The sequence below is a fragment of the Callospermophilus lateralis genome, chromosome 17 (assembly GCF_048772815.1).
Source record: "Callospermophilus lateralis isolate mCalLat2 chromosome 17, mCalLat2.hap1, whole genome shotgun sequence".
NCBI classification, from domain to species: domain Eukaryota; kingdom Metazoa; phylum Chordata; class Mammalia; order Rodentia; family Sciuridae; genus Callospermophilus; species Callospermophilus lateralis.
In genome coordinates this window covers 72,575,167-72,699,439 of record NC_135321.1, presented here as the reverse complement: position 1 = coordinate 72,699,439, position 124,273 = coordinate 72,575,167, and the positions used below count along the sequence as shown (strand labels likewise).

Here is a 124,273-nt window from a genome sequence, read left to right as displayed (position 1 = left end):
ACCCCCCATTTAGATATTTATTGAGCACCTACTGTAAACATTGAAGGCTCAGCAGAGTCTCAGCTTTGTTAGAATCCTCCCTGGAGTGAAGGGAGCCAGTGGGTGTGTGTATACATTTGTAAATGCAGGGAACAGATGGGGAAAAGGAAGGAGTGCACAGAGGGTGCACAGAGATGCCTCTGAAAAGGGGATCTGGGAGAGGGGGTAAAGGGAGGAAAGTGAGCTTCTCATACTGAAGGGGGTGGGAGGAGGACCTCCAAGCAGGGGGGATCAGCAGTCCCCCAAATCCAGGGGACATCCTGACCCCCAAAAGAATGGGTTAACGTTCATGTCTGTGGTAAGGGGAGGAAAACGCCTCTGTCTCCATCAGTGGCACAGGGCTGCAATTGGCTGCCATTGGCGTGCCAGGGAAGGCCCCAAAACTTGGTAGCCCCATCTGCTTGTGCTATCTGGACCCCAATGCCTGCCCACCAAGTCCTCCCTGTGGGCTCAGGGGCAGTTCAGCATCCACGAATCTGTACTCGAGTCCCAAAGTCACCACCCAGTGCCCCATTTGGCCTGACCTGTTGCAGGGGTAAGGAGCATGGGCTCATTTGCTGTGTGGCCCCCACGCTATCCCTGCACCCTGGCACTCCAGTGGCAGCACAGTTGCAGCCTACACGCCAGGCTGCACACCAGCACAGCTGTTTGAGGCAGACCCATTTTTTTCCCCTTTCAACTCAGAGGTAAGCGTCACCCATTCTGGTGCCTGTTTTTCTCAGGCATGCACCCTTTTGCCCCTTTGCATGACTGAGTGCTAGTGCAGGTTTCTTTGAAATTGTGGTTAAAGATGCACAATTTAAAATTGACCTTTCTGGGGGATGGGTACCAGGGATTGAACCCAGGGCACTTGACCACTGAGCCACATCCCCAGCCCTATTTTGTATTTTATTTAGAGACAGGGTCACACTGACATGCTTAGTGCCTCATCATGGCTGAGGCTGACTTTGAATTCGCTATCCTCCTGCCTCAGCTTCCTAAGCCACTGGGATTATAGGCGCGCGCCATCACACCCAGCTAAAATTTACTGTTTTAACTTTTTTTTTTCAATGATGGGGATTGAACCCAGGGTTCCATGCATGCTAGGTGCATGCTGTACCATTGAGCTACACCCTGGCCCATATGAACCATTTTAAATGTGCAGTTTTGTATTATATACATTCACGCTGTGGCAGCCACCAACAACCATCTCCAGAACCTTTTTCTTCTTCCCTCAGACTTTGTCTTTCTTACAATAACTCCCTACTGTCCACTCCCCCTGTCCCTGGCAACCATCATTCTATATTCTCACTCTCTATGAATTTTACTACTCTAGGGGCCTCATACATGGGGAATCACACGGTATTTGTTTTTTCACGACTGGCTTCTGTCACTTAGTAAAATATCCTCAAGTTGCATCCATGCTGTAGCACATAACAGAATTTCCCTCCTTAAGACTCAATAACATTCCATTACATGTGTGTTTGTGAATGTGTGTACTGTGTGTGTACATTGTGCAGGTGTATATTTTCATTGCATGAATATATATATATGCATGTATACATATGCACACTATACACACACACACACACACATACACATACCACATTTTAAACATCCATTTGTCTATTGGTAGACACTTGGAGTTGCTTCCACCCTTTGCTATTGTGAATAACACTGCAATGAACATTGATACGTCAATGTCTATTCACTTCTTTGGGGTATAGTTTTAGAACTGGAATTGCTGGATTATGTGGTGATTTTTTTGAGGAACTACCAGACCATTTCCACAGTGGCTGCAGTGCATTCCCACCAACAATTCATGAGTTCTAATTTCTCCACATCCATGCCAACACTCTTAGATTTGGTTTTCTCTTAGTTTTGTTGTTTTTGTTTGGTAATAGCCACCCTAATTGGTCTGGTTGGTATCTTATTGTAGTTTAAATTTACATTTCCATAATGATTAATGATGTTGATAACTTTTCCTGTGCTTTTTGGCCATCTACAGATCTTCTTTGGAGAAACATCGATTTAAATCCTTAGCCCATACTTGAATTGGGTTGTTTTCTGGGTGTTAACTTGTAGGGATCCTTTATTTATTGTGGATATTAATCTCTTAGATGTATGATTTGCAAATGTTTTCTCCTGTTTTTGTTAGCTGCTTTTTTTTTTACTCTGTTAATAATGTCCTTTTATGCACAAAAGTTTTTAATTTTAATAAAGTCCAAATTTTCTAATTTTTTAAAATTTGTTTGTTACTTGAATGTTTGGTTTCATATCCAAGAAATTGTCACCAACTCCAATGTCAGGAAGATTTTACCTTATATTTTCTTCTAAGATTTTTCTGGTTTTGGCTCTTGTGTTTAGATCTTTGATACACTTTGAGTTAATTTTTTATATGGCATAAGGTAATGCTCCAAATTCATTGTTTTGAATACAGATATCTGCAACCATTTGTTAAAAAGACTGCCCTTTCCTCACTGAATGGTCCTGATCCCCTTGTTGAAAATTATTTGATCCCCTTTTGAGAATTCTGGTACATGTGGGGGTTTATTTCTGGCCTCTCACTTATGTTTCATTTGCCAGTATATGTGCTTTTATGCCAGTACCACATGGTTTTGATTACTGTAGCTTTGTAGTAAGCTTTGAAATCAGGAAGTGCGAGTTCTCCAACTTTGTCTTCTTTTCCAAAATTATTTTGGCTAGTTGGGGTCTCCTGAGGCTACATATGAATTTTAGGTTGGTTTTTTTTTTTTAAAAAAAATGTATTTCTGAGGGCTGGTTTGTGGCTCAGTGGTAGAGTGTTTGCCTAGAATGTGTGAGGCCCTGGGTTTAATTCTCAACACCACATGTAAATAAAATAAAGGTCCATTGACAACTAAAACAATATTTTTAAAAAAATGTATTTCTGAAAAACAGATCATTGGGATTTTGATAGGGATCACTGTGAATCTGTAGAGTGATTTTAAGAGACTGACCTCTAAACAATATTAAGTCTTCTAAACCATAAACACAAGCTGTCTATCCATTTATTCGCATCTTCTTTAATTACTTCCATCAATATTTGATCATTTTCAGTGGATAAGTCTTTTGCTTCTTTGATTAAGTTTATTCCTCAGTATTTTTTATGCTTATAAATGAAATTATTTTCTTAATCTTCTTTTTAGATTGTTCATTGCTAGTGTATGGGGAGGGGACTGATTTTCATATGTTGATTTGTATCCTGCTCTTTGTTGAATATAAGTTATTAGTTCTTTTTTTTTTTTTTTTTTTTTTTGATACCAGGATTGAACTCAGCGGCATTGAGCCACATCCCCAACCCTTTTTGTATTTTATTTAGAGACAGGGACTCACTGAGTTGCTAAGCGCCTTGATTTTGCTGAAGCTGGCTTTGAACTGGCGATCTTTAAATTCATGATCCTCCTTCCTCAGCCTCCAGGGCTTTTGAGATTACAGGCATGCACCACCACGACTGGTGTGAGTTAATAGTTCTAAAAAGTGTATGTATACATGTGTAAAATCTTTAGAGCAATCCTGACATCCCATTTGGGTAATTAACCTTGTCCTCCAAGGTCACTCCTTGTGAAGGCTTTCCTGAGGCCTTCTTTCCCCCCAACTGGTATATGCTCCTCACTTCCGCTGCTTTTCTCCTCCATAGAACCTTCTACTGCTGGGCGGGCGCAGGCCTGTAATCCCAGCAACCTGGGAAAGTGAGGCAGGAGGATCACAAGTTCCAGGCCAGCCTCAGCAATTTAGCAAAGCCCTAAGCAACTTAGCAAAACCTTATCTCAGAATAAAAAATAAAAACATCTGGGGATGTGGCTCAGTGGTTAAATCCCCCTGGGTTCAATTCCAGTATCAAACAAAACAAAACAAATGAGTCTACTACCATTGCTGTTGTGGTTTTCCTTGAATTTCTTCTTCTTCCTCCTGCACAGGGCATTGAACCCAGGGCCTCCTGTATGCTAGGCAAAAGCTCTACCACTACACTGTATCCCCTGCCTTATTTATTTATTTATTTATCTTGAGACAGGGTGTCACTAAATTGCTGGGGCTGGCCTTGAACTTGCCAACCTCCTGCCTCAGCCTACAGAATAGCTGGGATTACAGGTGTATGCCATAGCACCCGACTTGGATTCATTTTTTCCTGTGTGTTTTCACATGACTGTCCTCTCCCCACTCAGGTAAAGTTCTACAGCCCTGGGAGGACACCGTCCCCTTGGGATTAAGCACAGCACCACCCCCTGCAGACCCTCCAGAGTGACCAGCTGGTGGTAAAGGCCCAAAGGACATCTGTCTTCATGGGGAGACTCTAAGTCATTCTTTCCAGATGCAGGGGTCTGGGGTGCTTGTGTAGGGCCTACTGTGATCACTTGGTTAAGACCTTCAGCCTGAATCCCTACCTCCCCTTGTCAGCTAGCAAGGCAGGGCTGGCTACAGTTCTTGCTACCTAGGCGGGCTCACTGTCCGTGGAACCCTTTACATTCTGGTTGGCTTGGGCCACTTCCAGTTTGGGAGTCCAGAGGGGGGAAAAAATGGGTGCACGCACTGGCTGAGTCCCAACCCTGCTGAGGGTCAGGGAGGACGGTGGCCCTACCATGGTCTCAGACACCTCCACTTTCCAGGACAGTGGCACATTCAGTGTTCCAGAGTCCTGGGCTGCATAAAAAAGGACCACAGACCTAGACAGCAGACATTTAGTGTCTCCAGTTTTGGAGGCTAGAAGTCTGAGCTCCAGGTGTCTACAGGGCCACACTCACACAGGTGCTAGGGAAGGATCTGTTCCAGCCACTGTCCATCTTCTGGTAGTTGCTTGGCCTATGGTAGTCACTCCGGTTTTCCCACAGGATTCTCCCTGTGTGTGCCTCTCCTGTGTCCATGTTTTCCCTTTTTATAAATTCACCAGTTGTCCTGGATTAGGGCCCAACCTACTCCAACATAACCTTGTCCTAATTCAACTAATTATATCTGCAAAGAACCTATTTCCAAGTAAGGTCACATTCTGAGTGACTGGGGGTCAGAACTTTACCATATGAACTTGGGAGGGGGCTGGGGATGTGGCTCAAGCGGTAGCACGCTCGTCTGGCATGCTTGCGGCCCGGGTTCGATCCTCAGCACCACATACAAACAAAGATGTTGTGTCCGCCGAAAAACTTAAAAAAATAAATAAATAAATTTTAAAAAATTCTCTCTCTCTCTCTCTCTTTAAAAAAAAAAATGAATTTGGGAGGGACATGTATCTACCCCTAGCACAGGGTGAGGCATCTTATTGAAAAACCTCTTCCTGTCCCCACCTGTAGGCCATTGAGTCACCTTAGCCTGAGCCATGCTAGTGGGGCACACAGGGCCTGAGTAGGAGGCCTGAGCACCCCACCATGGTTCCCCAGGGCACAGAGCAATAAGTGAACAGCTCCCAGCATCACAATGTGAAGGATGCAGGCAGGGTTGGCAGGCCAGCAACAGCAGGCTCCTGACAAAAAGTCTCTGCTAGGTCCATTCTGTCAAGTAGCAAATAATTTTTCTGCCCAAGATATGATGTGTGGGGATGGGAGTGGGACAATAACAAATTAGTGCCTTCTTGGAAGAAGTGAGGCTAGACTAAATCAATAGAAGAGAGAGCCCCCTGATCCCCCTAAGGATGCCCTCCATCAGGGAAGGACTGGCCCCTCGTGTTTGTTCCTGTAGGGCAGCCACAGGCTCCCTCTAAGCTGGAGGTGGGATGCAGAGAGCGTCCCCAAGGCTGAGCCAGCACTCCTGTTGTCTCTGCAAGTGGTGACATGGATTAAGTTATAGACCGTGAATTATTTCTTAAAGTGCTTGCCTTTGGCCTGACCGAGGGATCATAAAAGAACCAGGGGACATTTGAAGTTCCTGTCAAAAGGAAAATAAAGAAACAGAGCAAATTAGACATAAGACATGTTCACCAGCACTAAAAATTAAAGTCACACAAATGAAACCCCATCTTTACCTGTCAAATTGGCAAAGGCCAGTCTTCCCATTCCTAGCAGGTAGGCCTCTACAGACAAATGACTCCTGGGCCCCAGTGGAATGGGGGGCAAATAGGGGCAATGCCATGCTGTGTCTTGGGGCCATATTGGTGAGAGCAGTTCCTTTTGGAGAGATGTTCACCAGGAGTAATGGCATTGACAGTCACATGATTCACCTATATAGTGGTATGGACACCTGGAGTTCCCAGGCTTCTGAGCACACCCATCTTGTCTCACAGTGATACCCCAGACCCTGGCCTGAGGATGACCTTGGATCCCCCACCTCCTGCCCCCCATCAATGACTTACTGTCAGACCTCCATCCTCTCCTCCCGGCCTGAGCCCTCTCATTGCTCTGTCATTCATCAATCATCCAGCTCATTTTCCTCATTTTCATGCCTGAAATACTCTCTGCCGGGCTGGGGATGTGGCTCAAGAGGTAGTGTGCTCGCCTGGCATGTGTGCGGCCTGGGTTCAATCCTCAGCACCATATACAAATTAAGATGTTGTGTCTGCCGAAAACTAAAAAAAAAATAAATATTAAAAGATTCTCTCTCTCTTTAAAAAAAAAAAAACAAAAAACATTCAACATATGAAATACTCTCTGCCATGCTGGGGATCAAACCTAGGGCCTCATGCATACTATGTAAGTGCTCTACCACTGAACTACGTCTCCAACCCACCTGAAATATTTTTAATTGTACACATGTAAGGTACCCCCCCATTCAAATGTAAATGCCACAAAGGCAGGGTCCTTATGCCTTCTGCTCCTTGGGGCCCAGGGCAGGACCTGACACAGATAGATGCTTCTTAAGAATTTGTTGAGGCTGGTCGTGGTGGCACACACCTGTAATCCCAGCAACTCTGGAGGCTGAGGCAAGAGGATTAAAAGTTCAAGGCCAGCCTCAGCAACTTGGTGAGACTCCCCATCTCAAAATCTAAAAAGGAGTTGGGGATGCAGCTCAGTGCGTGGAGTACCTCTGGGTTCAAAGCCTTGTCTCTCTCTCTCTCTCTCTCTCTCACACACACACACACACACACACACGTGAGCATGTACATGTTCAAAGAACTTGTTGGATGACAAATAAGTGGAATGTCCTGCTGGGCTACCAGATAAAGACAGGGAATCCACTGTGGTATAGCAATCATCAAATGATGCTAGGTGAGAAAAATGTTAGAAAACATATATGGGCAGTATGAAATGTTTTCTATATAAGAAAAAAAACAAATCCATAAGGGAAACCCACTCTTCACAGTAATGGAAGAGTTGCTGGTGGCTTTTCTTTTCCTTTTTATTTACCTGTATTTTTAAACTTGCCAAAATCATCATAGTTTTTACAAAAAAAGTGTGTGGTGGGGATCCATAAAAGCTATTTTTTTTTTTTAAAGGAAGAAAATAAACACTAAGCCAGGAGTAGTGTGTGTGACCTGCCTGCCCCAAGAAGCCATACATCCAGGACAACACCAACCTCACAATCAGTCTTGAGCCCTGGCCAGGTTCACCTGCAGCTGCAGTCCCTCAGCCCAACTTGGCATTGACCTTTGTTTGGGTCTCCCCTGCAATTCCAGCGGTGTGGGAGAAACCGCCAGCGTGGTGTCCTCAACCTCCCTGTTCCAGCCCCTTAATGCCTGGAGCCTCCAGCACCCTTTCCCTTTTTCTTTCCTGTTCAAACCTGCAACTCACAGACTTCAGAAACAGGAAGAGAGACCCTCCTTGCAGTCAACTTCCAGGGTCTACAGCACTTGCCACTCTCCAAGTGATATGAAAACCTGCAGGGGGAAGGTTATCAAGGAAAGGATGCACATCTTTGTTGTGCAGAAACCCATCCTGTCCCCTCTCCAAGCCAGAGGGCTGTTCAGGTCCGTTTGCTGTTCTCAGGTGGGATGGACTTAAGCTTACAGAGAACCCAGAAATGGCGGAGTTTGTGGATGTCACTGGAAGTGGGGGCGACACTGCTGGCACTCGGTGGTTGGAGGCCCATCAAACTGAAAAGTCTTCCTCCAAAAATCTGCCCTTCTACCAGGCGTTTGGGATCCAGAGTGTTTCAAACTTGCTCCTCAAAGGCCTCCCGGGAGTGGGGCTAAGATGGAGCGTTCCTTGTTCCAACAACCCTGAGAAGGAGCTTTGTGGTGTGACACCCTCAGGCAGCCGGCACACAGAGAGGGAGTGAAACTCAAAACTCCGCCACTGAGAAACCAGTGGGATCAAAATGATAGATGACAATCAGGGTGAGGAAGAGGATCGGAGTGCGGCTTCAGTTCCTCCCAAATCTCAAGCCCAGTCCTGTGCAACACAGAATTAAATTCATCTGGGTCTGCATACAGGCAGGCCCCGGACACCTCCCGGGGACTTAGGGACCACGGGGCCCTAGGTCGGTGCGGCCACCCAGGGCGGGCTCCGGCGACATCGAGGGCCTGGTCAGTCCCAGGTCGACTCGGAGCCCTCCCTGGGAGAGGGCCGACTCGGGACCGAAGCGCTCGGCCAGGGTCCCCCGGGAAACCAGACCATCAGGGGCCGCCTCCGGAACCGAAGGAACCCGGTTCCACGGAAGCCCTCAGGCCGCCGCGGGCCGCAAGGCCCCAGCAACTGGGCACCGCCCGGGGCTGCGCGCGCACCCGGCCTGCAGGGCGGCGAGTGAGGACGCCAACAACGCCCCGCCCCGCGCGCCCGCTGCGCAAGCCCCGCCCCCGAGTCCCCGCCCCTCGGGCTGGCAAAGGGCCTCCTACCCGCCCCCGCCAGGTGCGCGGCCCTTCCGCAGAGAGCGCGCACCATGCCAGGCCCTTGCCAGGCTGCAGGTCAAAACGTGGCACGAAAAGCAGGCCACACATTGTAACCCCGAGTTGTAAAAACGTAGTTTCATCAAGATCAAATTTATTTCTACCACGGGACTTAAAAATGTTTCGTATTTCTAAGCCTGCTTTATCAATGTCTTTTTTGGTTGCATGAAACAACTGCAGAACCTCAAAGCTGCGCAGTCAGCATAATTTTCACACTGAACATATATTCAGATTTCCCTAAAGCTATAACTGTGGAATCAGCTTTGAAAGGGCACAGTATTTCTACGTTTTGGTTGTCTGACGGAACTCTTCAAAAGCTATCTGAATTTGAATTAACCTCTGTAAAATGTATGCTTTTACAAGTGAATTTAAAAGCCACACCATACTTTATACTAAAAGAATAAAGATTTTTATTAAGCATTGTAAGTTGCATTCAATAGCCTCCGGATACGCCACACCACAATCCATCGACAGTCAATCAGACCCAACAGCAGTTCATTCTTCACAATCCATGAGTTAGGGCAGAACTCCCTTCAACTTACAGTAAGATCCTACTTAGCTCTTGCGGGCAGGGGTTGGGGAATTACACCTCATTTCTGATCACTAATGTGATGAAGAGCATCAGAAGTATATGAAAACGATAAGAAGTGATTCTGATTTCAAAGTACATTGTTTGGAAACATTAACAAAAACATCAAAATGATAGAAGTATACCTGCTTCTACTAAATTCTTGATGGGAAAGTTTTCAAGAACAAGCAATTTGTTTCCTGCTACAGAAGGGGGGGTGTTTTTTTTTTTTAAGATCAAAGGGTTTTTTTCTTCACAGAATTTCATATTTTGCTAATATGAAGGCATAAAACAGCAACAAAGAACAATAATGCATACAGCAGTGAATACACCAGGGTAATGTTGATATTCGAAAACGGCTAGATAATTTTTGGGGGATTTTAGAATAAATGCAACAGAGGTCAATAATCACAAAATTTTAAGGTTAGAGCAAGATCAGTCAATGACTAAACAGAGTTAACATCTTTTATAGGACTATTACTGATTATTAGCATTTTTGTTTTGCAAATGGGCACATACTGGTAAGAATGGAAGAAAGGACAATAACATGCATAATATTAACTACACACTTTAAAAATTATGAACCATGCAGAAGTTTAGCTCAAGTAGTATACTAATGGTCTACGTCCGATTCAAAACCACATAGTTCATTGATCACAGATGCATGGTATTAGTCACGAAGTTTCAGAACACATTGTGTTGATTTTGAAAGGTCATTTGCATCTCTATGATTTCAACTTTATCTCCATTTAACTTGCTTGTAAAGTATGTATGATGTACTGTATATTTAAAATCAGCAGAACGGCAATATTACTCTATAATTTTTTAGTTTCGATAGTTGCACTTTTTTTTTTTAACACAAAAGAACCACATCAACGGTGATGAAATTTAAGTAAGAAAGAAAAACTGTGGTTGTGTCTTATTTCTTTCATAATCATAAAAATCAAAGCCTTAAACAAAGCTTCATTGTGAAACAGTAATGCAAAATCAAATATAATGGCATACATATGGTGCCAAATGCTAAAAATTATATTTTAAGCTATATATAAAGACTGCCAAAATTTGTTTTCTGTATAGTTCAAGAAATACAACTATAGGCTTTTGTCATAACCAGTTTAAACTTTGTGTGTACTTCATTTTAAATGCGGGAGTCAAATGCTCTTCATTTTCTTTCTCTCTTTTTTGTTTTATTGTAGCATTTTGACTACAACTGGTTAAAACTAAAAATGTGTTGTTTAAATCTCTGATATCAAAGAGGGATCTGAATTTCCAAAGTCCTCATTTTTCTCTTACGGAAAGGACAAAATGTACATAACTGCAGGCTCTCTTTCTCTCCAGATATTCCTAAATCCTTACCCTTCCAGCATCCTTCACCCTCTATAAAAAATAAGTTTACTCTTCTTTATTTAAGACAGCTGCCTCCAGAGCAGCCTCCCTGCGGCAGGCGCTGTCTGTACTTAGTGCATTTAAATGAGGATTTGTATTGCACGTTTTAGAGTCATTGTTCAAGGCACTTTCGGAGTGGCTGGGGGCCCTGGTGTCACCCGCGCTCCCATTCATCTGGGGCACTGGCTTCTCCTCGGCCATCACTCCGTTTTCAGCCAGGGACCCGTCTGAAGACATGGCAGAGGACTTGGATTCCCCGGATTTCGACTTCAGCTCTTTGGCCACTTCTTCCGCTGAAGCAGCATAAGGAGGTCTGCCCTGTTTAAAGGAAAAGACAAATGGTGAGGCAGCCTGGGTAAGCGGTGGGACAGCGGGCCGGGTTCTGGCCTAGCGACTCTTGACTACAGACTCCTGACTCTGACTTCGTCCTGAGTGGCCTTCAGGTGGTACAGCTTCTCCTATATCAGTTCGTCCCTTCTCGGCCCCTTTCCTTGACATTTCTGCAGTGAATATCCTGAAAAAGAGGGAGATTCCCACTTCAGGAGCTCTAACTAATCCTTTATATAGCACCCAACCTTTTTGTTGTTGTTGTTGTTTAAATAGTTTTAGTTGTAAATGAACAAGTGCCTTTTTTTTTTTTTTAAAGAGAGGGGGGGGGGAGAGAGAATTTTTTTTTTAATATTTTTTTTTTTTTTTTAGTTTTTGGCGGACACAACATCTTTGTTTGTATGTGGTGCTGAGGATCGAACCCGGGCCACACGCATGCCAGGCGAGCGCGCTACCGCTTGAGCCACATCCCTAGCCCCACAAGTGCCTTTATTTTATTTATTTATGTGGTGCTGAGGACTGAACCCAGGGCTGCACACGCGCTAGGCAAGCACTCCACCACTAAGCCCAGCACCCAATCTTTTAAGGTAATGAATGTTCCTCATGAGTCTCCTCTGAAATTGAGGCTGTGCCCATGCTCTCCAAACTGAGCAACTGGGTGTGCACCCCCCTACTGCCCCCACACCTAATCATGCCCTCTCCACCAGGATAGGGTGATGCCCTCCAGCACCTTCCTGTCATCCTATCCTCAAACCCAGGGGAGCTTTACACTAGTGCAGACTAAGTCCACTGGCTCTACCTAGAAGAGGGAGCATGTCAAGTGACTCTTGTCAAAACACAGGAGTCCCCCCTTTCTCCCACAACACTTCTTACTTTAGGTCCCGACACTTGTGTTCAGAAATACCCTCACTAGTCAATGCTATTCTCACAAATCAATGCTATTGTTATTTCCTTAGAACTCTGAAACAGATAATTTGTTTTGTTTTTATGATGCTGGGGATTGGACCAAGGATCTTGTGCACGACAGGCAAGTCTCTACCACTGAATTACACTCCCAGCCTGAGATGAACACTTAGCAACAGCTGATTTCCCCACATGTGGAAACACACACTCTACAACTGTTTTCTCTTTCTTTGCCACCACGAGGCAGCTTCTTCTGCCATCACTAAATGTGCCGTAGGAGCAAGCAAGCAGCCGTGGCTTTGTCCACCTCTTGGTACCTCCTCTATGAACTGACCCACAGGGATAAAGCTCTCCAGGGAAGGAGAAGAGCTGGGAGTGGAGTAGCAATGGAACAGGATAGCAAAAACAAGGAAAGAGAAGATCTAGAAGCGATGATAAGCCTTTTTTTTTTTTTTGGTGGTACCAGGGAGGGAACCCAGGGCCTTGCACATGCTAGGGATACGCTCTAACACTGAGGCACATCCCCAGTCTTTCTGCCATACTTTTAACATTCTGGAAAAGGCAAAACTATGGGGAGAGTAAAAAGATCAGTGGTTGCCATGGGTTTCCAAGGAGAGAGGGAGGGATGACTCCAAGGTGCACACAGGATTTCAGGACAGTGAAACTACCCTTGGATATCATAATGGTGGACATATGGGACACTTGTAAACCTGTAGAATATGTAACACTGAGAGTGAGCCCTAAGGTAAGCTAGTCCTGATGAACTCTGTTGATCATGATGCATCTGTATGTTCATCGCTCTGATAGGGGTGAAGCAGGTGGTGGGGAGCCTGGGGGAGGGGCAGACAGGAACTCCCTGTACCTTCCTCATAAGTTTTGCTGTGAACCTAAAAACTGCTCCCAAAACTATCCTTAAAGAACCAAATTACCGAATTGTGCACTTTAATCAGATGAGTTATATCAAGAAGGGAAGAAAAAGATACAAAGGAATTGGGCTGGGGATGTGGCTCAAGCGGTAGCGCGCTCGCCTGGCATGCGTGTGGCCCGGGTTCGATCCTCAGCACCACATACAAACAAAGATGTTGTGTCCACCAATAACTGAAAAATAAATATTAAAAAATTCTCTCTCTCTTAAAAAAAAAAAAAAATATATATATATATATATATATATATATATATATACACACACATACACAAAGGAATCAAGATCCTGAAGGCAGGTATAGAAGCACCAGCACGAGAGCAATGGGAGCACTCAAGCGAAAGATAAAAAACAAAACTGGGCAGAAGTGTAGCTCGGTGGTAGATGCTTGCAAAGCCCACACCAGGCCCTGGGTTCATTTCCTAGTGTGTATGTATGTGCATGCATCAAAAAAGAAAACTGAGCATTCCTAATTCAAGATAACTTTTTAACACAGAATAAGATCTGAAATTACCTGTGGAAAGAGTACCCCTCACACTGTGTATGGTCTAGGACAACCAGTGCCAGGGAATGACAGAGAGGCACTAACTCTCAAGGAAGACCAGAAAATCTGGGTGCTTAGGACAACGTCACGAGTGGCTTCAAAGGGAAAAGCATTACATGTCTTTGACAGTAAAGCTTTATACACAAAAACAAAATGAAATGATGTGAAGATCATGGAGAAGAAAAACTGTTTCCTGGTCAGGAAAACCGTTTCACGTTGAATTCTGTTTCCTGAGTCCTTCCCGTGGACGTTTCCTGCAGGATCCACTGAGGAAAGTCTTTGAAAGACGAGAACAGAGGTACAGACATGGGCCTAGAGAGGACGTGGAATATGAAGGTATTTACAGAACCAAGAAAGGTAAAGCAAAAAGGGAAGTTTAGTACGTGATGGCTGCTTCCAGATACTGTGGATAAGAACAGCACATCTGGTGGCTGGGGTGTGGCTCGGTGGTAAAGCACTTGCCTCCCATGTGTGAAGCACGGAGTTTGATCCTCAGCACCACGTAAAAGTAAATAAACAAAATAAAGATACTTAGTCCATGCACAACTAAGAAATTAAAAAAAAAAGAAGAAGAAGAAGAGCATAGCTATCTTAAAACTGTGCGTGCATATGTGTATGTGTGTGTGTGAATAAGTGTTAACGTTTTCTTTTTTTTTTTTGAGACAGGGGCTCACTCTCTTGCCCAGGCAATCTCAAACACCTAGGCTCAAGGGATCCTCCTGCCTCAGCCTGCCAGGGAGCTGGGACACTACGATGGTGGATACATGTCAAGCCTATAGAGAATACAACACTAAGAGTAAGCCCTAATGTAAACTACGGACTCTGGGTAATTATGACCTGTCAGGAGGGTTTGACAATTATAATAAATGTTATCACTGTGAGAGGGGATGTAGTAGATAGTGGGGGAGGCTGGACACCACACCCTGCTTACAAAATTTTTTTTTTTTGGCTGTTTGCAGTGAATAATGTTGGCCACGGTAGTGAGAACAGGTATTCTGAGCCCATGGGTGTAATATGGGAGAAAGCAATGATGCATTACAGCATATTCTAATTTAATTAACCCTGTTTTCTAAAGAACCAAGATTCTCAGAATAGAAAAAAAAGAACATTCAGAGGTTGTAGTAGAGGGTAAGTACACTTCTAAGCCCTTAATTGGAACTGGAAGATTCAACGAAGAATTCATGAAGTATTTTCTGGGGTGGGAGGAGGAATTACAGGTATGAATCTATGGGATATGTTTGTACAGGCGTGTATGTACCTTCCGTCTCTGTGACTGTTCATAGGAGAAACCTAAAAACATAGACTCAGTCCAGAGGACATAAGGACATAAAAGAGAAGAGGTAAAATAAAAGTCCACAGCCCTCGACTTGGACAAGAAACAACAACAGGAATTCACAAGGATCTTATCCTTAGAAAAAAAAGAAAAGAAAAAGAAAACCAATGGGCACAGTGGGACAATGGCCAAGCTTCAATCCCAGGAATTTGGGCAGCAGACTTAAGAGGATGGTAGCTTCAAGGCTGGCTTGAACCTTAATGAGACCCTGTCTCAAAAAAAAAAAATACTTGGTATTTTAGCTCAGTGTTAATCAGCACTCCTGGATTCAATCCCCAGTACCAGGGGAGTGGGCCCCCACAAAAGCCAGTATATGTTGTATGTGTATTTATGTTAAAACAAACAGAACACCAGTAGAACACCAGGACCTGTGACCAATCCTGCGGTCAGTGTCTAGGCTGTGGGCTTGAAATGCCATTTCCTACTAAGAAAAAAAGAAACCAACAGAAGCAGATGTCCTGGGTTTGGTCCCTCTGGGTGCAGTGACATCCCAGGGAGCATGGGATTTTGTGTCCCACCAGACAAGAAGCTGCTGAATGCCAAAGGGAGCACAGTGAGGGACAGAGGCTCCCAAATGAGAAGGAAATGGCTCAGCCTCCAGGGCCTGCATGTCTGGCAAACTCCTGTGTACCAGAGGGCCTGGTGGCCACAGTGCCCACTCACCCCCTTGGTCTGAACACAGGCACTGAGAACCTCGCTGAGAAAGGAGACATGCACAGCGAATGACAGGAAACCTTGCAGGGCATTACCTGAATTGCTCCCTGGCTTTTATAACCTCGGCCATAGTACCTTCCACCTCTACCAAACGTCCGTATCACTGGGGTGGAAATAACTCCTCTTGGACGCCTAGGTGAATAGAAAAGGACAAGAGTAAATGCACTTAAATTTATCACAGACAACATGTGCAATAACTTTACGTGGATGTAAAGGTGTCTGATCTTATGCTCCGTTAGGGATGGAGTTTATTGAATATGGTCACACTAAAATTTATTTAAGAAATCAATCTTATTTTCATCATAATCAAGGCTTTTGATTTAAAAATACTTTAAAAATAGTCTTAAAAAGGCAACTGATTGGGGCTGGGGTTGTGGCTCAGTGGTAGAGCACTTATCTAGCATGTGTGAGGCACTGGGTTCAATTCTCAGCACCACATATAAATATGTAAATAAAATAAAATCCATGAACAACTAATAAAAATATTTTTAAAAAAGGCAACTGATTAGCTGAACGTGTGATTATTTGATAATGGTTAAAAAATTACAAAATGAGCCGAGCGTCATAACGCACACCTGTAATCCCAGTGGCTTGGGAGCTTGAGGCAGGAGGATCACAAGTTCAAAGCCAGCCTCAGCAAAAAGCAAGGCACTAAGTAACTCAATGAGACCCTGTCTCTTAAAAAAAAAAAAAAAAAAAAAAAGGGCTGGGGGTATGGCTCAGTGGTGCTGCCCTCCCTCCCCAGTTCAGTTCAATCCCTGGTACCCCCCCAAAAAATTTACATAATGCTATAATAGGATCTTATGATGTTAAAGTGTACGTAATGATACAAAAACATTCCTGCTAAGCTCATCATTTAAAAAAAAGCAATTCAGAGGCTACTGTTTTGCACTAGACAAAATACATTTTCCTGGTCCAGAGCTTACCCTCTTGCTGGTCCTCCCACAGAGACCACTTGTAGTGGGAAGGGCCCTCGGCCTCCACGTCCCCGCCTGCTTCCTGCCCAGTGGCCAACCACAGTGCCAGCAATTTCTAGTTTCCCTCCCTGAGAAGGTATAGGTTGGACTCCTGCACAAAAAATACACAAGAAGACAAAATCTTTATAATCACAGCATTAAAACTGGTAAAGAGAAACAAACAGGCAAATTCTTTTCAGTTCTGGTTTCTATTTAGGATGAAGCCATTTTATCTTGTTTGCAAAGACTCCTTTTTTAAATTATGTAGACTCTTATGTACACACTGTGATTTTAAGCTGTTGGTTCCAACGGCAAGGATGCAGGCCCTTCAGAGAAAGAGATTCAAGAAGGGACTCTGCAAACTCACATGTTTTTCTCTCTTTTTGGGGATGGGGTGGGGGCTGGGGCAGCGTGCTAGGGATTGAACGCATGGCCTTAGGTACGCGAGGCAAACACTGTACCAACTGAGCTGTATCCCCAGCCCTCATGCTTTTCTGTTTAGGCAAATACTTCGAAGTTTACTTCTTTAGCCAAACATTATAGAAAATTATTAATAAATGAAACCCAAAGTTCAGAATATTAAGTAGTCACTGTATTTACCAACTTCTATTAATTATAGGTATCTTGAATGTTCAAAAGTTTTCTGACCTAAAATAATTCTCAAACTATTACCTGATAGAAAAAATTCTGATAAAACAAACCAGAGCCCCAAGATTCATGTTTTCTGCTGGGGGTGGATTATCACAAACCTTCCACCATATGATGTGCTGGCAGGCCATGGCCACTGCAGTGGCTGTGTAAGCAAAGGCCAACAGAAATCCAAGATAAAACTTAAAGGGTAGCCACATGGAAAAAGTACAGACATATGAAATAAGTTTTATTATTATATCTTATTTCACCCAAATAACATTATTTCAACATGTAATCAAGATAAAAAGTAAATGGGCTACTTTACATCCATTTTTCTTTGAAATCTGGTGTACATCTGCACTTACTGGTCACAGCTGGAGTGCTCAGAAGTAGACGTGGCTACTATGCAGGACAGCCCAGGGTCTGGGTTTCAGACATCGTGGCAGGAAAGCCAGGAAGCCGGTTCCTTGGCCATCATTACCCACACTATCCAGAATGGTGCCTGTCCTACCCTCACTCTTTCCCCAACCACAGGCCAGCTTCAGTGGTCTGGTACTGCAAGGAGCTAAAGCACCTCAAGAAGCAGAGGACGGGGCTAGGGACATAGCTCAGTTGGTAGAGCGCTTGCCTCGCATGCACAAGGTCCTGGCTTCAACTCCCAGCACCACCACCACAAAATTAAAAAAAAGAAGCAGCAGCAGCAGTAGCAGAGGCTGCAGGGCTGTGAGGTGCAAGAGCAATGGCCATGGGACAGAAAAGCCTTGTGGGAGGCTAGGATACACAGGAAGAAGAGGGGCCTTCTGGGCTGCAGACGAGCGGACTCACAGCCATATCTCCTGTCTCCTAGCACGCCACACCTCCTGCCCAGGTCACTGAGTTGGGAAAATATTGCACGCCCCCGACCCCCACCCAGAGAAAGGCTTGCCTACCCTAAAGTTATTCCAAATTTGTCAGAACAATCCTGCAATGTGACTTGATGGCCATATTTAGACCTGCAGTCTAAAGCTGAAGTCACAAGTTTCAAATGACAGCAGCATCACAAGATAGTAAATGTTAAAAAGACTTTTCTCTCCCTGGAAAGACTAACTCAAATGAAAAGAGAAACAATAGGAATTTAAAGTAAAGTAACTTATTTATATACTAGACACCAGATCTTTCTTTCAAAATGTTTTCATGAGATAAACTGTGACAGCCTTTTTGTCAGGAGTTTTATGCCTGCAACCATCTTCTACACAAGTGTGAGCACCTTGACCAGGAGAGGGTTGCTTGGGTGCTGGTCAGGTCGCCCAGGTGCACAAAAGTGCTCAGCTCTAGGTGGACCCTCAGTGGTTTACCCTGAAAGGAAAGATGACCACCACAGGGCCACTCCAGAGACCTGAGGGCAGGGAGTCGGGTCAGGGACTCATGAGAAAGGGAGCTCTGATGGAGCAGGTGGCTCACGAGGACAGTCAGGGAAGGCGCCGGACCATGGAGCAGAGGAAGGGCTGGCAGGCAGGGGCTCTGGGAGGGGTGAGTGTAATTACCGCCCTGGGACTTGCTAGTCCTGCTGCTGTCACTGCCTGAGAAGGCTCCGCAGTGTCCTGATGCTGCCGCCACCCGGAAGGCATGGTAAGGGCCTGATGCTACCGTTTCCCCATAGGGGCCGCCAAAGCCACAGACTCCTGTGGGGACCAGGGTAGAGAGAGACAGGGAGAAGCATGAGCGGGTCTCTCGGTGTGAGACCTGGCAGAGTGACCCCCATCTCCTTAAGCTGCAGGGAAGGGGTATCCTGGCCCCCGTCACCACCCCATTGCCTTGCACCCTTTGCACCCAGAGGCCACCACTGCAGGCCACCATCCCTGCAGCAAGTCATCCAACAGGGTGCTAGCCAGGGGATCACGCTAGGTCCCAGGAGGCGGATGTTGGAAGATGGCTTTCTCGGACCCAGGTGGATTACTTTCCCACACTGTACACAGGAGGAAAAAAACATCTTCAAAACATGAGCAGCGCTGTAAGCTGCATTCACAGAATTTTAGACCAACCCTCTATAACAGCGCTGGTGGCTGCCATCCTCCCTTCTTACCACCACCTCTGGGGTCTAGCTCGCTCTTTGCTGATTCAAAGAAATACTACTGTGGCCTACCCAAGACTGACAATTACCCGGGCTTTGCATGGCAGGCTACATCCCACTAGGAGGACCACATGTCCCATTCCCACCTAACAGCGTGCCAACCTGTGACTCACCTGCAAAGCCTCTGCCCCTGCCCTGAGACGGGGGGACGGGCCCGAAGTGCCGAGGGTACACAGACGCGGGGTAGAAGGGCAGAGCAGGCGGTGGCGGGAAGGGGAGTGGGTGGTTCTGCCGGGAGAAGTTGAGCCCCTCCAGAACGCTCTGCCGCATCTTCTCTACCTTGGCGGCCTGCTCAGCCTGGAAGGCAAGGACCCGGCAGGTGAAAATGCCACTCAAAGTCGTGACCAGATGTGAAGGAGCACTGACAGATTAAAACCTGCAGACTCACTGCTGGGAATCCTGTCTGCACACCCCTCTACTTGCTGAGGTTTATCTGTAACCACCCAAAACAATCCTTGGCCATTCGCAGTCCTGTGTGCAGCATGGGGTGGCATATGAGCCCAGATGAGATGAAACAAGACAACACCGACCTGCCAGACTCAGCTCATGTTGAAAATGAGCATCCTCTTTGTGGCCTGTTTAGTGACTTCTTGTTTGCAATCTGTCCTTGCGGTTGGTGGTTTTGGTGTTTAGGATGGACCCCAGTGCCGAGGTGCTGCCCAGTGTTTCTCAGCACACACGGGACTAGATGTGCCAGTGTCGGAGCAGCTTCCTGCAGCTGGAGTTACAGTGCTGCTGGTCATGAGCTCGAAGGCCACGAATGGACAGTATGTATTAAATGAGGTATCTCTAAGCAGAAACCCTCTAGGAACAAGGTTCTGAGCTGACTGAGGCAAATGTGCAGGTGGAATCTTGCAGGCACCTAATCCTAAATTTCCGAGGAGAAATGGTTCATACTCGCTAATTCAGGGTCTGAGGAGAATTCTGGAAGCTAACTACCAGGAGTAATGAGGATCAAAGGCCTACTAGGAATTCAGTAATACTGGGCAAGGCCCTCTCACAGGTTTCATGGTGAGTGTGGTATAAAAGATGACATAGTTAGCCTGTGCACCGTATTTCATTAAGGTCAGGGGAGGCTGTCCCGCCCAACATACCTGACCATCACAGAGGTCGATGAGTGGGGTCTTTTCCCGGCTGGCTTTGAGGAGTTTGGACTGGAAGAGCTTCCCATCGAAATACATCCAAGGACAACAGTGTTCCCAGGGGATGGGCTGTCCACATGCATCATTGGCAAACAATGCCATGTCTACTCCACTCATGAAGAGAGCTGATAGCTGAATTCCTCGGGGGTCTAGGTTCTCAATCTTTAAATTGAAAAGAGTAATTTCTATGGAATAAGAGCACTTCAGTATTCTCCCACTGTCCCACTGCTCTCCAAAGTTAATAGAGATCACTCCTCAATAAAAGGGTACCACTAAGTAGTCCTAATTTGACCTAGCACTGGTCTTATTTAAATAGAATTACTTCTTATTATTTAGCATATTTAAATTTAAGAACATGTTTTATGAACATACTGAAGTATTCCAGCTTGGCATCTGAAATCATCATCTAGGGTGTATAAGTACTATATTTAAGGCAGGACGTTACAAGGGGACCAACGATGCGTGGTCCCCTCAGCAGCTGGGACTCTCACGATCCCTTCACGAAATAACACCTCAGATCTGAACATAGGTCAGGTAAATTACCTGGGATAATTTCATTCAGAAATAAATTTGTATTTTGTTTTTATTTTTATATGTTTATGTTTCAGATAGCTACTTATTAAAGAAATTGTCAAAACGTTTCAGGAGATATGAATAGCTTATAAATGAAAGAACAAAACAAGAGAAATCCTGTACTGAACCATGAGCAGTACAAAATTTGCACAGCTTGTACATCCTGTGTGAGTGATGATGCCTGCTCTGCCCACAGCCCTTTCCTCTCCCAGGACAGGTTGGGCAAGAGACTCAATGGGAATATACAGTCAACTCTTGATCATCTAACAGAAAGACCTTGTTTGTGGATTATCCAGGACAGTTTTTAAACTCTGATCTTGTTTCTATCTTCTACTTGGATGGCTTCTCAAGAACGCAGTCTTTATGGGGCATCAGTCTAAATAAGGCCTAAAGGTGGCAGTAAAATGGTTTCGCATGAAAGAGGAAAAAACAGATCATTCTGGTGCCAAATGCTAATGAAATTTATGATTAGCTGCTATTTCGTGCTGTTTATGTCAACTTTTCCCATTATTAGCTAACACTGTTTTCCAACCTTTCTAAAAATTTTAATTCAATGCAAATGAACTTCCAAAATAAGTCTGCTCACAATAAAGTGGTTCATCTACATTTCCTGACCCAACTGTGCATCATGCCAGCTCCTACGTGCCCCATGCATTACTGGGAAGCAGCTGGGGCTGGATGATGGAATTAGACGTATATTCATTATTTATGTGCATTGTGGAGAAAGAGAGGGTCTAATCGGAACAAAATGGAGAAAATCTATTTTATTTATTTAGATACCAGCCACCCCATCTCTGAGCTGCACAAAAGAAGAAAAATCGATGACAGAAAGAGGGAAGCGGCTCTGCTGGAGAGGGGTTTAAAGCAGAGGTGTAGCCTGATGAGTAAACAGGGCCACCCCAGGACACTGGTCCCCTGTCCCCTTGCATTTTGGGACAGTGACCACAAAACACTTCCAGCCAGGTGAGGGCCCACCACTTTTGGCCCAGGGCCTCATCCCCCACTTGGCCCACATCAGAGAGCAGAGGATCTGGGTCAAGGGCGAATGCAAGAGGTGACTGGGCTGATGGAGCTCTGAAGAGGTCTGCCTCTGTCCAAGCGTCCTGCATAGAACGCCATGCTCGGCCATGGATCATGGCTGGCCACCTCCAGACACAAACCCCTGGTAACACCCTGGTAAACTGCCATCTGCACTGTGAGTGAAAACACCCTCAGCAGGTGCACACAGCATGGAGGGGTGGTATGAGGCAGTACTGTGTATAAACATGCATGTATCAACCAGCTTCAACACTGGTTGATAGCTATTTTTCATGAATTTAAAAAATGATGTTTATAGTTTAATTTTCAATTTCAGGAATAACAATTAGAATTAATTTAAAAGTTCTCAAAAACTACATTAAAAAGGTTTTTGGAGTGGGGGCAGGAGGAACTGGGCTTGAACCCAGTGATGTTCTGCCACTGAGCTACATCCCAGCACTTTTTACTTTTTATTTTGAGACAGGGTCTTGCTAATTTTTCCAGGCTGACCTCCAACTGGCAAGATCCTCCTGCCTCAGTCACCCAAGTCACTAGGATTACAGGTGTGTGCCACTGCAGTCAGCCCTTTGAAAATTATCTAAAACTTACATTTGCATAATATTTTTCTTTCCCTAAATGTTTACTGTGCAAATAATAATGTGATACTTGTAGGGAACTTAAAAAAAGATATATCAGACACCACCCTTTTTTTCAAACGTATATTTTTATGTGTTCTACCTCATTTCCATCTCTCAACACCTATAGGACACATGGACTTCTAACAGTATTCCACTGTAATACACAGTCACAGACTTCAAGGTCACTGAGACTGCAGAACCCCAATCTGAGCCCTCGACTGTAGAAATATCTGCCAGTAATATTCATATTCGAATCTTATTCTCTTATATAAACTGAGATAAAATATTCAGCATTATCCAAAGTTCCTCAGCTAGAGAAACAGAGCAAAAAATTCTGACTTTATGGGAAATACACACATGAAACTTGATCTATCTAGTTAGCTCAGAACCCAAATCCAGCACAGTGACTCTGTGTGTCCTGTAACTACGGGGCACAGACTCTTACTGTAATTTGTCATATTTACCTATATGCAAAATAATTCTTACAGGTATCACAGACATGCTGCACGCCCCTAATACTGCCTTTAAAGCTCTTCATTTTCCATCTTTTATATTCTGCACTTGGCATGTGAAACTGTTAAAAAGAATTTAAGGCAATTATAGGGATGTCAAGAACAAGGGAGAAGAAACTGGACAGACATTACAACTGGACAAAGTTCCTTCTCCTCGTCCTTTACCCACCCTCCTAGAAACCCAGGCTCAGGGCTCATTTTACCTTAATTACACTCATGCTGTTAACCTAGGAGAAGGGCTTAAAAATATAAAAAGAAAAAAATGAGGGTCATCAGTCACTGTCACAGGTGTTCAAGGAACCACACAGAACTCTCAATTATTCATGAACATGGCAGACGGAGAAAGCATGGATGAAATGAAATTCTTAAAAAATTCATTTAAGGTAATGGTTGCAATGTCTTTTCCCACTGAACCTCCCCGCAGAAAAGCTAACAAGAGCCCAAGCTGTCAGAACTGGGTCCGTTCTTCCTCTTTTCTTCGGCTGATGGCAAAGCATGTGGTGAACACCAAGGGGAGAAGAAAGAGGGGCCTGGGCAATCCACAAACTGGTCACGGCCCCGACACAGGAGCAGCGACAGTCAAGAGGCGACTGTGTCTTAAACAGTGAAATGGCATCTCACAGGAAAGGACTGTCATTGCTTTTGCTATGCTGGAACACTTTAATGTTTACATGAAAAGGCAATTGTAATTTTAATTTCCCACCACTGAATTTTGGAACCATTGGCTCTGCCTATGAATTTTGGTTAGCACTGAAATAAGGATTGTTCTGGTTCTGATTCTCAGTCTGATCACTGAGAGGAGCTTTAATCTTTACAAAACAAATGACTGCCTTCCCCTCAAACGCTTTTTCCTCACAGATCTTCCAGAGTCTGCACCGATCCTGACAATGACGCTGTTCCAGTGTAGGCTGTGCTCTTAACGGGACTGTCGCCCTGCACACAAGAAGACCCCGGGCAGCAATGAGTGAGACAGAAGGCAGCGGCACATGGAATGTGTCCCATACAGCTCTAGAAATGCCTGGCCTCAGATGAAGAACTGGGAGAAAACCATGAAGGCACTAAGACCTCAAAAGAACCAAAATGAAAGCTTTGAGTGACTGGGTTTCAAAAGTTATATCCTGTGTGTGGATCGGAAAATGAAAAGGATATGGGAAATAAGATGGACTTGGTTAAAGTAACTTGATGGTGAATAAAGCTTGGTGGGCATACCTGGTCCCTGGCGGTGTGACTTTCAGAACTGGGATGTCAGTACTGAAGGAATAATCTATACAAGAGAAACAGGAGGAGAGGTAGGGGGTGGCACCACACTCTAGGAAAGTGTTTCCACCCCCTGAAGCACAGCCTGCAGCGAGCACGGTGGTGGTGACGGCACCGGGGAGGACCTGACTGGGCCCGCCACACTGCCTGACACCAGAAACAAAAGCGTTAAAGACAATAACAATTTCTGCCTAACAAACAGAAAAGTTGATCCACAAAGTAAAGAACACAATTTGAGGGGTTTCTACGTTTTGGCTTTGTACTTAGCTTGTTTCAAAGTCATCAGAAGCCTCAGGTGAGCTCCACTCTGCACCAAATTTTGCAATTTAACATAGTAATTTAGGGAAAACCAGACATTTATTGAGCACCACCTGTTGAATACTGAACTTCTATAAAGCAAGTCTAAAATTCCTCTGCAGGGCAAGATGCGTTCATAAAGAACAGCAAAAAGATCTAAAAGCGAAGGCAATTTTGTCAAAGGAAACTAACTGATTATAAATCAAACTTTGTAAAAATAAATAAATGAATAAATAAATAAATAATAAAAAACAACAGATGGCAAAGAAAAAACAAAACCCTGTGCATTAAAAAGAAAAGGCAGACCTATGAGTTTGGCTAACTTTGAAGTCTTGAACATTCTAACATTTAATAGAAATTAGAAAGCAATTAACAATTGTGAACACAGCAACTAATAAAAGTGTACTGAAAAAGATGTGCACACTCAAAAACTGGGTGACAACTTAGAGAAAACAAACCTTCTCAAAACAAAGAACAAAAGGAACTGCTAGAAGGCAAAATTAAAAGGAATATGATGTTAAACGCTGACTAAAAAGGGCATTGGGATGATGGTGTCACGTGGTTCCTCAAGTGGCTGTTTTAAAAGGGATTTTACAATACTAGAAGGGCAAAGAACATTTTTTAGAGAAAACTAAAGTTGTGACTAGGAACAATGGAATGAAATAAGAAAAAGAATCCTGGCTAGATGTTAGAAAATCCTTAAGATCAAGCCCTCCCACGATTTGGAATCCCCTCTTAAAATAAAAAAGAGAAGTTTATTTCCTGATGTGAAAAACAAGAATAAACACCCACTGGTAAATGAGGGAAAATCTTTCTCTCAAGGTGGAACTGATCATTTCCAACTGGGGATGGCAAATCTATATAACTAGGTAGGAATGTCCCTTTTGCCCTGAAGGCTCTTGATTCACATCGAATTAGTATCATTAGTTTAGTGCACAGAGCAAATCTGCCTGGTAAAGGTTAGCTGTGTTACACCAAAACTCAAAGCAAGACTTCCCAAGACAGGCTGGCACATTACCTTGAGTTCCTGTAGCTGGTCCGGCTCGTAGAGTTTGGGGGACAGCGCTTGGGCCAGGAAGGCGTCCAGCTCCTGACGCCGTAGGATTCGAGCTCCCGGCCACTGCACCATATACCTGGGGAGAGACAGAAACACCGGGCATGACTGTGTGGTCAAACCTAGTGAAAGGTTCTAAGCACATTTGGGATGATGTGATCACTGAGAAAGCTCTGAAGGCTTTTATCCAGCCTGTTTTCACAAGATGATGAAATAAAAATGTAGTCATCGTCTGGAATGATTTACTTTAATTAAAAATGGCACCTTAAAAAAAAAAAAAAAGGTACCTAAATTGTATATACTGAAGACTACCTCGTCAGTGACACCCCCACCCCAAGTACTGGGGATTGAACTCAGGGGCCCTCAAACACTGAGCTACCTCCCCGGCTCCTCTCAGGTCTTTAAGAGGCAGGGTCTTGCTGAATCACCCAGACTGGGCCTCTTGATCCTCCTGCCTCAGCTCCCAGAGCACCTGGGATTACAAGTGTGTGCATGTCCCACTATGGCTGCCACCAGTGATTTTTGATACAACTTCACTCCTGTGAAACATTTAAAACGTGGAAAGTACACTATAGACACCAATTCATATGATTGGTTCATTTTAATTCAGGCCAGGATGCCCTGGAGGCAGAACCTGGGTCACAATAAGAAAGATTAATCTCATGAGTGAGTGAAGAAGGGCTTCTCAGCAGCCGCCCAACAAGGGATAAGGCACAGGCAGGTCAGCGGGGTTGCTGGGGAAATGCACAGGATGCTCACCAAAGCCCACCCCCTTCAAATGAGGAGCACCCTGGTGTGGGTGGCTGAAGGGAAACCAACACCCAAATCTTTAATATCAGCTAGAACAGATCTGCCAAGAGCAATGGGCTTCCTGTTTCTGTAGCAACACTACCCAAGAGACAAATAACGTTGTTTCACTACACAGGACACAATCCCAGGTAATGTCCAGAGAAAATGAAATGCTAACCATACAACTGAGTCACAAACCTGCAAGTCCAACGATCCCAATTCTCTTCATTCAACCAACCTGCAGGTGATCTGATCAAGTTGCCAGCTGATCACTAAAAATAACTTCTGATGACAGAATGCTATATGATGTCTTGAGAACAACTCCAAGGAGTCTGGAGAAAAGTGACATGCCTAACAAGGCTCATTCCATCCCCACCTGCGGGGTCAATTTTTTCAGGGCTTAAAACCAAGTTTACAAAATCCCAGGTCAGGATTGGTGCTGAACCTAAACTCCTTTTTATAATAATTAATCCATGATACTACAGACTAAGCAAAGAGATGTAAGTTCCACACCTATAAACCCATTAAGAGCACCTTCCTATTTATTTAAATATTTTACACATATTAACTCATCCACTGTCCTAGCAAGAATGATTACCATCTCATTCTAGAGATGGGTAAACAGAGGCACAGGGAGCTTATAAAATTATATGGCAAAAGTAGGGAAATATAATTTCTTTTTCCTTCCTTCCTTCCTTCTTTTTTTGGTACTGGGCATTGAACCCAGGAGCACTTGACCACTGAGCCACATTCCCAGCTCTTCCCAACCCCTTTTTGAGATAGGGTCTCACTAAGTTGCTGAGGGCCTTGCTAAGTTACTGAGGCTGATCTTGAGCCTCCTGCTTCAGTCTCCCAAGTAGCTAGGATTACAGGTGTGCACTACCACACCCAGCTCCAGGAAATGCAAGTTCAAGATGAACAAATAGTAAATGTGTCTATCATATTTAAATAAAAGAGTGGCCTAAAACTTTTATTTAAGTAAACTGTCAACATTTGCAATGAGGAAATATACATCCTTTCATTTGAGCAACACAAGCCTTAAATACGACGGTCTTTCTGAGTCGAGTTTTAATCAGGGCTTGATGCAAGAAAAAGTTATTTAGCTCAGTGGTAAAGCATTGCCTACCATGATGAGGCCCTGTGTTCCATCCCTAACCAACAAAAACAATGACCAGGACTGGGGACATAGCTCAGTTGGTAGAGTGCTTGCCTCACATGCACAAGGCCCTAGGTTCAATCCCCAGCACCATACACACTGAGGGGGGAGGGGGAGAGAGAGAGAGTGAGCGTGTGTGTCAGTCCGCAGAGTTGTTTGGAAAAAAAAAAAAAAAACACTGTGGAGAAGGTTATGCTCAATTATACAATGTACTTTGTCTTCAGGATCATGGCTTATGTTCTTTTAACTTTTTAATTTTTGTTTTGTGTTTGTTTTTATTCTGTTCAAACTCTGTTAAAATACACAGCTTAAATATACACCTTTTCCCAGGTATCAAGCGTCCATTTTAGTGGCCCTGGGTACAGTCACAGTGTCCTGAAGTCACCAATTCTCCCAAAGCCAAACTGAAACTTTGACCCTCAGGCACTATTTCCCCAGAGCACTGAACCAGCTCTTGAACAGGCTGGTTTTCTGGAGATCTTCCCTCTTTTTCTGACAGGGAAGCCGCTCAGAACTCAACACAGCTGCAGGAATACACCTGCACTGGGCAGAATTCCGTTTCCTCCATTTGGCTCTCTGAACCAAAGGTACCATAGCTCTTCTCAGGGGCAGATGTTAGAAGAATACATGGACATAAACGCACGGGTCAATCATCAAGAACCACAGCCAGCAGTCACAGCGACTCACTCCTGTTTCATTTATTTAGGCTGCTCCTACCTACACTACTCCTCTATAGAATGTCTTTAGATCCCTTTTACACTGCCAAATCTACCTGTGCAATTTCTGGAAAAATTCTCTGGATGTTCTTTTCCATGCAACTGAGCAGAGTGTAAATATGTTACGTGAAGAGCTTATCAGCAATGGACCTTGGGAAAGCTAGTTACCCTTCTTGTCTTTTCTTTCTTACCATGGAAGAATAAGGACCGTCTCGACTGTTCTGGAGTCTTCTAAGGCTGATCTCCTTTCACTGCCCTTCTCAAACAGGGAAGCTGGGGAAAGCCAGAGCTGCAAGAGCAGAGCAGTGGCCCCTGACACACCCCTGGGGACAGCACGGCCTGCACTCCAGCTGGTATAATCTGCAGCATGTCCAAACACACGCACTGGCCTGAGGGCCACTCTGGTGCCTCGAGCTTGCCCTCCCTGATAACTCACGTTGACTCTAGCCCTTCCAGGAGTCCCTGAAGTCTGTCTTTCCACCTTTGAGGAGGGCCTGATCGATTTTGTCCACGTTTCTCCAAGACCTTCCGGGCTGGAACATAGCTCAGTGATTGAACACTTGCCTACCATGCATGAGGCATGAGTTTGATCCTTGGCACCACAATTAACAAAACCAAAAAACCTTCTGCCTTCACAGTCATGCCATGACAGCTTGTGCTCTGGCTCCCTCCTCTCTCTGCTGCCGAAATTCTAGAGACTGAACTGACACTTTTCCTTTATGCACCTCAACTGCTGCCACAATGTAACATTTAACATTGGAGTACCCCAGCAACTTTACCAAGGAGCCAAAATTAACAGCAGTAGAAAAGACAATAACTGCCTTTTGGAGCCTTGAGAAAATGCCACACCCTTCTGTGGTGTTCCACCAGAATGTACAGGCTGAATCAAATCTCGAAGAAATACCTGTCAAATCTACAACAACAGTAGGAGTTGAAAAACTACAGCCACAGGCTGGCTCCTGTATTTGTGAATAAGCTTTTACTGGAGGTCTGCCTCTCTTATCCATCCCGTGGTCTTGCCTGTGTCTCCTCCTGGGAATAGCATCGAGAAGAAGGAAAGGGTTCACACTGCAGCTAGTAGGGTAGAAGTGCAGAGGTGAGAGTGGGCACAGAGTGAGCCTCCATGTGGCACCAGCCAGATGAGAGGCTGAGGGAGCCAAGAGCCAGGATACAAGGGCAGTCGGAGTCTATGCTGCAACACCAAGGAGCACACACTGGGACTTGCAGCTGAAGCATGGACATCAAGCTCCACTCCTGACCAGTGCTGTTCAGTGGCACCTGTATACTATACTATATCCCCCATCTGGGGTCCAGTGTACTCTTGCATCAGGTGGACAGTGAGTACTATATATCACCTCACTTTTGCTGGGTTGATCTCAGAGCACCCAAAGTCTTCATCTTAAACTTTCACTAATGTAAAGTACTGATGATAAAAACATGTCTTTAGTTGAATTTTCCAGCACAGGAAACCAGAAGACTCTTATAAAAAACAAGAAAACCTAGTCAAAGAAAGTTAACCAACTGGCACACTATGCTCTAAGCTGATATTCTCACTTTCAACAAGTTATTGGCCTTGAATTTTGTTTCAAATTTAAGAAACTTCAGGAATAAGAATACAAAGAAAGCTCTATCTCTGCCTTCCTAAAGCCCGGTAGGAGGGGCGCAGAGGGCCATCAGGACCTGCATGAAGATGGCCGCTCAAGGGGGCCCATCCCACATAGGGAACATGAACAAGCAGGGAGCCAGGAGGGCCAGTCCCAAGTCTCATTGTCAGAGCCACAAGTTACACACAATGGAGGGGATACCACTGTGCCAAGTCAGAGGGACCAAGGTGAATGCACTGTTTTCAGCGAGAAATAGGAGAGCTGAGGCATCAGGAGCCACTGGCTGAAGAGTCTGGTCTCTCAATCCCACCCCCCTTCTTGGAGGGACCCAGGACAGCTTGAAGAAGTGGGGATCCTGGAGCTAATGCAAGGAGGTAGGAGGAAGGAGAACACCTGCAGAGAGAAAAAGAGATGCTCAGAGAACAAGGGGACAGTTGGAGACCATGGAGGTCCAGTGACATGGTGACAAGTGCCAAAATAAACATTGGTACCATGGTCTGAAGGCCCTGGGAGGCCAGTCCATACGGAAGCAAACACATGGACAGCCAAAAAGAAGGGCACATTTCCTGAGACCAGAGCACCTCCCCCACGGGACATGCATCACCTGGAAGGCGAGAGCAACTCTGCAGGGAGAAGCTGCACATGCCCACCAAGTCCTCAGCGGGGAGGACTGTCCAGTGACCCAGGTGGAACCTTGCACCCCCAGGTGGGAAACTACCCCCGAAAGCACACAGGACCTGTAGTGGGTCCCTTGTCACAGAGGACACTGTTAGGACAATTAAGAAATGAGCCTGAGATGAGATGGACTAAGGATCCATATGGATTTGAGTCTGGTGGCTACTTGGTGGTCCTACAGAATAATCTTGCTAGAAAACTACACTAAAGGATGTGGACTGAATTTAAAACAAAGCTTTTTTTTTGTATTTGCCACTTTTCTCTATGTCTAAATGGTTTCAAAATAAAACAAATCCAACTAAAACGTACTAAACATCCAGTATGTACCCCAATTCAGATAAACTTCAAAATATCCCATTCACCCATCCCCGTGTGCTGCAAGGGCCCAGTGGAGGTGCCCCAGGAGCACAGCAGCCTGGTCCACATGCTGCTCCAGGACCGCAGACAGCTGGTGCTGGAACAGGGAAATACGAGGCCCACAGAAGTATCTTGTTGGGCAGGGAAGCAAGGAAAAGTCCCACACCAAAAGATGATGTGTGCCTCAGGGCCAACCCAACAGGGCTCCCAAGGCCACAGCCAGGGCAAAAAAGTGATTACGACCTACAAAGTACACTTGTGTCCATTACCAATTAGATAAATGATTAAATAAATGAAGGGGGAAGAAGAGAAATTTTCCCAACAGAAGAATTCCAAATAAATCCCCCTTCCAGACTTCAAAATCTTCAATATTTAAAGAATAAACTGTCTTAAAATCATTATGTATCTACAGGCCATGTGTGTTTACCAAATATACCTACTTTATAAACACAGTCTACAGTATAAATTAAACCATACGTTGCATTTCTGTGGGCCTACATTCCCAGAACATATACAAATATAGGACCAGGACAAGTCTCAACAGACAATACACAATTCCTACAGAGTGAACTTTCCATCCTTCCTAGAAGGCTGGACACTGTGATTACCCTGCCCCCCTCCCCAAGCCTTAGTCCCTGGGTCCACCCCTCCACCCATGGCTGGGCACGCACCGTAGGACACAGCAGAGCACCATGAGGTGAGTGGGCACGTTGGCAGGGTTAAGCATGGCTGGGGTGTCGGACCTCATGCAGGCCAGGAAGGCCCTCATCCTGCGGTTCTTGTCCTCTACGGCCTTGCCCAGCCAGAGCCTCTTCAAATTGGGGCAGGTCCACTCCCGAAAGGCCAGGGCTTCCACTAGTTCCGGGGTTTGAGGAGACTTCCCCTTGTAAGCTGCCCATTCCTTAATGATCACTGGTGAGACTACAGAAAAGAGAGAGAGAGAGAGAAAAGCTCATTGAGGCACATGACTCACCGACCGTCAGCCTGCACAAAAACAACCTGCTCTACCCACGAGCCTGGAGAAATGTCCTTGCAGGTAACTGAGGCGTCCTCACCTTAGCAGACTACCAAGCACAGAGCTCTCATGCTCAAGAACTTTGTGCCCTCTACTCTGTGATTAATGGCTCAGATTCGTAGTGAGGTCATATGTAAATTTCTTCTCAATCAGATCATGACTGGACTTTCCCATAGACCCAATGAACAAATCAAGGATGTTAGAATGCACCAACAGTTTAAATCTACTAAACGTTTTAGTAATATTCACAGAAGTACGTGATTATATGGTTATGTTAACATGGAAAGCCCAACTTGGACAGCTAATCTCTTCTTCACAAATACTTTCACAAATTGGATTTGAAAAATAATTTGCATTTGGTAACCACTTTACTCAAGGACTTCCTTCTTGAATAAACAGCAGACTCTAAAAAGAGTGGCCAGGAAGACACAAGTAGAAAAAAATTTCCAAGTTCTGAATCTGGATGATGTCAGCACAATGACTGTATCCAGCAAGACTCAAGACACTGCCAGAATCTTTAACATTTCATTTGGAAAAAGGGCAAGAAATTCTGAATTCATATAGTACAAAACAATGACCTCTTATCTACAGTGTGAATTCTTACAAACACAAAAACATGCACATTTTCCCCACATCATTTCCAAATAAATTAAGGGAAAACTGTGAGAGTGCAGATACAATGAAGGTGTTCCATGTGCCAGCAGCATGTTAAACTTCCTCGTCAACTGCACTGAGGTGACGGCCTGATGGTAAAGTGTAGGTATGCATTTCAGAAGGAACAAGTGGCTCACTTTAGTTCAGTAAACACCAGAACCAGAGCAGGGACCTGTGTGGTCCTGTGCCCAGTGAGGGGCTCAACGTGAGTCCAAGGCCCCACTGCTAGCCACCATACTCCAGGGCACGGCCCACAGGCCAGCAGCAGGGGCAGAAACCAGGATGGTATCATGAATTCTAATTTGGTCTTCAGCACATTATTTCTATCCAGATAACATCAATCCCCCCCGGGTTCATTTTCTCTAAAGTAACACCTAAGGCAGGTGAAAGATTCTGAAGGTTCCAAAACCGCGACAGAGTTACATGAATAACTGGATGGTCTCCAGTTCCACTTCAAGTATAAATATATCAGGCAACACAACAATCTCTTAAAATGTGATGAAAACTGTCAGGAGTTAGATATGTACAGTTTATCAGCAACAGAAAATGTAAATACATTTCAATACCCAACAAGCCAAGTAACAGTGTCAAACACAGGAACATGTCATGGACATGCCTTGGGGAGACTGTGCCCCTACACATCAAGCTCACTGGGATGAACAGGGGTACAAGTCAGGACAGTCGCTGAAAAGTTAGCCTTTTACAAAAGTGTTACTGCTGTCATTAGACAAATTCCTTCCATTGACATTTTGCTATCTTAGTGTTTAAATGTTAAAGGGATATTTAAAACACTCAAAATATTTGAAAATCCATCAACTCAAAAAACACAGGTAATACATATATAAACATACGATTATTTGCTTTTATTTAGTATTTTTAGGTGTCAGAAAACCAAAAAAAATCTCCATCAAGCAGAACCTGTCCTTAGACGCACAATCTAAGGTGCCCCTCCCCCACACCTAGTTCCCACTGAGCTCCAGCACAGCTCAGCTTCCAGAAGCATCCCCCACAGCAGTGTCAGAACACAGAGGATCATCATCATCACATAAGCAGCCATCCTGGGAGACCCCTCCCCTTCCTGGCTCCCTTCTGCATCCAATTCAAAGGAAGTATGGGCCAAGAGGAGCAAGCCAGGCGAGGAGTTTCAGAATGAGCTGGTGACCAACACACTGTTTGGGACGTGCCAACAAGCACACACCCCCCACACACTGTTCCATATACACCCCACCCCCCTCCACAAATACCTGCCACACCATTCCACACACACCACACACATGCACACCAGCATGGGTTCTAATGAATCACAAAAAACAGAATGTTAGAAGCCCCTTGGACTTTCTCAAAAGAGGCGTTCTTATTAAATTTATCTTTATCTTCAATGTTTCTTTCCCTTCTGTCAGCTGTGTTTGCCCCCCTTTAGTCACATTTAGCAATCATTTTATTTTATTATGTTATCTTCATTTGGGGAGGTATGGGAGGTACTCGCCTGGTGCCCTTAGAAACACTTGCCAGGCTCTGGGTCTGGCAACTCTCCTACCAGGGTGCTGAGGGCTGGCAGCGGCCTGAGCTGGCCTCATCTGACACTGTGCCTCAGATGCATGCCTCCAGACTCAGCGGGCCACAGAGGGTGCCGGGAGGAGCCATGCTCTCTGTCACAGCACCAAGCATTTATGTTCCCGCTGAGCTCCAGCACCGCTTTTCACAAGCACAGCTCACATCTAATTTAGAAACTTGTGTCTGTACCAGAGGAAATAGATACGATGAACACAAATCTTGCTCCGAATGCAAAGCTGCTCTGGAGTTGCTTTATCTTACAAGATGCTCAGCTGCTTTTAAACAGTCTAATAACCTGGAAACCATTTGAATACACTGCCACTCAGCAGCTCAGCCGTGGAGACTTTGGCAAACCATTTACCAAATACTCAGCCAGCCGCCTCTGTGTCCAGGCAGGGCCAGGGCAAGGAAGGCAGGTGAGCAGTGACCTGCATGTGCCTGAGACTAAGGGAGGGTCTTCTTGGGTTCCCCGACCCAGCCTGGTTGCAGGGATTAAGAAAAGGGGCTGTAACCTTGCTATGCAACACAAGCCTGATGATTAAACATAACGAGCACCTAGCAACCCTCACCACGCAGGAAAAACTGTGAGGTCAGCCAATATTTTATATATTATTTACAACAAATTAATATAAAAATAGTTTACAGATTGAAGAATTCCAAGGCTTGTCCAATTTTCAGATTGACTATAGTAGCGTCGAAGGTGCTGGGGCCCAAACAAAGCAAAAGGCTTGGCTGTGTGTGGCAAGTCTCTGAACTGGGCAGCTAAAGGGTACCAGTCGGGATAAGTGAGATGGCAATGCCCACTGCTCTCAGAGAATCACGGCTGCCCAGAAGGCAGGTGTCTCCACTCTCTGCTCTAGCTCATAGCAACCAGTTAACAGAAAGGAGGCTGAATTCTCATCGTTTTTGCAAAAACTTCTGGACACACGGGATTGCCTGGAAGGGTGCCAAGGAACCGAACCACAGGAACATCTTGGATGGGCACAGATCAGGCTTTAGGAAAAGCATGGTGGTATGAATGACTCTGTGCCGGTAGCAGGGCAGAAAAATAGACACATATTCCAGAAGTCCGCTCATCCGGCTGAAGATCTATGAGTAAATCTTGTGTGTCACCATCAACAAATATATTTATTTTGCTTTTCCTACTGATAGGAAAACTATTTCAGGAAGAAACTTTTTTTTTTTTTTTTTTTTTTGGTGGTGCTGGGGATGGAACCCAGGGCCTCAGGCAAGCTAAGGCACGTGCTCAACCACTGAGGTTCAGCTGCAGCCTGAGAGGCCCACTTAGCGGTCACACTAGCGAACAACTCTAGGACATCCACTTCCTATGTGACTGGAGGCCAAATTCAGAATGCATTTTCTTTATAGAAAGGACCCCTTTAAACTGCAAGTTGGGGGCATAAAACACTGTCATACTTAAGCTGTCCTTAAAAAAAAAACACAGTATCTCCCATCAGACCTTAATCACCTTTTCCTAGCATTGCACTTGACATGACAACCAGCCACCTCGGAAAACTGTTATAATGCTGACTTGGAATCAACCCCAGCCAAGGACAGGCCACCTTGACAGGAAGGGACAAGAGAGTGAGAAGAGTGAGCTCCATGACCTGGCCAGCTAGCCTGCTATGCTCGTGCACCTGTGTCTTAGGAGGCACATCCTGAGCACTCCTCCCACAGTTACGAGCTCCTTTGTCTCAGGTCAGAAAGAGGAAACTGGATACAGTGAAGCTGGTTTTTCCTTCTAATAGGAAAGCTTCCTGCTCCTTCCCAAGCAGCACCAGCAATGTGGGCAGCAGGGAAGCCCCATGGTTCTCAGCCACTCAGCTGCACACCTGTGAACAACTTAATGGATCCCAAAGGTGAAAGGCTGAGAATGCTCTTCTTAAAACTTTGCTATCTGAGGTTGGGGCAGTCCACTGCCCACAGAAATATCAAGCTTATTAGTAGGGCAGAGGCATGCAGTAGACTTGATATTGCAGATGCGAAGGTTACTCGTTCATAATCCTCATTCTCCCCATGTACGTGATAAAGCCAGGAACGGTGGCCTGCTGCTGCTATAATCCCAGCAACTTGGGAGGCTGAGATTGGAGGACTGAAAGTTTAAGGGCAGTCTCAGCAATTTAGTGAGACCCTGTCTCAAAAAAAAAAAAAAAAAAAAAAAGCTGGGGATATAGATCAGGGGCAAAGCACCTCAGGATTTAATCACCAACATCAGATTTTAAAAAATAAAAAAATCTCAAAAGTTCAAGGCCTTACAAAATAAATACTAATCCAAAAGAGTAATATCAGACTCTGGTGGTGGTCATAGTCTTAAGTAACCATATCTTGGGCTGGATTAATTAAAAGGTTTGTGAGAACCATACTGCAAATACTAAATCAGCATACTAATATTGATCAGTTACGCTATTTCATGAAATAATCTACAATGGCAGACTGACTGACTTTTAATCCCAATGGTCACATAAGCAAGACATTTCTAAAGCAAAGGGGACTAGGGGGAAAAAACAACAATACTCCTTTTGGTAGCCAGAAAAGTGTAATAAACACAGGACTGGGGGCGTAGCTCAGGGGTATGCTTGTCCAGCATACACTGGGCTCTGGGTTCAATCCCCAGCACCACACAAACACACAGAGAATGAACATAGACTTAATGTCCCTAATCTAAAAATGTGAAATTCAAAATGCTCAGAAATTCAAAACCTTTGAGTTCCAACATACAGTCACAAAGTTTTGGGTTTGGGATGTAGCTCAGTGGCAGAGCATGTGTTTAGGTACGCTGTGATGTTGTAGGACCTCGATCTATCCCCTAGTCCTCCAGCCCCCCACCTCAAAATGTTGCAGATCTTGGAGCATTTCAGATTTAGGGTTTTGGGATAAAGGATGTTTGATCAGCAAAGTTTATGCAAATATTCCAAAAATCCAAAAATCTCTGAAATATGAAACATTTTTGATCCTTTGTTTTAAATAAAGGAAACACTCAAGCTATATAGGGAAATCCTTTATAAAATAGTACAGTCTAGAAAACTGCTCCCTAGGTTCCATAAATTTATCGTGAGTTTATAATTTATTTCCACCTATTTTATAAGCCTGTTTCTTTTACTTACTTACTTTCGAAATACTGACAAAGACTTGTTATGGGAAATGCAAAGTGAGCAAATAATGGCCACTTTTGTATTAATTGAATGTTAATTTTAAAAAAAGTTAATCACTGAACTTTACACCATAAATTCTTCACTCTTATTGAAACTGAGGCTCCACAATGCACTATATGCTTTTAAAACTTAGGCCTTGCTCATCCTCAAATCATTGCAGCCCCTCCCCTGGACCTTGGGAAGAATCACTGATTGAGGGTGGCCCAGGGCACCTGAGGACAAAAGCCACTGGGGCAGCCAAAGCTCTGAGAAGGGAGGCCAGGAGGAAGAGGGGGTGCACAGGACCACCTGCTCCACAGGTGGCCCTAGGGAACTTGCCAGAGCCTCAGCACTTCCACAGGGTGAAGCCTCCAGTCAGGAGCCTGGCTTCAGAGCCTTGCCCTGTCTCCAGCAGCAAGAGAAACAGGCCTCTGGGCTCCGGCCTCCCCAACCACAGATGCTCCTGGTCCTGCCCTGGGTCGGTTAGTGCTGCCACAATAGGCAAAGGTTTGATGCATTTCCTGACAGAACCTAGGGATGAACACAGAGGAGTGGAAAACAATACTCCAGACTTTCCAAGGCTATAATTCCTAAAGGGTCTGGCATCCTATTTCCACCATACAGCAACTTAAATGATGGCTAGGTAAGTCACATGAAAACTGTGAACATTGATCACCTGTCTTAATCAAGACTAGGTTTCTACATGAATTCATGCCTTACATTAAATGAGAGTTAAATACTTTTAAACAACCCTTTACGACTTTAATATACCCTTTGAATAGTTTTCTCTGATAATAAAGCCCTCTTGAAATATTATTTTCATAATGGTGACCGTGAACTGGAACATACATCTCTACAGCACAATTCTCAGATCCCTGCCTCAGAAATGGCCACCAAAGCTGTCTAAGCAGAAGGCTCCTTCTGGAGCCCATAGAAAGAACAAGGCTTCTCAGGAGCCTGCCCTCTGTGGCTTATGGCTCTTCTTCCATGAGCCAATGATGTAGTATAATCTGCATGTAGTCCAGGAGTGACCCTAGGTTAGACTGTAAATGTCAACAGGTGGCAATACCATCATGACTCCACCAGTCAACCACGAATTCCTGGGAAACCTTCCTAAGTCCGGCCTCACTGGAGCATGATCAAGCCCGCTCCTGTCTCACTCAGAGCATCAAGAAGCTGCAGCCCTCTCCCTACTACTAGCAAAATGTGTGATCGATTAATAGATATTTCAAGTGATGAAGCCTAAACTGCTGGTCAGTCAGCCGCAATCTGATGAGCAGGTTGAGGCAGGCATTTTAGTGCTCACACCGCAGTGAGCATTAGCAGATGCCACTCACAAACAGCATTCAAACACAGCACTCACAAGAGATTCTCAGGATGAAAATCTCCCTGTGGAGAGCTGGGGTCAGCTAGGGTACTCATGGGTGGGGGTGGATTACTGCCATAAAATCCCTTTTACAGGCTGTTTGCCCCTCATGAATGTAAGTAATGGATGAAGGAGCTCCCCATGAAGATCAAGATTCCTAAGCTGCTGCCTTTACAGTACTAAGATCTCTCACACTGAAACTTGGGTCAAGTTTACACATCATTTCCACTGAGAAGCAAGTTTTTATTTGTAACAGCACATCATGAATACATTTCTCCCAACACTTAAATTCTAAGGGCTTTAATTAACTCAGCCTAGGCAAAGTCCACCTGAATGAGCCCTTTCCTTCCCATGTAAAGACCTATCTTTTTCAGTTCAGTCTGTACATAGCTGGCAACTCACCTTGCTAAATAGCAATATCACTCGTACCAAACCTCCAGTGGCTCCCTCATCTCTATGAAGAGTCAAAACTGGAGTCCCTATATCACCCAAGCAAAAAATGATTTGTTCAGCACCAACGTTTTGAAGGACCTCACCACATTTATGTACTCTCTCACACGCGAATTTAATTTTCTAATGTACCAAATTTCAGATCTTCACCTCCATTAAACCACTGCCATGTCCCTATATCAATTATTCACCCTTTGTTTTAATAACCTGCTAGATACTCCAATAATAATGGATGTGTTTTAAAAATCACTTTTAAAGTCTGATGAATCTGGCAGGTGGAATCCTCACTCCTCCATGATCCTGGTGCGACCCAGCTGGGTCTCATCCTTTTGCACATTGCTAAGTGGCTCCCTTCTCCAAAGCAGGCCTAAGACAGCCTCACCCGCCATTTTCCCTGCCCTCACCCAGAATGGCAGTTCCAGAGCATGCACTCCTCCCTCTTCCTCCCTCCCACCTAAGCTCCACGAACATCCACTCCTTATCCATAACTTTCGTAATTTTCTCCTATTCTCCCTGGCACATTCACCTACTCTCTCCCCGAGTCCTTCCCACTGATCAAATACCACAATAATGACCAAACTTTAACTTCCCATCCTTACCAAGGAGGAGGAGGAGGTGAAGAGAGGAAGGAGGGATAGGGTAGAGAAGAGGTGGGGGGAGGGACCAGACCAACCCAGCTCTGAAAACAGTGGCAGCCCCGCCTATCTTACCTCCATTTGGAGATAAGAGTACCTCCACCCTTCTGCACTCTCCTAAGTCCCTTTCCTCCTCCACTAGGTCTATGGCACCGCCACTGAGGTCTTGCATGCCTGCCTGAGTCACCCCAGACTTCTCCTCCTGGTCCTTCCTTCCTCTGATGGCTCATTCTCAAGACCTCTGACCCTGGCTGGGGTTGGCCTGCATGGAACAGGGGTGGGAGCAGGCAAGCACCTCTGGGGCCAAGGCTCTGCCTGACGACTCCCTCCCTGTGTGCTCAGCACACTTCAGCCCTTGAGAAGGTTTGGCCCCACTGCCTATTAGCACTCCAGACCCAGGCACGGGTCAGCTGTGTGTGCACACGTGCTGGTCGCACACCCACAGCAGGACTCGAGGGGTTAAGACTACTCTCTGAGAGTGTCTGGCGCTGCAGCACACACGAAGCCAAACATTCTGAGGCCGGAGGGAAAGGGGACAGTCAAGTTGGCCTCCATGGGATGGCAAAGGTGATTACTGGAAATTCCTTGAGGAGCCTGCTGTGGAAGGGTAAGTCTAGTTTTGGAACACTTAACCAAATAAGTCAAATATTTTCTACCACAAAGCACTTTTTCCCAGGATAGAAGGCTGGGCGTTATTAGCCACCAACCCAAGCCAGGCTACAAAGTGAGAAATGCCATTTTTTTGTGAGCAAATGAAACACTATATGAGGAAAGAATGAGAATGTATACATGTAAGAGAGCCACGTCTTTGAGAAGATGCCATTTCTAACACTCAGTGTTCCTATCCATCAAGGACACAGAGGTGGAAGGTAGGGGCCCTGTGGGGCCAGCATCACCTTCTATCAGCTCTGCTCACACAAGCAACTCAGCAGTGGCTCTCAGGAGAACTATCTCCAAGGAAGGAGTGACAGGTGCTTGGTTTAAAGCCTTACGGATCACCATTTTGGCACAGAAACTGCAAACAGAAAATTGAAGAATCTACTGAACTTTAAACTAAGTTCTAAAACTCAGAACTACACAGTCAGTACTGATCGTGAGTTTCACCTTGAATGAGGCCTGCATTTCCCCACCACACAGCAGGAACTCTGTAACCAAACGTTCTTCCTTGAAAAAGAAATGATGTGGTAATTTACAATTTCCACAACTCATAATATTCTTATTTTAGACTGTATGTTTTGGGGATATTTTCTATTTCCTAGTAAACATACACTGGTTTTTATACTGCTTACATCAGGAGATTAAATTACTGAGAGTAGGAAGGCACCATTTTCTTAAAAATATAACATAAACCCACTAGAAGATAAAAGAATATGCTTTTGACTTCAACTTTGATAGAGTTTCAAGTTAATACTTTCCAGCAGCCCCAGTCTATCGGCTGGAAGCACACCGCCTCTCGAGGGCTCTGAGGTAAATCAGCGCAATCCTGGGACGACCCACTCAAGTCCCACGACCTCTGCCATGAATGCAGAGCCCTGCAGGACCTGTCTCCAGACGCCGGCCTGCTGGGGAGAGCAGATCTGCACCTTGTCAACACCACAGCAGACACACAAGGGTCCCGGTTACTAAGACGGGTAATTACAGAGAGTGACGGCCATTCAAGAGTGCTTCCAGATCAACATTCAGTTTAAAGTGTAAACCTGCGGTTTTATTATTTTCCTGAATAAGCACCATTACTGAAACATTACTGAGGAAAGTCTGGCTTCTCCTCCTGTCCTCAGGGCTCTACCCTGGCCTACTGCCCAGTGGGCAGCCTGGCCCACCTCCTGTACACGCAGACTCTTGGGTCAACTCAGTCAGGATTCTTCTAAGGCTTTAGAAAATGCACAAGAGATTACGAGGTACCGAGGAAAACAAACAATGGATTGTTACAGTACATACATTCTGGTGGAAGTCTGTTCTTTCTAAAAGCAAGTCTCTCAGTTTTCTTTCTGCTTTCTGCCAAACTAAACAGGACTCCGTAAACATACTGACGAACTGGCCTATAGAGCAGGGCAGCCGGAGGCAGGTCTTTGTTGGCTTCATCTTCAATAGAAACAGCAATTTTGATTTCACCCTTTGCATGGAAGAAAGCAGAATAATATTGCACATTTTTCATGTTGAATTTATAATCAACTCACAGAAACATACTGTATTATCTCCATTAATGACATTGCAATTCTATTCCAAATCAAAGGCTTAACAACTGGCCTACACCACGACGTACATAAGAGTTAATTTGGCAGTCTGGGTCGAAATGTATGCTCAAAGCCTCAAAACAGACCCTACACTACTTTATACTTAATCCAAAATTAATAACAAAACACGTAGAAAATCCAAAGTCTTTGAAACAACCTAGACAGATCACACCAGACAACAAATAGAATAGAAAATGTTGAGAACTTGGAACTTTTTTATTTAAGGGATTAAGATGGTCATAGTATAATAAAATTTATAATTTTCAAAGACCTGATGCAATCCAAGGAATTAAGTATTCTGAAAATGAAATGGTCATATATTTTTAATTAGGCTTTCATTAAAAATGACCACATATTAAAAATATTCTACCTAAGAGAATGCTCCATTTTACAAATGTACTAGGTCTCTGCATTAGTGTGATAGGTGCTCAAAGAGCATCTCATTGTGAGTGAGGTCATGAGCAGCTACTAGGGCAAAGGATCAAAGCACCTCACCTCACTCAAGTTCCAGTTAATCTCGTGACTCAAGAACATGCCTCCCAGAGGCAAAGGACCCACTGTGTGGCCTTCAGCAACCCAGACTGTTGCCAAAATTCTGTGGTCCTGTCTGGGGCATTTTATGACACCAAAATATATCTCAGAATATTTTGTGGAAAAATTTTATTTATGTATATTCATAACATTAAAATATATTTGATATCTTCAATGTCTGTTAAATTTATTGCCTTAATAATTTTATAACATTTTGTTTCATAAAAATTTAATTTCAAAACTGGTCATTCCCTTTTCGTCCACTACTCTCATATTCATTCATCCAGTAGCTGTGTGTATTCTAACTCTTTCTCTAAATCCAGTAGCTATGTGTATTCTAACACTCTCATCTCTTAGGATTATGATGCTTTGACAATTCTCTGTACTATCATGAAACTTCAGGTAACTACATGTCTTAGCCTGTACAATTTAATGCCAGAGTATTCAGCTCATAAGAAATAGTATGCTCTATACTCTAAACTATTCCCTACGATACTTAAAAAGCTGAACATTCTAAAATCTGAAAAGACAGGTTTACTTTTCTCAAAGTCATATGTCAACAATTTCCCCCCTGAAATTTGTGAGAACCGAAGAGTGTCAGCTACAGTCTGCATCCCTCCTGTGGATCTGAGTAACTGCTGGGGACAGGCCTCAGATCCCATAGGGTGGGTGCAGCAGATGGCTCCAGGGTACCCTACATCTCCAAGAGCCCCACAGGGAAACTGTGCCATCGTTTTACATGTTATTTCCCCAAACTTTGGTCTCTTAAACTTAGCAAAATCCTTTTCCCACAAAGTAACTTTCATTTACCCTTTATAATTTACATTGAACCCCAAAATAATATTTACCTTACAACCACAACCTGAAAGTGATACTATTCATGCATATTAATATCAAACAGTAAGATGAGTTTGGAGGCAATTACATCTAAAAAATAAGTGAACCAAGTAAATATTACTAGCTAAATATTCATGTCCTTTTTAATTTATAAAAATAACCAATGTTTGGACTAGTCCATCATCAGTCTACCTCATGAGTACTGTGGAGTAGGAGTCTTTTATACTTACTGACTCCATTTCACAAACCACAGATGAATTGCAAAAACCAGAAAAGCCTGATTATATATAGTGGCACAAGTATTGAGGAAAGCACATAAATAATACGATAGTAACAAACCAATTCTGCATGATAACTGGTCACTTAAGTAGCTTATTAAATTGTGGACCCATGATTACAAATGCCAACATAAAGACTACAGATCATTGAAGAGATTTAAAAACACATAGATGCACTGGAAACACCCAGATTAAAAAACAATGCCACACCATATGCACATATTTAATCATGCAGTTGGAAAGATACCAGTAAAGTGAAATTATGACACTGTGTAAAAAGGTCACTGTGTTTTCTGAGTGTGCATATGGTAACAAGATCCTGTATTCCACAATGCTATTAGCACCATTAAAACTGCACTCAATGAAGTAGATGAACAAGTCAAAATACATGAAGTTATTACTACCTACTCAAAAGGGAAAACATTACTTTCTAAGGACAAACAATAAATAAATCAGACATTATATCTTACATTAGAATTAATTCTGACATTACAGCACAAATATGGAAGAAATTTTGAAGTTGAAATCAGGATAATATAACTACCAGTAATAAAACAATGTGATGTGTCATTATTTCATTAGAAATTTGAAAAACATTTTAAACTAAGGTGAAGAAGAAAGCAAGACTTTCAAAAGGTCTTTACAGGCATGAACTTTCAGCTTTTGTTTAATGTTTAGAAAAGAGAACATACACTCTGATTACAAATATTTTACTAAGAAAGAAAAATGGTTTCCAAAATGAAAAAGTACAAAACACCTGTCAAGGAATGGAAGCCACTCCAGGGCCCCTGGATAATACCTTCGTCAGGACGTGGAAGATGTAGGGGTACATCAGCCCCTTCTTGTGCCTGTGCTCGGCCACTCTTAGCACCTCAGGTGCGACGGGGGGCAGGGGAGGTGTGGTGATGTCCATGTGGTTCCTGGTGGGCATCGACAGGAGGCAGGGGATTGGCTGGACTGTGCCCATCTGGCTCCCTTTGCCTTCCACTAGCTGGCTTCCTGAAGAGGCAGTGGAGGAACCTTCCGCCTACAGAGTGACGGACAGGAGAGAGAAGAACAAGTTTGCATCACATTTCCACTTTCTCAGATGTTCCAGATGCTTGTTTACCTGACATCCATGGAGGGTACAGAGTCCTAGCTGGAGAGACCAGATCTAGTGCCAACCTAAAGACAGAGCAATCAGAGAGAGCTCTAATCTGATCCTTTCTCGGACTGCGTCGCACACAGAAATGACACTAACACCCGCCGTCCTCGGAGGACAGCCCTATGCTCCCAGCTCCTCTGTGTCTGTGTGACTCTGCACTGGGGGAGGGGGGATGGTGCTGGAGGCTCAGGAAGCCACTGTTGCTCCCCCACCCACTGTGCTCATCTCTTGGGACCTCCTGCTCTGTCACTGCTTCACTACCTCACTCGGCTCTCACTTCCCATCACCACTTGGCGAAGTCCTCCGTGTTCCTGCTGTCCTCAAGAAATTGCTAATATTTCTACACAGCAAGAAACTAACACTCAGAGAGGCTAGCTACACAGTCTGCCTACCAATATGCAGCCAATAATTCAGAACTGAATTCATATCCAACCCTGATTTAAGTCTTGCTCTTTACTGCCATCGCTGGTATTTAAAGAACAGAATCCTGCTGGGTATAGTGGTACATGCCTGTGGTCCCAGCTATGCCAGAGGTTAAGGCAGGAGGATCACTTGAGCCCAGGAGTTTGGGGCAAGCCTGGACAACATAGAGAGACCCTCATCTTAAAAAAAAAAAAAAGAAAGAAAGAAAACAAAACCCCAAACTCAATTACATGCAGGCAAAAATTAGAGCAAAACCAAAACAAACCCAAGTAATGCTATCAAACACAATTGCTCAAATCTATTAGATGGGAAATACCCCATTTGTAATAACTACCCACCAAAACCTGGAATGTGTGCACAGAACAGGAAAGCACTGTGACCCCAGATGATTAATGCAGTGCTGGGCTAGTGCCAGGTGGTGGTGCCGACGAGACGCAGGAGATGCTCTGGCATAATCTGTATCTTCTGAATAACTGCCTAAGAGCAATTATTATTTGTACAATAAACTTCTTTTTCTTGATCAGAATAAAAGTTGGAAATGAGAATTTGCTTATTGCTTGATTCAGTGCCACCCTAAAGACACAAATTTTTCTGTTTTGGAACAAAATGTCTTTCAAATGGGTGCAATTAAGTGCTTAATTTTACTCTTTAATACACAAGTGCAAAAATAAGTTTTAAGAAGAGTAACTAGTGGATAATTCACGAGTGTTTTCTACATTCTCCCTCTTCCAGAAGAAAACAGGAGCAACTCAAAATGCTTTGGAAGGTGCTTTGAAAATAATAGATATCCACAATGCAATTCTGTTACTTATTTGTAGGACAATCATTCAACAGTTGGGACTATGTAACAGTTGAGTTCAAATGAATTTCTGATATTCAGATGACCCTGTATATAAACCAACCCTCTTCCAGCAGGAGTCCTGCCCCTTCTAGGGCCCACAGGTGGCAGGCGTGGCTTTGGAAAAAAAAAAAAAAATTCTAGAGATCACTATTAACAAGTAGAAACAAGTAAGAAGGGAGAAGTGAAATTTAGTTTCTTTCTTTTGGGGAGGGGGACAACCAAGGATTGAACCCAGGGCACTTGATTACTGAGTCACATCTCCAGCCTTTTTTTTTTTTTTCTTTTTTAATGATTAATTTACTGTATTAGCTTTTTCCTCTATAGCTTTATTTATTTGTTTGTTTATTTTATGTGGTGCTGACATGTGCTAGGTAAGTGCTCTACCACTGAACTGTAACCCCAGCCCCATCTCTTCTTATTTTTAATTTTGAGACAGAGTCTCATTAAGTTGCTTAGGATACCAGTAAGTTGCTGAGGCTGGCCTGGAACTTGTAATCCTTCTGCCTCAGCCTCCCAAGTCTCTGGGATTATAGATGAGTGCCACCACAGTTGGCAGTTATTTCCATTTGTAATGAACACATTCCAGATGCTCACAGAAATCCCCCAAGACAGGCAACTCAGGCAGGCTCAGCACTATGCCTCAGAGCAAAGAGAGGTGCACTGGGTAACCCCGCCTTGCTGAGACAGGCTGGAGGTAACTCTCCACAATTACTTCTTCTCCCCTCTGGAAAGACATATGTGACCTATGTGCTCAAACGAAAAGGATTCTTATTTAAACTGACCACTCATACAACATACACAGAATTAGAACTTAGAGAAAGAAGGCACAGACTTTGTACCTTTGCTTGGTCTCCTGGGTCTCCCCGCGTCTGAGGTTCCGTGTGGCTTCCGGTCTTCTCCCAGCCAATCTTGTTCCCACTGATGTGGCTGAATGTAAAAGGAAACCATCATTGACTACCGTGAACCACCGTCCAAACAAGCTGTGATGACAAGAAGGGCCCAAACTAAGTCTACAGACTTGTGATAACAACACTAATACTTCCCATGCTTTACCCCACCCCAGAAATTAGCTCTAGAAAGAATTCTGTTCTATTACAGGAATATTTCTTCCTGCTTCAAAGGGGCAAGTGGCAACCATTGATAAGGAAAAGGAATTCTCAAGGAGGGACCAGACAGTACAAAGATGGCCTGTGACATACTCAGCACCATGGAGTGCAGAGGAAATAAAGGCAGTCCTCGCCTCCAAGGAGCCTTCTGTTGTCACAGGGAGACTAGAAATCACATCATGTAAGTGACAACATTCAGGCAGCAAAAGATTCAATGTTCCCAGCAAAACTAATAAAAAGGTGTAAGGTAGTGACACACATGTAGGGCGTCTAGTCTACTCTGCAGCCAGGGCCAGGGAAGTTGCCAAGCGAACCATCAGGAAGGAATGGGAAGAGCAATACAGGAAGGAAAAGACGATGAACGTGGCGAGTTTAGAACAGGAGGTTAATGGGAACTTATTTGAGGAACAGCTTTATTTGGCAAAGTAGTAAAAAAATAGGGTAGGGAGAGGGATGAGGCGGGCCCAGCGGAGATGTCTCTATCAGCCTCTATTAGACCATGTTGTGACCCTGAGGTAGTCTGGTAAAACCACACAGTGGGTTGAATTAGCATGTTGCAAAACGAAAATGGAACAGACCAGAACAAGTGTGAAGAGTAAGCACCATTTCTTAGTTTTCTGCTGACTTGTGCTTGTGGACCACAAGGCTAGTAGGGTGGTTTATCATGGTGCCCAGCAAAGTGAAAAGCTTTGTCCTATAGGTAGCAGGTATCGGAGGGGCCTTGAGCAAGATGGGCAGGGAACTACTCCACGCTGCAGACCCAGCAGACAGGGTGACTCCAGGTGGGGATGGCCAGGGCAGCTCTGGGCATTTTGCCCCTGCACTTGGTCCCTCTGTGGCAGGCCTAAGCACTCAAATGACCTCATGAAAAGAGTTCTGACAACAGGGCATGCCAGCATGGGACACTGAGACCTGGCTTATCTAACTGACCTGTGTGACAAATGGACAGACTTTAAGACCCATTAATTCTCCTATCTTCTAATCAACTTCATTTTAGTTCTAATTTTTAAATAAAGGTACAAAAAAAGGATAGATGAGAAGATTATCCCATCCATCTTAAGCCAAGAACACTGCCCCACAAGGTGACACCCCAGAGTCTCATTCCAGCTCCTCAATCCCAGTCACACGACAAGCCCTTCTAGTCAAGGACACCACACACTTGACACAAAAAGACTGCTCTGTGTCCAGGTTCCCAGAGTTGTCAGGGAACCACTGCTCTGTGCAAGGTTTCTATGAACTCAGGTGCCACTGACCCAACAAGAGGACCCCCAGCGACGGCCAGGAGGCATGGAAACCAGGGCAAGCACCCTGGGAGAAGGAGGGTCCCGACCACTAAAAAGGCCAGAGGAAGCAGCTCTATTGGCTGAGTGTGAAGAAGCCTGGACAACGCACTGGAGGCAGACCCATCAACGACTGGCGAGTGTGCTGCTGGGGGAAGGGGTCAGAGAAATAACAGCTGGATAAGTGCTGTGAGGCATGTGGTGGGGACACACGGGGAGATGAGTCCCTTTATCATGCCACACACCAAGAGTACATGACGATGGTAGCACATGACATGAAGAACAGCCAAGATTCTCTAACCGCTGTGAAGACGCGTCTGGAAGGTTCACTGACCACAGAGGCAACCAGCACTCCCCAACCCCCAGGATCAGGAACCCCAGACAGAGGGCAGGAAGGCTGTGCACCAGTCGTGAGAGTGACAGGAGACAGAGCAGTGGGAACACGGGGTTGGGGGATAATTAGCTGACCCCCACAAGCTTTCTTGTAAAAAAGCGATTTATCTGCAGCACTGCCTGGCTTAAGTCAACAGAACAGGTAATATTCCTCAGGAAACAAGCTGCTATCTGCAAGAGAAATGCAGGCCCAAAATGCCAAAAGGGGCGACTTATCTGACCTTTACCCAGATCAGATCCCAGAATTCAGCAAGACAAGGATAATTCCCCCTACCATAAAACCTGTGAGAGCAGGTTCCAAGTAGAACTGGCTGGCATGGGCCAAAGTTGCTTAGAGCTGGACTGTGCAGTGGGGTCGCAGTGGGGACATAACCTGCTGTCAGTCTCAAGTCAAGACTGTCTGGAAATTTCTCCGGGATCCCCCCCCAAAAACTGGAGGGCAAGGCAGGAGAAACTGTCCTTTTCCTGAGATGACCCACCCTCTCCACTGCGGGTATCTGTCCCCTTTTTCCCTTTTCCTATCCCTTCAATAAACTCATGCTTGCTACTCAGAGTGATGTGTCTGAAATCTTTCTAATGTCATCGTGAGAACCAGTGAGAAAAAACTGACCTGACCACCTCAGTTTTGTGGCAGAATCACATTTTTCTAGTGACCCTGGAACTCGACCCACTGCTGTGCTACCAGAAACCCCATAGAACCTACACTTGCTAGTATTAGTGTTTGTTCTACATAGTTGATCAAACTGAAAATAATGTCATCTAGATGCTCCTAGAACCTTCTAATGATACTATAAAATCTAAAATTTTCCCTGAAAAGCCTCTTGATAACAGCCAATTTTTTTTTTTTTTTTTTTTTGGGTATTGGGGATTGAACCCAGGGGTGCTTAACCACTGAGCCACATCTCCAGCCCTTTTTATATTTTGTTTAGAGACAGGGTCTCATTGAGTTGCTTAAGGCCTCACTAAGTTGCTGAAGCTGGCTTTGAATTCACGATCCTCCTGCCTCAGCCTTCCAAGCCACTGGGATTACAGGCCTGTGCCACCACACCCAGCTGACAACAGCAAATCTTAAAATAAGTCCAATATACTTCAATGGGATAACTCTATTACTAAACAACTTAAGACAGCAATTATATGAAAGTGACAAAGGCCATACTTGGAAGAAGAGATGGATTCGATTTCAGAATTCTTCCATGCACATTTATATTTCATCTTACACACTGATAAGATCTTAAAACTGTACTTAAATCAGATGTCTCCCCTCTTTCCTTTTGGCCAGGGGGAGAGACGGTGCAGTGCTAGGCTATTTGAGGAGGGAGGCTCCCTCGGACCCAGACCGAGTTTACATCCCTCTGTATAAGCCTCTGATGATAAAAATTCAGGCTCAGAGAGAAGGGAACTAATCAAGGCGTGTGCACGCGCGCACACACACACACGTAAAGGCACTGGTTTCAAATGAGACCCATTATTCCAAACTGTGCCACACGTAGCCTTGGGAGAGCTGGCTGTGGATGGAAGCTGCACACACATGAAAAGATCCAGCAGGTGAGCAACAGGAAGACCACGTGCACTCTGGCAAGTCCACGTGTGGTAGGGGAGCCCAGCAGGGCAGGGTGGGCCTTGCAGGTTGTCAGAAAGCGGCAACACAGCCTTGCTTCTCCAGGGACACTTGGGGCTGCTTCTGCATGAAAGCATGCCAAAGGCAGCAAACTACGCTAGTCCCTGAAAGACTTCCTCCCACGTTTCTTAGCGAATGTGCTGGTTTGCCCAGCCCCCATCCCAGAGTATGATGTCAGAGAGAAGAAAAGGGGCAGAACATGGAGCAAAACCTGACTCCAGCAACAGGAAGAGCAAAGGCAAATAATACCAATGTGGAAGAAGTATTAAATTTTGAAAGGTAACAGATACAATCCACAGTAGAAATATCTGAGGAGAGTGTGTGTGTAAAGTCAGAGGTGGCCAAACTAGCAAGGCTGACTTTCAATAAGAGTTTTCAGGGCTATCTGCTCCCTAACTCAACCGGCTGAGAACAAAAGAGAGAAGGCTCTAGGTCCATGTGTGACAGGAGGGTGTGGGCCCCAAGGCGCTTGGCAGGACTTGGCCTCACCAGACAGGCACTCAGGGTTCTCCATCGAGGCCTGGTCTGGTCAAATGCCATCCTTCAGAATCCTGATGACCAGGAAGGCTACGCATGCAGACACCTACAATGCCCTCTTGCCCCTAATTATGCCAATGTCCCTGCACTCAGTCTTCTCCATGGAACAGGGTTGGGAGCATAGAATCAGAGAGTGCAGAAAGCACATCCAGATATGTGGTCACAGGGCACTCCTTCCAGACTGTGAGGGAGGGTCCCGAGGTGCTTCATGAGCCACTGCTGGGTGCTGTGACAAATGAATACAAAACACCTTCAGAGGGGAGTGGGTAGCTAGGACATCCACAGACCCTCTCACTGCAATGGCACAGATCAAAACTAATTTTTGCCAAAATTAAGAACTGTTTATATGAGAAATTACTAGAAAAATCACTATGTGTTAAAAAGCCAAGATAGAAATCTGTCCAACACAAAAGCCCAACAATTTGAAAGACAAGCCTACACCTGCTCATTGTAAGCCATTCCCCTAGCTGCTGGCCTATGGGTGTCTCCATATCCCAAAGCTGGGAAACATAATTTTCTTTGTGAACCACAAGGTTTCTGAAAAAACTCAAAGTGGAAGAAAAACACCCGGACCCCCTTAAGGAAAAAAAGACACAACCTCAAGCACATACTGCCTGGGATGCCAGGTCCGAGCTAACAAATGAGATTCTTTATCTATACCACATTAAAAACCAAGAATATATTTGGGTTTTTGAAAATAAATAAATTATTTATTATCTGCAAAATGATACAATGATACATTGAGAAGCCCCTTCCAAGATAAGACCTTGGTATTCTGAACAATCTGCAGTTCCCCAGATACAGCTGCAAATATTTTGATCTTATATTGTTGTAATGGTTAACTTTAAAATAATAGTGATAGCTGCCACTTATTATGCACATTCATCAGTTTGTATAATTCACGAACAACCCTGTAGACCTCCCACTAACACAGGAGTGCACTGGAGTCTGAAGCCAGGTAACACAGACCAGGAGGCCAGCTCTCGACAGCTGCTGGGGTACAGAGGCTCCCCAGGGTCCTGAACTCCTACACGGAGCAGCCTTCCTTCCCAAATCATCCTCCACAGCCCAGATGTGGGCTTCCAGGAGCTACACACATGAGTTAATGGGGGGTGAGCATGTGCAAAGTGCACACAAGAGATGCCACCATGCAAGCATAACTCAAAACCAACAGTACATGCCAAAAGACACTCTGTGACACTGGGCGCCCTTCTCCACTTCAGGCACACATATCAGTGTACAAAAACATGAAACAGCCCATGTGAGTGAATAAAGTCACAAAGCTGAAATGTCTTCTCTCTGAATAGGACTTTTACCTATCCACTTAAAAATGTCAGCAATAATATGCAAAAACACTAAAGCAATTTAAGTGTAATACACATATTTACACTTATATGTACAAGTAAGTACACACGTAAACTTACGTAAGTGTATAGAACATAAAAGAGGGAAGAAAAGGGGAAAAGGCAAGTCGCTATCCCTAAGACCAGACCTCAATCTTGTAAAAACTGTATTTCAGTATATGCAGAGAAACATAAGATGTCTGAACTCTTAAAAAGAGAGTCACCTCTCTAGAGGTGGAAGATGGAAGATTTTCGATATTGTATTTTCCAATGTCTTAATTCTATATAACTTTGTATCGAGATGGTAATTTTTTAAAGGATGTAAAAAAAGAATTAAAAATATAGCAACCTCATTTTGATTCAAATTCCATGAGCCCAAATAAATCTACAAAAAATAACATAAAATAAACATCTCCATAAGGACCTGAATGTAATTCTTAATTCAATCAAAACAGGACTGACAGAGGCCACAAAGGGAAGGAAAAACAAGACCACCACCTTAATTCAAAAAAATTTAACCAAGAATAGAACAAGTGTGTGCAGATGCTACTCTGACAAAAAAGAACAGAAGAAAACACATTTCTTTCTTATTCTCCTGCTAAACCAACTGTCATGGGCCTAGTAACTGGCTGGTCTGATCGTGGCCCAAGGCACCTTTTCCTCCTAGGGCAAACAGCACACCGTGGAAGTCCCAGCTGGACCCAGGCCTCTTCCCACAGGCTTGCCCCATCGCTAATCTCTGTTGAAAAAACCCCTCCAGCAGCAGAGGCTGTGGCTGGGTGGCTGGGTGGCAGGACGGCCCCATGCTCCAAGAGTCCTGCGCAGAACTGTCAGGACTCCCATTCCACAGAACCGAGAACAGAGCCACTTGACAACTCTCGCAACTCAAGAACCTGAAATGCTGAACAAGACATCAAAAAAAAATAAAGGGAAACAAAGGGATGAAGCACAGGGACTGTCCAAGGCATGTCATGATAGCCTCTGGCAGTGGGGCTGCCTGTCCTTAGGGTCAGCTGGGTCAGCTCTGCACTTTCTCAGGACATTCCAGGGGCACTGGGTAATGCTCCCTGGGCACACAGCCCACACCCACTTTCCTACAGGTACAGAGCACATCTCCACAATCGGTGTCTAGTGCCCAGTGCCCGTGGCTCTCAGACTCCTATGGGAAGGGCTGAGGGGCAAGGAGGACCTGCCGGGAGAGCCACGTCTCACCCTCTCCACCCACAGCACCCTCCATAGTTTATCTTTAAGAACAAATGTTTGACAATTTTATGGGTTTTAAAAAAGATACCTTTTTATGTTTTAAGTTTCATTCCTTGATCTTCTTAGTGAGGGTGAACATCCTTCTACGTGTTTAGTGATGTCTGTATTTCCTCTGAATTGCATGCGTCTATCTTTTGCCATTTAAAACATTTATCTTAATTTGTAGGAAGCATTTTTCTTTCTTGGTTGCCTCTTTTATTCTGTGACAGTCCCCATCACCCATCACCAACACCCTTAAAAAAAAAATGCCATTGATTTACTGTTGGGAGAACTAGGCCATTTCTTTTGTAAACTGTCCCACATTCTGCATTTGACTATGGCTTCCTTGTGGTATCATCTAACATGTATTATGGGAAGGATTTCTAAATTGTAGAAGCTGACCTTTGTTTTCCATCACAGGCATCTCAACCTATCCAGTAAGTATTTACTGAGTACCCCTCGGCCCCCCAGGCAGTCTTGGGGCAGGGGGACAAGTTGTGAGGCAACTAGAAGGCCGCTCTCCATTGCTATTTCATGGTCTAGAGATTATAAGCATTTCCACAGTCCACCAGTCAAAGGGGTTAAGATCAGATCTCTGAGGCTCAGCTGCTCAACTGTCCAGAGACTTTTCTGTCCCAAAGGAAAACGGCACAGAGTTGAGAATAAACTCATGTCCAAAGAAACACCAGGCCTCTCCGGCCCAGGCCCTGCTTGAGCACACTCAAGGCTGTTTCCTATGGCACTGAAGGCCTCCAGCTCTACAAGGCCCAGGCCCGGGGACCAGGTGTCAACCTCCTACCCTGCTCTCCTGCGCTCTGGACAAGGACTCCTCTTGAAGTCTTCCTCACACACTTTCATTTGCTCACTGTCCTGCTTCAGAACATACCACATGAGCACAGCCCTGTCTCTCCCACCCACTGCCCTGCTCACTGTAAACAGCAAGTGCTCAAGCATTTCTTGGCTAATAAAGGATAACTTTTTTTCTCCCTTAAGACCATCCTAAAAGCACAGAGTAGGTCTGGGGTTCTAATTTGAAACCAAAAGTAACTAAAGTTCTGACTTATTACTCCTGGTTTATTTATTTTTTTTAATTATTGTTATTTTGGTACTACAGATTGAACCCAGGGGCACTTAACCACAATAAGCCACATCCCCAAGCCCTTTTTGAGACAGGTCTTACTAAGTTGTTAAGGGCCTCGATAAACTGCTGAGGCTGGCTTTGGACTTGTGAGCCTCCTGTCTCAGACTCCAGAACCGCTGGGATCATAAGCATGGGCCACCACCCCTAACTATTTGTTTTAAATATAGACAGGGTCTCATTGCCCAGGCTGGCCCCAAACTCCTAAGCTCAAGTGATCCTTGTGCCTCAGCCTCCTGAATAGTTGGAACTATAGGTACATACTACCATGACCTGCTTTTGAGTATTTTTTTTTTAACTACAAAATTCTGTTCTCTTACGTAGTCTTGAACTGCATAGAATACACACCACATACAACACATTCAACAAACTAGAACCTTCACTGAAAACCATGAAATTGACTCCTCTTGGCCCCTGCCACACACATAAACTTAAGTTGAACCACAGCACGAGCCATAAGCAAAGCACACCCCCAGTCTAGGGTCTAACGCTGAGGCTTCAGGCACTTTTCCTATCTGCCTGCTTTCCTTCACTTCTGACATGATCTCTGTGTATTAAAGCGAACATGGAAAAGATTCAAGGAAATTAAATCTCTGCTGAGTGAGACGTCTTGAGTCCAGCCTTTTGATGTGGTGCTGTGTGTGCACTGTGCCTTCTCTTCTGCCTGACACTTCACGCTGCAAGGATGGCAAGACACCAACCACAAGACTGAGCAGTTCACACCCCAGCTGCAGAAATAAGATGTGCCTGCAAGAAGCAGTAAAAAATGGTGTGCCTGGGGTGAAGACTGGGAATTTCAAGACTTCACAAGGAGACCAGATCCCAGGGCCCAGGAAGAGCTGACCAGACCCTTTATGAACAGGTTAAGAACTGAACACACAGAAAAGCACAGTGCCCAGGCAACTGTCCTTGCTCCAAGTCCAGCTCTCACCCTCATGAAGACAAATCAGATGGGCAACCTGTGGTCTCCTGAATGCCCACCTTGGTCCAAGCAACCACCTCAATCTCATTTCTAAACCTCCTCCACTAGCACGTAACTCTTGGGTATAAGCTTACATCTTTTGCCTTTTTTGGGTGATGGGGACATGGGGGACATGAACCCAGAGCCTCACACATGCTAGGCAAGCACTCTACAACAGAGCTCCGTCCCCAGTCCACTTCTTTTGCGTTTTTACCCTCTGTCAATGTTCCAGAGTCTGTTCAGATACTTTGATCTCACTGACACAAGTGAATTTTAAAAAGAAAACACACAATGACCCAAAATTCTAGAGGGAAAGGGCTTCTTGGACCACCTGTCAGACTTCCATGTGAGCCTGAGACTCCATGAGGTACTTATTTAAAATGCAGATTTCTGGGCCCCAACCAAGAAATTCTGTTTAAAAGGTATTAAATTTATCATCCTACTAGAAGGCCAATTTAAATTTTGGAATGCTAAATTATAATCCTTAACTTCACTTTGGAGTTTCAGGATTGCGTATACATAGCCCATTTATGAATTTTATATTTCTCTGCTACAGACAGGATGTGCAGTCCCAGGTGGCAGAGAACTCTGCCCTGATCGCCACCAAGGTCAGCTGACATTTGGTCCCATTTTACAGGTGGACACACGGAATATTACAGAGAGGAAACATCACTTGCTTCAGGGGACACATCAGCAAGAACCTGCTCAAGGCTGGACACTTTCTCTAATTTCTTCTGTCAGAGGTCAGAGCTAGAGGTAACATCCATTGGCCCTGTTATAACTGAAATATTATTAACTAGCCTTGGTCATCTGCCCGACAAGATAGAGTTCAAACTAAGGAAAAAGAAACATAGACTCAACGGAAAAGACACTTCCTGTTTCTTTTTTCCTTACCTTTTTTTGAAATACAAGACAGTTTAAGGGAAGGGGTAGTATCCATTTAAGATTTTCTCCATCAGATTTTAACCAACTACGTATTTGCAACACTCCTCTCCTGGAAGAACTCCGGCCTGGGTCCAGGCAGCTTTCCGTGGTTTTACTTGGGCAAATAGTATTATTTCAAGAACAGTTCTATGAGCTGCTGAGTTTGGAGAAGGAGAGGAATTCAGAGCTCCCTGCAGCCAGGGGCCCAGAGGTTAAGGCTGTTGGAACAGTGGGGCTGATGCACATGAACCCCCATATATTCTACGAGTCACACAAATCCCTTCCCAAGAGGTTTCCTGCAGCTCCGGCCTTGGTGCTGGCCTGGTGCAGATAGCCACAATGGAGACCTCACAGACCAAGCCCTCTCTTCTCTCTCCTCCAATGCCAAGGAGCACAGGGCGCAGCACCTACCTGCAGTGGACCGCCTTAGTTAACACCCAAGCAGCTGCTGGCAGAGGGAGCCCCCCAGGTCACAGGCACCGGGAGTGCTCTGTGAGCACGCACACTCACTTGGTCGCCCCTCCACTGCCCTCGTCGTTGTCTGATGATGATGATGTAGAAGAGCCAGGGAAGTAGGCGGAATCCACGTGATTGGGGCTGCCACTCTGGGCTGGGTTGATGGGCGAGGACCGCTCATACAGCGGCGTGTGCTTCCCCTCGTGAGGAATGTTGCTGTAGTTATTCTGCTCTGTCAGGTTCTTCCCGCTTGTGTCCAGAGTGAGGGCCGGCTCAGCTAGGCTGTATGGGTATGGACCCTGGCCCGGAGCCCCCCCAGGGCTGGGCACCTGTGGGGCCTAAAGCACAGGGCATAGGTCATCACATGAGGCTGGCTTGGCCCAAGGCATGTTGGGGTTGCTTCCTCCTGGGTGATTTTTTAATTTGACCAACATTGGCACCCATCTCATATATCATTCCAAGAATTTAAGAAATCATTTTAGTATTCATTAAAACGAAATGCCCAAGGCCCGCTGCCCCACCCATCTCAGGGAACGCCTTACCACGGGCTTTGCTTGCAGAGAAGTCTGTGGAATGTTGAGCATCTGAGGGGGAACATAAGGTGGCACCATCCCAGGCATTCCAAATGGATTTGGTCTGGCTGTTTCATCAATACAGGAAGAAATAATAAAACAACTGTGAACAGACTGCCATCTCCCTGGGACATCCCTGAGCCAGCCCACGGCCCATGTGTCTAACATGCCTCAGATGCTGACACCACTGGTCCCACTTCTCAGAATTCTTCATAAACTAAGGTTTAACACGCAGCTCCTGATCCACAATCTCACTGGAACCAGAAGCCCAGCAGGCAGCACAGGGACCAAGCACTTCCCCTTACACTCGGAGAGCAAGAGAAATTTTTTGTCTCAACCACTTAACAACAAATTCAATTCGCAGCTAACTAGCAAGGTTTTTTGTTTTTGTTTTTGTTTTTTTTTCTAACTGAAAGGCTTGCTTGCTTATTTATTTATTTATTTATTTATTTATTTATTTATTGGCGCTGGGGTTTGAACGCAGGGCTTTGTGCACGCAAGGCAAGCACTCTACCAACTGAGCTATAAGTTTCTAAGTATAAAAAATGTGTGGTACTAGTTGCCTGTACTTTTGTTGTTGTTTTTTTCCAAGTTGTAGATAAACACAGTACATTTATTTTTTTATTTGTTTTTATGTGGTGCTGAGGATTGAACCCACTTGCCAATCAAGAGCTCTACCACTGAGGCACAACTCCAGTCCTTGGGTTATTTTTAATTGTTAAGCAAAACCAATGTAAGTTTATATATTTTAGCATGCATCCCAGGATCAGTAATTGGGGATTTTGTTTTCTCTGAAAACCAGATTTTGTAAACGTGTTCTGATGCACAGTGGCACTTGCTATTCATTTATCTTATACTAACTTGTATTTTCAGAATTCTATATCTGGGAATAAAAAACCACATGGAAGAATGGCTGAAACACAGCAGCAGAAAACTGCGATAGACAGGCATGAAACATCCCCACCTATGGGGTCCAAGGAGAGGCGGGAGTTCAGGGCAACATCCGCCGGCAGAAGGGAAACCAGGGAGCGGATGGTGCCTCATGCCAGTTGCTGCTCAGGCTCCCTAAGGTGGCACCAGGACTGCGCTGAGGCCTAGGAGGCAGCCCCAGTGCAGCCACCTCGAAAGACCACCCAGGTAAGCACATGAGGAACGCGAGTCACGGGCCCTGCAGAGCCTGGGAACACCACCAGCCAGAGGGTCCAAGACTCACTCTACCAGGGACGCGGAGAAACAAATCCTGTGGAGAGACACAGCAGGCCCCTACTGGGCCCTCATGGCTGGGCCATGACCCCCTCTGCTTTCTTAAAAAATAGTATGAAACTAAACTCCCTGAGTTCCATTTTCCATGTTTAAGCATGGAGGGCTGATGTGAACAGCACTGGGCAAGAGGATCACGGCCCACGGCACCACGTGACCTACTGCCACGTAAAAAAACACAGGAAAATCCCCCAAGCACGGTTCACTCTCTGCAAGTGAACTCTAGTGCAAAGCTAAGAGGCTTTCTAATACTAGCATGGTGAAACCGGGACTGTGAACATTGTCCTGGACATGCTGTCCTGATCCTGTGGACCCGCGGCCTCCTGAGTGCTAAGCCCACAGAGGTCGGGAGAGAAGGGCAGACTGTTGCTCGCTTCCTTCCACCCTGATGCCCCACCAGCCTCACATACCTTACCTAGCTGGTACCTAGCTGGAGTTCCTGTCTCTAAGCTCAAGTTCTGAAATGCCACAGGCCTTTGATCTTGGCTTTCACAAAGAGAATCTTGACACAGCTTCTACCTTTGCATTCAAATACAAATAGCAGGGAACAGTGAGGCTGGCGTGTGTGTGCTCACAGAGCACACTCACACCCATGCACACAAAGCCACATCATGTGCACAATCATCTGCACACAAGAAGGTTCCTAATCAAGCAGCAAGTCCACTAATTTTCACCTGAGTATAAGGTGAAATTTGCTATGATTATCACAGTCAGATTTGGGCCAAAGAACATTGTAAAATTCAGTCAAGCTCTAATAAAGTAATTTACAACCCTGTAAAAGGTCTAGTATACAATCTCTTCTTTTTTTTTTTTTTAAAGAAAGAGTGAGAGAGATGGAGAGAGAGAGAGAGAGAGAGAGAGAGAGAGAGAGAGAGAATTTTAATATTTTTTATTTTTTAATATTTGGCGGGCACAACATCTTTGTCTGTATGTGGTGCTGAGGATCGAACCCGGGCCGCACGCATGCCAGGCGAGCGCGCTACCGCTTGAGCCACATCCCCAGCCCTAGTATACAATCTCTTATAGCTGATCTCCCACACCTAACTTAAATAATTTTTGTATGCAGTACTAAGGATAGAACCCAGAGGTGCTCCACAATTGAGTCACACCTGCAGCCCTTTTATTTATTTATTTATCTATTCATTTATTTTTGTGGTGCTGGGGATTGAACCCAGTGTCTGTCTGTCTATCTATCTATCTATTTATTTTTTATGGTGCTAGAGATGGAACCCAGGGCCTTGTGCATGCAAGGCAAGCACTCTACCTAACTATATCCCCAACCCCAGCTCTTTTTATTTTGAGACAGGGTCTCACTAAATTACTTAGGGTCTAGCTATGTTGCTGAGGCTGACCTTGGCCTCCTGAGGTCACTGGTGGCTTGTACCACCATGCAGAGCCATACCTAACATGAGAGAAATGAAAGGCTAGACTCATCAATATGCAGCAACAACTTTCAAGTGAGGATGATCATTTCTGTTTCATTCTTCTTTGGCCACTACATGCTGAAACATCCTGCAAAGCACAAACTTTCCTTAAAATAAACAAATAATATTATAGCATAAAACCAAAGATTTCCAAGGAAAAAAATATATTCTAAAATCACATTGCAATTAATGACCTCAAACAAACCTTTGTGACTCCACAGGATGAGTCACTATTCTCTCATCACATAGTCCTATAATAATTTAACTAATTTGTCTACATCCTCCTGAAAGCTGCAGAAATGCCTCATCTCCCAAGGCCTGCCTCTGTAGCCTGCAGCCTTCTTCTAAATTGGTTCTTGTTCTCCATGCCACGTGCAGCTGAGCTGAACCAGTGTCTCCCTTCTCCAGGACAAGAGCGTCTTTTTCAGAAAAGGCACTGGGCTGAGCGCAGGCAACACTGCTGGTCCCCCATTCTCTGCCTATCACTGACACGAGCTAGAGAGACAATTCTTTGTTTGTTAGAAAAGTAAGCAGACCAAAGACAGGCTAAGACAGGGGAGGGAGAGGGGAAAAAACAACAACAACACACACACACCACAGCAAGAATGTTCAATTACTATATTAAAAGTATTTTTATAACTTTAAAAGTACCTGTTAAATACTACGGACTTCCTTAGGAATGCAAGAGAAAATCAGCAGCCACAGCAGACTTCAAGGTGCCAGCTGACTTTACTCCCTGCAACACCTAAGTGTGGCTCTGGGCCCCCCTCCTCCAATGACTCATGAGACCTACACGAGCTGCCCAGCTTTTGCTCTCCGTTAAAGATAATTTTAAAAAGGAACAGTGTTAAACTAGAACCTCTACTCAGATCTGCAGGCAGCCACACTCCAGGTAGCGCACGCGGGTTCAGGAGGTGGAGGCAGGAGGATGGCGAGTTCAAAGCCAGCCTCAGGAATTCAGGGAGGTACTAAGCAACTCCGTGGGACCCTATCTCTAATAAAATACAAAATAGGGCTCAGGATGTAGCTCAGTGGTCGAGTGCCTCCAAGTTCAATCCCTGGTACCCAAAAAACAAAAATTTAAAAAAAAAAAAGATTCTTCTATTAACTTAATGTTACATTAAACAAAACAAACAATAACAAAGTAAATTTTTTAAAAAAAAAACAAAATTCTATAACTTAAGACAAGGGCTGACCCTCCAATAGAATATTTTATATTTTATTGAAAGTTTAATAAATCAATACAGGCTACCACCAACCCTAGTTTTCAATGTTTGGTTAAAAAAAAAAAAAAGCAAACATTTTCTAGTATTTTAAACATCTTTCAATGGCTATTCTTGCTGAACATCAATATTCAACAGAAATGAAGGCACGAAGTTACAGGGAGGAGACTCTCCTGTGGTCTGTCCCATTATGCTCCAGATGAAGACTTTCCAGAAAGGCAGGGATGGGGCCTGTAGTACAGCGGAGGAGAAGGGAGAGTCTGGCTGTGGCTACAAGGAGACACCTGGCTGAGAAAGCCAAGCAGGTCAAGCCCAAACCAAGACAATGACAAGGTGAGTGCCCAGAGCTGAGGATGAGCCGGACCAAGGGAGAAGGCGAAGGCCAGGATGGTCAGTTTGGAGGTCAAGTTACAATAGTTAACTTTAAAAGAACTGTGTAGCTGCCACTGACTACGCACATTTATCAGTCTGTATAATTCACACGTAACTCTGTGGACCTCCCACTGACACAGGAGTGCATGGAGTCTGAAGTGTAAAGTCAAATCCTAAGTAAGTGAGCAGGTACATTCTGTGTGGCACCTGAAAAAACTGGGAACAATATTAAAAATTGAACTAGGGAAGGCTATTTCCAGTCAGCAGGAGCGCGAGACTCCTCAAACTGGAAGCAGTGCTGTCAGCTGCGCCGACCCAGGCCTCCAAGGCAGAGGGCACCCTGGCACGTGCGGGTGCATCCTGAACGGACTGGGCTCCTTGGTCACGAGCCCCGACTTCACCGCCGCACTCTGTGCTTGCCTTTCTCTTCTGCCCAGAGAAGCAGTCTCGTGGCGCCACACTCTGCCTTCATCTGCCATGCTGATGGGCGAGCTAGGCTCCAGAGCACACGGGACGGGCCTATGGTGGCTGTGTTAGGAGGGAACAGGTGCCCCTCCCCTGCCATGGAATATACATACCAGAGCCACCATGTGTCTCTAGCCTCCTCGCGATGTGTTCCTTGTCCCCTTAGCAATTCAAACTTGCTCAAGTCTCCCCGTCATTTAAAAATCCCAACCTTTATGAAATTGATCTGAGGCACACTAGGATGCCCAGTGTTTCCCACCCCTCCCACACCTTTCAGAGGTAAAGAAGGAGAAAAACGAGATACATTTTTTCCTGGAACTCCTTTCCCCTGCCTGAGGTCTGGAAGTGGTGTGTCCCTGTGAGGCCTGACCGGGACTATTCTGTGACAACTAGCAGTGTGTGGTTTCACCCTGCCCTGCCCTGAAGCTGTTCTCAGGACATTCTGCTGCACCATTCTTCAGTCCGCCCTTCCCTAGGTCCCCCGTGTTCTTACACCTGGCCTACACTACAGTCTGAGGTGCTCCTCACCCTCTAACCACCGCCACGGCCCCACCAGCACCATGAACCACTGAAGTCCCACCCAGGACTCCTTACTCTGCATAGACACACATATTCAACTATGTGTTACCATCTCCACCTGGATCTTAGAAGGTACATTAAAACTCACATCCAAAACTGTCCCAAGTCGGCTTCTCCTTTAACAGTACCTGTCTCACAATGGATACCAATCACCTGAACTGCGCATGCCAAAATCTGGGAGCTCTCTCTCCCTGAATCTTTTCCACTAAGTTTCCACACTCAAGTTCAATGCATGCTCATTCTGGCTCCCTGTAATCTATGAAAGGTCACCTTTCCCTTTACCCCTCACCAGACTGGCCTCATTTATGGCAAGAACTCCCTGCCCCTGCCCATGCCAACTGAAGTGACCAGGATGAACCCCTGAGCATACTGTTACCCAGATTACAACTTTTAGCAAGGATATTTCCTTAGTCTGGAAAATGTGGGGAGATAATGCTAAATGTTACACAGGCAAAATGTTTAACTTTCTCCTTAAGATCAAGAGCTAAATAAGAATATTACCCATGACTACTGTCTATAAATATTGTGTCCTAAGTCACAGCTGGTTCAGAAGGAAGGAAAAGGAAGACACTGAACTACAGACAACATAACTACCCAAAGGAATTTACAAATCAATTATGAAAATTATTTAGAATTGAGCAAAGCTGTTTAATATAAAATTAATCTGTAAAAGCAGTTTGTATTCAATACACAAGCAGTTTGGAATATAATTTAAGATATAAACTAATAGTACCCCCAAATAAAATACTTAGCAATGTATCTAACAATATATAAAGGTTTACCTTTATGAAGAAAATTAAAGTTCACTAAAGACATTCAAGACAATTCAAATCAAGAGAAATATAATATTTTATTCAATATGCTAAATCAATAAAAAAATTTATTCTCTCCAAACTGATCTATGGAGTCAGCTCAACTCCATGAAAACCTACCCAAGGATCACAAAATATATACAAAAGTGAAGAGTCAAGAATAGTCTCGAGGGACTGGGGCTGCAGCTCAGTGGCAGAGCACTTGCCTACCACGTGGGAGGCACTGGGTTCGATCCTTAGCATCAAATAAAAATACATAAAATAAAATAAAGGCAGATTGCCTTTATAGTCCCCATGTCTTGCAGAAGTATTAAGTCAGATATCTATTATCACAAGGGCCAGGATGGTATAGCATGGACATAAGGATAACCAGAAATTCAACAGGGTCAGAAACAGACCCCTGTGAAGAGACTCTGCTGAGGACAGCATGGGGCAGCCTGCTCCTGAGTGGGGCTGGGGCAGCAGGTCATCCATGTGAATCCTGCTCATATCATAAGCCAAATTCAGTGCAGACAGGTTTAAGGCAAATCCACAAATAAAAATGTTTAGAAGAAAAACAAAAAGTACGTTTGTGACCTCGGACTAGACAGGCGTCCCTGCTTTACACTGTCTTTTCGTTCTTCTGCACAATAATGCACAAGCAGGAATGAAGGGATGCACAATGAGCCCTAGGCACTTGTCTCCCCTTCAGAATGCCCAGCCCGACTGCGCTTCCTCCCCCCACTACCATATGACTGGAGCAAACCTCAGGCATGGTGACTCTTTATTTACAAATACAAGAGACGAATTCTTGGTGTTTTGTTTTACAGGCGCCTTACCACTGAGCTACATCCCAGTTCACTCCTTTTTAAAAATTTTTATTTTTTTGATACAAGGTCTCACTAAGTTGCTTAGGACCTGAGTTTCTGAGGCTCTCCTCAAACTTGCAATCCTCCTGCCTCACCCTCCTGAGTTGCTGGAATTATATGCATGTGCCACAGGGCTGGCTAGGAGAGGGATTATTAACAGAGCAAACAAAAAAGAAAAAAATGCACGGTTCTGATTTTAAAACTAAGAATCTAGTGTCAAAGAATGTCATCAAGGAAGAAAAATGCAAGCCACAGCCTGGGAGGTTACACTTGCAATCTATAAAAGTGACAAAGGACTGGTATCCAACTTGTATTAAGAATTCCTATGAATCAACACAAAAAGAAAAACAACCCAACAGAAACACAGGCAATCAAGATGATCACAATTTCCAATAAGGTAACACTACACGTCCATAAACACAGCTATAGATTCTCAACTTCATTAATAATCATGGAAATGAAACAGTAACCATCCTGGACTATAATTCAACAATCACCAGATGAATAAACATGTGGAGTTAACTAGAGAGCACCCCACTTCTGGGAGAATAAACGCATTCATGCTGGGCAACAGTGCAGACATGAACAGGAAAGGCAAGTCTGCCCAGAGTGCTGTGCATGGGCACAGCAAGTCACATGCAGGAAAGCTTACAATGACACTGTCTGCGATGGCCATCAGTGGGAAACAAACAATTCTCTATCCACAGTAAAATGCATAAATAGTAACACAATGAATTTTTTTTTTTAAAAAAGAACTATGCTGAAAGAAACACAGTAATAGGAGTATTGAGCTAGAATAGTAAGTCAGAGAATACATGTTACATGATTTCATTTAATAACACAAGTGAACCTATTCAGTACCCAGGGATACAGATATGCTAAATAGATAAAAAGAATGACTAGTATGAAGTTTAGGGTACAAGGATGGGGAACACAATCAGAGCGAGCTATTAGTAGAGTTCTACTGACAAATATACTGCAGTGTGATATTACACGGTTATTTAAATCTTTAGGATTCCTTCAATGAGCTCTTGTCAGCCTAAGTAGAATGGAGGGCAATGTGTGGCCTCTGCTCTGCAGCTCTCCCCATCACCGACCATTCTTCCCTGCTTCCTGTGCTCCAAGCACGATCTTCTTCCTTTTCTTACACCATGTATTCTCACCTCAGGCTCTTTGCATGTGCATTTTCTCTGCACAGAATATACTTTTTTCCATATCTTCACCTTCCGAAACTCTTACCAAATATATAAACCTCACTTACAATATTAACCAATCAGAATTAACCCCTAATTATATTGACTCCATCGGGTTGGTCTTCCTTGACTTTCCTGTTTTCACTTAGGATTACTCTGCACCAGCTGCATACTTGTCCATAAGAGCAATAATGATGACCATCTGTTAACCACACTGGCCAACACCCACAACAGTGCTTGGCATGGAACAAACAAATCAACAAGTTTCTTCATCCATTGCCTACTTAAGCACAACTTGGTTGCTTCCAAGTTTGGGCCATTGTAAATAAAGTTCTGTTATAAACATCCAAGTGCAGGTTTTTATGTAGACGTAAGTTTTCAACTTCTTTGGATAAATGCTCAAGTGACATGCTTGCTGGATGTTACTGTTTGGATATGAGGTGTCCCCTAAAAGCTCCTGTGTTAACGTGGGAGATAAAATGTTTAGGTCATGAGAGCCATACCTAATCAGTGATCAGTCCATCTGATGGACTACAGGGTGGTAACTGTAGAGAGGTGGGGCACGGCTGGAGGAAGTGGTCATCCCAGGCGCTTCCCGGCTGCCCTGAGCTTAACAGCTTTCCTCTGCTATGCTCCTCTGCCATGATTTCTGCCTCACCAAGTCCAAAACAAACTCTTCCTCTTCCAAGCCGTTGTAGGTCACAGCAACTCAAGCTGACTAACACACTGGACCACAGAGTAGGTGTGTTTCATTGTTAAAAAAAAAAAACCGGGGCTGGGGATGTGGCTCAAGCGGTAGCGCGCCCGTCTGGTATGCGCGCGGCCCGGGTTCGATCCTCAGCACCACATACAAACAAAGATGTTGTGTCTGCCGAAAACTAAGAAATAAAATATTAAAATTCTCTCTCTCTCTCCTCACTCTCTCTTTAAAAAATAAATAAATAAATAAATAAAATTTAAAAAGATTTTAAAAAATTAAAAAAAAAAAAAAAAAAAAAATCCAACTGTCCTGTGAAGAGTCTGCACTATTTCACATTTGTACCAGCAATATTTGGTTGGCGTTGGCAAGTGTTTGTATTCGAGCCATTCTAGCAAGTGGATACTGGAAGTTCATTCATTCTTCACAAGGAAGGCCAGTTAAGGTACAGTAGCCATTTCTTTAGCCTCAGTGGGCTTGGGCTTCACCTGTGCAGTCTTAAAAGTGTACATGAGGACTCAACTATGTGCACAGAATCTACATGCACAAATCTGGGAGTCCCTAATACCTACTATTTGTTACTTTAAAAATTCTATCAGTGATTTTGAAGGCTCTGGCTTAACCAGGAAAGCAAATCTTTTGAGAACTCAACTGTGATATGTCTTATTTGTGCTTACATTCAAAGTGACTTACTGGGGAGCTACCGCAGACCAGGCTGTGACAGGACAACCACAAGCATCCCCTGGAGCCGCAGGTCTCAGCACACTATTTATGACAGTAAATGCATAAAAAATAAGTACTCGTCACATCTGTACTACTTTTTTTATTTTTATTTTTTTAAATACTTTCTTCGTTGTAGTTGGACACAATACATTTATTTATTTATTTATTTTCATGTGGTGCTGAGGATCGAACCCAGCACTTTGCACATGCTAGGCGAGTGCTCTACCGCTGAGCCACAACCCCAGCCCCTGTACTTAAAAAAAAAAAAAAAAAAAGTTGACGTCTTCGTTATTTCTGAATTTTTTTTTTTAGTTGTAGATGACATGACTTCATTATTTATTTGTTTGTTTATTTTTTATGTGGTGCTGAGGATCGAACCCAGCGTTTCACACGTGCCAGGCAAGTGCTCTACCACTGAGCTACAACCCCAACCCGTGTACTTATTCTTAAAAGTGTAAGAGTAGATTGTTTCTGGGGGTCATAAAGGCAGTATGGACACAAATACATTCTTTCCCTCATCCCATATTTGTAGCCAGGGATGGTGGTGCACATTTACAATCCCAGCTACTTAGGAGGCTAAGACAGGAGAATCACAAATTCAAAGGCGGCAGGTAAAAAGGGTAGGAGAGGCAGCTCGGTGGTGGAATACTTGCTTAGTATGGATGGGGCTCTTGAGTTCAATCCCCAGCACTGCAAGATAGACAGGATAGATAGCAGGTAGATGATGATAATAAATAGTAATAATAATAAAAATAATACATTCATTAAATTTTAAAAATACCCCCTAGCTGTAGCTGAATGGTAAAGCACTTGCCTGGCCTGCACAAGGACTGGAGTCCATCCCCAGCACTACACAAAACAAGCCACACCTACCCAGGCTGTTCCTGACAGCACTGCCGGGGGCAGGGCAAGGTGCCTCGTGCATGCCTCTGTCCTTCCTTAGACCCTCAGTAACTGTTGGGAAATCAGTGGGGGTGGGGGTGGGGGTGGGGGTGAACCCAGGGGCACTCAACCACTGAGCCACATCTCCAGTCCTGTTTTGTATTTTATTTAGAGACAGGTTCTCACTTTTGCTGAGGCTGGCTTTGAACTCATGATGCCCTTGCCTCAGCCTCCCCAACAGGAGTGCGCCACCGCACCCAGCCTGAGTTTTCTTTTCAACACTGCAAAAGGCCCACAGGTTATAAAGGAGGAAACGGAGGCTAAGTGGTGGTTTCCAAATGCCAGGATGGACAGCCAGGCCAAGGAAATTTCTTTAAATACAATGCTATGGTTTGGATGCTAGATGTCCCTGCACAAGCTGATGTGTTAGAAGCCTGATTCCCAGGGTGATGGTGTTAGGGTGGTGTGGACCTTTAACAGGTGGGGCCTGGAGGGAAAGCTTCGGTCCACTGAGGTCACTGACCTTGGAAAGGATGCAGGTGGTTCTCACATGACCCTCTTGGTGGTGATCTCTAGAGGCTGGTTATAAAAGCCTGGCCTGGCCCCACCCAGCTCGCTGGCTTCCTGTATCTGGATGTGATCACCTGCTCCCACACACGCTCCCACACTGCCATCTGCCATCACATGATGCAGCTGAGAAGGCCGTCCCCAGAAATGAGTCTCTGCAGCACCACACCCTTGCACCTATCAAACTGTGGGCTAAATACACGTCTTTTCTTCCTTTCTAGACTCCATGCTCGTTATAGGGACAAGAAGCTGAACATTACAGACAGACACCTGAGTCCCAACTGAATTCCTGATATAGCAGTTCGAGGGAGAATCTAAAATTCTAGCCAGGTTTATAAGCCTCTGACTAGAGCCAATGCACACCATTTTACGCCCCATAGATATCTAAACTGCTAGCATGATTTTCTTAAAAAGGTTTAAAAAATTCTCCACACATTGTAGTTTCTAAAATAATCAATGAAGACAGGTTCCAACAAACATGAAAATTATGCCCTCACATTGGCTGTTCAAAATTCACAGTGATTTCCTACAGAATGGCATGATGACATCCGCTGTTATAGGCATGCTCACCAAGAACCACTCACCACTGCCTGTCACTTATGAAAAACACCCCCCTCTCATCTCACTTGGGATACCAAGAAAGCAGCTCCCCAGGGAAGTAGACACCGCTTCTCCTTGTCCTGTTGTTTTCACTGGGAGGACACACTGGGAAAGGAACTAAAACCAGCAAGTGCTCTCTCCACGCTGCTGTGTCTCTAGACTGATCAGAAAAAAACTAAAAATCCATGTTTGCAGGATTCAGATTGTGTCTATGCAGCTTGGGACAAACCTGCCTTCCCAGTCTCACCTCATTTCTCTGTAGTCTCACCTCCAGCCACACAGTAGACACCCTGAGTTCCACACCATCCCACTCCCTGCCCCATGTTGTGCTGTGTCTACACCTGTTGGCTGGCCCACAGGCATGCAATTCTGATTTCTGCAACAGCCGGCACCACAATAAAAGGCTTTATACAGGGGATATACAGGGAGCTATCACCTGTACTAGCCTGCCTGAAAATACCACTCTAAAATCTCAAATTCTTTACCAATATACCCCTGTCCTTCATGAATAACTGTGTGGTTAAAGAGAAAATGTAACTGAATTCAGAGTCAAATCTATGAAACAACTTACCAAGTCATTTAATGATTAATTAAGAAAATGAAAGCACTTGGTAGAACATTTATCATTATTTGTGGTATTGGAGATCGCATCCAGAAGTTCTCCTGGCCACTGAGAATCACCCCAAACTCTTTTTATTTTGAGACAAGTTCTCACTAAGTTATCTGGATTGGTCCCTTGCAAACTTCCTCCCTCAGCCTCCCAAGATGGTGGGGCTACAGCATGTGCCACCAGCTAAATATTACATATTTTTAAATTAAGTTTTAAAACTCACCTACTTATAAAAAACATCTTCAAACTGGTTATCATTAACTCAGATCAATCCTAAATGTTAGGTGTACAGGTGTCCCTCTGTATCCCCAGAGGACTAGTTCCCCAAAGATATCCAAACCACACATTTTCCAAGTCCCTTAGGTACAATGGAATAGAATTTGCATATAACCTACACACTTCCTCCAGTGTACTTTAAATCATCTTTAAATGACTTACAGAACCTAATACAAGGTAAATACACATACACAGCTTTTGTTCTGTGCTACTTAGAGAATAATAATAAGAAAAAGCTTCTGTGTATATTCAGTACAGGTAATTTTTTTCCCCAAAATACTTTTGACCCAATTGATTCAATTTGCAGAACCTGTAGATAAGCAGAGTGACTATACTGTGTTTCTCCATAGTTACTTTTCTATTTTTCCCCTTCTGAATAAAAGTTCTACTTCTAAGTAAACTGTAATAACTGTTTAAGCTACAAATGCCACAGAGGTTGTACCATATGCTACGGTTTGGATGTAATTTGTCTCCCAAAGGTTCGTGTGCTGGAATCTTGGTCCTCAGTTTGGTGGTGTGGGAAGTGATGGAACTTTCAAGAGAGAGAACTGTAGTGGGAGGTCGTTAGTTAGGCCACCAGGGTTGCTACTCTCAGTATATACGGTGGAACCTCAGTCTATCTCTGGCGGCATGCTTTGTGATTGGATCTCTCACTCCAGCAAACACTCCTGCCTTTGTGGTCCCACCTGCCATAAGGTCCTCAAGAGCTGAGGTGATGTCAATGACAGGACTTTGAATTTCCAGAACTGTGAGTTAAATAAACTTCTTAGTCTACCTCCGTAAGCGTGTCCAGGCATCCTTCACTTTAACATTCAATCTTTTGGGGTCTTTTTAGGTTTACAAGAATAACAATAATGGCATCTGCTATTGAACAAGTTCTTCACATATACTCTTTTTAACAGTCAGATAATGACACCATTCTAATAGTACAGGGAGCCTGAGGCCAGGAAGTGGTGGGGCCCAACACTCAGGTACAGGTTCTAGAGCTCAATTCATGCTCTCTGATGTACCAACAAGCACTTATCAAACATCTTCTGTGTGTAAGGTATGATACTGACATAAAAGCATACTCTCTCCCCTTCTCCAGGGATAATCCTCAAATATACCATATTATTTTACTCTGCTGATTTAAAAAACAGTTAATGGATTAATTATTCATTCAGTCAAGGCTTCCTCTACCAGGGATACAAGACAGGCCCTGGTCTCTATGTTCTCAGTTTGGGAGAAGGTGAAGCAGCGTGGCTGACCAGGGTACAGCAACGGAGACAATGCCTAGCGGCCTTGGAGGAGGAACCAGCAAGCCTGGTCTGACCCAAACACAGGAGGTTAGGGAAGGGAGCCCTCCAGGCCCAAGAGCTAGTGAAAAGGCCCCAGGCAAAAGCCAGCTCAGTGCATTCAAGGCAAGAAAGAAGGCTGGGATGTCGCCTGGGTCTCAGTGAGCAGGGTAAGGAGCTGGAGGTTACTCTCAGAGCAGTGGGAAGCCAGGGGAGATTGTACACATGATCTGGTTCACATTCTTAAACACTACTCTGGCTGCTGTGAGGATAATGAACTGTAGGGAAGAAGAATGAAACAGGTATCCCATCAGAAGGCTATTGCTACCTGTGTCGCCAAAGACAGGCAGGCAGCCCTGGCTCTCTGGCCCCACACCTTCTTCACCCCCATCTGTGCAGTCAGCCCAAGTCTTCATGTCGCTCAGTTATGTCCCCAGTGTCCAGCACACAGGCAGCACTGAACGGAGTCTGTGGAGAAAAGCTCCTACAGTCAGAGGCAGCTCTTAGGGATGTTTTCAACCTTGGAATTAAACTTCAGGAACCAACAAAAAGTCTAATTCCTACAACAATCTCTTGAACATGCCTTCTATTATTAACAGCTGACATGAAGCAAATGACACGACTCCAACAGACTTGGGCACTACTGCACAAACTTTACCACTCTGGACCCTATATAGGCAGATTTGATTTAGAAAAGAGAAGCATGCTCATGGCTCATTGCCCAACAGTTTCTTGTGAGACATCATATGCAAGCAGGCTTCAGGCTTACAATTATTTTGGGTCCCCAATTTCAAATATGATCTTTTTGATCTTTCTGATCTTTTTGAGAAATGAAAAAAATAACTACAAATCCACTGTTCTTATGAAGTCATTTACAGACCAAGAGGCTCTCTTGTGTCCAAAGAGTCAGAGACATCAAGATCTCTAGCCTGTGATTTGATGGCCTCTGCTTTTCTCTACGAAGTCTATTAAGTTTGCTCTTGCTCCTCAATATCCTCGGGGATTACTAGCAAGTTCAGCTACACTTATGGGCATAAATTCTCCCTTCCAAAGAACAAGACTTGATTGGTGAAGTTAGCAAACCTCTGCATTATTGCAAGGTCAATATGATACAGAGAGGCCTTATTTACTTACCTAAATAATGTGATGGATGAAATGACATAGGCTTACTAGTCGCTGAGTAATATCCAATTGCTCTCTTAAATCGAATAACTTTGTCATCTGTTCTAGACTGAAACAGATGTAGGAAAACCTTAGTTATGCCACTAGTCATGTGTATGAACATACTTTTATAATTCAGCACATGTACAATAATCTGTAGCCTTTCAAGTTAGATAAGAATTTAGAATGACATTAAAACCTTTAGGGAAAAAAAAAATCAGAGGTTACTACTGAAAAAAATCAAATCAAAAATTAATTATTTTAAAGCAATGCAGTTAGAAAAGCAGAACTGTGAGCTTGTGGCATAGTTGGGCCCTGGCTCTATGACTTACTTCTTTGACTTCAATTCTGCAGTCACTGGTCCTGCCAAGAGACCCGACCTGCCACCTGCAGCTGGTGGAACAGACTGCAGCACACTGATCAGGAATATGTCTAGACAGAGACAAGTCCCCCAAACCTTACCTATTCCACTAACACTGACTTGTTCACATGCCTTACTTTCCAAAGAAGAAAATCCCTGACTATCCCCTAAAGGATACAGACAAATCGGGAATTTACAATACCATCTGACCAATTTCATTCAGTTGATCTTCTGCCCACTCTGGAATACAGGTCTTTTTAAGATAGAGAACTCGGAGCAGCAGACTCAGCCATCAACTACTTGAAACCCTTATAGTTTGAAATGACTGAGACCATCTGGTGGGAGCCTGGCCCCTTAGCCACGGGCTCCTTCAGAATGGCGTGTATGGCCCAGACAGACATACACAGTCAGCTCGTGCCTCCTGAGTCCCCTTCCCAAACCAGCCACACCACCATGCAAAGGCCCACCCCGAGTCTTGCTTTTTTTACCTGTGAATGCTGGAAAACATCTTTAGCTATGGCATCCAGGTCAGAGGTGTCTTGAATGTTGCGGACATAGTCAGCAACAGCTTTGATCACTACATCGCAGGGTGGCAAGACCAGCTGGTGGGCCCGGACCTGAGAAGCAAATGCACATGTCAGCAGTGGGCATGGGACACAGAGCAGGGCACATGAGGATGCAGGGTCCAGAAATTCCAACATCGTGCTGCCTCCTAGGTTCCCCTGAGGCCTCCTATCATCCATCTCAGCCCTACAGCTTCCCTTAGTCCCCGTGCTCTGAAGCTCAAGACCTGGACTTTTCTTTCAGTTGATGAAATACAACTCAGCTGCTAAAACTCTGTTAGATTAAAAGAGCACTGACAACCTTTAGTTAGCTTGCCAAGTCTGACAATAGGAACTGTGTCCCCCACCCCAATGCTAAGCGCAAAGCAAGCGCAAAGCAACTCATGAGAGGGGCCCTGGAGCCATCCGCAGCACTAACTTAGGACTCCCTGCAAAACTACAGGAATAAAGGCAATCACCAAGTGCTGGACCCACAGTAAAAGGCCAAGTTTAGCTCTGAACTATGGAACAATGGTACCACTGCCTGATGAAGGGCATGTCTGATTGAAGAATGACAGAACATGAAATACAGTGTAGGAACATCTCATTATCCAAGAGCTGGCATCAGAAAAAGTTAATGGATTTTTTTAAAAAGGCAAAGACATCTGATAAAAGCTCTGGGGTCAGCAGAATGACGGTCTCCAAACACCAACCACATCCCGCTCTCCAGAGCATGTGAATATGCTGTGCTGGGTGGCAAGATAGAACTAAGATTACTAGTCACCTGGCCTTTAAATAAGAATACTGTTCAGGACTACATGGAGAGGTCCCCCTAATCACAGGGTCGGGCTTTGACGACAGAGGAGGGGGCCACAGGCCCATGAATGTGGGCAGCAGCTGAAGGTGGCAAAGACAAGGGAACATTCTCCCTGAAGCTGCCAAAGGGAACACAGCCTGCTGATACTCTGACTTCAGCCCAGGGAGACCCATTTTGGACTTCCAGCCTCTAATGCTGAGATAATTATGTTGACATGAGGGACAGGGGGGCGAAAATAGGATTAGAAAAAATTCAACCTAAGCAAAGAAAATGAAAGAAATTTCTGGCAGACGTATATATTTATACTTTGAAGCTATTATCATGCAAACCTTCAGAGGTACAAGACTACATTTAAAAAAAAAAAAAAAAGATTCTTTCATTAAAACATGTTTTCCCCATGGTTGAGTAGCTGCTCCTCACGTTCTAAGGCAGCACATTCCCTTCCTTTAGATTACTAGTATCCAGAGGAGGAAAATGGAATAATAAGGGCCTCCAAAGCACCACACCTTCCTAGAAACTCAGGAGTTCTCTGCAGAATGTGAAAAGCTACTGTCACACTCATGTTCACAACAGACACGTGGTGAACACTAGGTCCTAGGTCAGCCTGTCTGTGCCCCAACTTCTAAGGGATGTTTCAACAATCCCACAGGCAAGTGAGAAGGCTGCCATGACCACAGGGAGAGCAAGGTCAGAATGAGAGCCTTGAGCTGCCCCACCCTATGTTCCTCTCCTAAAGGTCAGTTTTCCGATGACGGGTAAGAACCATATGTTGAACTGGACAACCTACCAGGCACGGTCCTTAAGCCACATTGCTTGTTGTTTAATTAATCAGAAGGGGGGAGATGCTGGGAGCCATTAGCCAAGTAGGTATGACAATTTCCTTGCCAGCGTACCCCATGTTGCTTAGTGGAAGGACTCCTGGAAGGTGACCTTGCTCAAGGACCAGGGCAGATCCGGGTTTAGGGCGGTTCCAGGTTTAAGATTATTCCTGCTGGGAATAGGGCATATCCTGCTGCCTGAGTTCCCCTTGAGTCTCTCCCGGGATTCAGAGAGTTTTTTGGAGGGAGTGGAGGTGTGGATTTGGGCAGAGAACGTGGATTTCCCCGGAACGTGTTTGTAGAGGGCCGGTGTGAGATCGGGAATAGAGAGTTGCTGTTTGAGTCTACAAGCTGTGTGGTGGCTCGTGATTTTGTGCCCAGCCAGACTGTGGCAACTGGGCACTCTGCTCACAGTGAGCATGCCACCAGGAAGGGCGGCACATCTGTGGAGGATCCCTGGTGGCCAGGCCTCAGCCTTGTTCTCTGTGTGCATGTGATCAGCTAACTACTCAAATCCCTCAACTCTACAAGCCAGTGACAACTCCCTTCCCTGAAGCACACAGTAAATGCTGGTCATTTTAGATGATTTCACACACAAAACAAAAACATGACGGTTCTCACCAAGAAAAGAAGTTACTAGATATAAAAATGTCCAAACTATGGATCCCTTCATCCCCCCGTCAGGAGGGAGTACAAACCTACTTACATGCCTCAAGTACCTGGGCAGCTCTGTCAGACACCATTCTACTTCAAAAGGAAACAACGGAACCTGCTGCTTTTATTCCCATGTGCAGTCTTGCCACACCCCCCACAACACTGCTGCTCAAAGACCCTTGAAGTGAACAGATTCTATCTATATAGATATATAACCCAGGGGTGCTCTACTACTGAGCTACATCCCCAGGTCTTTTTATTTTTTGAGGCAGGTTCTCACTAAGTTGCTCATGGTCTTGCTAAGTTGCTGAGGCTGACCCCAAACTTGTGCCGATCCTCCCATCTTAGCCCCCCAAGTCATTGGGATTACAGGAAGGTGCCATAGGGCCCAGCCAGATCTTATAAAGTGACCTCTAAACTTTTCTGAGTGGCTAGATGACACTAGCTTAGCTCATGCTGCAAACACTACCCTTTATGACATGCTAACTGCACAGTCACACTCCATCCCATCCTCCATGACCGTTTTATAGCCAGACCCACCTTTCCCCTAGATGGCTCCCAACCTAGCCTTCTAAATCCAGCTCAGGATAAAGCCTCTGATCTACACTGTATGAGAAGGGGGCTCTGAGGCCTAAGGGCCTGTTCATACCACAGTCCCCACCCTTCCTCAAGGAAGGCAGCCAGTGGACAGAAAAAATGCACTTGTATAGGGATACCCAGCAGGGCTTTACTGTACCCAAGAGCTAAAAGCACAGTGCCTCCAGTACATGCTACGTGATGCTTTTACCATGGCAAAACGTGCAATGAGTTTCAAAAGGATTTACCATGGAATTAATTTTGGTGCCAGGATCCTCTAGCACACTGAAATAAAGGTATGCATATAGGTATACTACCATGTAGATGATGGTTACCCATCAAAATAAATGGGGGGGGGGGGATATAAAGACCTGTTTATTCAAAATCTTCCCAAATAGCAAGTGACTCAACATCAGCAGTCACCACACAGGAGGGTTACTCTGTCCTTGTCTGCTCATAAAAACAAAATCCACGCTCAAACCAAGTAACAGAAGTGTTTGCCATATAGTGGCAGGCTACAAAATATTAGTTCTATTTCCTCCTTTCCTTTATTCAGCTTTTGTTTTAAATTTTTAGCTCAAAAAGTTAACATTTGGGGGAAAAAAATCAAATAAATTGCAACAGATCCAAAGTTGGAAACAAATGTACTTTCTGTTTGTTAGAATAGAAGGTAAAATGTATCATTAAAAATACAAATGTTGCCAGGCGTGATGGCACACGCTTGTGATGGCAGCCACTAGGGAGGCTGGGGAAGGAGGATCCCAAGTTCCAGACCAGCCTGAGCAACTTTATGAGACCCTGTCTCAAAATAAAAAGTAAAAATGCCTGGGGATGCAGCTCAGTGGTACAGAGCCCCTGGGTCCAATTCCCAGTAGAGGAGGGCAGGTGGAGCAAAAAATGTTTCTGGTCAATTGCCTTTTTTCATGGCACTTCATGGCAATTTCACTGTTATTTGCTTTGCCAGAAAGAAAAAAGTTTAGGGCTAGAAAAGATCTCCAAAATATTTAACCCAACCCTTTGCTTTCAGGCAAGAAAATTAAATAATAAATAGGCACCATTTGCATGGAAATGATCATCGTCTCTGTGCAAAAATATTCTTCTGCGAGAGATTTCACTTTTGGCATCATCTCTTTCCAAATTTCCAGACCTAAAGCTTTGTACTATGATTTTCTACACATCATTGACAAATGAGAAAAATGCAGGAAGTGCTTATAAACACTGGCACCATTAGACCTTACCCAGCAACCTGCTGCTGGCTTTGTGATAGGTCATGGTTGATAATCCAGTAGGTGTCCCTGTGTCACCCATGATAAGCTGTCCTTTGACCACTCTGGACAACCTTTACTTTGGATTTTAAAAAACAACAACAACAAAGACCTTCTTGGACTCTAAAGCCACACTCTTGGGATTGGCCCTGAGAGGGCACTTGCGCTGAGGCCATACAGCATGAGGTTTCAGACCCATCCACAAGCAGCTGGACATGCCCAGGAACACCTTCTGCAAAAAGCTGCAGGTGTTCTCATTGATGGAGGAGAGGGACGGACCCTCAGGGTGGTGGTGAGCACAAGACTGCAACTTAGCAATGGGACCACACCCAAGGGGACTTCAGGAAGCCTCTCTGCAGTCATTTGCTGACGACCCCTTGAGATCTTTGATTCTTTATAGCTGCTAAACTCAGTCAATTGTTTTAGCCTTTCAAGAGCCATGTTAAGGGAAGCTGGGCACAGTACACTGTAACAGCTGAGACCCACAGAAAACAACCCATCAGGTTCCTGAAGGCAAAGTATTAGAAGAGCCTGCTGAAGAAGCATTTATGTACTTATTCACTGCTTCCAAGCAGTTCACTCCTTGCGATTCTGCAGTCTCATTCTTGGTTATATTTTTAAAATAAAACACTTTCCTACAGCTGTGAATTCATTTAAATTATGTCACCATATCATAGTCCAGCTTTTAAATCAAGCCTATCATACCACAGGACTCAGAGAAGCCCATTTAAATCCAGTATGCTTTTTCTTGTAATATTGTTGATTAAAAACTCTTAAAAGCTTTCCAAATTTACCATTAGAAAGAATAACTTGAAGGGGTCTTGACTTTCACATGATGGAAATACAAGACTTCTGCACAAGGGCAAGATGGCAGGTCCCTCTCCAGAGATATGAGGGTCCTCCCCACACAGATCCAATCTCAGGAATCTGTTTCCACTGCTCACGTGGCTTACAGGGAAGCTGCCCCCCAGAAAGACTGGGAGGGGGTTGGTTACCAGATACAGTATTTTGATACACCAGGATGGACATTTTGTTTTAGGCAGACATTTACTTCTTTAGGAGGTCAAATCACTGTACCATGTTCCATTTTTGTATTGATGATGTTTTAATTCTAAATAGCCTTAACACCTCACCTTGTCTGTTTTACAAGACAAAGAAAATGAGCATTTTCCAAATTAATTGATGTTTTAGTTTTACATTGGGTCACACTTTCCCTTTTTAAAGAACAGATATTCTCATTCAAAATTTTTCTTCATTTTGGTTCTTTTTTCCTTTAAACAACTGTTAATGTCAGTGTTCTTCTATATAGAACACCTCATAATTATGCACTCACAAGAAACTGAACCTGTCTACCTTTTAGTGTCCTTCATCAGGGGAAGAGCACTCTTATATCCACATTACATCAAATATCATTTATTTATTTTGCAAGTCTTCTTCTCGCTGCCTCTAAGGTTAGGCTGCCACGGTTCAGGCTCCCTCCCTCTCCTGCGAGCCCAGCTGCCTGCTCCCTGGCCCTGGCTCCTGGGCTCTGACACAGGAGGGCAAGCACTAGGAGCACAAAAGGCAGCAGGACAAACAACCACCTGGGGCCGGAACAAAAGGCTGCAGCGCTGGCCATCTCTGGTCCTTCCTGCTCTCTGGTCCTTCCCAGTGGCCAGGCTTTCCCTACTCTGCAGACCCGGGCCCACCGTCCCTTCCCTCCCCTCCCACAGTCCCACTTTCTCACTACTGTGAAGATGACTGCTTTCCTCCCAATGCATACTTAACCCTGAGCACTTTGGTGTTCAAGGGCTGATCTTGCCACACTGCATTTTTAAGGAAAAAGAACTTCTGAATCAGGCTGGCCACAAGACTCAGATGAACACATGTATACACATGAGTTTCTTAACACAATAAGTTAGTTCCCCCACCCAGGGAGAATGTAAGAGCCAGTGAACTCCCCTGGAAATGAGGGTGTATGAGTAATCTGATGTCAGCACCTGTGGCTCAGGAAGTCATCAAATCTTACTTATTAATTAAATAATCTTCATCCTCAGCATTTCTCCTCAGACAGGATATATGGAGTGTAGCCCCCTGAGTCTTTTTTCTTTTTACTGGTAGAAATTTGAAATCCTTGGATGTTCAGGACACTAAAGCGACTAACTGTGAGCCTGTGAAGTGGTAAAACCTGTTTAGTAGCCCACTAAAAGTGTGTGTACACTGAGTGGGGGGAGGAAGTAAGTGGAGGATGATAACAACTCATTACAAGTCAGTTTCCCCCAGGGGCATAAATGAGTTAGAAACTCGTTTATATGTTTATAAAGTACATTTTAAATTGTGATCTAAAACTGACACTGGAATAGGGGAAGATGAATGCATTTAGTTACACTATGCTGTACTTTACGGCATATTAATTCATGGTGAACAAAGAACATTTCTTTACAAAGATGTTTAGAAAATATTAACTTGATGTTAGAAATCCAAATACTGAAAGAAGCAAAATTAAAAATAAGTGTGCAAAATGTAAACACACGTGCTTGTTTTGCTTAAATCAGATTATAGTTCCATATCAAACTCTCTTATTAGGTCCTCCTAAGTTCTTTTACATTTTCTTGGTATTTGGTATTTTATTTTGCTTTTGGAAACTTTAAATTTATTTTATTTATTTTTTATTTTAATTTTTTAGTTGTAATTGGACAATACCTTTATTTTATTCATTTATTTTTATGTGGTGCTGAGGATCGAACCCAGGGTCTTGCACATGCGAGGCGGGTGCTCTACCGCTGAGCCACAACCCCAGCCAACTTTTAAACCCCTTTCCATTCCAGTCCTAGGCAACCTCTGCTCTGCTTTCTATCACTGTAGTTCTGTCTTTGCTAGAATTTTATATAAAGGCAGTCATATAGATTTCCTTTGGGTTTGACTTTTCATTGAAAATAATGCTCCTGAAATTCATCCATATTTCAAGATCAGTAGTGGGTTCCATTTATTGCTATTTATCCATCCATTCACCAGCTGACAGATGCTCGGGCTAACTCCAGAATCTGGTTATAATGAATAAAGATGCTATGAACATCCAGACACAAGTCTCTGTGTAAACATGGTCTTTCGATTCTTCAAGGTAAATATTGAGGAGTGAGACTCTTGGATATATGGCAAGGGTATGTCTAACCTTATAAACAACTGCTAAGTCCTTTTCCAACTGGCCTTTCCTCGAGTTCTCCACTGCACAGCACAGAGAAATCTGCACTTGCTCAGGTCCTCCATAACGTCTGCATTATTAGTCTCTTTCACTCAGTCCATTGGTTGTTAGTTGTGATATCTCATGGTGGCTTTAATTTGCATTCCCTCAGCTATATGAAGTATTTCTTTGTGTAATTATTGAACATTTTCTAAAATGCCTGCTCAAAGTTTGTGCCCATCTGTTATTGGGCTGACTTCTCATTGTATCGTTCTTCTTATATTTTGGATATAAGTACTTTTTCAGAGACATTCTATTCTGCAAATAGTTTCTCTGTTGTTTGCTTTTCATTTTTTTAAATTTATATATGACAGCAGAATGATTACAATTCCTATTATACATATGTAGCACGATTTTTCATATCTCTGGTTGTATACACAGTATATTCACACCAATTCGTGTCTTTGTTCCTATACTTTGGATAATAGTGATCATCATATTCCACCAGTGTCAATAACCCCATGCCCCGTAACTTCCCCTCCACTGCTTTTCATTTTTAACTAAGAAATCTTTGTGTGACTCAAAGTCATAAAGATTTTGTTACATTTTCCTATAGTTAATTTCTGCATTCTTTTTTTTTTTTTTTTGCATATAGATATCCATTTGTTGTAAAAATGATTCTTTTCCCACTTAGTTACCTTAGAACTTCTGATGAAAATAACTGACCATTTACACCTGGGTCTACTTCTGGACTCTAATCTGGTACCCTGATCTATACGACCAGCCAGAATTATTATGGTAGCCTCAGAGTGAAATTTGGTAGTATTAAGCCATCCAAATTTGTTCTTCCTTTTGAAAAGTGCTGCTATCCCTGTCCTTTGACATTCCACATGAATTTTAAAATCAGCATGTTTTCAGTGTCTATAAAAACTCCTGCTGGGATATGATTGGAAAGAAGGGACATCTTCACACCAGAGTCACCTGACCCCTGAACACAGTTCATCTCTTCATCCACTTGGACCCTTCTTTCATCTTTACAGTGGCATCCACCTGCTCGAGTTAGCTTCTCTACAAACAGAGGGAGGGCACAGACTGGCACTCGCGCGGGTGGAGACTCCGGGCAGGCAGGTAAGACAGGCCGTGTGGTGTAGCCGGTTTAAGATGCTCCACCAGGAGGCCAATGAGGCTCTAGAAAGCCAGCACCAAGTGCCATCTCTGCCAGCAATGGAGGCCGAAGAGAAAGGAAGGAGATTCAGGTTTAGGATACCAAGAGCATCTTTCCAGGTGAAGACAAGAGCCAGCTGGTGGCTCTAAGGACAGTGCTACAGTGGAGTACCAGAGGACCAGGAACCATGCAACCCAGAGGACGGGGGCCCTCAAGCACTGTTTAAAGGGCCAGGGGAGCAGGGAATGACAAAGTGAGGACAAGTGAGTGATAGACCCACAAGCAGTGTAAGCGTATGCTGAGAGAGCTCGAGTCTGAGAGCTATCAGAGGACACCAGCAAGAAAATAAAACCATGGGAGGAGAGAAAATATTTGCAAATCATATATCTGATAAAAGACTTGCATCTGGAATGTATTAAAAATTCTTACAACTCAATGATAAAAAGACAAATAACTCTCTTTAAAAGTAGGCAAAGAATCAGAATAGGCATTATCCAAAGAGAAATGACCACTAAACACAATAGCTCAACATGACTGTCATCAGAGAAATACACATCAAAACCAAAATGAGAAATCTCACTGAACTCAGCAGGTGACTAAAATAAAACAGCAGACAATAGCAAGTATTGGCACAGATGTTGAGAAATCAGAACCTTCACCCATTGCTGGAGGGAAGGTAAACTGTGCAGTTGCTATGGAGAACAGAATGGTGGTTCTTTAAAACATTAAACACAGTATTTCCACGTGACCCAGGCAAGTCAATTCTAGGTCTACACCCAAGAGAACTGAAAACATAACACACAAAAGTTTGTGCACACATGTTCAGAGCAGCATTGTTTAGAATCACCCCAGAGTAGAAATGACTTGAATGCCCATCAGCTGATGAATGGATAAACTGTGGCATATCCATAAAACAGAATGTTATTCAGTCATAAAAAGGAATGCAGTGCCGAGATATGCCACAAGGAGGAACTGAAAGCACTATGCCAAGTGGAAGATACGTCACATGAACACCACATATTATGTGACTCTATTTATAATGAAATGTCCAGAATAGATGAGCCACAGAGTCAGAAGTATGTTAGTGTTTGCCATGGGGTTGGGTGGGGACAAAAAGAACATTATTGAGTATATGGTTCCTTTTGAGGGAAACAAAAATATTCTAAAATTAGATATGGATAATGATTGCATAACTCTGAATTCTAAAAACCATGAAATTGTTTGAAGTCCTGGTAAAGATTTTATGGTATGTGAACAATATATCTCAATAAAGCTTTAATGAAAACAAAGAGGGAGAGGATTACTCTAGTAGTAGCTGTGGGAGCACTCAATGTCCGGGCAAGGAGAAGAAGGGACTCCACTAAAGAAAGCTGAGGCAAAAACAACCTGCAGGCTGTGGGTCCCAGTAAAGATGAAGAGAGTTCATGCCAAAGACAGAGAGGCCAGTGTCTCCCAGACATGGCAAAAAGATGAGGAAGGGAAGCCAACCTGGATAAGGCCGGGGGGCAGAGGCATGAAGCCAGAGGGCACACACACTCAGGCCTGGAGCTGCTGGAATCAACATGTGGTCGGGTATCAAGAAAAGTGACCTCCTCCAGGGTAAGAGCTGCCCTGGAGCCTCCAATGTGTGGTTGGCATATGAGGGCAGAACTTGTCACCTACCTGGGACAAGGGGCAGCGCGGGACAGGGATAAGGAAACAGTGCTGTGATGACATTCAGAGCCAAGTGGGTATTCTGAGCAGGAAGTGCCAGAGGCAGGTGAGGTACAGGGCAGAGGCCTCAGCCTTGAAGGGTAGGAAATGAGCTGGAAACTGTTTCCACGGTTATTTGTAAGACTGATGTTATGCTGCTTATTCAAAATAAAACCAGAACATTCCAGCGTAATGATTCCTCCGTCTCTTCCAGGGGCCTCTGAAGAGCTGAACTCGGTTGCCGAGCGTCATGAGGTCCCGCGTTCACTCCCTAACCCCAGTGCTCCACTCCCCCACCACATCTCAGACCCACTCAGACTGAGCAGGTCTCCTTCTGGGGGCCCTGCCCATACTAGCCAGCCATCTACTGCAAGAAGAGGACCACAAAGAAGTCCGACCCCCTCCATGTGGGAGCATTCTAAAAGAAATCCAATGTCCCTCTCTTCCCAGCATTGTGACAGAGGACCCATCATAACCTCTAAAACATAATCAGAAAAGCTACTCCCGCATCCCAACATATTCCAGCAAATTCCTCAGAACTGCACGCCTTTCACCTTTATTTTTAAACAGAGAACAGAGAAGGAATCTCTAATTGGAAGGTATAAGGAAAACAGTCTTGTTTAGTCTTGTATTTAAAATTATTCCATTTAACAATTCCACATATAAATAAAAAATGAGCAAAGAATGAATTTCTTACTAAATGCAGGTTCTCAAGACCTCAGAGCTTAAAGCCCCGCACAGCCAATTTGTACTCTAAAGGGTTTACATGAACCATTGAGAACACACAGGTAGCCAGGCATGTGGCATACACTTGTAATCCCAGCGACTTGGGAGGGAGAGGCAAGAGGATCAAGAGTTCAAAGCCTGCCTCAGCTAGCACTTAGCAACTCAGCAAGACCTTGTCTCTAAATAAAATCCAAAAAAGGGTTGGGGATGTGGCTTAGTGGTTAAGTGCCCCTGGGTTCAATCCCTGGTACAAAAAAAAAAAAGAATACGTAGTTAATGTGCATGACGACAGTGACAACTACCAAGAGAATGTACATTTTTTAAAAAATTCTGGAAGTACGGGGCTGGGGTTGTGGCTCAGTGGTAGAGCGCTCGCCTAGCATGCATGAGGCACTGGGTTAAATCCTCAGCATCACATAAATGTAAATTTAAAGATACTGTGTCCACCTAAAACTTAAGGATATTTAAAAAAATTCTGGAAGATCAAACAGCTATCTATTAGAAGTTGGTTGCCTCTCAGGAGTTGGATTGTAAGTAGCTTTCATTTCCACATTACCTATTTTTATGTTGTTTGATTTTTTTTTTCATATTCCTTTTGTAATCAGAAAAAAAAGGTAACACAAAATTCTAAAAGCAGTAAAAATGGAAAACAAATGTCAAAACTGTGATGATCAATTAATAAGATCAGAAGGTTTAGTAGAACCACCTCATTTTGTCTGTCTCCATTTTTCCCCCACATTCAAGTTATGTAAAAAGAAAAACAAAAAGAGACAAGTATTTCATCTATTTGTCTTTCAGCATTATTTTCTCTAGAAATCATAAAGTTCTTAGATTTTAGGAAGTTTTTCTTAGCTCCTTACTTACTGAACAACAGGATGACTTAGTGGGAAGGGACTGCATTAAGTTAACTTAACACTCATAAGCCAGCAATGGGTCCTTCTCTGGAAGGTTCATGAAGTCAAAACTACACCCTGCTATGATGAAAAAGGCAAAACAAATGAAGCCCATCTTTTTATTTATTTACAATTTATATTCAACTTAATTTTCAAAAGGATTTCAGAAAGATGAAGCCACATGCTCACCAACCTATCTCCCACGAAGTTCCCTTATATATCACACAATGATGCCTCCAAGTGCCTGACACTCAGCAGCTCTTCTGGGACAAAAGGTGCCTCCATACAGTGCCTGAGACCACAGGCTCCTCCAGCCACTGCTCCTTGCACAAGGGTCAGGCACAGCAGGCACTAGGCTGCAACTGCAGTGCTGGCAGCAGGGGTTACAGCACCCAGGACGTCCATCTGAGAAGCCTCAAGAGATGGACCTGAGCTACTATCAGACTTCAAATGACAGTAAAAATAGCAAAGAAATATAAAAACTATAAAGAGCAACTAATAAGACCAGAAGGGTTAGCCGAACCACCTCATCTTGTCCTCCTCCATTTTTTTCTCCATATTCAGGTTAGGTTTTTGAAAAACAGGAAGAATATTTGATATATTTAAAGGTGTCAAAGGTGCCATGATCCGACTCTGAAAGGCAAGGCTGAGGGCTGGCTGCTCTCTATTCCTGGGTCCAGGAGACCCTGTAATGCCCAGCCTCCTTACTACTCAGAACCAGACCCAACTGCTATACCCTGGCTGAGGGACACACAGCTTGAACACAATGAAGACATAAAAAAAATGTAAAGTTGGAGAAGGCTTCTGGTAAAGCACATTTTTTAAAAAAAATATTTTTTTTCCCTTAGTTGTTTATAGATCTTTATTTTATTTATTTATATGTGGTGCTGAGAATTAAACCCAGAGCCTCACACATGCAAGGCAAGTGTGCTAATGCTGAGCCACAGCCAACGCCCCTAGTAAAGCACATTTAAAACAAAGTTTTCCTGCTGTGTCTTGATAGACTGCCCTCAGGATAAGGTACTCCTAAAAGAGATGACTGAGAACTAGCCATGGCTAGGACAGCCTTAAGTCAGAGGCGAGGCCAGGCCAGGAGCTGGAGGGCATTCCCTGAACTGCAAGAGGAAGCACAGTGAGAGGGTCAGGCAGGGAGGTCCCGTGGTGGAGGACCGAGGGAGGGAAGGGCAGGCACCCCCTGGAGTCTCTGGTTTGTGTTTACCACTGAAACGGGAGAGGAGGTTCTCCAAGAGTGGACAGGGATATCTTCAAAGCAGACCCAGTTGTCAGAAAGCCATCGACTGCTGGCAGTGAAGCTGGGGGCAAGGACAGCCAAGGCAAGTTGGGAGGTCCAGGAAAGGAGGCAGGGCTACTGGGGCTCCAGAACAATGGACAGGGACAGAAACTAAAATACATGAAGCTGAACATGAAGTTCAGGAACAGAAAACTAGTAAAATGAAAACAGTGATCTGCAAATAACAGTCTGACTAAAGCCTTATAATACCCAAGTGAGAATGCAGAACACCGAGATGAAGCAGGCATTCTAGAAAGTGAGGCTCAGGAAGACCACAAGCAACAAGAAATTACAAATTAAAAAAATAAGTAAAGCCAGCAAATAAATCAACCTGCTGAGCCCCTGTTCTTCCTACCCAGGCAGACTGGCTGCCCTACCACCGGGCACTAGCAGAAGTCAGGCCCAAGCTCCAACAGACAGCTCAGCTTTTGGAACCGTAGTCCACCCAAGGCCTCCCATGACCCTTACAGAACATTCTACCCCACCAAGACCAAGCAAATGGACACAGCAGTCCAGGGTAGGATCAGCACTGAGCGCCTCTTTGAAAGGCCAAAACACAGACCTGGTTTTTATTACTGTGAATACAGCAAGGGCTCACCATGATGACAGAGTCAAGACACACACCGAAGGATGTTCCACTTATTTAAGTCTATGACTCTTTATAAACCTTGCATCAGGAAAAGTGAGGATCTACCCATGGTTTAGAAATAAAATTTCCAACTATTTCAGGTAAGTAAAATATTCTAAGTTTCTATAGCCAATGAAAGTAATTTACCTAAAGTAAACAAAGCACAGGCTCAGGTTTGGGTGACCAGCCCTCAAGCCCCACCCAATGGCTCTAGTCTGCTGTTTCTGCTGCTGCCAGACTCCCTGCTCAGAGGATTAGCCCAGTCACTGGGCCACCAGGACTACAGTGAGGGACCTTCCATCTCCAGAAGAATAGGGGTAATAAATAATACTATTTTTCTTTCTTTCATTTACAAAGCTTACCAAATCTTAGAAGGTCCTCACCCGATCCTACCCTAGAATTGTATAAGTTATATGAAAAGGCTTTCCATTTTCCTGAACACAAATGAAATATTCTTTACCTCTAAATCTACAAATGTGAAGCCCACTCTTAAGGTTTGGATCTAAAGATGTCTCCCCCAAGCACACTTGTTAGGCAATGTGGGAATATTCAAAACTGAAATGATTAGATTATGAGGGCTGTAAGATTACCAGTGGATTAATCCATTTAATGGATTAATAATTTGAATTGATATATTAATTAACTTGAATCAAGTTAATAATTTGAATGGACCACTGGGTGGTAACTGTAGGCAGGTGGAGCATGGGTGAACACTGTAATCTTGTCCCTGGCACTGAGCAGCTTTCCTTCGCCACACCCTGTGCCATAATGTTCTCAGGCCCCAAGCAATGGAGTCGGCTGACCATGGACTGAACCTCTGAAACTGTGAACCCTAAATAAACTTTTCCTACTCTAAGATGTTCTTAACAGCTATTTTGGTCAGCAACAAAAAGCTGACTAATACACCCAGCTTACTAGCAGTTCTTAATACTTACAATGAGCTCGGAAAAAATCTTAAAACTTGAATAACCACATTATTTCCTATTGCCTTCTCACAATTTGGGGTCCTAAACATGTCCAGCATCTCATTCACAATCCAGGAATAAGCATGATTCACTAACTAATAGGGCAGCACAAAACAGAATTTGTTCCCGTCCCAGCTTTACTCATTGCAAATATTATCCAATGGTTTAAACATTTCAGCTTTCTTTCCTGATCGATTCAGATCATTTTTGAGAATCTCAGCACATACAGCCCCAAAGTAAACATAGCACTCTTTTAGCAGAACCAGAGCTGTAGATAGTGAAGGAACCTCATGGCCTCCAGATGTTGTATGTGGTTGGGTGAAAGCTCAGTGAATGGCAAGGCACATGATGAAGTGGGAAAAGACATATTTAAAGATCAATCTCAGAGCTGGGTGTGGGAGCTGGATAGCTCCACAGTAGAGCACATGCCCAGTATGCATCAAGCGCTGGGTTTGATCCCCACACCACAAAAAAATAAAATAAACAAATGATGAGTCTAAGAATGCTACTTATCTATAAGACAAATTTTAAAAAAATTAAAATTCACTGTTGCCAGTATACCGAGGATTCCAAACTAAGTAAATTATAGACCACTGATGACTTCCTATCTACAGTATTTTGTGATTTTTTTTTTCCCCCTCAGATGGTAAAAAAACAAAATTTTCTTGGAAATTTTATTAGTTGCTTATTTTTTTTTTTAACATAGTATGTAGGATGCTTTTAAGGCTATCTGGTTCTGTATCCTTAAGTTTGAGCCTTCTTGATCCATGCCTTTTATCACACTATATAGTACTTTTCCAAAGTCAATCTGTTAGTAACGAGCAAAACTAGAGATGGGGCAGAGGAAGTCTGCTTATACCTTCAGGAATCAACAAAGTTTTAAATGTAAGTTAATATGCAGGAAGAAAAGCTCCAATGTAAAATGCCAATTAAAATTCTCAAGAATATTATGAATATAAGCAATAACTATATAAATTTTCAAAAGATATATTTTATAACTGACAGAAAAAATAGTTAAAATAGCAGATGGGATATATGCAATTCTGCACACCAGTAATGCTCGTGGTGGAAAAAAAAATCTCATCTAACTCCTTCCATCTACATTAAGATGACCAAAATGATGTTGCGCACAGAAAGTGTGTATAAAAAAAAAGGTCAAAACATGAGCCGGGTGCAGTGGCACATGCCTGTAATCCCAGTGGCTTGGGAGGCTGAGGCAGGAAGATCACAAGTTCAAAGCCAGTCTCAGTAAAAGCGAGGTACTAAGCAACTCAGTGAGACCCTGTCTCTAAATAAAATACAAAATAGGGCTGGGCATGTGGCTCAGTGGTTGAGTGCCTCTGAGTCAATCCCTGGTAGCCCTTCCCACCCCCAAAAAAGGTCAAAACACAGAAGTGGCAAGAAATGCAATTTCTAAAATCATCTCAAAGCCAGAGTGCTTATATTTCAGAATGTGACTAAAATCCTACAACTTATCAAGTAACTAGAAAAGTTTCTTTGAACCACTGCTCCATTTTGTCATAAAAATACCCAGCTAATTTCAAAAGTACACACAATTACAATGGTGTATTTATTTATTTATTTTTTAAGTTAGGATCCTTGACTGGATCCTAACTTAAAAAATAAATAAATAAATACACCACGACCATAAATAACTTTTGGAGAACAACTGAAAAAATTTGAACATGGATTTAATATTCAAATTCATGGTTCTAGGGAAATTATTAATAATTCAACTGATGCAATAAATAGCAAAATGACTGAAAGAACGTCTTTATTTTTAGGTGGTGGAGATGCAAGCCAAAGTCTCCATTGGTGGAGCATTTTAATATCTGCAACTTGATTCCAAACAGTCTGAGTAAAAACAAAGCTCTTTATTTTAGTCTATTTTAAGTGGGGGTTTCCTGGGGATTTATCCCAGGGGCACTTCACCACTGAACTATATCTCTAGCCTTTTTTTTTTTTTTTTTTTTTAATGTCTTATTTTGAGTCAAGGTCTCGCTAAGTTGCTGAGGCTGGCTTCAAACATGCCTCGTCTCCAGAGTTGCTGTAACAAAAATACCCAACAAGACAACTTACAGAAGGAAAAGTTTATTTTGGCTCATGTATTCAGAAGGTTAGTCCATGGAATGCCAACTCCATTGCTCTGAGTTCAAGGTGAGAGAGATCCTCATGGCAGAAGGGTGTGGTGGAGGAGCACTGCTGTTCTCTGTGGCCAAGAAGTAGAGAAGAAGCAGAGGAGCACAGCCCCATTGTCTCACCTCCTCCAGCCACACCTCACCTGCCTGCAGTCACTACCCAGCTTAGCCCATTCAAACTAGGATCAAGTGACTAGGTTACAACTCTCATAATACAATTATTTCACCTCTTAAATATTTCTGCACTGGCTTGGGAACTTTGCGGGGGCGCTTCATGCCTAAACCCTAACAGCCATACATACACACACACACTTTATTGCAAGATACCAACAATTATTGAGCCAAAATTGAAGACCTGAATTGGGTGTCAACATACTTTATATACAGGGATATGAAAAATTGTGGTATATATGTATACTAAGAATTGTAATGCAAAAAAAAACCAAAGTACATGTATAAAGGCATAAATTGGCGTGAACATACTTTATATACATAGATATGAAAAATTGTGCTCTATATGTGTAATAAGAATTGTTAGCAGTCCACTGTTGTCATGTATTTAAAAAAAAATAAGATCAATAAAAGATTAAAAAAAAAGAGAGAGAGAGAAGCAAGCCTCCACGAGTATCTCCACTTGTAAAAGCACAGTGCTTACCAGCCTCAATGCGCATGGGTGCAGCTCTCTGAAGCACCACTGACTACAGACTGCACTCTCCCAGTCTGCAGGTCAGCCGTGGTATCCCGGAGAGCTGAGGGGCAACACTTCAGACCCTACCACTTCAATCCTGAGAACATATGGGAGGGACTCTACTGCCCATAGCAAATAGAAACTTTTCTCCTTCAAGGACCAAAAAAGAAAAACAAAAAAGAAAAGAAAACAAGTGATTTCTAATAAGAGGGGGCGGGAAAGCCAACTTTCAAACATAAGTTGAAAACAGTTTGAACCTAAAACTATTAGAGTAAAAAGGAGAACATAGGCTGGGGTAGTGGCTCAGTGGTAGAGCGCTTGCCTAGCATGCGTGAGGCACTGGGTTCGATCCCCAGCTCCACATTTGGGGAAAAAAAAAAACTAAATAAACAAAATAAAGGTATTATGACCATCTATAACCAAAAAAAAAATTTTTTTTTAAAGGGAGATTGTTCTGCAGCACACCAACAAAAGATGAAAAAGGAACAAAATGGAAGCTGTAGCAGAGAGAGTATGCTTGAAACTTCAGGAATCAACAGTTAAGTATAAATGAAAGTATAGGAAGAAAAACTCCAATTTGAAGTCAACACCAATGAAAACTGTTTATAGAGAGAGGGCCATTCTGAACAACTAAGAACTTTGCAAGAAAGCCTGCCAGTAGAAAACATTCATTTCCACGCTCCTTGCCTAGACCAAATAGTTAGTTTCAGAGCTAGAAACAGATATAAAGCCCACCTACCTGTCTTCCTAATTCCAAGGCACTTATACCCAACAAGTGACAATTACAATCACAGGAATCACCAGCGAGAGCAAGATGAAGTGTCCTAGGGGCTCCTACCAATCTCACTCATTACTATTAGCTCACATCAACACATGAACTGCCTCACTTCAGAAAATCAGAGTGAAGTACCTCTTGTCTGATGTTCATTACTATCATAAACAGGGAGAAAATTGAAAGAAAGGTAAGAAAATACACTGTTAATTAAAAAAAAAAAGTACAAATGAACCAGTTCTCTAATGAATTTGGGTCTCCCTTATCATCCAATAAGCATTAAATTATACTGTTTTATAATTGCAGAAAATTGGTAAGAAAGCTATGAAATTTCTCAAACTATACTAAAAGACATTGATATGAGTAGCAAATAACTATAATACTTGTTGAAAGTGAATATTGCAAGTAAAAAAATTAATATTCAGAAACTTTAGCTCAAAGATTTCCTTCTGTGTAGGCACAAAGCATTCCTCCAGGAGAATTCAGGGAATTGATAATTTACTAACATACAGGCGTTGGAAACAGGGAAGAAAGGAAGATTGTTCTTTTTGTTCTTTAAGGCTGCTCAGTTCCTGAGATGGGGAAACATGACACTGCTAACTGCCATTTCCTTCTACAATAAAGGGCATGACTTATAATATTAGCGTAAAAGCAAAAGTTAAGAGTTGACTGCTATAGACGGTGAAGATCAAATGAAGTCTGTACCTTCAGTGAGGCTAGTGGATGTTCTGGACCAAGTAAACTCCAATGAAAGGAAGCCAGATCTTCATCAGGTAGTATGTGATTTCCTAGAATACAAACATAAATCACGTAAAATAGTAACAAATGACACAGAAATGCCTAAATAACTCACTACATGCTTGCTTGTCAATATATCACTAAAATTTCCAAACAGAAAAGGAGAATATTTCTTTATTTTTTAACATAAAGCAACATACAACCAACTCAAGTACAATGTGAACTTCCAGTAGAGTTTCAACAATATTCACACTAAGGACTGCATAGAACTACAAACCTAAGCAACTTTCCAGCCCAGTGTTAAACAAATACCAATTTGCAAAAAGTCAATCTGATAACACCCTGATGCCAAATACCAGCCAAATCCAAGTGTTCATCTCTTCGTGAAACAGCTGTGGCTCAAAATTTTGTGCACTCAGGAACAACAGTCAAATGTGGAATCGGCACAATTATAAAATCTTCCTTAGCAAAATTAAATGACAAATGTCAATGACTATTGGTCACCACCCCTGATTACGTGTGAGAAGGCACATCCTACAACAATGCTCACCCATGCCACCTATCACTAGAGTGCTGTCAGTCACCAAATAAGAACAGCTTTCAACTGAGACAAACTGCATTTTTGAGGGAATACTGTTTTCCCAGTAGTGCTTGAATGCCTGATACACTAACATCTATAGGTTAGTTACCTCTATGCAACTTAAAAACAGCAATTTCCTAAATAACTCTTGATTTTTCTAACATGACTTAATCACCTCCACATTAAGACAGCAGATTCATTAATTAGCTGCTAACAGAAAGCAAAAACAAGCTGAGATCATATGCAACAATGCTACATCATAATATTCCAAATGCATCACCACATAAAACAGGCAATGAAGTAGCAGGATTTCCCGTTGATCTGCTCAGGCTGACTGTGCTTTGTGTTGCTTCCTGCTGTTACTGGACTGAACTATTTTACTATGAAACATGAAGTGTCAGAGGTCTTTGGTGAAGATTTAAATTGAAAAAAATATTAAGCCAATTCTAACATCCACAGCAGACTCTGTGAAAACTTGAGTTAAATATATGAATGACTATTACACTCAATTTTCCTAAAACCAAAGTGCAAACTTTCTATTATGGGAGGAAAAAAGAAAAATGAGCCTTCTCTTTTCTAAAATAGAAAACCTCGGGCTGGGGTTGTGGCTCAGTGGTAGAGCACTTGCCTAGCATGTGTGAGGCACTGGGTTCGATTCTCAGCACTGGATAAATAAATTAAAAAAAAATAAAATAAAGGTCCATTGACAACTAAAAAATTTTTTAAGAAATAAAATAGAAAACCTCACTCTTAAAATTAAGAGTTTAACCTGTAACTTGCCTAAACTTTCTGAAGAGACTCCATGTCTCAAATTAATTAGGTGAAATATTATTATTGATTTTCATTTATTTTGAAAGTTCACAATGTAGTTAGCTAGAAAAGTATAAGCTGGCATTACCTCCCCAAAAACATATTCAACATTTCTTAAATAAGATAATAAAAGTATCTTTCACATTTCAAATTAGTTCAGGTATCCATGTTCTAAGAACATGCAATTTTCATATCCTTTGAAAGTTCACTAACATACAGAAGTCATTCTTCATAACCTAAGCAAATACAGAACTTTTCATAAAATGTGCTACCCATATACTCACTTTTAACATCAAAGGAAGTATCCTTTTGTATTTTAATATTTGCAAACACACTTAGATTAGTTTTAAACCTTCAAATCCCAAAAGTTACAAGTTCTCTAAAAATTTACATTTGAAATTAAATCCACATAAACAAACTTGCAAAATCAGAATTTTGTTGATTGGCCATTATATAATAAAACTTAAAACTGTTTTGGAACTCTTTCTGACAACTAGAAATTTCTATAAATTCTGCAATGTAATTTCCCTCTCAAGCAGGCCACATTAGGCTGCTAACCTCTATAGAATACAAACTAAGATCATGCAGTTTCCAAAAGGTCTTTCTCATGTGCCCAAAAAAGCCCCAAGTTCCATCAGAATTAGGAAGTCTAATCACAAGAGTGCCTCACTCCTAAATATACTTTATATGTGGAAACAATTATTACACACTCTGCAAATTAGAGTTTGAGACATGCACACAGCAAGCACAGAAAAATAATTGACAGAAGAGATAAGAAAAACAATAACCCCACAAAGTCAAAGAATAAATATTACTCTTGGAAACTTTAATTAAAGAAAAGAAATTAATATATAAAATCTTAGTTAAAACAAGATTTCGGGCTCAGTGGTAGAGTGTTTGCTTAGCATGCACAAGACACTGGGTTCAATCCTCAGCACCACATAAATGTAAAATAAAGATATTATGTCCACCTAAAACTAAAAAATAAATACTAAAAAAAACAGATTTCAACATTTATTGATTATAACATAAGTAGTTCTCCCAAAGGAATTTTAATTTATAAATTTACTTAATTTTTATTCTTCCTTTTAAGGCAATTGTTTTTCTTTTAAGAAGTGAATATCCTAAAGATGGTGGAGAACATAACAGTGCTAAATGCATGGCATATTTTCCTCTATTATTAATATAATTTATGCCAAAGGCTTAAATGCCCTAATATTCATAGTAGGCATACCTGTAATTAAAAAATGTTATTTTTCCAAAACTTTTAAATTTATTCACAAAGTAAGTTTTCAGCCCAGATAGAACACTACATAAATGAATTCTTTTTTCTTTTTCTTTCTTTCTTTCTTTTTTTTTTTTTTTTTTTGTGGTACTAGGGATTGAAACCAGTGCCTTGTGCATGCAAGGCTATATCCCCAGCCCACGTAAATGATTTCTTAAGAACAAAAATACCCCTTTGTCAGTCATGCCAAAAAATCTGAAGTAAAGAATGCTAAGGAAGAGCCTATTCATTGGTTCTTTTAAATTTAAGATATACAACCGAATGACTCAAGCACTGAAATATTTCAAAGATCAGAATACTCACAGTATATTTTTTCACAATGTTCCACCTACCTAACAGAGCAGCAAAAATAGGAAAACGATTTGGGTTCAGGTCCAGTTGCTTGGCAACTTCATGCATCAGATATTGGCTTGTCGTGAGACTTTTCCCGTTGCGGCTCAGCTTGAGGGCATGGGCACTGAAGTAGTAGGGGATGTTGCACAGTGCATAATCGGAGTCGTAGGCCACCAAGCCATGGAAACCGTTCTCTCTGCAGAAACCAATCACTTCTTGATGGTGATCCTCAATGCTCTGTGCAACCTGCACAGAGAAGAAAACTTCATCAGATGTGGTAAAACTTGCAGCAGAATGTTCAACAGCAGACATGTCTGTACAGAAGCTGGAAAATTACAGACTATCCAAAAAAGCCAAATAGTCAAAAAGTCCACTGCTCCGACAGAAAGTCTCTGTGGGAAATCAGATTCAAGTTACCTCCTGTCAGTAACTTATGATCCCAATCTAGACTGCAAGTTAAGTTTCCATTCTTGTGAAGTTCAAAGATCACCCTGCTTGAAAATATACAGAGTGGGATGACCCATGATACTATTCTGAAGGAAGGAAAAGAGGGAAACAGAATGAGGGAGGGAAAAAGGGAAGGAAAATAGAGTATAGAAGACAAAGAAGCCATCTGCCTTCCATGCAAACAAAACAATTTCTTCAAAATAAACCAAATGTGTCAAATAGGTACAAGAATCAGAAGGGTTTTTAAAAGAAGCAAAGGCTGAATATTATCCCTCTCCTAGCTCTATATCACTGTCACTTTAGTGATGAAAAATGTAAGCCAAATGTTCTGTATTTCTACTGAATCCCCACCGTGGAGCATACATACCAGCTCAGATTTCTAGGACACCATGGAGGAAAGAGAGAAGCAACGCCTCTGAAAAGCAGAAAGTCCTCTGCAATTGCCACAGTCCCAGAAATAACTGGAAAAAAAATGTTCTTCTAAAATATTTCAAGTCCAAAGCCACTGATTTCTTTTCTGCTATTTATTATGCTCATTTTTCCAACAAAAATCCCGGAAGGTTTATCTGTTGTTTCTACAATAAATAAGGTATTGTTTTAAAAATATTTTTAGTTGTAAATGGATTATTTATTTATTCATTTATCTATTTATTTGTATGTGGTGCTGAGGAATGAACCCAGGGCTTCACACATGTCGGGCAAGTACTCTACCACTGAGCCACAACCCCAGCCCCTAGATAAAGTATTTTAAAGAACAAACTTTTATACTAAATCAGGTGATTCAGTTAACAATGGAAAATTAACTCTCTACAGAGCCTTCGTGGAGGAACACATGTGCCCTTAACCTAAAATGACTATACTGAAGAAAAAAATTAAACTCAAAATCAACTTATAGCATTTGACAGTGACATGACCAGTACCTAACAGAGTACCTGGATATCAAAGAATAGAACATTTCCATCAGTTCTGAAAATTCCACTGGACAGCACTTAATCTCAGTTCTCAGTGACTTTCATAATACAAGTGGTTACTAAATCTTATTGAAATGTTAGCTGTAATGAAATCTGAGAGGCAAAGAAAGCCTATTGGAAGATACTTATTTAAAGGAAACATAACTTCCTGAGTTTTCTTCCTTAGAATAAGAGGATGCTGTTTTATCCCTAAATCTAAAAACACTAAACACCAGCTATGACCGAAAAGTACAGCTTAAAAAAATTCTAAAATCAGGCCAGCTTTATTCTCTCACTTCCAGATATGGTAATCTCCAAGTTCAAGTTCTTTACCTCAAATAATGTTACTACACAGAACTTTGTATTTAGAGTGGTGTTGTAAGTGTTTTAAAATCACTAGAAATCACTGGCTGTTTTCCAGGTATCTTTAATAGTAAGTCTGTATACTCTATAAACAGGCCCGAAAATGAGAGGAGACAGTGAGTCACCACTCCCACCTCTCCTCCCAGGACTCCTAGAAAAGGCAGGTGACCACTGGTTCTTAGGATCCATGCATCTTGTAGGTGGTGGTACAGAACAAAAACACAGGAGTATGCATATTCCATATTTATATCTGTGAGGTAGTTTATTAGCACCCTTCCTCCAAGAAACTGACTGAGAGCAGATCCACCTCCATTTTGAAGGAGTCCAGCTGCCCATGGCTCATCTCCCAGTTGCTTACTCTTCGCAGTCCTTGGGATACAAATTCATGGGATGGAGAAGAACTCCCACAGGTGCTGTACCAGAATGGGATGAAGCCTCCTAACGCAGAGTGGCTTTCAATAAAGACCTGAAGAAAGAGGAGGCCCTGAGAAGGTTTCCAGGAGCCCGTCCACACAGACCTGGGGCAAGTGCAATGGCCCCAAAGTGGGCATGCACATGCCCAGCAGAGACATACAATGAACTCCACCTGGGGTCAAAGATGAAGTCTAAGAGTTGGCTGAGGTCAAGTCTAACCCATCACTTTCAAATAATGCTGTGAGCGCTGTAAAACGGTGGCAATTATATCTCAAGAGCTGTAAAACATTCATACTTTTTGACCCAGTAACCTCACTCCAGGAAATAGAAACTGAAAAACCAAACCGCCAAATAAAATATTAGAAGCATAAAAATGACCACATTAACTTCTACAGGAAAGAAGCAAATTGACATTATGGAGACAGGCACATACAGCAACCACAGTGGATGTGGAGAAACATGGGGAAAATGCCACAATAAAATATCAAATCATTCCAGAATACAATATGGTGACTGTACTGAATGAAAAATTAAATTCAACTTAAAATCAACTTCCGGCTGTACCACAACGGGATGATGTATTCACAACTATGTAAAACTGTATTTATGGAACCAGGGTAGAAAGGAAAAAGCAAAATCCAACACAGTTGTATCAGGGAACATAATTATGCTTAAAAAGCTGGTGGTGTCCTATTAGAAAGCACACCACACTCTATAGCACTTTGGGCAGTCTGACCTGGCTCTTCCCAGGGGACAAGGACCAGAGTGCATCTTTATGGACAGCAGACACCCAGTAAAAACTGAAAGAAGTAAAAACTGTCACATTTGTGTGGGTCTCTGAAGATTTCTTAAATTATCTAAAGATTAATAAGATACAATCTTCTATTAGAGACGGAAATCCAGTAGAACCTTATTAAAGGAAAATGGTACATGGAGCTCTTCACAGTCACCTCCTCTCCCCAGCCTACAGAATGCTCATTCAGAACATTCAATTTCAGATTGACATTCAAAAGCAAAGTGCATAAACCATTAATAATTCACTACAACTCTAATTTGCAAATGATTAACAATATCTTAACCCTCCCCAAAGTACACAGAGCATGAAACAAATAGCTGACTATGAGACCTAATGTCCTGAAACAAAAGATAAAGGAGCAACTCCCAAGAAGGGAGGCATCCAACCTACAGCAAAGGCAGGAGCAGGTCCATTCTCCTGAGTCTCCAAGAAGCGTGGAAATGTCTGGGCTCCAGCTCAGACTCCATACCAAACCTGCCAGATAACCTGCACAATTCCCAAGGTAAAACCTGATAGCTCTTCAAGGATCCTTCAACTTCTAGAATTCTCATACACCCCTCCACCTGTTAAAATTCATTATGCCTTATCTGAAAAATGCAAACTCAACAGGACATTAAAAACCACAAGAAGGGGCTGAGGCTGTAGCTCAGTGGCAGAGCACTTGCCTAGTATGTGTGAGGCACTGGGTTTGATCCTTACATCACATATAAATAAACAAATAAAGGTGTTCTGTCCACCTACAACTACAAAAATTAAAAAAAAACCCACAGGGGTAAGGCTGGGGTGTAGCTCATGGTAAAGCACATTCAGCAAGTGCCAGGTTCTGAGTTCAATCCTCAGCACCAAAAACAAAACAAAAAACCCCACAAGGATAACAGCTTAACCTTCTCAATGGGTGAATAATGGAAGTTTGCTTCAGCAATTACTCAATTAAGGAGGAAAAAAGATGTACGGAAGAAAACCACAAAAAACATGAAGCGAAAAGTTAAATGTTGACAACCCAGAGATGGTGGGGACAAGACAACTCCCTGCATTTGTCAAAACTCAAACAACTGTTCATCACAAAGAATGAAACCTGTATGCAAATTAAAAACAAATCAACCATGATGTGGGAGGGGAGTGCCGGAGAGGAACACAGACTGACCAGTGCATCGAGCTGCGTGGTACAGAAGTGAAGCAACCTCACTGAGGAAGCCCGAAGGCTAGACAAACACCGCCTCTGCTTGGCAAGGTCTCCCCCCAGGGCCCTGTTAATGATTTTGAAACTGCTTTGTAAGAACACCTGGACAGATGCAAAGGGTACCTGGCAGAGGAAGAGGGTACAGATAAGCCGAGGCAGAGGCCACACCGGGCCAGCCTGGAGATGTTGGGGAGGGGCACTCACCGTGGAGCTGCCGGAGGCCCTGGTGACACACAGACCTCCCTGAGCCCAGCACAGTTGCCAAGAAACAGACACACCTGAGGCATCTTGTAGGGCCAAGGCAAGGAAAAGCCCCCAAACCAAAGGACAGGGAGTGTCCCAGAACCAACCTTATAATGCAAGCAACAGGGTGGACAACGTGACTGATCACAGCCCCAAATAAACTGCTTCCGACTGATATGCTGATGAGATAAACGAGGGGGAAAGAAGACACAAATGTTCCCCATAGAGGAATCCAAATAATCCCTTCCAGAACAGAAGCTGATTAATCCTGCCGGCCTCCACCCCCACTGTATGTGGGCCTGACTCGCCTGACTCCAAAGGAGGGTGCCACAAATAAGCCACAGGGAAAACGCGCACCAGACCAGAGAGAGCACTCCAACCAGCTGATCCTGTTGCGTCAAGAAATGACCGCACTCCTGGGTTATTCTACCCCCAAACTCCTCAAAGGGACAAGACGGGGTCTTACTAAATTGCTGAGGCTGGAACCTGTGATCCTCCTGCCTCAGCCTCCCCGGTCACTGGGATTACACGGGCTCCTCACCAAGCCCAGCTGTAAATCAGACTTTGATCTAAGCCGCCTCACTACTGGAAAGCCCAGGTCAACACTGAGACCATCTGTGCATTAGAAGTGCTCAAGATCAAGGAGGCCAAACTCCTGTCCACATTCCAAGGAACACTCCAGTCCAGATGGGGGAGGGAGGAGCAGCCAGGGTCCCACTCAGGGCTCCAGCCTGGGACAGCCCACAGCCTCTCCTCCACCCTCTCCGGGAAAGGATAAGTACCCTTAGCACTAAAAAGTCAAAGCTGCGGCAAAATCCCATTTGGGGACCCAAGGAAGTACTTTATATTTAGTTTAAGATAATAATTTTATGCTATTTTAAATTACCATAGAATTCTGGGTGACTCTTTTTAATCAATAGTTTTAATGTCATTATTTTAAAAAGACAGAACCATCAAAACTCCAATTTTACAAGGAACAAAGGCTAAAAAGTTCCCAACCTTACTTGGCAAGTGTTAATTATTTGTCAATTCTTAAAAAGTGACAATGGGGACAGTCCTGCACAAGTAACACTCTCACTGTTGCTGACTCCTGATCCCCAGGGAAGACACTTGGACAATGAGGTGTCCACTGCCAACTTCAGTAACACTTTCTGTACTTCCACTTCTTCATCTGCAAAAATAATAGCATTCCTCCCCCTCGCAGAGTAGGTCCACAGCACATGTCAACAGCTCGGCATCCTTCTGAGTACTGAACACTAGATACATGTCAGTTACTATCTTTTAAGGAAGCTACATAAAACAGGTTTCTGGATACTTTTCACTAGGGCTTGTCATAGAGTTTTTTGACACAAAGAAACAATGCCCTATGTGGCTTTTCCTCAGAATAATTTTACACTAGCTCCAAGAATAAAATGACATATCCTCCAGCCAGCTGCCTGAGCTAGGAGATATAAATTAACCCGATCTTATTGCTTACAAAAACAAAAAAACAAAAAACAAACCAGGCTTTGACCTTTAGTCAACCGAACTCTAATCAACAGGTGGTAAAATTTAACTCTCAGGCTTCTGTTCTCTACTGTGATCCAACTCATGAATGAGAACAGAAAAGTCAATTCCAATCTGATGGGAGATGCTTGGGTTGACTCTCTTTAAAAGGGCAATTTACTGTTAGGATACATGTGGCGGTCTCTCCCCTCAGGAAATCTCAAATCAGGGCTGCACAATCACAACTTGCAGATCTTCTTCATTCCATAAGAACTGAATGCAGTGAGCTCTGAAGCAAAGAAAAGCATTTCTCTTAAAACAAGAGCATGATGCATGCAAAGACACTTCACTTCGATAGTGACCAAAACCCCAAGACACCACCTCACTCTCAGGGTGGCTACTACCCCAAAACTTAATTTAAAAACAGGTGATAAGAAGTGTTGGTGAGCATGTGGAGAAATGGAACTCTTGGGCACCAAGGTGGGAAAGTAACAGCTGTGCCGCTACTGTGGCAAATGACATGGTCGAGTTTCATGAGGTAAACAGAATCAACCTAGGATCCTGCAATTCCACTTCCAGGTTGAAAGCCTGTCTCAACTGCACACCCACGTCCACAGCAGCACTGATCAACAATCATGGAAAAGTGGAAGTGACCCAAATGTCTGTCCACACATGAATGGATAAGCAGACCGTGGCTCTCCATGCAACGGAATATTACTCACCCTTTAAAAAAAAGGAATTCTGAAGCGTGCTACAACATGGAAAAAACCTTGAAGATACTACAAAAGGTATATAAGCCAGTCATAAAAGGACAAAAACTATGTGATCTCATTACATTAAGTTCCTAGCACAGCCCAGCTCAGAGTCAGAGGGTAACATGATGGCTGCCGAAGCTGGGAGACAGGATAGGGGCTGTTGCTTAATGGGGATGAAGTTCGAGTTCAAGAAGATGGAAAAGATGTGGGGTGACGGCAGTCTGGATGGTGACGTGGTAATGTCTGTACAACACTATGAATGTGCCTGATCTCACTTAACTGAATGATTAAAAATGGCTAAAATGGTACATTTTATATTATGTATATTTTACTATCATTTTAAAAAATAATAAGGGATGGGCTGGGGATGTGGCTCAAGTGGTAGCGCGCTCGCCTGGCATGCGTGCGGCCCGGGTTCGATTCTCAGCACCACATACAAACAAAGATGTTGTGTCTGCCGATAATAACTGAATAAAATATTAAAATTCTCTCTCTCTCTCTCTCTCTCTCACTCTCTCTTTAAAAAAAAAAAAATAATAATAATAATAAGGGTATTTTGCTATGTCTTCCGGTCTTCTCAGAAAGCTTAGCTTCTCAAATATAACTTGGCTCTAAGACATAACCTCCTACTTATCAAAAGATACAAGTTTTGGGCTGGGATTGTGGCTCAGCGGTAGAGCACTCATCTAGCACGTGCGAGGCCCTGGATTCGATTCTCAGCACCACATAAAAATAAATAAATAAAATAAAGATATTGTGTCCAACTACAACTAAAAGAAATATAAACATTTAAAAATACGTAAGTTTTATTTTCCCTTTGGATAATGACAACTTGCATGCATGTAATAGATTGTGTGTCCCAGCCTGGATAAAAGAGTGACATTTTTTTCCTTTCTAGATTGCTTGTGGTATGACTGCAGTCTGGTTCAATGCTTGTTCAACAATAAAAATGTTTCCTTTCCCTTCTTAAAAAAAAAAAAAAAATAGGAGAGCAAATGTCATAAAAGAAATGCAAATTAAATTTTATAAACTTTAAAAATTAAAAAAATGAATTCTTATATTTATAATCTATTTAAAATAGCCTGCTATATTAATCTCCTGATGACTCAGCTACATCATAGTGAGATTATTCTTGTTAAGATTTCATTCCAAGCTGCATATGGTAGTGCACGCCAACAGTCCCAGCTACTCAGGGAGGCTGAGGCAGGAGGACGGCTTGAGCCTGGGCGTTTGAGACCTGCCTAGGCAACATAGTAAGACACTGTCTCAAAAGACTAATAATAATAATACAAATAAAATTTAATACAAAATGTCAAAATTTAATTTCCAGAATTCAGGAAAAAGGAACATCAGATTGATAATATTGACTAAAAATGTCATCGACCAGTTCAGTGAGGCTCTCGGTGGAGATAGAAGACAATCCACGCTCTTCAGATCTGTGAGGTCAACCCTCCAGCTCTGAACCCTCCAGCTACTGCCCCAACTATAACTGCTAAAATGCCAGTAACAAGGTAAACCCACTGTCCCCAAAGGCTAATTTATTCCTGAGACAACTAAGAAATGCCTAATGACTGGAGTGCTAAAGTGCTACTTCTGAGCTGCAGATCCTTCAGTACTAGACCCTAGACTTATCTCTACTTGCTGTGACAACTCCACCCTCAACAGCACCTCAGAAGCAGGATATCAAGAGAAGCAGCAGCAGTTGACCCAAGCAGTCATTCCCTTATGCCTTCCACAGGCCTCCTAAGAAGGATAAAAGGCTTATCAAAGACAAAAACCTCCGCACCAGGTGGCCAAGCTGGGAACTCTGAAATCAGCTCTGACTCTGGCCTTGAAATCCTCCGCTTCCTGCCACCACAGTGCCCTGTGTGAGGGACTACAGTGACTTCGGAGGCATGCATTCACCACACACTGTTTAACACCTGTTACAGGTCAGGTATTGTTCTAAGTGGACAACAGGCAAGGTCTGCTTAGAACTTCCTTCCTTGGGTAAACATACAAATAGTCAAAACTGAAATAAATGATGAGCTATATAAGAAATTCAGAGAATTTAAGAATATTTTTATCTAAACTCTGATTCACTATTTTATTTAGAAATTTTCGTCTATAAATACATTAAATAGTCCAGTAGTTCAAATTCTAAAATATCTCTTCTTCACATTACATGGTATTTGACATGTACTCCTATGGCTGACTGCTGAGGCTGGGATATATAGTGTGTGTTAATTAGTCTCTTTCTATTAGCATAAATTTCAGAAAATTAAAATGAAGAGCATGTGGGTCTAAAAGTAATTTAGGAATAGGATGCACATATGTATGTATTTTAATTAAGTTGGCCAGGCATAGTGGCACATGCCTACAATTCCAGAGGCTCTAGAGGCTGAGACAGGAGGATCTCAAGTAAAGCCAGCCTCAGCAATGTAGCAAGGCCCTAATCAACTTATCAAGATCCTGTCTCAAAATAAAAAAATAAAAAGGGCTGGGATGTGGCTCAGTGGTTAAGCACATCTGGGTTCAATCCCTGGTACAAAAAAAAGTTGTACTTTTTGTTTCCTGATATACTTGGAAATATCTATTTCAAACAGTTAAATGGCTTTCTGAAGACCCCAGACTTGGAGTTCTTTGACTTGCCCATACCAGGATTTCCTTGCCTTGGCACTGCTGATATTTGGGGCCAGATAATTCTTTGAGGGGGGAGTATTCTATGAATTGCAAAATGCTTAGCAGCACCCTGGCCTCTACCCAATGCCTACAGTTAACAGCCCTGACTCCCCAGCTCTAATAAGCAAAAATGCCACCGGACACTGCCAAGTCTCATCTGTCAACCTCAGTTTCGAACCATTCATAATCTTCACTGTTTATTGTTTTATGGTATCAGAGAAAGTTCTAAACATTAACATGCAGAAATGATTTAAATGCCACTCCCCCTCACCACGCCACACCACGCCCCACCATGCCCCTGCTGGCAGCAGTCTTCCTGGAGGTGTCCCTCTTCCTGCTTGGTTCACTCACTCATGCCGAGGCAGTAACAGGCGCTTGAAAATTTACTGAAAGAAGAATTAATCATCTCAAAATGGTCTGGCTACATAATGGACACAGCAAATACTCCGATAGAGATGATGCCTACATGAACACGCTGGAGAGCCGCTGGAGAGCCCCCGTGGGGTGGGACACAATCCCTTGCCTGAGGCAGCTTACAGTTTAGTGGGCGAGGAAAGCAAAGCAAGCAGGAGGTCACCGAGTACGGGACCCCCATTGCACAGACACTGTGTGTGCGGTTCTGGCACACCCTGCCCCAAATCAGGAGGGACTTCATGAGGGAAGCTGACGTTTGAGATGGGCTAATAGTGAGTCAGGTTGTGACAAACCAAAGTTGAGTAGTAGTTAGAAACCAGGAAATGGCATAAGCAGAGCTTGGAATATTCTTGAGGAAATGGTGAGCAGTTGGGTTGAAAGCATTTAAAAAGTAGAGAAATTATGAAACATGAAGCAATGGGTTCCAGTTACAGGTGTCTGCATGCCTCAACAAGAGCTGGGCCTCCCTGGAAATGCAGGCGACCGCTCTGCAAGGCTGCTCTGGTGAGTCCACGTGCTGGGGATGTTGGAAATGAGGTAGAGCACAAGTGTGGAGACTGGAGCGGCATGGCACAACGTGACCTTACTACAGGACCACAGAATGGGGCTGAACTGGCAGAGGACTCTGGGGTAGCAGGGCTTACTCCAGTGTGAATGGTCACCAGGCTCAAACCAGTCAGGGCTGAAAGTGAAACCAGAGAGTGGGAGGAGGAACAAACAGGACAGCAGGGAAGGCCAGGGTGGGGACTAGAGGAGCCACAGGTGTGCTGATGGGACAAGATGTGATCTTGTGAAAGCAGGTGCTGGAGACTGGAGTGGCCTGGGAGCTGTCAGATACTGAATAAGGCGTGGACAGGGTCCACCCCCCAAAAAGGGGAGCTGGCGACTGAGAAGGAAGAGTGGACAACAGGGAGGGGCGAGGACTGTAGCATTCAAAGTCATTTTCAGCAACCCAAGGAAACACGAAAGAGCTCTGATCCTTGAAAAGGATTCAAGGAGGCAAGTAAAACAGACAGCGAGCTTCAGGGGTCTAACTTCAAACTTTAAAACAAAAAAAAAAGGAAGAGATCTAGACAAGAATGGTAACTGCTGATAAAGATCAGATGGTTCAAGAACTGCATGGCTTGGTACTTTTTAAATGGGATAATCTCAAATAAAGTCCAGATTTATGGCTTTCTTAAAAAAAAAATCTGAAGATCTGACAATGTGGACTCACAGTCCCATATGGCTTTCAAAATGTGTGTACCATCTGTGAGGGCTGAACAAATTATGGAACACTACACAGGCATTAAAAAGAATGAATTCTCTATAGAAACGGAAAGAGGTCTTACACCGTGATTACGTTAATGTTAAAACTTAGAACCACATTGTAATAACAGATAACATATCGAATGACAGAGCACCTATAGCTTATGCAGTCCCTGTGAAAACTGTGTAGAGATTCTTTCAAAAGGTTAAAACACAGGACCGTGGATGTATCCCAGGGGGGTAGAGAAGTGCCCAGTAAGTGTGAGGCCCTGACTTCGGCCTCCAGCATTGAAGGGGTGGGGGACAAACACAGAATTACCATACAACCCAGCAATTCCATTTGAGTACATACCTAAAAGAATTAAAAGCAGGGACACTCAAACAGATAATTTTTATACTTTGCTCTTAGAAGCATTATTCATTATTAACAAGTCAAAAAGTGGGAGAAACTCAAATATTAATAAATAAGCAAATGGAAAAACACAATGTGTAATATACACAATGGATTATTATTTAGTGCAAAGAAGATGGAATTATAACACATGCTACAACATGACTGAACCCTTAAGACAGTCAGCCATCTAAGCGAATTTAACTACAGCCATGTGCCAAATAACAACATTTCAAGGTCAGGCTGCATAAATAACCATGGTTCCATGATTATTATAGGGGTGAAAATTTCTTGTCATCTAGCAGTTTCACTGTATCTTCTCTATGTTTAGGTACATAAACACGACTGTGTTACAGCTGCCTACAGTATACTCTCTACAAGTTTGTAGCTTAGAAGCAGGACGTTTACCATACAACCTACAGGCTGCACCCTCTAAGTATCCAGGAAATCACATTCATCAGAATATTTCTCTGTCATTAAGCAACATGTTACTACAGTCACAAAACTGATACACCGGAGAAAAATACCCATTTTTAAGTGATGACTGATTTGAGTTATAACATGATCAATTTTGAACACTAAGTATTTCCTGGTCAACTAAAGATCCTTAAGAATAAAAATTATAGTCAATTCTCAGGGTCTACTGTTGGGTGATTTCTTCTACATAGAAACCCTGCTGCTCCTTTTATAACTGGAAAAAGAACATGGGCGTTTTGCTATCCCAACTGACACAGGGCAAACTGCAGGTAGGCACGCCCCAAAGTACTCTCACAATGAAACTGAACTTGGACTTTAGCACTGCACTTCCCTCTTGAAGGGGTGATCAATGGCTTGTCCACAAATGTCATTGAATCAGCAGATCCTATTTCTCTGCATGTAAAATGGGGTAGGGAGGCACTGAGGCCTAAATGACCTAGCAAGTGTGAGGAAGGACCTAGCAAGCACCTGGTCAGATACCAGTTACTTCCACAAGGACGAGAGATCATCATCTCTAGAAACAAACATGTTATTATGCTAACCACGAAAAATCTGAAAGCATGGTCTAATCTCACATTCTTTCACTGACTTAAAACATGAACACCATTTTACATAAGAACTAAGTTACACATCAAAGAATTGATTTAACAAAATTCCAATAGAAGCAAATTCAAGGTACAATCTGAAGGACTTCATGATATACTCTCCCATCTCTACCACCAGTCTTATAGAAGAAAGATTTACAAAAATTTTGGTGATTTAATGCCACCAAGATTTAAAAATAAACATCAGTCATTCACTGAAGTTTCAAAGGTTATGATGACTCACGGCGCACAAGAGGAAATACTCTCAGATTTAAGCTAAAGCCAAGTTCAAATTAGGCTGTTCAATGTTCTAAACAAAACTAGTTCAAGTAAAGGTGAACTTTTAATGGCCAAAGAAATACAATTATAACTGTACAAAAAAGTACAGTTTTTACTCCATCAAAGAAACATTCGGTCCCTGCACAGTGATGCACACCTGTAATCCCAGCAACTCAGGAGGCTGAGACAGGAAGATCACAAGTTTTAGATCAGCCTGGGCAACTTAGCAAGATCTTGTCTCCAAATGTGAAAAGAGCTAGGGATGTAGCTCAGAGGCAGAGCATCACTGGGTTCCTTCTCCACATGGAAAACAAACAAGCACACTACTGCCTGAAAAAGGAGTTCTCTGAGCAAGGATAACAGGAAATTATACCTTTCTGTCCATTCATAAAACATCAGAAGACCAACAAGATGGTAAATTTTTGTATGAGAAATGCCCTTTCCAACAGTTAAGTGTTCCTATCAATTCTTTTACCAGTGTTTAACCTTCTTTTTAAAAAACCGTCATTATCACACACTAAAATTTTTATTTATTTTTGATGTACAATTCTTATGTTAAAACACATTACCACCACCACCTCCAGCAAACAGAACAGTTCCACTAACCCAAGAAGCTCACTTCTGCTGTTCACGTGTCCACACCTCCCCCTCTCTACTCCTGATGCCAGTGAGTGGCCCCCAATATTATGATTTATCTTCACAAGAATGTCATGTAAAGAGAACCACTCATTTGAACCTGGCTTCCTATACTCAGCCTAAAACCCCTGAAAAGATTCTTGTTTAAGTTGATACACATATCAGTAGTACCTTCCTTTTAATTACTAAGTAGTACCCTACAGAATGGATCTAGTTTGTTGTACACACTTACTAAACAATATTCTGATTGTTCCAGTTTGGGAGTGGGATTGCTGGGTCACACAAAAATTCTTAATCTCATAAGAAACCATCAAACTATTTTCTAGAGAAATGGTGTCATTTTGTATTACCACCAGCAAGTAGGTATAGATTCCAGATGCTCAGCATTCTTGCTAGCACTTGGTTTTGCCAGCTTTTTATTTTTCCCTTTCTAATAGGCATACAGGGATATCTCATCATGGTTTAAGATTTCTAACCATTTTAGTGGTATCTTAAAAATAACAGTGTACACTGCCTCACTCCTTAAACAGACAACACTGAAGATACAGTTTTCTAACTCACTCAAATCATCACTGTAGAATAAACATTGCACTACCCTCAGGGACTACTGAAGTACATACATAGGGCTGGTTTTCTTTTTCTAAAATAGCCCCAGAATTATGTCTGCTTTTTATAGCTTTTAAAATCTTCTCCCTTGTCACTGCTTGCTATTAATGGTGCTCCTGCCTCTGGCAGACTTTCCTCTTCACCCTCTTCTCAAGCTGAGTCGAGAAAATAGATAACCGAGCTTGTTAAATTACATCTAAAAAGGAGAGGGCAGTCTGGAAGTGAGAGAGCTTAAAGGGTTCTTCAGTGAAGAAAGAGAAGGATATTTTTTCCTGTTATTATACCTGAACTTCCTGACAACCCACTTGCTTGCTGAGAAATTTCTAGGAGGCAAATTTATTAAGCATCTTTTTAAAAAGGTGAGGTTGCAAGGGAAGGGACCATCAGGTAGTGAAGTCATGACAATATTAATCTGTGCAATTAACACTATGCTGTGATTCTGTGTCAGGAATCAACAGCTCATCTAAAATAAAACCTAGACAAAATTACTCTGCAACCAGAAATCTAAGCAAAAGATCATCTTAAATGCGGTTTAAATCCAGTTTCCAAATAGATCAAAATTCTGATCAAGTCTTAGGTGTATGAGGCATTTAAAGGGACACAAAGATAAAGAGAATTTACAGTTAAAAACGAATCTGATAGTTCTTTCAAAAGATACAGCAACCCTATATATACAGAACGATTCTAAGCCAAAGTAGTATTTTTAGTGTTCCCTTAAAAGTCACTGACTAGTTAAGGCCACAGCCTGTAATATCACCAAAAGCAAATGAGTAAAGCTCCTGCTGTCTCCTAAGTGGTGTCTCCCAACTCTGAAGACAGAACTATGAACACTTAGACGCTCCACTGGAGGTGGATCACGGAAAAGAAATGGCACCACTTTCCCTCTCCCAGAGCCCAGGCTGCCTCTGAGAAAATGTGAGCAGCACACACTGTCTCTCACCCGAACTTCCTGAGGAATGGCAGGCAGAGTATCTGCCAGGCTCATGGGCCAATCACCACTGCTCCAGCCGCTTCTATCTACAGCCTTAAAACCATTTCACCAATGGGATTGCAACTGGTGAAACTGCAACAGGATCCTGGGTGGGACTTCCGCTATCATTTTAGGCTTAACTACCACCATCTCATCACAGCCAGTGGGGGCAATCAGGAAGAGGGAGAATTTCACAAACTTTGAACTCGGGCACAGTTTCAAGAGAAATAGAAAGGACAAGTTGGAAGACAGTGGAGCAAGTGCTAAAAAAACCGATACCATACCCCCCCCCAAAAAAAAACTGTTTTAAGGAAAAAGCAAGCCAAGCGATCAAAACTTTAAGTTCATGATCATTTATGTACTTATTTTGCTAGTTAATTGTGGGTCCTCACGTTCCTCTGGCCCAGTTTTGGCCTCACAACCCTCTGCCACAGGAACAGCAGAAGGCTGACAATGTGGAGCTCTGATTACCCACCAGTCAGGGCACTGCTGAAGGTCACTGAACACTTAACTATGCACCAGAAACAGAAATCCTCCAAGTTCAGGCCTGTAATTGCCTGATCCCCAAACCTTCACCTCTAATTCTGAACTCCTTCTGCATCAGATACATAAAACTGAACGAGTTTAAAAACAGTCTGTCACAAAACTGACAGCAATCTTATCCTGTCAAGTTTTACAACTCCTGGGACTCAAATGCAAAAATAAATAAATAAATAAACCCACCACCACAGACACAGACACTCTCCAGAGGCACACTCCATCTTCAAAGGCACGGGGGCAGCGTTCGGCACTCTGAATTAGAGGCCAATGCGCGGGCCTTACACAAGTTTCGCCTCCCATAGCTATGGAGGCAGCACTGCCATTTCCAACTGCTTCTCCCCATGGCCCTGGCGATGCCCCCACTATTACTGCTCATCCTTCAGGCTTCCAGCATAAACCTGTTGCTAGGAAAGGAAGGACTAAAACCGAAGAATGCATGGACTCATAGACTGTTCAAATCAAACGCGAGTGAGTAGCCTGTCCGCCTCCAAAAGGAAAGGAAACACTAAGGACATGAGTATCGACACCACCAATGCCCGTTCTGGAGCAGGGCTCTCACCGACGCTCAGTATCCCCAGTCGTCGGTGAGGCCCGAGCAGGCCAGCGAGGAGGGACGGCTGCGGGCGGACTTGAACAGTGCGCGGCCCGAACTGCCGGACATCCATCTGGCGCCTGGGGGCTGGCTCCAGGCACGCTCTCCCGAGTCCCCCGCGCGCCACTTTGGCGACACGCTGCGCCCGCGAGAGAGGCCTGGGACACGGAGGGAAGGCGGTGCGGCCTACTACCCAGTCCTTGCAAAGAGGGAGGACCACCCCAGGCCCAGTCCAGGCTTTCCCTGGACTCTGGCCCAGTCCGGCCCCTGGTCCGAGTGACCCAAGGCCCAGCCCTGACCCTGGGCACCAAGGACCCCAGGCGGAGGGTCCTCGGCCCCCCTAGACCCTGGCCCACCCTGGCCCACCCGGGGCCCCCAGGCCCGAGGACCCCCGGCCTCGCGGCCCGGCCGCACCTTGACGTGGAAGCGGATGAGCGCCAGGCGGATGCAGTGGGCCATGCAGACGGGCGGCAGGAACCAGACCTTGGGCGGCGGCGTGCCCTTGTTCTGGACATGGCTGACGATCTGCTGCGCCGTCTGGCGCTCGTTGCCCTGCCGCTTGACCCACTCGTGCAGCCGGGCCTTCTCGAGCGCGCCGTTGAAGAAGACGAAGAGCTCGATGTTGCCGCCGAAGCAGGCCTTGGCCAGCGCCGCCAGGTAGCCGAGCATGTGGTTCCACTGGCCGCCGCTGACCCAGTCGGTGTAGAAGCCGCCGTACAGGCGGTGCAGGCAGTTGTCGGCGTCCACCAGCAGGCGCAGCGGGGTCTGCGGGGGCCGCTGCCGCCCGCCGCCCACCAGGCTGCCCCGGGCCAGCTTCTGCAGCTCCACCGGCACCACGGCGCTCGGGCAGTGCTTCTCGATGTAGTCCTGGAAGCCCTGCACGCCCATGGCGGCGGCGGGGCGGGCGCGCGCGGGCGGCGGGGCCGGCGGCGGCGGGGCGGGGGGCGGCGGGGCCGTGGCGGGCCGGCGCGGGCGGCCTCTAGGGCGGGCTGGGGCGGGCCGGGGGCGCGCTCACGGCCGCCGCGGCCGCCATGTGCTGCCGCCTCCCAGGGCCATGTCTGGGGAGGGACCTGCCGCCGCCGCGCTGCGAGGCCGAGGCGAGGCTGGGCCGGGCGGGGCGGCGCTGACGTCGGGCCCGCCCGCGCGGACGCCGGCGGGGCGGAAGAGGCGGCGCCGGACGCGGCCGGCTCCCGGGGCGGCGGCGGCCGAGGAGGAGGAGCGGGAGGCGCGGCCTCGCTTCCCGGGCCTCGGGGGCCGCGGGCGGGCGGGCTGAGGAGGCGCCCGGGCCGAGCAGGCCGCGTCCCGGGGACCCGGGCCGCCCCGCCCCGCCCGCGCTGGCCCTGAGGGCCCGAGAAGCGAGGCCGCGCCTCCTGCGCCCCGCGCTCCTCCTCCTCGGCCGCCGCCGGCGCCGCCCGCGGGGCTCGGGCGCTGGGAGGCCGGGCGGCGGCAGCAAGATGGCGGCGGCGCTGCGCGGCCGGGCCCGGCCGTGGGGCAGGTGTGCGGGAGCCGCGGGGCGCGCCGCTCGGCACAGGCGCACAGCGGGAGCCCCGGAGGGACGCCCCGAGCGCGCAGGTCCGCGCCGGCCGTGCGCGGCCGCTGTCACCCGCGCCTCCAGAGGGGGCGCCGCGCGCCCGCGGAGGCACTGCACCTGCGCTGCCGAGCGACGTCGGTGCCGCGGGACCCGGGTGCGCAGGGACCGCTGCTGCGGCGAGGCTGGGACCTGCGTGCGTGGGACCGCCACCACAGGTTCAAAGAGACGAAGGCCTTTGATAATCTTCCCAGGCGCCTGAGGTGGCTTTCGGCTTACCTTCACCTCTCCCTCTGCTTTTTTCTGGAGAGACCTGGGGGGAGGCGGGATGCACCTGACGCGCAGGTGACCCGTACCAGCGCCGGCCTCCACCCTGCGCGCCAGGGCAGGCAGAGGCCAGCCGCACCTTGATTTCTGTGCTTACCCCAAACTCATGCAGCCACTATGGTATGTATGGAAGTCAAATGCGCTTGGTGTTCTAACTAGTTCTCTTTCACTTCACCTGCCACTCATGCACAAAATGGTGATGAGTTACATGTTATTTTTTTAAAATCTATTTAAAGCCATGTTAAATAAAAACGCCCAGAGCAGTCAGCAAGATTGACCAGCTGTTGTAACCACTCTTGTTATTTTCGTTAGTAGCACTGCGTTTCATATATTTATTCCTTGTTTTGTTTTTTTTTTGTTTGTTTGTTTGTTTGTTTTTTACGTTGCTGGGCCTGGACCCCACGTGCTAGGCCAGCACTCTACCACTGATCTACATACCCATCCTATTTTTATTTCTTTAAAATATTACTTCTTTTGATTTTTAAAAATTGTCTTAGTGCCATTATCTGGGATTCTGGAAACTATTTTCACCTTCAGACAGTGTAAAATGCTAAGATTCTGGAGATAGACCACCAAATCTGTCTCATCTTAACTCTGTGCTCTCTAAAAGCCTTGAGAGTGCAGTTTTTATCATCTGTAGAATAAGGATACTCAAAGGTCTTACTTCCCAGTTTATACAAATACTCAATAAATGTTGGGTTTTATACCCACTATTTCAATATACTATAATTGTGTAGACTTTATGCTTGAGAACATGGACCATTTATTTTACTATTTGAAAGTTTAGAATGTTCATAAATTATGCTTACTTTTCCTATTTAACTGTTGACCTTTATTTTTAAAAAAATTTAGTAGCATTATTAATGGCTGACAAAACATTTTAGATACACTATGTAAAATTTAGGGGTTGGGTGATATTTACATTTTCTAAATCTCAAAATGAAAGAAAATATATTTAAAGTTGAATAAAACGTCACATCTGCTTGGGTTTATAATAGAACAACTAATGATTGGGGATTTTCATTTCCATCCATTTAATCTTTGGAAATCATAAGAGAAACTTTAAAATTCAGGAAGAGATTGCCATAACAGTGAGGGGGGGGAAGAAAAATGCTAAAAAATACATGGGGATGCTTCACAAAAATTATGTTTTGAAAACTCAGAAAAAAGTGATAATTAATAGACAGAGCCAACCCAGGATGTTCAGAAATTATCACTATGTGGCAAACCAAGGAGATATTCTTTCAGCTTTTCCTTCATTTTCACTAGTTGGTTTCTTTCAGTCAATTCATCTATAACCCAAAGCAGGAAACTATTGTTTTAATTGCTCAATTCTTTCCAAACCAATGTGTTTTATAGTAGAATGATATCTTAAATTTCTATTCCACTAAGTTGAGTCCTATATTTACCAGCAATAACAGATGAGTTTTCACTTTTTCAAGTAAGATGACAGAGACCTGGCTCCTACCAGGTCTTGTCGTAGGATAGGGGAACTGGACTGGGACTAAGCTTAAATTCTGTGACCAGGGAAAAGAGTAATCCATGCTTGGGATTTGAATGCCTTAATGTTTCCTAGACCCAGGCCTAATCTGTTAATTGATTCTCATCTTATTTTACCTGGAAGAGCACAGGCTTATCTCTACAGTCTGAGGATTTTGATGTTTGATGGGTTTTATACTCTAAAATTAGAAAGTTTTTTTTTTTTTTTTTTTTTTGTCTTTAGTTGTGTGGATTAAGAATCCTATTCTCACAGGGCGCTTGTAATCCCAGCGTTTGGGGAGGCTGAGATAGGAGGATTGCAAGTTCAAAGCCAGCCTCAGCAATGGTGAGGCACTAAGCAACTCAGTGAGACCCTGTCTCTAAAGAAAATACAAAACAGGGCCGGGGATATAGCTCAGTGGTCAAGTGCCCCTGAGTACCAAAAAAAAAAAAAAAGGTCTTATTCTCCACATAGATGTGAATTCATTTACCCTTTCAACTATAAATTTTTAAAGGAAAATAAATTTATAAGCCAACATGAACGTGTAAGCCGATTTCTATAAAATCACATTTCTGGCACTCATGAAGAATATAGTGTTCAAATGCTTAGCTGACATGCATTTTATATAATCAGCTGTTGACCATCTTAACGGAAGGGTCACTGTGTTCCCTTGATCATTACAATTGCCTCATCCCTTCTGTCTACAACTGTGGGGTTACTGTTTGTGTTCTCTTTCCAAATTCCCACTACCACAATATATATATATACCTCAAATGCATTGGGAATTCCCAGAAGCCTCTTGCACACTTCTTGGCATCTAAGACATCTTCGTCCCCACATCTCTCTTTACTGCATCCCAGCATCCAACTCTTTACTGCCACCCCAGTGCACCCCTGACTTGAATTGCTATGGACCAGGCTGGAAATGGAAGGGAAAAAGAAGTTACTGGCTCCACACTAGAACAAGGATCCTGATATGAAAGATCTTCTGAATCAGTGGGTCTCTTACTTTCTTCCCACAAATGAAGGACGATGTCCAAAAGAGTATGTTGCTATCCTGAGAAAACCCATGGCTCCATTTTCCTCCTAGTTCCCATACTAGAGTGTAAACAAAGGAGAGTGACTCATATCATAGCCCTAAATTGTTTGCAAACTTTGGAACTACTTCATCAGAAATGGAAGATCAGTAACTAATCAGACTTCTTTTCCAGTATATCAGTAGTTCAGAAGAATGGCTGGTCTTTAGGATCCCCTCAGTACTGTGATTTACCAGCATTAGGTAGGTGAGCTACCTGGAGGCAGTGACTAGTCAACATTCAGACTCTCTAGAGTGAATGCATTTCATATTCCAAATAATTGATGTATAAATTACCTTTTCTTTTCAGATTTCCAGAAGCTGTAATGTCAGTAACAAAGTATCTCAAAACAAAACAATATCCACCCTAATGATCTTTCCCAAGTATGCAGAGGCATTGAAGTAGCAAGAAAACATTAGTAGCCAAATCTGTAGGTCCTGTCCATCATGCCAGGGAAAAACCTCAATTCATCACTCCTGAGCTTCTGGTTCTGGTTTCAGAGTTCTTTCCAGAGTGGAAGTATTTCTTGGGTCATACAAGGCCATCAAGAAGCAGAAGAAAGGGGCTGGGTGCCGTACACACCTGTAATCCCAGCGGCTCAGGAGGCTGAAGCAGGAGGATCCTGGGTTCAAAGCCAACCTCAGCAAAAGCAAGGTGCTAAGCAATTCAGTGAGACCCTGTCTCTAAATAAAACACAAAATAGGGCTGGGGATGTGGCTCAAGGGTTGAGTGCCCTGAGTCCAATTCCTAGTACCAAAAAGAAGAAGAAGAAGAAAGATGTGAAGGAACAGGACAGTTAGTAGTGCTTTGGCATTTCTCAGTACTGCCACCACAAGCAGTATTGAGTGTCATTTCACTCTTCAAAGATGGAAGGGCCTTTACCCACCTACTCATTGCACAGATCTGAATATGGAAGTTGAGAGGGGAAAGTGCCATGTCCAGTCAGTGAGGTCAATAACAAAACAACAACTCGCTCGCTGAGCACCTGCTATATGTAGGCCAGCTACTGGGATTATGGACATAGAGAAATTGGTCTATTTTTCAGGCAGCTCAGCCTAGCACAGGAGACAGCTGCATAAACAGATCACAGTGTACTCAGGGGTCTCAGATTCAGGAACACAGTCATCCTGGGATTAGTGGAAACTCCCTGATTGGGGAGAAAGTTCTACCTCAAGTGCAAATAGCCTCAGTGTGGTGCTATACCCTGAGCCTAGGAAAGCCCAGTGCTGGGAAAGAGGAGACAGTCCTGGCTCCCTTCTGTTCACAACTGCCTCCACCTAAACCTCTGCAGCTACAGTTTGTGGTGCAGAGAGAACTGGCCCAGTCTGGGAGCTGAGAGCCTGGGGCATCCATCTACCACGTCAGTGTAGTCAGGAGTAAGGATTTCAGCACAGTTATTTGTGAGGTCATCATATACAAAGGCACCTCCAGTTTGTTAAACTAGGAAACACAATAAAATGTTTAAAGATCAAAATTTCTATGTCACTAATACATTGACTAAACTTATCCTGACATTTTTCTTGAGGAACACTGTCCAATTTTTTCTTATGGTGGAAATTATTTGTACTAATTTTGTAACCACTAACCCTATGTGCCTAGAACAACTGAAAAACTAAATTTTTACATTGAACTTAAATAACCTCATGAATCTAATGGCTACCATATTGGAAGATCTTAATTCCTAAGGGCCCTTACACCAGTTGACCCCATATTAGATTATGTTAGTGTTCATTAGTTTGCTCAATAAATTAGTCATACTTCGTTATAACCTTATTTGTGCAGTGTTTTATGCTTCATAAATTACTTTCCTTCCAAAATCTCCTCTACTCTCTTATTAGATGGCTGCCAACTTCTATAAATGTGGAAATTTTAAGGCTTACCCCCTACATTTTAAATTCAGCCTAAATAACTATTTATATCACATCACTCGAAAAGTTCTTACCACCTGGGATATATTCTACCGGATATCTCTTCAGTTTTTCAATAATCTTAAGGATACCTTGCTTGTACCAGACACAACTGTCAATTTATTGCCTGGTCAGTACTGTGCAGTTACTATTTCTTGAGATCTGGGTAGGTCTGTGAGTGCAGACTAGGCTGAATTACCATAACAGCAGATGTCTCTCACAGGTTTGAACTTGTAGTCAGACAGCCAAATTAACTGAAAAGACCATGTAAACCCCTACCTTGAGATATAAAATTCCATGTTACTATAACAGTATTTTGCTTTTAGGTCATAGGCAGCAAAAATTACTCTCCCTAATATAAACAAAAAGTAACTTATTACAAAGATTAAGAACTCAAAAGTCAATCTATGAAAGTGGGAGAACCCTTATTAGAAAGGGGTGGGAACTAGTAGATGTAATACAGCCCAGGTGCTAACAACAGGGAACTGCAGTCTTTTCTTATCCTGTAGTCACGTGCTCAATATTCAAAGTCATAGAAAAAGTAAAATGGGCCAAACATCTCTTTGGCTTGGCAGTGAAAAGCCAAAGCTTCTTTGGCTTTAATATGAAGAAGCAGATACTTGGAATGACAATCTCACCAGAACTGTGTACAACTTCAGAGAAAAATCTGGGTACTTTTAGCTGAACATACATGATAAGCCTCTTATGTACCCTGTCCTTAGAAGATACAGAAATCATAAAGCTATGCCTTCTAAGTCTTAAGCCACTGATTAGAAACTGATTGATTGCCAAGTCACTTGTCTAAAGAACTATCCTATTTTGATTTGATTCATTTTCCCTTTCCCCCCATTTATTTAACACTACAAATACACCTACCTACACCAAGAAATCAATATCTACATTTTTTTAAATTTTAGAGCCTCAGTAATCTCAGCCCCAATTTTTTTAAGTTGTTGATGGACCTTTATTTTATTTATTTATACGTGGTACTTAAAATCAAACTCAGGACCTTACACATGCTAGGAAAGTGTGCCACCGCTAAGCCACAGCCACAGCCCAGCCCCAGCCCCAGCCCCAGCCCCAGCCCAATATCTACATCTTATCACAAAGATTCTCATAAGATTATGGATAGCCTTACTGCTAGGAAAATACTACAACATTTCTATCTCAAATCTTGAAGTCCTGGGCTAAATAGGATTCCTATTTATTAGTTATTCCATTAAGTAGATGCTTATTAAGTATTCATACTTCTCACATTTGTAAGGTCCTATACTAGGACTCAGAATTTTTTTATTTTTCCTACCAGAAGCTCAGTCTACTTTAAGAAGATAAAAACATATGCATATATAACTTACATTGCCAAGAAAGGTATTAATGCCTGTGGAAAGACTAGAGAATATACCTTAGGAGATCATATGAAATTAATTTTAAGAAAATTTTATTTTAAGATTAATGTAGATGGAAACTTCTGCTTTTCACTTCCAGCCAAGATGTAGTAACAGGTACTGGGTCACCCTTCCACCGGAAACAAGTAAAAAAGGTAGACAAAATATATGAGACATTTGACCATCAGCCAATGCAGAACAGAGATTCTTGAAAGATTAGGGAAAAAAAGATGAAGTCACAATTGACTCACTGCCTGGAGAAAGTTTCCAGGCCATGATGTGAGAGATGGGAAATGAGGCAGATCCTGGCAGTCTACCTGAGTTGAGAGTTGGGCAGCATCACTGGAATTCAGAGAGCAGGAAAGGGGAATGGTGTACAGAAAGAGGACACTGGGGACCTGCAGAGATCCCTCCTTCAGTGTTCAGTAAGGACTGATCAGTGCATGCACACAAGGAAGCTGCACACAACAAAACAAAAAATACAGAGTATAGTGCCTGAAACTACCACAAGGCCAAAAGTATTGCCTATTCCCAGAAGATTGGAGAATCACATCATTCAAAAGTTAACAGTACCAAAAAGAATCTTCTTTCAGTAATGAGATAAATTAACCCGAGACAAGATTCAGCTGCAGGCCTGCCTAACAAAGATTGACAATATATAAAAAATATACAGCACCTGACAAGATAAAACAATGTCTGTTATCCAATCAAAAATTACCAGACACTCAGAGAAACTGGAAATCAACTCTTCATGAAAATTGTTCATTTCCTATTGCTTTTTAAATGTAGTAGCTTTAAATGATACATTATTGCACAGATCTGGAGGCCACAAGTCTACACTGAGTGATCAGTGCTGTGTTTCTTCTGTGAGTTCCCCAAGAGAATGTTTTCCAGCTTCTGGAAGTTTCTCACATTCCGTGACTAGTGGTCCCACATCACTCTGGTCTCTCTCTCATAACTCTTCCTGCCTCTTATAAGGATCCTTGTAAGGCCCCATTTAATGTCCCCATGTCAAGATCCCTCAATCACATATGTAGAATCCCTTTTGCCCTATAATATTTTTAGGTTCAGAGGATTACAGTATGGACATCTTGGGGTGCATAGTATTCTGCTTACCAGGAGGAGAAAAAATGATGGAATTAGACACAGACATTGACAGCAGTTTTTGTGATTATATTCCATATGTTCAAGAAATTAGAGGAAATATTGAACATAGTAAGTGGGTGGTTGAATGGACTGAAAAAGTCATTTTCAAATTTGATGAAAATCATAAACCCGCAGATTTGAGAACCTACACGAACCCATGTGAAATAACTGTGAAGAAAACCACGCCAAAGCACAACATAATGAAATTTTTAAAGCAGTGAAAATGAGACAATGATTATAGAAAACCCTGCCCAGAATGCATATTATGTACAGAGAAACAAGGATAGGAGTGACAGCGCATTTCTCACAGAAATAATACCAGCCAGGAGAATAATGGAGCAACCTCCAGGCAACCAAGAACTATTTATATAAGGAAAAAAAATTGTGAAGGCAAAAGAAGGACCTTTTTAAACAGAAAAGGTAGAAGACTCTCCAATGTAAAAAAATGTTAAATGACGGGTGGTCGTGGCAGTTGTGTATACATCCTGGGTTTCTTGGCTGCTGGGTCAGTCCTGCCTACAGGTGGGGCAGCTGGGTTGAGTGCCCTATGAGAAGAAGGCTCATTGCACACGTGGAAGGCCCTCACCTACTTTTTATACTCCGAGGGGTAGGGAATGAGTGAGCATGGTGAAATATTTTTCTGAAATCACATCACAGAACACACAGGTTCTTTTCCCGTGCAGATGGCCACCTTCACAGTGTGTCCTCTCATGGTGAGAAGAGAGAGAATACATTGGTGTCTCTTACATGGACACTAATCTAGTCATATCACAAGAGACCCAAGTTCATCCCCTACCCCCAACTTACATCGAGTCCGAGCCCTTTCCCTGGGGAAGGTGGTAATGATACTTTACTCCATGACCCTCATGTGAATCTATTTTCCAACTAAATATGAAGATGAATAAAGAGAACTTGGACCGTTATCCAAGCACCAGGGACCATGGCACTGGTTTGGATCATTACTCTGCACACAAACTAGAAAAGTATACGGGACTTTAAGCTGTTCTTCCTTACTTAAATCAAATGATCATGGCCATTATACTTGTTTTCCACCCCTTGACTTGTGGCAGGAGATGGCTTAAGTAAGAAAATGTTAAGTGACATTATTTAACGGCAGAAAGGAAAATGACACCAGATGGAAATCTGGGCCTATCCAAATGAAAGAAGAGAACCAGAAATGATAACTACCCATCTAGATTAAAATTTCTTATTATTTAAAAGTCTTTAGGAGATCTTTGTTCTATAAATCAGCTATTTAGTAGGCTAAGGGAGGAGGATTGCAAATTTGAGACAATCCTGGGCAACTTAGATCCTATCTCAAAATAAAGGGCTGGGGATGTAGTTCAGTGGTAGACTGCTTGCCTAGCATGCACAAGGTCCTGGGGTTCATCCCCATTACTGCCAGGGTCAGGGATCATTGTTTATCAATTGTTTATCAAAAGTTTAAAGCAAAATAATGACCATGCATTTTAGCTTGGGCTGCTATAACAACATAACCATGGACCCGGTGACTTAGACAATAAAGATATATTTCTCACATTCTGGAGTCTGGCAGCCTGAGATCATGGTGCCAGCATGGTCAAATTCACATGAAAGTTCTTTTCCTGTGCAGATGGCCACCTGCACACTGTGTCTCTCATTATGGGAAGAGAAAGAATACACTGGTGTCTCTTACATGGACACTAATCCTGTCTTATTAAGGTCTTACCCTTGTGATCTCATTTAACCTTATTAACCTCCTTACAGGCTCTATTTTCAAATACAGTCACATTTGGGTTAGGGTACAATTCAGTCCATAGCACCATAGACTGTGGAATTTATAGTACGTATGAAAGTAAATCTCCATAAGTGTTGCAAAAGTAGCACAAAGAGAGGAGAAAGAAAAGTATATTGTCATAAGACTACTTTATGTGAAGTAATACAATATCATCTGAAGTAGACTCAAGGTGAGTTAAAGATAATACTATAACCCTAATAAGCATCAAAGAATAGCAGCTACAAGAACAAAGGAAGCAGGGCATGGTGACATACCCACATTCCCAACGACTCAGGAGGCTGAGGCAGGAGGATTGTAAGTTCAAGGCTAGCCTTAGCAACTTAGTGAGACCCTAAGCAATTTAGCAAAGTCAAAAAAAAAAAAATTAAAAGGAATGTGAGGCATCTCAGTGTTAAGGCATCCCTCGTGTCAACCCCTAGTAGAAAAAATTGAACCAAAATATCAAACACTTACAAACAAAGGTTAAAAAGGAAGAAAAAAGAAATAAAGGAGGGCTGAGGATGTGGCTCAAGCGGTAGCGCCCTTGCCTGGCATGTGAGTGGCCCAGGTTCGATCCTCAGCACCACATACAAAGATGTGTCTACCGAAAACTAAAAAATAAATATTGAAATACTCTCTCTTTCTCTCTCTCTCTCTCTCTCTTTAAAAAAAAAAGAAAGAACATATGCAGCAAATAGAAAAATAGGATAATAGATTTAAATCAAACCCTGTCCATAGTCACACTGATATAAATTGTCTGAAACATCTGTTCCTAGAAAGATGGAATAGAAGTACTTTCTCCTGTTCCTCCTGCTAAGTAGAACTAAAATCCTTGACATTATGTGTAGAACAAACATAATAAGCTTTTGAAAGGTAGGGAGATGAACACAACTGGCTAGGGGCCTCCAGACCCTTGGAACAACACAGTAATAAATTTGACGGGTTTTCTTTCTGCCTCATGCATCTAAGATGTGCTGCAGAAGCTGATAACATGAAATGTCAAGGGATCTAAAAACAAAACAAAAACCTTCAGTGAAAACCAACTTTCTCTCTAGACAAAGGACTAGGAAAGGAGCAGCCTGCAGGGAGAAAAAAAGGTTCTGGACAATAATCGCTCTACTCTAGCCAAGGACCACCAAGGAAACTGCAGCCAGACCCCCAGCTCCACCAGGAGAGGCGGAGAGGGGAGCCTAGTGTTCACTTATGCCACGTAAATCTCCCCAACTCCATTTCCGGGCAACTGCAGAGAAGTCCAAGTTGGGACTCAGTACTTCCACCCCTGCCAGGAGAAGGAGAGGCCTGCCCCAGGTATTGTAAGAGACTGTGCATGGACAACCTGGACTTCTACCCCAACCCGATGCTAATGAGGCAACCCTCCCCCTCCACGCTGGGATGGCATTAAAGCCTCTTAGACAGTCAGCAGGTAGTGACAGTGTGTTCATTTCTTCTGTGTGAGTAGAGGCCCCGTGGGGAGCAGTAATGAGGCATTCCTGCCCAGGGTGGCCAGAGTGATACAGTGGAAACCCAGTGAGGTTCTGGAGTCCTCAGGCTTCCCGATTAGGAGCCAGGAAGCTGAATGGGAGACCTTTAAGCTGTTCCTCCTTACTTAAATCAAATGATCATGGCCAGTATACTTGTTTTCCACCCCTTGACTTGTGCACTCCCACCTCTCGTGGCTGTAGCTAGCACAGCCCACAGGTTGACCAATATAGAAGATTTAAATAAGATCAAGGGTCTCGTAATATAATACCTAAATTTTTCATATTTCAGTGAAATATCATTCATTGTACAAACACCAAGGAAAACTCAACTTGAATGCAAAAAATCTCAATGTGAACGAAAAAAAAAAATCAAAAGATACCAACACCAGCCAGGCATCATGGCATGCTCCTGTAATCCCAGCTACCTGGGAGGCTGAGGCACGAGAACAGCAAGTTCAAGGCCAGCCTGAGCAACTTAGCAGGACTGTCTCAAAATTTTCTAAATTTTTTTTTTAAAGGACCACAGATGTAGTTTGGTGGTAGAGTTCGTAGCATGCATGAGGGTTCAGTCCCCAGTGCTAGAAAAAAAGAGAGAGATGCCAACATGCTTGAAATGTTTTAAGTACTTGATAATGAATATTAAGCAGCCAGCATGAAAATGCTTCAATG

General features: G+C 43.6%; 1 protein-coding gene across 1 annotated transcript; it reads right to left on the bottom strand.

The window, feature by feature from the left end:
* Positions 1-9,168: 9,168 nt before the first annotated feature.
* Positions 9,169-112,456, bottom strand: Fam120a (family with sequence similarity 120 member A). Its single transcript, XM_076837261.2, has 18 exons — positions 111,934-112,456; positions 95,488-95,734; positions 92,448-92,530; positions 73,441-73,569; positions 72,565-72,661; positions 57,596-57,693; positions 57,108-57,391; positions 46,895-46,982; positions 44,447-44,674; positions 41,706-41,880; positions 31,634-31,883; positions 25,630-25,744; positions 20,270-20,479; positions 19,289-19,472; positions 18,589-18,726; positions 16,406-16,547; positions 15,515-15,611; positions 9,169-11,054 (listed from the first exon to the last, which is right to left on the bottom strand). The coding sequence occupies exons 1-18, from the start codon at positions 112,405-112,407 to the stop codon at positions 10,743-10,745; spliced, it is 3,351 nt and encodes a 1,116-aa protein (XP_076693376.2). The 5' UTR covers positions 112,408-112,456; the 3' UTR covers positions 9,169-10,742.
* Positions 112,457-124,273: the final 11,817 nt, after the last annotated feature.

What these genes read in the sequence shown, in the direction of transcription:
- Fam120a (XM_076837261.2), bottom strand. Translation starts at nt 112,407, where the DNA reads ATGGGCGTGCAGGGCTTCCAGGACTACATCGAGAAGCACTGCCCGAGC. An exon ending in ATCCACTAGCCTCACTGAAG is followed by an intron (nt 73,570 to 92,447) that starts GTACAGACTTCA and finishes TTTGCTTCTCAG; the next exon opens with GTCCGGGCCCACCAGCTGGT. An exon ending in TCTTCCACGTCCTGACGAAG is followed by an intron (nt 41,881 to 44,446) that starts GTATTATCCAGG and finishes TTCCATGCAAAG; the next exon opens with GGTGAAATCAAAATTGCTGT.